The 116398-nt window shown below is 48.1% G+C and overlaps 8 protein-coding genes across 12 annotated transcripts; 6 read left to right on the top strand and 2 right to left on the bottom strand.

Annotated features, from left to right (window-relative positions):
- Nucleotides 1-4783: 4783 nt before the first annotated feature.
- Nucleotides 4784-19086, bottom strand: CA4 (carbonic anhydrase 4). Its single transcript, XM_088177004.1, has 8 exons — nt 18856-19086; nt 10603-10653; nt 10054-10224; nt 8000-8157; nt 7769-7861; nt 7425-7488; nt 7162-7325; nt 4784-6354 (listed from the first exon to the last, which is right to left on the bottom strand). The coding sequence occupies exons 1-8, from the start codon at nt 18911-18913 to the stop codon at nt 6163-6165; spliced, it is 951 nt and encodes a 316-aa protein (XP_088033130.1). The 5' UTR covers nt 18914-19086; the 3' UTR covers nt 4784-6162.
- A 5556-nt stretch (nt 19087-24642) lies between these two features.
- Nucleotides 24643-26767, top strand: LOC106856033 (lysophosphatidic acid receptor 1-B-like). The gene has a single exon (XM_014881108.2). It carries the CDS (start codon nt 24727-24729, stop codon nt 25693-25695), a length of 969 nt encoding a protein of 322 aa, XP_014736594.2. The 5' UTR covers nt 24643-24726; the 3' UTR covers nt 25696-26767.
- Nucleotides 26768-27204: 437 nt separating this feature from the next.
- Nucleotides 27205-28347, top strand: ZNHIT3 (zinc finger HIT-type containing 3). The gene is made up of 4 exons (XM_014881153.2): nt 27205-27309; nt 27463-27494; nt 27565-27726; nt 27872-28347. The coding sequence occupies exons 1-4, from the start codon at nt 27230-27232 to the stop codon at nt 28060-28062; spliced, it is 465 nt and encodes a 154-aa protein (XP_014736639.2). The 5' UTR covers nt 27205-27229; the 3' UTR covers nt 28063-28347.
- Nucleotides 28348-28406: 59 nt separating this feature from the next.
- Nucleotides 28407-46180, bottom strand: MYO19 (myosin XIX). 3 transcript variants are annotated; one of them, XM_088177179.1, is made up of 25 exons: nt 46111-46180; nt 45011-45100; nt 43264-43408; nt 42870-43018; nt 42527-42640; nt 41656-41788; nt 41370-41439; nt 40898-41000; nt 40589-40685; nt 40054-40130; nt 39743-39833; nt 38315-38486; nt 38056-38129; nt 37841-37962; nt 36109-36222; nt 35544-35720; nt 34539-34685; nt 34206-34313; nt 33582-33652; nt 33109-33218; nt 31186-31349; nt 30455-30584; nt 30231-30316; nt 29638-29922; nt 28407-29212 (listed from the first exon to the last, which is right to left on the bottom strand). In XM_088177179.1, exons 2-25 carry the CDS (start codon nt 45020-45022, stop codon nt 29084-29086), a joined length of 2880 nt encoding a protein of 959 aa, XP_088033305.1. In that variant the 5' UTR covers nt 45023-45100; nt 46111-46180; the 3' UTR covers nt 28407-29083. The 3 variants fall into 3 exon arrangements, with proteins under 3 accessions (XP_088033305.1, XP_088033306.1, XP_014736637.2); XM_088177180.1 differs by lacking the exon at nt 46111-46180 and adding an exon at nt 45791-45832; XM_014881151.2 differs by lacking the exon at nt 46111-46180 and having other exon boundaries at nt 45011-45118.
- PIGW (phosphatidylinositol glycan anchor biosynthesis class W) lies at nt 40571-48643 on the top strand. 2 transcript variants are annotated; one of them, XM_088177182.1, is made up of 2 exons: nt 40571-40703; nt 47113-48643. In XM_088177182.1, exon 2 carries the CDS (start codon nt 47127-47129, stop codon nt 48636-48638), a length of 1512 nt encoding a protein of 503 aa, XP_088033308.1. In that variant the 5' UTR covers nt 40571-40703; nt 47113-47126; the 3' UTR covers nt 48639-48643. The 2 variants fall into 2 exon arrangements, with proteins under 2 accessions (XP_088033308.1, XP_014736716.2); XM_014881230.2 differs by lacking the exon at nt 40571-40703 and adding an exon at nt 46254-46603.
- A 4096-nt stretch (nt 48644-52739) lies between these two features.
- GGNBP2 (gametogenetin binding protein 2) lies at nt 52740-69696 on the top strand. 2 transcript variants are annotated; one of them, XM_014881205.2, is made up of 14 exons: nt 52740-52794; nt 53480-53610; nt 57373-57453; nt 59074-59327; nt 59933-60031; nt 62514-62627; nt 64109-64312; nt 65279-65453; nt 66320-66514; nt 67066-67216; nt 67460-67585; nt 67669-67820; nt 68202-68450; nt 69029-69696. In XM_014881205.2, the coding sequence occupies exons 2-14, from the start codon at nt 53518-53520 to the stop codon at nt 69230-69232; spliced, it is 2097 nt and encodes a 698-aa protein (XP_014736691.2). In that variant the 5' UTR covers nt 52740-52794; nt 53480-53517; the 3' UTR covers nt 69233-69696. The 2 variants fall into 2 exon arrangements, with proteins under 2 accessions (XP_014736691.2, XP_014736690.2); XM_014881204.2 differs by having other exon boundaries at nt 64109-64318.
- A 1139-nt stretch (nt 69697-70835) lies between these two features.
- On the top strand, nt 70836-92463 carry DHRS11 (dehydrogenase/reductase 11). Its single transcript, XM_014881214.2, has 7 exons — nt 70836-71008; nt 80664-80873; nt 86658-86752; nt 87334-87463; nt 87871-87963; nt 88553-88618; nt 89872-92463. Exons 1-7 carry the CDS (start codon nt 70877-70879, stop codon nt 89911-89913), a joined length of 768 nt encoding a protein of 255 aa, XP_014736700.1. The 5' UTR covers nt 70836-70876; the 3' UTR covers nt 89914-92463.
- A 675-nt stretch (nt 92464-93138) lies between these two features.
- Nucleotides 93139-99145, top strand: MRM1 (mitochondrial rRNA methyltransferase 1). Its single transcript, XM_014881107.2, has 5 exons — nt 93139-93932; nt 94331-94424; nt 94966-95086; nt 98350-98469; nt 98605-99145. The coding sequence occupies exons 1-5, from the start codon at nt 93280-93282 to the stop codon at nt 98652-98654; spliced, it is 1038 nt and encodes a 345-aa protein (XP_014736593.2). The 5' UTR covers nt 93139-93279; the 3' UTR covers nt 98655-99145.
- The last annotated feature ends 17253 nt before the right edge of the window (nt 99146-116398 follow it).

The raw sequence follows: 116398 nt of genomic DNA, 5'->3' as shown, positions 1-116398 counted from the left end.
GTGCTGTCCTGTCAGCTGGATAAAAACCTGCACCATTCCCAGCCCTTCCACCCCTCTCAGCTGCCTTTAGCACAATAATTTCTCTGCACAATCCCTGCTGGAGCTCCCTGGCTGATGCTGACAATCCCTTGTGAACTCTACCAAAAACTTTCCAGCAATTTTACAGTTTAGGATTCCCCAAATGTCTGCAACACCAAAAGCTGAGTATGTTGTGAGCAGGTCACTTGTAATCTCTTTAATTTCTGCAGTGCTGCTGTGCCCTATCTGGGATTTTATTTCTTTTGGTAGAAAATTGAGGGGTTTTTATCAGAACATCGCTGTTTCTATCTAATGACAACTTCAATGTTCTGAAATAAAAAAAAAAAAAAAATTTGCAGTTTCCTCATGTGCCTGGCTTTTTCCTGTCTGCATTCCAGCCTGTGTTGCATCCCTGGTTTTCTCCTATGAGCAGCTGTTAAAGCTGAATTTCGCTGTCATTTGTGGGGATTCTTTTTTTAAACAAAAGGGGGGGAAAAAAAGGAGCAAGGGATGAGAGGATAGGAAATGAATTCCATCTGATCCATCTTGTGGTTCCCTTCTGGAAACGAACTGAACTCTGTGAGGTGTTTCTGTGAATCCTCGTGTCCTACAGCCCTTCTGGGAACCTCTTCACCAAAAATGACGCCTCTTTCTTGAAGCTGAATCCTTCCTGAGATCATTTAGTGCTCGTTAAGGAACACACAGGCGGGATTTTGCTTTTTAATCACTTTTACCCGAGGCATTTGTAAATCGCGGCCTGCGCATGGCCCGTGCTCCCACCAGGCCTCACTCCCCGCGGCCTCAGCGGGAATTGCAGCGCATTTTAAAACTAATCGGAGGCTTTGTGCTTTATGAGCTTTAATGGGCTTTTTTCTTTCTTTTTTTTTTTTTAATTTTGGACTAAACCCATCTGGTTCCATCACATGTGCTCTCATATCTGTGGGATCATAAACCCCAACTTCCCGTTTATGGCCTGGCAGTGCCACACGAGTGAGGGGACAACAGGAACCCGTTGATGTGAGTGAGCCCAGAGCCCTCCTTGCAGGGCTTGATAAAACACCGTGTTCCTGCCAATCGAAATAAAAAAAAAAAAAATTAAATGCTTTAAAAACAGGGTTATAAAATACTTAGAGTAAACGGAGCCTTGGCAGCTTTTCTGCTCCCAACCTGCTCCTTGGATTGAGCTCTGTCCACATTCCTGGGATTGCCCCAGCTCCCGGTCCCCAAAATGTTGGAGCTGTAGCAATGATTTGGACCTTTAAATCCCCTAAGGAGATAGAAATGAGTGGAAATGAGTAGAAATGAGTGGAAATGAGTGGAAATGAGTGGTGAATTCTCCTTTTCTCAGTTTGGCAGGAAAGGCTGCACATAACTGGGGCATCCTCAGTCACAGAGGGCCTCGGCCGGCAGGGCTGGAGAAGCTTCAGCACCTCCACAGTTGTTTTTTTTTTGTCTTTATCCTCCTCTTTTAAGATTTAAACTCCTTTTGTTTTCCTTAGGGAGGTCCCTGCTGCTCTACCAGGATTATTCTTCTGTTTCCAGTAGCTGCTGGGCTCCAGGACACGAACCATTATGTTTTACTACCTGTAAGAAAAGCATTTTGTGTAAAGCTGAGAGCTTCGTGTACCACAAACTCCAGTGATTACAAAGATACTGCACTCTTGCTAGGGATTGTCTATGATTTATTTAGAGTTTAATCTCGACATCAGCACAATCAGCAAAATGTAAAACTTCTGTGCCTTTCTTTTCCTCTCATAAATTCTTCATAACCACCCCCAATCTGCAAACTCATCCATCAAGATCTCTTGGTGTGCTGGGAACAGGGAGCAGCCCAGGTGAGCTGGGGAGGGGAAGGGTGGTGACATTCTAAAGGTGATTCCACTCAACAGAAACCAATCTATTCTTGTGAGGCAATAAAAACCAAGGGCAGGGAAAGGTTTAGATGGCTTGGAGTGGATAATGGGGAAACAAAATCCATCAAAACATTGTCAGCTGTTTGGGTTTCCTTTACATCAAACTGTATATGGGTACTGGATGTCTAAATCCCTTCAGAAGATATTAATAGGTAAAAGGTAATAAAATAACCCAAATTGATTACCAACTTATATTCTTTATGATATAACTTTAAATGCAAATTGCATTCAACTGCAAGAAGGGAAATAATGTGCGAAAGGCATTTCAATTAATTGCTGTAGTTAATTACACTCATAATTTTACTTGTGTGACTAATTATAATCAGCTTTTAGCGGTGTATATGGATTTATTTCTGATACTAAAAGCCCCAAACAGCAGGTTATTTTTAGGAAATGCATTTAAACCTCATAATGAAAACTGCATGTTCCCATTCTCAGCAGTTGTCTTGAAGGAGCTGTGTCTGTTCAGGAGGAGTTTGGAGGAGATCAGGAAGGAAAAATGTCCTGGCTGAGGTCACTGTGGCCCTGCTGTGCTTCCAGCTGGGGTTTCATTGCCTTTTCCACAGGTACATATGATTTACCAGTAAATCCTACATTTCCTTTCTTTTAAAATCCAATTTACATATGATTTTCTCCCACACAAAGTATTTTCCACAGCCACTTCAGTTCCTAAGTAATTTGTTTTTCTGTCATTGCAAAGTTTTTAAAATCCATCTCATTTTAGTGCTTCGTGGAAGAAAATCACCAAGTCTACTTTTAACTCTATCAAAAAGAGCCTCCCATCTCCAAGAGTAATAATTTTTCATAGAATCATTTATAGAATAACAGAACCATTTAGGTTGGAAGAGACCTTTAAGCTCATCGAGTCCAGCTGTGATTTTTGGGGTGTTGCTCCTGGGCAATGGGATTCCTGCCCCTGGAGCAGAGGGGGTTGATGTTACACCTGGTATTTATTAAACTTATTAAATTCTAGCACCAGCCTGGGAGGTTTGATAGGCTTCTCTGTATCCTTTTTATTTTTTTTTAACTGCAGGTGGATGAATGGATTTTTTACATGGATTTTCTGTGTGACATCTTTTTAACAGGGACGGTGCTGGCAAGTGCTGCTTTCCCTGTGGAATCTACATCTGGGTGGGTGAGGAAGGAAAGGGCAAAGGAAAAACCTTTATCCTTCTCTCCCAGCAGTCACAGAAAATTAATTTTGACCAGACAAGTGCACTTTGAGATGCTGTTTTATCACTGGAGGAGCTGGCTGTAAGTGGAATTGCCAAATCTGTCAGAATTCTTTGTGGGTAATGTAAATATATTTCTTGTGAGTAATGGTTTGGTTTCCTTGTCTCTTCGTGCTTCCTGAGAAAAATGTTTTGCTGAACACACATTGTATTAGGAATTTTTTTTGTGCCTGCCCCTGCTGTCACCCCCTGCTCCCCTGATGACTGGGAAGGAGCAGTGCCATCACCTCTCACACCTCCAGAGGCTGCTCTCAAACCAAGGTGCAGCCCAAAGCAGGGAAAGGATTGCTTTTGGATGGGCTGCACAACCCCCTGTTTATTCTATTTGTTTTAACCCCAGTTTTAATTGCAAGTGTTGTTCCATTTTCCTCTGGGACTTCAGCTTTCAGCCCCACAGTCATCAGCTCTGGCTCCACCATATGTGAAATGTATCAGTACAGTTCTGTGCTAGCCCTCCTGGACATGGGAAAATAATGTTCTTACTGGATCCTTCCAAATGCTTCTGTTCCTTCCCCCACCCTTTCCTGTATCATGCCTTGGGTATTTGTCCTTCAGGAGTGACTGTCATTTCCTGGTGTCTTCACAATAAAAGAATTTCATGCCAAACGTAGCCGAGACAAAACTCCTGAAAACCAGCACCTCGAGTTACCTGTGGAACAGCAAATTGCTTTTCCATAACCATCCTCACAAAGCAAATCACATGTTCCACTGGAAGCCTTCTTGTCTTTCCCTGCTTTTTCCTGGGAACAACTTTTGCTGGGGTTTATTGTTTGTTCCCTGCAGCAATGCTGGTCCTGTCCCTGTCACCTCCTGCCCCAGAGCAGAACCTGGCTGCAAAGAGGGGCAGAGGACAGACTGGTCTCAATCCCTGTGGCTGGAGCAGATGGAGCTTTTCCCTTTTCCTTATTGCCACAGCACTGAGCTACTCAGTAAAAACACTGATCCTTCTCCAGGATTTTACTTTTTATTTTATTTTATTATAAAAGGGAGATTTCATTCACACTGGGGTTGGTGCTGAAGAGCTCTTAGAGAAGACTCATCCTCTTTCCTTCCTTTTAGTTCTGTTTAAATCTGTTTCATAGTAAATAAGATGCTCCCACGTTGTAATTAGTGGCTGTGCCCTGTGATTTATCTTTATTATTAGCAATAAATGACAGCTGAGCCAGATTCTGCAGGGTTTATTCCAATCATCCCTTAGAGAGCTGACTGTGGAATGAGAATTGAGGAAATAATCTGCAGGAGAGGGATGGTGGCTCTTGCACACCTTGGTCGGTGCAAATGGCTTTTCTCAGGTATCCCAAGGAGTGTTCCCATCACTGCTTTTTCAAACAGGAGCTGAGTGGGGCTGGGCACCAGCTCTGCACACCTGGGCAAGGTGCCCGACTCCAGGAATCTGCTGAGTGCAGAGAATCCTGTGAAATAGAGCCCCAGAACTCTGCTGACAGTATAAACATCCCAGGGCATTGCAAATCCCCAAAAATGCAAACCCAGCCCTAAACCCAACCCTAAATATTGTGAACAAAACGTGGGGAGGGGGGGAAGTCACATTCCTCTTCTGAAGGAGTTTTTTGATTCCCCTTCAGCAAGGACAAAAGAAATAAAAACTCAGAACAATTCAAATACAGGTCTGTTGTTCACCTTTAATATTTAATTTCTGCTTGCTCCTCCAAAGGTTTTCAGTTATACAAAAAATACAGTTAAAGTATTAATCTTTCCTTTAAACTTAAATAGGTTCATTTGTTTCCCATATTTATTTTTTTTTTAAGCTTTACTCATTGATTAATATGAAAATAATTTCACCTTCCCTTTGGTGAGCTGTGGTTCTTCTCACTGCCAGGATTTTTCTGAAAATATATAAAGTCATCTCTGCAAACATTGCCCTTAAAGGAAAAAAATACAAATCTGCTAATATGAAATCCTATTTTGGTGTGGCCAAAATCTAAAATCCTAAAAGAAGCTGTAAAATGCTATATGGCACTAACCAAAGAGAAATGTTATGACCCTCTTCAGAGAGAGAACTGGAATAATAAAAGGAAACCCCATTTCCCAATGTATTTTCTATAAGTAATTGGGTAAGAACTGAAGGAATTGGTTCAAACCACAATCTCTGTGGAAAAAAAAAACTATGAATCTTGACCATATGTGAATATTCCAGGTATGCTACTATACAAAATTACATGTATAAAAGAAATATATATATATATATAATTATATATATTTATATATAAGAAAGAGCTATTTCTTGAGCTGTCCTATTTTATCAGGCGAATCACAACTGCAAGGGATCGTCAGAGTCTCCTGCTTCAAAAGGAGCCCTCCAAAGAGAAGGAATTTCCACAGATGTGCCTCTGGTCCGTGGGGATGAGCCTCCCAGCACATCACATTGGCCATGGCATCCCAGAGAAGGATGAATAAATAACAGAGGAACCCCATAGCCCCCAGCAGGAGATGGGTGGAAGGGATCCAGTGTCCTTATCTGAAATCAGCTGAGACATTCGGGAGGAAGGAGAGAGATTTCTGTGTTGGGTGAGTGCCCTTCCCTAAGGGGATGAGCCAGATGCTGCTGGGCTGTGTGTGAGGTTTTATCTCTGCTCTGTGTTGTACCTTCAGGTAGGACAATGTGGGATTGACTCCACATTTCCCTGCCAGATTTGCAGTGTTGAATGTAAACATGCTCCAAACCAACCCCCTCACAGGCACTTCAGAACAGATTCCTCTCCAAGGGTCTCTGTGCAGCTCCTTCCAGTGCTGGCTTAGAACTACAGATAGTCCAATTTCTCTAAGTGTATTGGCTTTAAAATTGAATTTTCATTGCTTTATCTCCCAGTGCCTCTGAGTTCTGGTGGTTTGGCTTCCACCAGAGCAGCACAGAAACTCTTGGTTCATATCTGGAGGAGCACAAGGCTATTCTATATTGGGACACAATCCATGAGAGGCTGAGACAAAGAACAGCAAAAAATAACAAGAAAGGAGCAGGATGCTGATGGGGTGGGAGAGGCTCAGTGGCACAGGGAGCTGAGGGTGCAGCTCAGAGCCAGGGGCAGCAGCAGCAGCAGCTTGGCCACGGGCAGGACGATGCTGGCCCCTGACCAGAGCACCGTGCGCCCGTTCAGGGGCTGGGCTGGCCGGAAATTCTCCGTCATGGCACTGGAGTTCGTGGAATCAAAGTGCAGTGTTGCAAACTCGGAAAGCTGCAAAACACAACAAGGGCGTTAAAGATTATTTTTGCCGGAAGATTTTGGGGGGTTTTTGGGTTGCAAACCGGCGCTGCCTCGCTCTGGGTTTGAACCTGAAGGTTGAATGGATGCCTTAAAGCTCACAGGAAAAGCCGTGACAGAGGCCACTGGAGAGGTCACCAAGTGATGGCTCCTTGCAGCCTTGGAAATCACGGGCACTTCCTTTGCCCGGCAGCCAAATGCTCTGTGCAGCCCAAGGACTGGTTCCCCCCGAGCTCCTGACGCACACGGCGCCGGTGACACGGGGCAGGAGCAGCAGGAATTCTGTCCTTGCTCGGATTCCCGGTGCTCTGTGTGACACTGGGCTGTGCTGGGAGCACTGGGAGAGCTCTGGGAGCACGGAGCTGAAATGCACGTGTTGGCTCCGGGCCAGGCTGTGCTTCCCAAGCATCCCTAATTCCATCTCCTCCTCCCGCCTGCAGGGCTGGTGCTGACGGGCACAAGGTTTGGGTTTGGAATTGTTGTGTTCTGCTGTCCTGCCAACGGGAGAAAAGCTGTGGAATTTGGGGCTGGGCAGGTGGCAGCAGTGGAAGTGCTGCTGACGAAGCGCTGAGCTTGGTGGGGGGGGGGGTTCTTGGCTTTCTCCTCACGCCGTCATTTCCCCTTCCTGCCCCTTTCCTGCCATTTTCTGAGAGATGATTTAATAGGAGCAGGTGTAGGCTGCTGCCAAGTGAGGGTGTGTGGGGAAGGAGGCAGCTGAGGTGTCACCCTGCAGGCAGGCACAGGGACATGGCACCTCCAGGCTGTCCCTGTGCCACTCACCTGGCGCAGGCTGAGCTCAACTGGCTTCTCAAATATGGTCCAGGTGACACCTTCATAGCAGTCAGGGGTGGTGAGGGAGCCCTCATAGCGATAGTACCTCCCAAGGTCCTCCTCAGGTGGGAGAAGAGACATCAGTGGTAAAGGATCCAGCTCTGCTGAGTCCCCTGGAAAAACCACAGGGGAAAATCCCTTGTGATGCTTGTGGCTGCAGGTTTTATCCTCACCCCACACAGCTTGTGAAATCCCTGGCACGAGCGTCTTACCTTTGTATTTGAGAGCTTCTAAACGATTCAGTAGAGTTGTATAGTTTCTATTTTCTTCGTCAGCCTGAAAGGGAAATATTTTTATTCCACATCGTGTATTTCTCTACAAGTGGTTGCTTTTAATCAGTGGTGAATAAAACAGAAAAGGGCCACCAGGAAAAATAACAGCGAGCAGGATGTAGAAAAAGGTAGAGGAACTCAGTGCTGGCAGAATGCCTGCAGAAGACAGGGAGATTAAAGTCTTGGGCTACTGTAATATTGACATAAAATATGGATATGAACAATCCCTCAGCCAAACTGCTGGCCGAGATTTGAGAGGGGCAGTTGAAAATTTCACTGCCTACCTTGACAAAGAAGGCCAACACAGCCAAACCATCTGGAGTTTTCTTGGCTTCTGTCACACTTGAAACATCTTCTCTTATGTGGACGATGTGAAGCTGGAACACAACGGCCAAGGGGAATTATTTCCACCCTTCAACCTCCCATGGGGACCTAGCCAAGAGTTTTTGGGAGCAGGATCTCAAAATTCCAGAGTTCTGGAGTGAAATCCATGATGCACACACAGAGCCACCTACCTCCATGGGGTATTTCTCTCCATCTATGCTGTGCTCTGAGCCAGGGATGCTTTGTGGCTCCTCTGGGACTCCCCAGTGCAAATGGAATTCTACTGCCTTGTATTTCCTCTTCAGGCCTCCTCCTCCAATTTTGGGGGATCCGTTTAGTGTCACTTTAACTGGGGGGGAAAAAAACCACACAAATTGTTTTAAAGGAGAAGAGCAGATCCTACATTAACAGTATGTGAGAGCAGAGATGTTCTTGAGATTCAAATTTATCTTCAAGTTCTCACTTGGCTTTTCAGACTGAGTGTTCCAGAAATTCTGCTCTGCAGAAACTGAACTCTTACAGAATCATAGCTGAGTTTCATTTGAGATTAGTTATAACCATTATGACCTCTGGAGTCAGAGCTTCTTATACCTCTCAGAAGACCCAGTATTCCTTCATTTTTTTCCTAAGAAAACCCATCTATCAAAGTAAATTTGATCTCAGTTTATTTGGGTTTTAACCATCATTTTAATCTCTTGTTGTCTGCAATGTAACATTTCCTTTGGGCAGGGTTTAAAGATATTCTGTTTTAAGTCAGAGTAGTGCTGCAATTCAAGCCTAAATCATACATATTTGAGCTATATTTTAAAATTTTACTTTTTACAACCCCCCCACGTTAAGCACAGCACTTTTCTTTGCATAGGAAAATTCCGGATTGCAGCCCCAGAGGAAAATTCTGGATTGCAGCCCCAGAGATTTCATTTCTGTTCTGAATTCCAAATGAACTTGGAGAGTGCATGAGTCATTTAGTTCCTTTGCTTTTTAATCTGTAAATGGATGAGTCACATGTCTTCGTGGGCTTTGTTTATTTAGCTTAAGACCGTTGAGACAGCGACCTTTGCTATGTGCCCATCACGAACATTCTGAGTGTCTAATCTCACCTGCAGCCTCTAATTGCAGCTGTAATTTAAGCAATAACCTCCTCATTTAGCACAGGAATTGGTTGCCCTCAGAAGGAAGAGATTTTAAAAGCCCAGATTAAAGCCCTAATCCTTATGCATGGCTGGGGAAGGTGTTCGGAGCAATCCTTATAAATATTAATTTTGATGTAAAAGGGGCTGTAATTGGACATCCTGGGGTATCACCTTGTAATGGGAAAGTCATTAATCCATATATCAGTGAAAAGTCCAAACATTCCTTTTTCTTGTGGTCTGCCACGATGGCAATGTTTGAAATTAGAATTTCTGGCTGTTAAAAATCTCCCACCTTTCCCTTTAAAATCAGGAATTATTTGCCATTTGCTACTTTCTGCTTTGAGGATTGGCAGTTAAAAAAAACCCGTCCAGAATTTTAAGAACACCTACACGTAACTTTTAAAAATAATAATAATAATTTAAAAATTAGCTAGACCACAAGTTTATTTCTAAAGTCGAAGTAATTGAACGTATTTTTTTTTTGGAGCAGCATCCTCAGTATTGTGAAGGAAGGTGGAGGAAGTGGAACAGTTCTAAATTACTGTTAATTGATTCACGGTTTACTGATTCACTAAGTAGCTGATCAACATCAGATAACTTCTGTGTGCAGAGAAAACAGGGCTGAATCTGAGAAGAATATAGCTCATTATTTAAAGAACTAATAACACCCAGCACCGTGAATGACTTTCCCACACGAAACTTTTCTCCAGCAGGATTCTTTGTGCAGAGGCCAGAGCTGGAAAGGACGAGCCCAGGAATGAAATGGTTTCAGCAGAAAATTAAAAATTCTGCCCAAATTGTTGTCCTGCCCACCTGCCGCCAGTCCTAAACCCTGTTTGGGTTGGAAAGTTTTGTTTTAGAGCTTCTGTGACACCTCCAGCTCTGTTTCTGCACAGAAATTCCTGCTGAGATGTTCAAGAACCTCACCCACAAACCCCAAAACTTCGTCACTCCCCACAAACCTCCCAAGACAATTTTGACACCGAAAATGTTTTGAGAGTTTCACTTCGGAAGCAGAGGGGAGGGATCTCATCTGTGCTTCCCTGCTGTGCTCCAGGGGATGTGGAAGGAGCCAGGAAAAGCCCAAATCCATCCCCCTGGGCAGTACTTGCCTGTGTGGCCATTATTTTCCAGGAGCCACTTGGCAGAGCCCTTCACATCATACCCTTCAAAAGTCAGGGGCTTGAGGCTCTTGTCACAAACCACATTTTTGGTGACAATGTTGACAGGGGACTGCCTGCTCCCCTTGCACTCCACGTTCACCAGGTGCCATCGAGGAGGATCTGCTCAGGTGTAAGAAAATGGATTTGTTATTTTACCCTGTAAACAGCAAATCCTTGAGAAAGCTGAACCACCCAACCAAATTGGGGCATTTGAGACATCACCCCAATTTCTGGGGTGGCTTTTATGTATTATATGTATGTATTTTGTGTATTTACATTTTTACATTTATTTGAACATTTCTACATTATCCTCATAGCAGTTACCACAAACACTTCAAATTACCCTGGTTAGCACTGACATGGTCACAAATAATGCAACCACGATGCATTAGAGGCTGAGTTCTGTGGATTTTTTTTTTGCATTATTTCACTCAGCAGCCCCTTTGCAAAGCAGCAGAGTCACCAATGTGATTGGAAAAATAAATTGCTTGGCAGTACCTTTACACTGTGGCTGCTCACACTTCTGGGACCGATAGCACCAGTGACCCACTAAAAAAAACAAGAAATAAAACAGGTGAATGAAAATCTGAACAGATTACCCCCCCAAAAAAGCAGCAGAAATGGGTTGGCAGCTCAGCCCTCTCTAGATCTCCTCCTGATCTCTCATAAACCATTTTTTTAGCCATTAATATCCCCCCAAAACCAGTGCTGGGGAATCTTTAGAGCTCTATATCATCAGAATTCAGGATGGGTTGAAGTCCTAAGGAATTTGATTTTCAAACCTTGGCTTCCTCAACTTCTTGAGGTGAAAGTTCCACATTTGAATATAGGCAGTGTTAAAGTAAATTTCCTTTTATCAGCTCTGCACCTGCCAGCATTTCACAGACTTGTAAATTCACTTATGCAAGAGGATTTATCTCAGCCTGTTCCAGGAACTCCTCTGAAGGTTACTTGGTAAGGAAATCTGAGCAATGAAGGATCTCACTCCCTGCAGGACCTGGAGGATCTTTGGTCAAACACAGCTGGACCCGTCCCAAAGGGATGGGTGCAAAATTCTCCAGCAGAATGTCTGAATTTCCCTTTCTCATTGTCAAAGGAAATACAAAATTCAGAGGAAAAGAGCTAATTTAACTTTATCTAGTCAGGAAAGTAGCATTGTTTTGTTCATCCCAAGTTGCTTCAGTGGCTCTTTATTTATTCTAAACTTTAAATTGACTTTAACAGGGATAGTTCTCTTTGGCTATTTAACTTTAATCCATAACAATTCAAACCCTCTTATAATGATGATTAATACCACTCTTTCTGTTTGCTTGTGATTAGTAAATTATAGACATTTTAATAAATGGCTAATCAATTTTAAGGATAATTATGGAGGAGCTCTGTCACTCGACTGGTAATTACCTTAATTTGTAATTTATAACACACCTGCTGGAAGGCTTTTAACACCTTTATCTTGATATCAGTGGCATAACAATACATCCATCTATTAAAGATTTAGAAGTTATAAATAGAGAATTGTTACAAAACCTGAGCAGCTGTGACACAGAGGGAGACCTGTGGCAATTAATGCGACCTTAAAAAAAAATGACAGTTTCGGTTTTTCTTCCAAAAACCCCAAAATTTCTGCTGAAAACTACAAAGAATGTTGCCTCACTTTGTAGTTTAGCAAGACTGGGAAGAAAAACAAACTTTGCTTTTTTTTGTGTGGTAAAACCAGCAGGGATTTCTATGCTGTTATCCAAAAATTGGGTTTTATTATTTTGGCAGATTTCTAAACACACACACACACACACACACACAAAACTTCACTTTCCAGCACTGATTGTTACATTTTCTTTCTTTTTTTTTTTTTTTTTTTCCCCAGGACAGAGCTTTTCCTCATCCCCACTGGGAAGCAGCACAAGTTCCAGGCACAGGACATCATTGAGTGCCTTAATCGATATTTTAATCAATAAATGTCTGGAGGATGCCAGGTGAGCTGATCCCCACATTGCCTGGGTGTGCTCCACACGTGTTTTTTCCATGGATGAAAAAGTCCAGGTGTGGTTTTGGCACCTGCTCAGGGGTCAGTGTGAACTTTTAACAATCCCAGCAACCTGGCATTGGGAGGTTCTTGGCAATTTAAACACGAAGGAACCTTCAGGAGTGAAAGAACTGGTGGCCAGCAGGAATAACCTGGAAGGATTTGCTCCCAAAATTTTTGGGATGGAAAGCAGAGGGGGAAGGTGGCAGGTGAGAGCAATTCCAGGAGGTTTCACAGGACATCAAAGCATTTCTACAACACAAATCCGATTTTCCAGGCGATCTGAGCCACAGCTGGGAGTCAGGGCAGCAGGTCCAAGGCTGTGGAGCTTTTAAATCACGACTGTGAAACCACAAAAATCAAACAGAGCCACAAGGGGAAGGGGAATTACCCCCAGATTGGTGGTCCTGAATCAGGGTCTGTGCCCCAGAGAGGGAATAGAAATGGGTTATGGAACATTTCAGTGGTAAATCCACGTCCCACCCTTCTCAAACAAAGAAATTACTGAGTTTTTAGCACCTGAACAGGTGCCTGGCAAATTGTCACAAATAAACTTGTGGGTTTTGTCTCATTTGAGCACACCACAAATCTTCCAGCTTGGCTATGAAAATGATGGAGAGAAAAAGTTTAATAAAATCCAATTTAATATTGAAAAGTGGCTACAGCTTCCTCACATCCAGCACTCAGGAGTGTTTAATAATTAGGATCTGATTTTTTGCATCTTTCCACCAAATTCCTGATGTCTGTGAACAAGGTAAGGATTGTGTTTTCTACCAAGTCCCTGTCACACTGGATTGGATGGTATCAGTGGAATAGAACAGCACATAAATTCAGCATTTCATAAGAAAAACGCCCTTGAAGATGTTAAACCTTAAAGAACGAGCTAATTAAACATTACAGAATGTTGAATTAGCAAACAGTGGATTTATGTTTATTGTGAATTAGGGCTTCTTTTCCCTTTTTTTTTTTTTTTTTTTTGATTGGCAGCAGTGGAACATCGGGGAACAGGATCCTTTGTGTGGCTCCTGCTCAGGACGAACCACACAGTCCCCGAGGAGGAAAATTTGCATTTGGATTTTATCTGAGTTGGATGTGACGCCTCCCTCCCTATAGGAACATTACATTACAATGGCACTTTCTTCCCCTGAGCTTTGGGGTTTTCTTCCCGAAGCAAGAAGGGAAAGATCCTTGTCACTTCTCCGTGGTTTTAGTCATGATTCTGCCCTCAGGCACATTGTCCAGGCCACTCTGAATTGTCTGAGCGGCTCCTGCCACTTCCCTTAGAAGACTTTTCCACAGTCCATTAGCCCGCGCTGTCAGGAAATGTTTCCTATTTAATAGCTTACATTTTCCACTTCCTTATCTGCATCCCATCACTCCTAGAAATATCACCGAACCACCCTAAACAATTCTTTTCCCTCCCTGGTGTTTACAGCATTCAAATAGTTCCCTCTTCATCTCTAATTCCTGTCCTGGCTCCATCCATCTTTTGTCCCATCTCTTGACAAGGTGCCCTTCACCTTCCCCAAAATCCCCACTTCCCTCTGAATCCCCAAATCTCATCTTCATCCCCAAATCTCTCTCTGAACCCCTTTTTTTACACGATCTGGGGACCCCTCATGTCCCACCCTGCCCTGCTCCTTCAAAAATCAAACCTCAGCTCCCATGTTCTCTTTCTTATTTTAGCTTAAAAAAATAAAGCTAATTTTTGTTGCTTATTTTATTGCTGGGGAAACACAGCAGAAAATGGGGTTTTCAGTCGTTTAGAGAGGGTTTTTTTTTTTGTTTTGTTTTTGTGGTTGAGGTGCTGAAATAATTGCTGTGATATATACAAAGATATATCGATATATAAATATATAGATATATAGATACAGATTAAATATAGATAGAAATAAAGACACACATAAGAGCACCTGGACCCACTGTATTATCAATGATATCTTTATCTTACATTTTATGATGGGTTTATCCTTGATTTAAGTGGTTCTGTACCATCCCACAGGTGTTACACTGACTTTATTTGGTTTAATTTAGAGTAGGGTTGGACAGGGCTGGCTCTTCCTCCAAGAGTTCAGGACAGTTAAATTTAGGGAGTCTCTCTTGGCACGTGAGTCCCACTTATCTCTGCCTTTTCCTCCTGGAATTTACAACTGTTTTCCTGCCCAAAGCTGCTTCTTGGCACGGGGGTAGCCGAAAAAACAATACAATTACGTATTGTTTTCGTTTTCTTGCAAACCTTTTCAATTGTTTTTAGCTATCAAGGCTCCTTTGGAAGCTCGAGGTTAAAAAAAAAAAATAAAAAAATATAAATATATAATAAAATATTGCTGCAGTTGAGAAGTCCCTCTCCTGTGCACTTCTCCAGGAGGTGCTGCTGGCTGGGGCACCCTGCCAGCTGCTATTGTGTGATCTAGGAAAAGACCCTTCAGCTCTTTGGATCTCGCTCACATTGTCTGAATTCCATAAAAACTCCCAAATCTGCTCGGTGCCACTCGGGCACTGCTTGCTGCCCTACTTGGGAAATGTCATTTAACCCCTTCGTGTGCACTGCAGGGTCACTAAAATGGGGCTGAGCAGCCTCAATTCCTGCTTCTGAGAAGGGGTTTATTAATTTTATATTTGGCCAGCTGCTTTTATTAACGACACTGGGACTGTGAGTGACCTTTTTGCCTGGGACAGCAGGAAGGTGTTGATTTTTAATTCAAATCCCTTCTCCCTTTCACCTGAGTGCTTTATTTGTCCTTTTTTATCCTCTTGTCCCCTCTCAGCCCTGTCCCTCCGGAGCATTCCCAGTTTTTTTTCCCAGTGGTGCCAGTGCTGCCCATCCCAGAGCCAGGGATGCCCTCAGTGCCAGAGCTCTCCCTGCTCTGCAGTTTTGCCTCCTCAAACCCATCCCCAAAATTCTGCTCTCACCTCTGCATCCTTTTCCACTAAAATGGTAAAAGCTGGGCTTGCATGAGATTTATTTTTAGGCTTGGCTTGTGTTGGGCTCATCCTATTTTTAGCTGGCTTTGTGAAACTTTCTATTTTTAGTGCAAAAGACAAAACATCTTAAAAGCAATTGTTGTCTAAGCCTGTCTTTCTAATTAATGGGATTGCTGAGCACAAAGTGAGCATATAGACATGAGAATATTTATACATTCTGAAGCTTTACACATCCTCAGGAAGCCCCAGCCAGCTCCTTTGACAGAAAAAATCAGTTCCAGAAGTTCACCTCAAGATTTCTGTGGCTCTGCATTCATTTGTGGCCATTCATTGCTCCTCACTTTTAACCTGGAATTTTATTTTTCCTGGGGATGCCCACCTTTCTGCAGGTATATGGTGGGGAGTTAGCCCTGAAAATCAGCTTTATTGTGGTGGTGGAGCCTTGCAAGGCAGCACATTTGATGTTTATAATTTGCACATAAATCAGGTGCTGGATGAGGCCTTTGGAACACATTGGGACTACAGGAAAAATCCAAAGGGATTCTGGATATGCCCTGTTAACATCTGCAAAGGACTTCCTTTGTGTCAGAGAGCAGGGGAAGGTTTTTAGCTGTGACCTGGGATACTCTGCTGTAGATAATGGCCCTCAGAAATGTCCTGTATCAAAGGTAGAAGCTGTAACAAAAAATGAGTATCCAGGGCTAAGGTGATTTCCTTCTGTGAGGGGTTTTGCCTTGCTTCCTTTAATAAAAATGCAACCCGGAATTCTTTATTTTAAAGTGGTTTTAAAATTTTAATTCGAACCAATCACTTGGTAGCTTTGCTGGCCGTTTGCAGCTTTTTATGCCGAGCTTTTGATGGCTGATCCCCTGGCTAAAAATACGACTAAAAATCTAATAACAGGCCACTGGATATATCCTGGAACACAACAAAGCATCTCCTGCAATGCCACAAGCAGGGGAAAGAGCCTGCACAGAGACAGACTCTGGATTTTGAAATTTTCTAGGAGACCTCAAGGTTTGTGCTGGTTTTTTGAAAGTGCCAAAGGCTTTTCTGCTTCCAACATCCCAGTGGAAGAGCCAGGAGGATCCGTGGCTCAGGGGAAAATCATGGATAAAACAGAGCAGGATTCACCCTGGTGCCTGGGGGAATCCTGGGGGAATTCCCATGCTTGGATTCAGACCTGATGGAGACACCAGAGGTGACTGAAACCCCCCACATGGGCAATTCCATAATTCCTATTGCTCACTGCCTCTTCTCTGTGTCCCAGGTCTTACATTGCATTTATTATCCTTTTTTTTAACCAGCTGAAAATACAATATTTCATCCCAGGGTGTGTCCAAGTGTGCCAGCATCACAACTTTGCCAGCCCTAAAATGGATTTGGAGCCCAGCCATAAACCTGTGTGCAGTCCACTCCATTAGAACTGGAAAGGGAAGAAGTCACACCAGCTTTTAAATTTTTAAGTTTTTTTTAAAGCTGCTGATGGAGCTCTCAGGGGTGTTTTGTACCTGAATGGCCCTGAGGAAACCCCAGAGTGAGAATTGATGCTGACGTCAATGTCAGCATGGTTATGTAAATTTAATCTTTGTGAAGGGTAAAAGCATGTGAGCAGAAATATAGAAAATTCGAGGGATCTAATCTCATCTAAATCAGAGGAATGTCCTATCAGGCATCAATCTTTTGGAGCACCAGAGCATGGACTGTGGGAGATTTGTCTCCTCATGGCTGAGTCCTGCTCTGTGATAAAGCCAAAGGTTAAAACGTGCTGGGGTTCATTCCATTCCCCCTGAAGAAAATTAATTTTCAGTGACTTTGCTGTAGAGCTGCTGGAGGGAGGGATGGATGGATGGATGGATGGATGGATGGATGGATGGATGGATGGATGGATATCCCTGCTCTCTGAATGGCACAGTAATAAAAGTTTGGAGTATTCCTGTTGGAAATTGCAGACACTTTGTCTCTCTTTCCCCCCAAAAACAGCACCAGAGGGTCCCTGGGATCTCAAAGGAGTCAGACAAGAAACCTGAGGTGGGTGAGTGCAGCTGTAAATGGAATATTCTGAGATCTGGATGAGGGGCTGGACAGAAATTTGGGGGAAGTTTGATCCCTGCACCAGCTTGCCTCAGTTTCCCTCTCCCACAATGGATAATACCCCCTGTTAACAGCGATTTTAAACCACAGGTGCTCTGCTATTCAGACGAGGCTGGCAGCAATTTCCAAGATTAGCAATCAGTCATTTATTTGACTGTTTCAGTGTGGTGAGTTATGAACTGCCCAGGTGAGGTGGGTTCAATGGTCAGGGCAGAGCACCCAGGCTGCTCCTGAGAAATGGCAGGACAGAAAAGAAATGTTTACTTAAAAAAAAAAAACAAACCCAAAGATAACAAGAAGGAATACAACAAGGAGGAATTTCAGCTGATTGTCAAAAGTGGAGTTTCTTGAAATGTGTAATCTTTAACTTCATAAAATGTATCCTGTGGAGCTTCTGCCTGAGGAAAAGTTTGGAGGAGAAGGTAAAGAGCAAGTTTCTTGTGTATTAATGACTCTGTAATTTGGTCTGCACTCAAGGAAAAATGTGGAAATAACCGGGGGGAGGGGGCAAAAAATGCCTACAAATGATCATACATGCATTTCCTGTGTTACTGCTCTCTGATAAAGAGATAAACCCTAATTATTGACACCAAACTAATAAAGTCACAAAGGTTTCTAGGCAGTGGTTCAGGTTTCCCTAATAAAACCCTTAATGGGGCAACCCCTGAAGTGTTGATAGCCAGGAATCAACAGCAAGCAAGCACGAGTGGCAGAATTTGGGAAAGCAAAAGCTTTTTGTGTTTGTGTTTACCTGGCCCACGTGTTACCTGCAGAGAGAACAGCCAGCAGGGATTGGAAGTGCCAGGTAAGAATCTGGAAAAGCCAAGCTGCTGAGGGACAGAGAGTGAATTAAGAGCAGAGAAATAAACCCAGGGAAACCCTCCAGGGCTTTGTGAGCACCTCTGAACCTTGATCTGCTTTAACACATCTCCCTCCAGCAGATCTCAGGGCAGCACTTCCCCTGGCAATGCTGGATCCCTTTTCTCCTCACTGCACTCTGCTCTATTTTAGTGCAAACAATGGACCCCTCGTCACTTCTAGGAGCTGCAGTGTTTAATTTCGAGGCTCTGTGCTGGTATTTGCATAGGAAAAAGGGGATTTATTCAGTGTTGCAGCAGTTGCTGATTGAATAGAAGCAAGGGGGAAAAAAAAAACCTTCTGCATTTTTCAATACTAATTATAGATTGCTATTTAATTGAGCCATCCTAAGTGCACAGTGTACTTATAGTGCCCAGGGAGCAAAAATAGATGGGGCTGATGCAGCAAAGACATATTGTTCTTTCTCCTTCAGCAGAATTTCATCTTGGATCATACACAGTAAAGCAAAGGGAGCAGAAATTTCAAACAAGCGATTTCATTCAAGTTTAAAGGAGATCTAAAGATAAAGAAATTAAGTTTTGGTATTTTAAATGCACGTTCATAATAAAATACAGAGATCAAGTCAAAGCCCAATGATTTTTCTTGGAGGAGGAAGGCAGAGAGAATCTCTAAAGGTGAAAAGAAACCCCCAAAACACTCATTCATTCACGAGAAAAGCCCATCCTTGATATTTTACCAGAAATAACAAAAGGCAGAGAAATAAATAAATCATCCTTCATTTACCAGAGAGAAGAATCAGAGAGGCTGCACTGCATGTCCTGATAGTCAGAAACAAATCAGAAATAAGAGCAACCTTCACGTGGGGTTAGAAAGAGCAGGGAAGGACTTACCTACTGCCTCTGTCTTGAGAAAGTGCAGGCAGGAGAGAGCAAGGAGCAGCAATTCCATTCTCTATTTTAAATAGGCTCAGTGTTGAAACCAGAATTGATTAGACTCCTCAGGATGTGATCATATTTCTGCTCTCAGTTTTATACTGGAGTAAGTAGTCCAGGACAGACCTGAAAGCCATAGCAGGAAGGTGAACTCCTCCCCTTTGTAATTTCTCCAGATTTGCCCTGCTCCTGATTTGCCTAAATTTATTCATTCTCCCAAGTGAATGGCAAAAGGAGTGAGGCTTTCTGGCACTGGGCAAGGAGCCTTTAGTGAATAACTGAGGCTTTGCAACCTGCACAGGTTTAGCAGCCCAGGACTAAAATGCTGCATTTTTATTTACTGGGAGGTTCTCTCCTGGCAGCCTCGTGCCATTCAATTAATACGTGTGTAAAAGTTAATGTTTCCTTAAAAGAAAACTCCAGGGAGATAAATAAAACCCCAACTTCCCCTCACTTCTACCCCACACTTCTCCAAACAGGATTGGAGTTGCTTTGTGGGACTGGAAAATGGGAATTCCATGTGCAGCAACAGGAAATGTTCATTAGGTGACATACAACACCTTACACACGTAATTAAGCAATGATACATTTTTTTAATAATTCTTTTTCTCAACTTTCTGCTTCTGCTACTGTAGTATGATATATATGTATATATATGATACATATACAGATTTTGGGGTTTGGTCCCCTTTGTTTTCCTATCTAAATTTTTAAATTTCACGTTTGGAATTAAACGATTCAAGGACAACTCAGACTTTACTTTATGTTCACCAAAGAAAAGCGACACAGATTTATTACAGGATCATCTTTAGGGTTTTTTTGGGGTGGATTTTGATCCAGATGAAGAAAACAAATGAAGCAAAATCCTTCCCCAAATGTCCCTGGGGGCACAGCCCCAAAGCTGGGCTGGGTGGGAGATGAGCAGGGTGCCCATGAGGGATGCACAGAGTGCAGTGATGTTATCCCAGCCCAGCTGAGCCTGCAGAGTCATCCAGCAGAGGCTGAGTTCAACCAAAACGAGCCAAGAAAAAGAAAGAAAAAGAAAGAAAGAAAGAAAAAGAGTCAGAACAGCTTTGCCCTGCTGCTCTGGCTGTGGCCGCTTGGGCAGCTGACCCAGAGCAGCTCTTTTATTCACAAAAACGGGGCTATAAATAACATTCCACCAATGAACTCTGCTGGGGAGTGTTTTTCCACCCTGCCCCGGCGCTGATTTGCCTCGCACATGGTGATGAGGTAAATAATTCCTGCAGGGAAGGGAGACAACAATGAGGGGGCTGCTGGCTTTTTCCTCATTTTCTCCCTTCCTCTGCAGGGCCAGGTGAATGCTGAGCACGTAGAGCAGCAGGGCTGTGCCAGCTGCAGCCTCCAAGGGCAGCCAAGAGAATTCCCTGCTGGGCTCTGCTCCTTCCTTGGGATGCTGCTCACTGGGGACCTGAACCAACATATTTTTCTTTATTTTTATTTTTTTTTTCCCCCTGCTCTATTTCCTTGAAGTTCTCTATTCAGGACTGAAAAGCTGAGGGTTAGAAATTTTGGTCTTGAAAAATCAGGATTCTTTATTTATTTATTTATTTATTTATTCCTCTTTTTGTTTCTAAACCTTCTAGCCTTTCATTATCAAAGTGGTAATAAACTGCACTGTAGTCACGTTAATTAAGCTTTAATTTGAGCTCAAAAGTGAAGGCACACTCAGGCAAAGACATTCCCTTTCCTTCTAAAGCCTGACACCTAAATAAGCAGGGCTGGCATAACTTGATCTCCTTATTTTTGTTTTTTTTTTTTTCCTAAGGAAACTCCCCTGACAGGTGCTTGGATATCAGTTCTCGATGGCATCGTTGCAATTCAGGATAATTCTGATTCCTTTCAAAACCAGAACTGAGATGCAAAGATGCCACCAAGAACTGGGTGCATTTTACATAAAGAATTTTGGAGATTGAACCTGAAGATGTGAGAGGATGACACAAAGATCTCTGAATTCCAGCCTGGATTTTCCTGGCAGCTACAGGGTAAGGAAGGACAGGTGGGAATATCAAACCCAGTAAAAACTGCATTGATTCTGTGGCTTTGAGAGTGAGGCTGGCCTGAGTCCAAACCTGGTGAGAGATGAGCTGACCCAGCAGGGATTGCCCCTGCAGAGGGGCAGGGGAGCACTCCCAAGGGATTTAAAACACAGATGGGTTCCAGGATCAGTGGGTGGTTGGGATTCCCACAGAGTGCTCCTCATTTAGCTGTGTGCTGTCGTTTTATTCATCAGGGTTCCCACTCCACTGAACAGGAAATCTGGAATTTCAGAGCTCTGGGTGCAGCAGAAACATGAAAATTTCATCTTCCATGTGCAGACATGAGCTGGCTCTGCTCCTCCCTGGCTCTGCTGCCCTGGGAATGCTGTCCCAGCACAAGGACAGTCCATGGGAGCAGGGATCAGATGAATTCTGCCTCCTTCCCTGGTGTTTGTCTCCTTTCAGACAGCCCAGGTTCTCCAAAGGGATCACTCCAAACCTGGCAGGCAAAAATTCCTCCAAGAGAGAGGCTGGAGGAGGGAGGAGCAGAGCCCTGTGTTTTCAAAACAGCTCCAAAAATTCTTGGAAGGAGATCACACACCCCATTTGTGTCTTCCTCTCCAGAAAGGAAGGCTTTAATCTGCATAAATTGAAACATAAATTGGATAAATAGGCTCCTTATTTGTATTACTCCCTTTCCTGACTCTTCCTTGCAGGCCTCACGATGCCCATGCAGAGGCTGGGCAGGGGATGCTCTGACCCCACAGCTTTGCTGAAGGTCATGGCACTGAGATTTGGACTCATGGAATGATTCTGCTGAGCTGCTCACTTTGCTTGACAATGTTTTTTTGGCCAGGTTTGGTATCTGACAATGCAGAACTGAGTGAAAGGGACAATGGGAGAAAGCTAAACCATCCCAGCTGCCAAGGTTTGGAGTCAGGAATTGAGAATGTGACAGGGCAGTGAAATCCCTCATCCTTTTTGGATTCATTTGTGGCTCATCTCTTCTCCTCCCCGTGCTGTGGGATTCCCATTTCCATCACAGGGATACAGATTTCCCCTGCAGTTTCAGACACAATTCCAGTTTCCCTGTCAGCACAGGGGTTGCTGACCCCAAGGTGAGGTGGGAGCTGTCCCAGGGCTCCTGTGCAGGGCTGGGGCTCAGCCCCTGGATGAATCCCCTGTTTTGGGATGAATCCCCTGCTTTGGGATGAATCCCCTGCTTTGGGATGAATCCCCTGTTTTGGGATCAGTTGTGCCATGTCCCAGCTGGTGCCTCTCCTTCTGAGCCCTTGTGGATCCCACTGGGACAATTCTGAGGCCAAGAGCTCAGGTTGGGTGAACCTGGATTTTCCACACTTGAACCATCACAAAAAATTCAGCCTGAAGCCTCTGGTGACTCTTCCTCAGTCTCTTCAGCGTGGTCAGTGGTTATTTCTTCCCCACAGGCACAATCAACAGAGAATTCCACTTACACATCCGTCTGAACAAATTGGGCATTCAGATAAAGAAATGTAAATACAATCACAGAACTAAAAGAAAAACAATCACAGAACTAAAAAAATAAATGTTACAGAAGGTGGAATCTCGGTAAATGTGAATCAGAGGCTGCCAACACCAAGGTACAGTCACTGAGATCCTGGAAGTCAGATTGAGTTCCCTGGAATCCTGTGTCACCTTAAACAAACAAAGGGATTGTTCTTTGCCCATTTATAGGATGCAGATAACAATTTCCTCACCGGTGTATAGTGAGATAAGTATAGAGAATGCTTTACAGTTCTTGGAACATGGGAGTAGAGAAATGCCCTTGAATTGAGGTTGTTCCATGAAGAGGTTGGGCTTTAAATTTAAACTATTTTTCATCTGGTTTTGGGAACTCCAACTGCATCACAGAGGGTTGGGAAATCCAGCTGATGGATATTTGTATTTCCACTGGGATATCCAGATCTGGGGGGTTTCTGTGTATTAAAGCCCACTAAAAAAAGCAGCTTCCACATTATTGTCTCCCTTAATCCAGCAACATGATGGTAATTTGTATGCAATTCTATTAGGGAAATCAGATTACAAATCTTTTGTGGAGAGCTATTTATACCACTTGATATTACTTTAATTACATTCTGCTCTCACATCGTTTAGTGTTTTGTGCTCGAGCACCAAATTTTCAAATTAGAGCAACTTGAAGCAGCATTTTCAGGAATATTTAGAACCCCTTGGAGCCCAAATTCACAGAGAAGTTATTTTTAGCCACCAGGGTATTTTCAAAGCAGTTTTGCTCTGTGGATGTTCTGTTCATCACAGGTGTCCTGTGCCCACCTGGGCTGTGCTGCCACTTCTGCTGGGAGTGAAAGGATTTGCTGGGCTGGCACAGAGGTGACAGAAATAGTGGGGCCCTTGTTCAGCAGCAACCTCACACCAGAGGTGTGGCTGCCAGGGCTGCCCCAGCGGGGATTACAAAGGGTTTTTTATCTGGGACACTGGGAGAGGAATATTTTATAGGGTGTTAATACACCCCCGGGCTTGATTGATCAATTCTCAGCCCTTATTTCTATGTAATCATTCCCTTGTGACCATCAGAAATACCTACTGCTTGTCTACACTTGTATAAAGTATAAGAATCATGCTTTAAAAGTGTAATAATTAATTAGAAAGTATTCTTAGTACACAAAAAACTGTGGATGCTGACTGCACATTTAAGTGAATGTACTTTCATACACTTCAATAGGAAAAAAAAAGCCCTAGAATTCCCCCTTTTAAACTCAAAATTATAGCCTAAATTTCTTACATGTCAAATTTGGCAGAGCTATTAGAGTTCACAGATTCTCATCTCTGGGGCTGGAATTGCTGCTGTAATGATCAGTGCTGAATTGGGAGCCCATAAATTCAGCTGAGCTGCTTGGCAAGGTCGTGGTAGAAAATTGTGATCAGTGAAGATGAATCCTTCATAAAGGTAACAAGAAAACAGGAATTGAATCAGAATAAATAACACGGCTTGAACTGGATAATTGTTCTGCTCACCTGGACTGCTCAGCTGTTTAAAATCTCCCTGCTCCCACTGTTCCCTGTATTTTATTCCAGCAGTGCCCTCTGCTGAGAGCATGCAATGTGTGTCCCCAGAGCTTTTTTTCCCCAGGCATTTTCGACCTGAGTTTTCAAAAATCATTTGGATTTAAAAAGATGGAGAAAGAAAAGCTACAAAGGTGTTGACACTGGTTTATTAATGGACAAGCCACATGAAATAAACACAAATTATCCTGTAGCAAAGACGGGTGCTGATGTTGGTTGGGTTTTAGCTGTGTTACCATGAAAGGATTAAGTGGGAGAAGGGATTTTCTGGGCTGTTGGGGTCCAGGCTGGTGACACAGCACTGATGTTTTATTTCAGCTCCCTCAGCCACACATCCCCCCTCCAAACCCACAAAACTCTGCTCTCCCTTTCCTGGCTCTCTGCTCCTTTATGATCTCATTAATATGTGAGTTAAAGAATTCACTTCATTTTCGAATGAAGAACTTTAAACTGCAGGCGTGCCCACTCATCTCCCCAAGCCCTGGGATTTGTTTTCTTGTCAAAGGTTGTTCCCAGTGCTCATCCATGTGGGAAATGTGTTGTGCAGTTTGGGCTATCCTAGCAACTCTGAGGAGATCAGCACAGCCCCCAGCTGCTAACCCAAATATTGGAAAGCACTGGTTAAAGTTTAATCCCTGTCGTGATGATGATGATGTGGCAGCAGGAGCTGATTGTCAGCAGCGGTTCTGTGCCCGGGCAGCGAGGTGGGAGCTCCTGGGGAGCATGGGATGAGCAAAGCTGGGGGCTGGAAGGAGCATTTCCCACCATGAATGGCTTCTCCAACTGCTCTGCCAACTACACCAAGATCTGGAGTCATTACTTGGTGCTGGCCCTGGGGATCCCCCAGCTCACCATCAACGTCACCTCCGTCATCTTCAACGGCCTCGTCATCGTCACCCGCCTGGCCACCAGGGACCTGCACAAGCCCATCTCCATCCTCTTCTGCAACCTGGCAGTCTCTGACCTCTTCACCAGCTTCTCTGGCTTCTGGATTTCCGTGCTGTTCATCACCAACCCCGACATCACCATCTTTGGCTCTCAGGACATGCTGGCTCCCTACGCCCTGTACACCACGTCCATCCTCTCCACCATCTACAACCAGGTGAGCATCGGCATCGAGCGCTACCTGGCCGTGGCCAAGAGCATGAGGACGAGGTTCAGGGTGGCCAGGCACCACTCCATCACCGTGGTCTTCATCAACTGGGTGCTGGCTTTTTTCCTGGGCTGCCTGCCACTGATGGGCTGGAACTGCCTGCAGGCAGACAGCAGCATCTCGGTGCTCTACAGCCCCTTCTGCGTCAGCTACCTCGTCTTCATCACCATGCCCAACGTGGTGGTGGCCTTCCTCGTGCCCCTCTTCACCTACCTGAGGATCATCCTCATCCTGAGGAAGAGGAAGCTGAGGATGCAGGCGTGTGGCCAAGTCATGGGCACCTACAAGTCAGTGGAGACGCAGGTGGCCAGGACCAGCATCTCCATCTGGCTGCTGGCCCTGGTGTCCTACACGCCCTTCTTGGCCGGTGTCATCTTCGATGCCATCAACCACAGCTGCCACACCGACCTCTACCCCGGGGCCTACATCTTCAGGAACTGCACGGCCATGCTGATCACCATCACCTGCCTGGGCAACCCCGTGCTCTACACGCTGAAATTCAGGGCAATGGGGGCCAAGCTGAAGGCGCTGCGCTGCCCCTCGGCCACCCGCATGCAGGCCTGTGCCATCGAGAACATCTGACTGGGAATGGCCCCAGCTCCACCACACAGGGCTCACACACTGATGGGGTCAGAAAAATGTGTGCATGTGGCTGAAACCTGCATAGATGGGGCCAGAAAAATGTGTGCATGTGGATGAAACCCGCATGGATGGGGTCAGAAAAATGTGTTCACGTGGCCCTCGAGGGTGTTTTGTGGTGGGTGGTTGGAGTTGGGGTCTCAGAGGTTTTTTCCACCTTGGCAGCTCCGTGGTTCTCTCTGTGGGGTGCAGAAACAACCGAGGGATGGGGATGGAGCCTGGGGGATCCTCCCAGCAGAATCCCCCTGTCCCTGTCCCTGTCCCTGTCCCTCGGGCAGCTCTGCCTGGCTGCTCCACGGGAACAGGGGAGCTGCTTTCCCTGCAGTTAAAAATAACTCCATTAATGGTGTTTGCTTTTGTGCCTCACGTCCCTCTGCTCTGAGCTGTGCCTCTGGAGAGGCTGGAACAGCTGGAAAATTCCCAGGAATTTGGGGGGATAACAGCGTTTTACTTTATTGTTTAGTGAGTCAAATTGTGACTTTTGACTGCTGGGTGAATCTTTATTAACAGGGGCACTCAGCACTGTTTCCCTGCTGTGATTTTAATTGCTGGATGAGGTGTTTTTGTGAGATATTTTGGCTGCGCTTTTGTATTTCTGCTTTTAAGGGCGCACTCAAGTCCCTGGCTTGTGAAATTTGTACAATTTCAGGTGAAAACCTTGGCTGGGCTCTTCAGGATCAGAGCTGCAGTCAAGCTGCCTGGACAGAAAGCAATAAACATGTCAAGACCAGATGTTTTGTGAAAGAAAAAGGTCTCAACTCCTCCCTCTCAAAAGAAAGAAGAGTTGGTTACTCAATATTTATTTAGTAGATATTTTTCTGTCAGACCCCAGTGGAGATGGATGCTTGTTCTTAGTTTCACCGGGATATTTCCTAGAAGAATCTCAATGTTTAAACTTCTTTAGAAGCCTGGATTGGATAGCTTTTGTGACATCAGCCCATGTTTCTTGTTCTGCACTGCTCAGCTGCTGCTCTGTGGTATTTCATCAACGCACAGCAATAAAATTCCATGAAAATCCACACAGTGATGATGTTCTCACATCCATCACACACAACACATCAGCCTTTGGAGTTTTCAGGGACTTCTTTCCAGTTTCTTTACTTTGTTGTTTTTTTTCCTCATCACTACATATATCTCTGCCTCTATCTCCATATCTACATCTATTTATATATTTTACATAAGCCCATATCCATACTTCTTATCTCGATATATACATCTCTCCACTCCCTCCTTCTTTCTCCATATACAGAGCTATGTCTGTATATATCAGTTATATCTCTATATCTCTATGTCCATAAATCTCTCTACATGTATCTATTTATGGAAAAATCTGGAAATAGCTGGAGCAAACGCGCTGCGCTCGGCGGTGGATGAAGCGGGCCTGCCTGGCGGCGCTCGGCGGTGGATTGGCCGCCCTGGCCGGCAGGGCGGAAGCGGAAGTGAAAGCGGAAGTGGAACCGGAAGTGGCGGGGCGGCCATGCGGGCTCCGGGGCCGTGCGCGGAGTGCGGGGCTCGGGGCGCGGCCCGGTACCGCTGTCCGCGCTGCGGAACCGCTTAGTGAGCGAGGGACGGGGCGGGACGGGCTGAGGGGAGAGAGGAGGAGGGAGGGGAGCGCGGGGCTGGGGGAACGGTGAGGGGAACGGTGAGGGAAGGATGAGAGCGGTGAGCGAAGCGGTGCACGGCCCCTTTCTCACGCCATTGTCCCCACAGCTGCTCCGTGCCGTGCTGCCGGACCCACCGCGGTGAGTGCGGGCCGGGATAGGCCGGGACTAACGCGGGTGTATCGCGGGTCTAACGCGGGTCTGTCCGCAGAGCGCTGCGCTGCCGAACCCCGGCAGGAGCGGCCCCGGCAGCGGGAGGCGGCCGGGCAGGGCCCCACCCCGGACCCCACACACGGCCCCTGGGCCCTGGAGGACATCCTGAGCGAGGAGGACGAGCAGGACCGCGTCCCACTGGAGAAACTCAAACTCCTGGGTAATTCGCGGAATTGGGGCGGATGAACCTGCAGCTTATCCCGGCCTAAAAGCGTTCCGAGTTTGATCTGGCCCTTCGGAGATTTGTTTGCAAGGTAAGGGCGGCCTCAGGCACGTCTGGAACTCGGATCTTTCCCTCGTTGCAGGGGAATCAGAGGAGCTGAGGGATTTGCTGCTGAACCCCCACCTGCGGCAGCTGCTGCTCACCATCGACCAGGCTCAGGACAAAAGCTCCCTCATGAGGAGGTTCATGCAGGAGCCGCTGTTCGTGGAGTTTGCAGATTGCTGCCTGAGCATTGTGGAGCCTCCTGAGAAGGAGAACGTTCTCCCCGAGTGAGCTGCTGTGGGAATGATTTTATTGTTGACCTTGAGATTTTTATTTTTTGTGAGGTTTGCCAGCAGCCAGAGCTGCTCCACTGTGTGTCTTGGCTGCTTTGGCCGTGGATGTCAGTGCTCTGATTTCAGTTTAGAGCTGGCAAAGGGGCAGGGTTGTGTTGGGACACATTTTTAGATGCTGGGGGCTGAACTTGCTACTCTGCTTTCTGTTGGCACAGAAATTCTGGCAGCCACGGGAAATGTTGCTTCACAGTGACAATATTAAATATATTTACATTTATTTTAATCCACGAGTACTCTGAAATGCTTTTGTTCGCTAAAGGTTGTTGGGAAGGGTCAGACACCTTGAGAGAGCATTGAGCAGTTTATTTTAAATGACATACACAGAGCAGCTGAACATTTTCAAGATCCATGAGCAACAAAGGGAGGGTACAGGGCACCCCTGGTGAGCCCCTGGGCAGGGTGCTGCTGTTTGGGGAGCTCTGCAGGCACCTGGCAGCTGTGAGGGCTCACAAATTTTGGTTCTGTAGATAAAAGCAACAGCCCAGCCTTGCTTTTCCCTGAGACATCTGCCCTTAGTGCTGCAGCTGGCTGCTCCTCACTCCCTTGGGGACACTCGTGGTCAGTCAGGACGGTTGCACCTCTGAGAACCCAGCAGGAATCAGGAATATTTGCATTATTTGCTCTCTCATGAGCAGCCTCTGGCTCGTGCAGGCAGTGCCAGCAGCGTTCAGTTCAAGTATTCATTGCTTCAAGCACCTGATCTGTTTGGATTGATTTGTTCCCATAGTGTTGATATTTCCTGTAACGTGTGGGGTGAGGAGGAGCTGCCCCCACACACCCTAAACTGAATTTAATGTCTATTATAATGTGTATTATGCTGTGTATTACATTCCATCCCGTTGTATGGACAAGGCAGCGCTGTGGAAGCTCTGAGGTAGCAGCAGAAGTGGACGTTGAGTGATTGGAAAGCAGCAGCTTGCAGAGAGCCCTCCCTGGAGGCCGAGGCCAGGGGGGCAGGGCTATGTGGGCAGGAGTTCCTTTCTGTCCAGCAGGATCTGGTTGAATCCCGTGATGGAAAACGCCTCAGTGTGGGGGCTGACGTTGGCAAAGTGCAGGGGGGACTTCCTGCAGTGGAATTTGACAGAGCCCTGCAAGGACAAGAGGGGGAGAGTTTTCAGCCAGATGTGCAGCTGATTTTATTATTCACATTTAGTTCTTGAGTATATGAACCACTGGATGTGAGGACAGGGAACTCCTCCAGAGGAGTCCACTACAAATGGATTTAAGAGAAATGGTCACAACAGAAAGTGTCAGTGCTGGGAATGGAACTGAAATCAGCTCAGACTCTGGAGGTTGGAGTCTCAGCACTGAACCTGGCTCAGCTTGTAGCAGCTGTGAGCTCTTGCACACAGAATTTGATGCAAACACAAAAATGTTTCCTCCCAGACCCAAAGGTGATTTGTAACTCAGTTTCTGAGCGAAGCCAGTGCCAGCTAATGGGAAATGCTATCCCAAAGTGTTCCCAAGCTCGTGGCAGCCCCGGGTGCTGCAGACAGGAGGGAGGGGTGGGTACCTGTGGGAGGGCTCTGATGGAGGTGATGCCACAGCCCAGGTGCTCCCTGGAGCCCTCCCGCAGCCCCCTGAGGCAGCTCAGCAGCTCCAGCGCCCTCCGGGGCCCCGTGACTCTGACAGGGGCAGCAGCCAGTGCCAGGCCCAGGGGCCAGGACTGCACGACAGCCTGCAGGGGCCACCTCGTGTCCAGAGAACAGGGAGGGCTGGCCAAGGAAGCTCCAGGAGCTGGGAACTCCTCTCCTTCCCCCTCGTCCAGCTCTGCTGCTGCCAACGCGGCCGCTTTTGCCTAAAAAAGACACAGAACAAGAACATTCTCAAAATGTGCTGGACACAGCTTAGGACTGCAAAACCGACAGGCTAAAACAGAGGGAGTCAGGAAGGACAGCACACCCCAACTTCCATGCAGGTAAGGAATGAGCTTATTTCTGCAGGATAAAGCAGAAGCAGCTGTACAGGACTGGCATCTCCTCTCTTTGTCAGCTGGAGAAGTTTCCTGGAGCACTGGGTTTGTAGTTCTCAGAGTTGCTACTTGTTCTCAGACACTAAAAAGCCTCAGTGGCTCCTTTCCAGTGCTCTCCTGTCCCCCATACTCACTTTCCATCTCCTCCAGTGACGCTGGATGGCACCAGCAGCCCTGCGGATCCTCTGGAAGCGACTCTTGGCCAGCCAGGAACGAACAGCTGAGGATTAAATAGAGACAAACCTGAGTGAGAGAATCTGGCAGAGAAGGCACTTGCCCACCTGTGCCACTGTAATCCCCCAGTGTGACTGGAAATGTCCCTTGTTGTGTTATTTCAGCCCCACCCTTAGCAAGTCACCTGCTTGGATGAGAGTTGCTGAGCGTTTCTCCTTTGCTGTTTTCTTCTCTTTAAATCTTCTCCAACAGCACTGAATGCAAAATGCTTTCTCATTTAACACCTCAGCTCTCCTGCCTTCCAGGAGCTCCAGCTGCAGTGGGGAACAGGAGCCTGGAGTTAGGGATGGAATTGTGCTCACAACTCTTCCTCTTTTACAGCCTCTTGGTGTTTGTCAGGGGACCACAGCCTCATTCCAGTGTCCCATGACTGCTGGATTAGGTTTGGGAAGTGACAGCACTTCTTTAGTGCTTTTTAGGTAACATAGAAATGAAAATGGAAGTTTTTGGGGAGGAAAGTGGAGCCTCCCAAAGTCCCAGCACAGCAGGTTCATACCCAGCTCCACTGAGGGGCTGCTGCCTCCTGCAAAACTTGGCAGAAATGCCTTTGTCTCCTTCTCTCTTTCCCAGGGAAGCTGTGCAGGCCTGTTGGAGCAGCCAGATCTGTCACCTGGAGCTAAGGAAAGCTGCCATCCTTACTGGAATTCTGGCTATTCTAGACACAAGTGCAGCTCCTTGTCCACTGGCAGCACAGAGGCCATTACACAAAGAGCTTTGCAGAGCTGCATTCTGATGGGTGCTTGATTGAGTTTAATCATTGGATGGAAAATGCCCAATTCTGGTCAAGCTGGCTTGGCAGGAGTTCTGCCTCCACCATCTGTGCCAGAATGGCCCTGAGGCAGGAACAGCACTCACCACAGAACTGGCCATGAACACTTTGGTTTTGCCACAGTAGACTGAGGGGATTTCTGCTCCATTCCCTGTTTCCTGAGCAGGGGTTTGTCCCCTAACAGCTTCCTGAAGGATCTCCAGAACAGCAGCACGTGGTGCTTTGTCATCATCCATCACTGCAGTCTCACCTGGAAATGAAGCATTGAGAAGGCATCACAAAATTTGGAAATCAGGGCCAGGGAATTGTCTTTGCACTGAGATTTCTTGGCCATTTAGAGGGGAAACACCTGCAGCAAGAGGGGAGGAGGAGATGGCTGAGAGCACTCGATCCTGCTGTGTTTAAGGCTAAAATGTGACAGCACAGATTCCACCAGGTGCCAGCAACCAAAAAAGCAGTGTGGGGTGTTTTAACTGAGCTGTGGTTGGGTGCTGCCTTCTCATCTGTTCTCACCTCTGTTCTCCACAGGTAAATTTGTCATTTGGGGTAGATCTAGACTGAAACAGGGAGGGCTCAGCTGTTCCCCCATTCCAAGCATCCTACTTGGAAGCACGAGAAAGCAGCAGCAATGCAATTTAGAACAGACTGAGCAGCTCAGGCCTAAGAAAATCACATTCAATACTCAAAACTCAAAGCTGTGGGATCAAAGAACAAAAGGCAGGGAATTGCAGCCTTAATGTACTGAAAAGTGCAGGAAGGGGAAACAAATTCTGCACAATTGTACAGCTGTAACAGGGCACTGGGAGCAGCTACAGGGTCCTGTACTGAGCAGGAATTTATGGCAGCAATTACAGGTTATTAAAGCTATTTCTGAGACACAGTGCACAATTTTTTACATTACAGACAGGTCAGCCAGATGAATCTCTTTGGAAATAGAGACAGACTTAATTCAGATCTGGAACAAGAGATGGTTGCAGGAGTTCCTGCATGCGCAGGGCTGGAAGGGTTTTGCATCATTCCATCCTGGATACTGTTTGCTTTTCTGCTATAAATATTTCTAAGGAGATGAGAGCATTTTAAGGTCCTGAAAACAAATAGAAGCAATTCTTGCATACAGGAAGACATCTGGTGGCTCTGATGGTGTTCATGGGGCTGGGCTGATAAGGGAACCAAAAGCTATCCCCGTGTTTGGGCAATTGTTTTGCTTTGTTTGCAGCTTATTACCCCCTGAAGATAAAAAGGACTAAAAACCTATCACAAAGAGGCTTTGCAGTTAATGGATTTGTAATTGAGGGGGAAAGATCCAGTGTGTAAGTAATTCTCCAGCCTGCACTTCCTTACTTCACCCCATTTCCACACAGTGAACAGATTTCCACCAGTTTTACTCATCTGGCCCTGCTTCCCACAGCTGCTGCTTATTGAACAGACCCACTGGGTGAAGAGGGGATTCATTTGGGGGGCAGAAAAGGGCTGCAGTAACTTTCAATATTCAATGTAACCACCTGATGAGCTCCTCCTTTCAGGGGTTCATAGCAAAGGCATTACCTGTAGGCTGGATTGTGTTTGTTAAAGTCCATCCTCACTCTTGCTTAGAAAAAGAGAAGTTTGCAAAAGGTGGAAGAAGCAGCAGAGTCCAGGTAAGCTGGAAGGTCAGTGATTCAGCAAGAAAACAAGGTGGGGGGGAAAGAAAGGAAGGAGAAGGAAGATAAGGCAAAAGGTAAGTGGTTTTCAAGTCTACTAAATAATCAACTCTAAATCAAATTATATTGGGTGAGGGGAACCCCAGACACCACTGTAACTGTGATTGTTCCACCCAGGAGGAACACAGAAAAGCAGCAATGAGGGGAGAGATTTTAAGTGTTAAGCAAATTAGAAACTCAGGTTGGTGACAGGTTAAAGAAGTATTTTGAGAATAGTGGTGAATACAGTAATGATCTGGTCTGGGTGTTACCAAATGGGGGCAGTTACAATTTTACTTGATAGCAAAGGGATTACCTGAACAAACTTACCTTTTTTCTCAGCAGGATGAGAGCTGCTTTTACCCCACACTTTTTTTTTACTGGAGCCCCAGGATTTTCTCAGTAGTTCGTAGCGCTCAGTGAAACTTTGGAAAGGGATCCTGAGAGACAAATGTGCAGGGAATTCCAGGCAAGAATCATTACTGTAAATAACTGTTCCTTTTTGCTGTATTGGTAAATAACTGTTCCTTTTTGCTGTATTGGTAAATAACTGATCATTTGAAGGGGGAAAATTCCATAATGGCTTTGTGGACCCAGTGCATGGGATGCAAACAGAAAGTACAGAACTTCTGAAGAAATTCAGATTTCCTACTAATAGTGACTGTAGCAAAGCCTAGGGAAGAATTGTGCTTGGATATGCTGATGGTGCAAAATATTTGGGTTTCCTGCTTATAAGCTCTTCTGAATAACTAAATGCCACTAATTGCTATAGAAATGGATTATGCTGAAGAAGCTGAACTTACCTGACTGGGAAACCTGCTGCACTGATGGTGATGGCTTCCACTATTCCACAGGCCTGGAGCTGGCTGAGAACCTGAGGCACAAGTTGAGATGGTTTAGACAAACCTGACTTTTGTGGAAGCTGCTCCTTGTGTGCCCTGTCCTGGGCATGCACAGCCAGCAGTGCCCAAACCCAGCAGGGTGTGAAAAGCCAGAGTTGGTATTTCCATGCTCAGTGTTGCTATTTCCATGCTCAGCAGATTCCAGGGGTGTTTAAAGCCTGATTGCCCATCAGATGAGCTTCTCTAGTTACAGCTTTAGCATCTGCTGCTCTGCTCCCCAAGCTGCTCAGCTTCCTGGACTCCAGGAATGAGCAGAGTTTTGGTTTGAAGGTATTTGTGTGCCCAGGGCTGCTCAGATCAATTCTGTTTGAAGGGCTGGGAGGGCAGCACCCCAAATCACGCCAGCAACAAGCAAGGTGCAGCTGGAAGAGCTGCTGTGCTTGGGAACTGGTTTGGACAAGCAGTGACTCTGAAAGGGCGTTTATCTCAAAGGAGAAAGAGCAGTTTCAAAATGTGCTGTGAAAAGAGCTTTGCAAGTGACTCAAGATCCTAAGAAACCCAGTGCAAAGGTTTTGGAAAAGTTACCTCTTCTGTTCTGAAAGTCATGGCCATGCAGTCGGCGTTAGGCTTGATGCAGCGGATGTAATGGGGGGTGGTTCTGCTCAAAATCTCCATCAGATGTTCCAGGGAGCTCTGCAGGAAACAAACACAGGGTTCAGCAGGGTTCCTCCACCTCAGGGATCTTCCATCCACCCCGTGAAGCTGCTCTTGGCCAGGATGGCTTTGCAGACTCAGTGTTAGAGCATTTCTACAGGACAGCTTGAGCTAAAAATTCACTCTGTGGATGCCTTCATCAAATTGTTGATGGTAAATCCAGGAAGTTTCCAAAATTACAGCAGAAATCTGAATAGGATGTACCTTGAACTTGGACACCACTGTAACAACAGCTGGTCTGTTCTGGGTTTTGGTGTTATTTTGGTTCTTTTCTGTCACAGGAAATAATTTTTGAAGCAAAGGGTCCTTTGAGTTCTGCAAAACGTGGACCAGCTCTGGTGGAACAGCATCCTGCAAACAGACATGACCTGTCAGTATCTGGACCTGGCAGGCACCTGCACCTCTGAAAATAACTAAGAATTCCACATATAGAGATAGAACAGCATTTCTGATGCCAAATTTCATGTGACCACAGCTGCAGTTTCAAATCTGATGATGTGCATTCATTCCTAGTCAGATTTAGGAACAGAAAACAATGTTTGGCTGAACATTCAGCAAATTCAGTCCAATGTACAACTGCTCCCAACACTGTTCTTGTTCCACAGGGTAAGTGGGCTCCAACTCTCAGATCTGGTTTAATCCCTGAAGGACAGACTGCAGCAGACATTAGAACTATTCCTTTGAATTAAGAGATGGTGTTTTATTGCTAAATAAATAATAGCACTTGCTGTAATTGCTGGGGATGTCAGAGCTGAGAAGGGACCCTCCTCTCTGCAGACTATTTCACATTTCAGTTATTCCCTGATGGCCAGAATTTGAGTACTTTCAGCACTTCTCAGTAGTTAAGTCTGTGCTCTTGTTTCTCATAAATTTAGCTGAATTTTTTTGGGAATTAAGTGCTGTATTTATAGTTATAAAAATACCCTGATGCCATTAACAATTCTGCATCTCCCAGGAATGGAAGAAGCCCTGATTTGGTCATGGTTCACTTCAAGCTCAGCTCAAAGGTGTAACAAAGCATCTGCTTGTGCCAGTGGTGGTTCAGAGAACATCACCCACTTTCATGTGGCCTGAAGGATTTATTTGCAACAAGGTATGTCCAGTACCCAGCACTGAATGTATCTGTAAGTGGTGCTTTGGTTTAAATCATTTTAGGTCTCTAAGATACCTTTAAGATTTTTTTAAACATCTCTTTTCACACATACTTACCTTATTTTTCTCCACCATTGCTGCCAGCTGATAGCAGACTTTGCCAGCATAATGTGAAATGATAAAGTTGGGCTTCTTACTAAACTTATCTCGACTTAGACACTGATTACTGGACAAGGCTTTCTCAATCCTGGTTTGGAACAGGTCAGTGTTGGAGGGTCTGTTCAGACGACACTCCTGCAAAGGACACACAGTTGCAGCATCTCTGATCTGTCCCAATGAACTGATTCTAAAAGCTACAACATTTAAAACTTAAATCAGAAGCCATTTTACCTTCAGAGCTGCTTTGAGTATGCAAGGCCTGAAATATTGGGAAGGAAGGGAGGGAAAGAAGTAATTGAGGCTTCATATTTGAATCAGAACATCCAGGATCAGAGGGGAAAAGACAACTCAGAACAGAAGGAAGAATGGCATTTTCTGAAATGATTTTTCTGAAACTGAAGACCTGCAGAAATTTTATAGCTGACAGGTTTTCTGTTAATTTACTGTTTGTGTTTTCTTTGGTGGTGTGGGATAAAGGCAGGGAACTGGGGCCAAAAAAAGGAAGGGTTTAGATCACACTTACCTCATTCAGCAAGGAAAAAATGCTGAGAGGATTTCCCTCTATCAGATCCAAGCAGTTCTGGTTATCCTGGTAGTTTATGAATGACCACTGCAGGCCTTCAGCTGCATATTCTTCCTGAAGGGAGAGGGAAGGGATTATTCTGCAGCAGAGGGCACCAGAGCTCAGAACTCTGTGCCTTGGGCAGCTGATCCAGGTCCTGTTTGAGGAGTTAATCCCAGCTCAGCTTCAGGTCAACACCAAGCTTGAGAAAAAAAAACTCACATGAGGATATTCTACCTCAGGTGGCTTTTGGGTGTGGATCAGAACCTGCTGGAACAATTTGTCTGAGGATTTGGGAACCCCATGGATTTATCAGAGTGAGCTGTAAGGCTGCTTTAGAGAGCAAACAAAGGCCACAGTCACACAAAGCCTCTCCTGGCTGTGCTGAGATTTTCCCTGAAGGACAAGGAACAAGCAGAACTCCTTCCCTGGACTGGGACACAGCCCTAACCCAGCCTTTGTGTGCCAGGCTTTACTAACTGGGCTCCATTTAAAGCAAAGCCTGATCTGAAAGGAAGTGCAGAGAGATACTGGCTGGAATAATTGGTACAATATTTATGCTGAATTACAGGACAAACTGTCAGCAGTGTTTAACAAGCACAAGCTCTGGGCAGTTATTTGAAAAGCCTCCTGCCAAAAGCTTGCTCAGCACAGCCACTAATGGCATTTAAGTGGTTTGGGGGACAGCCAGATCCAGAGGTAAGAGGGCAGGCAGGGAGTGGGAGGGGTGCTATAAACAGAGGTCATGGAGCCGTTTCAAGCAAAGCAATTGTGTGCTTGAACTTGCTTTCCATCTTCCTTGACCATTAACCCCTGGCATGCTGACCAGGGCAGGCAGGGAAAGCAGCCTGGCAATAGCAAAAGCAGAGTTTGCAGTCTAAGAAATACTTATCTCCTGAATAAATTGACAAAAGCCTGCTGTGAGGCAGGAGGTGCCAGCACGCTGGTGCCATAAAGAAAAGAATTCCCCTGATTCCAGGTAATGGCAAAAGAGCATTTTGGTAATGGATCTGCAGTGGGAGGGGTAGAGCAGCAGCCTGGCAGGGAGTCTGCACCTTGCAGGGCACTCAGATGAGAGCTGCAATTAGCAGTGTGAGACCAGTGAGGGACTGCATGGTGCAAAAAAACCTTTCCCTGCTGTGAAACACCAGCCTTTGTGTCCCTCCTTACTCAAAGATAAAAGCTGGTGTACACTGGGCCTGGTTTGGCTGAGTTCAGGGAGCTGTGCCCCTGTGGCAGGAGGCCTCCACAGGTCCCACGTGCTCAGGTGTGGGTGGCAGGGTTCTGGTGGGCTCTGCCTTCACACCAAGCTCAGCCCAGAAGCTCCACTCTTTAGGGACTTGATGCTTCATGGCTGTAAGCACAAACTTCCAAGAGAACCTCCATTCAGGCTGCACTTGCCTCAAGAATTTAGTCTCAAGTGTTCAGCTCTTTGAGGAAAAGCAAACAGTCTGGCAGGCAGAGATCCAGTGGAGCTGGGAGCAGATTTTCAATCCCCAAGAGACAAAGTTGTGTCATTCCAGCTGCCCCACACTCCCCTCCTTACAAAGCCACTGTTCCCTCCCACTGCTTTCTGTGGCATTACTGACTGAAGGTTCCATCTGACCACGGGCACAGCAATGCAATTAAAGTGACAAAGAGATGCTGTTTTAAATCAGATATTGAAGATTTGATCTTCAGTTTGGGGTATTACCTGCTGTGCCTTCAGGTAGTGAGCTACAAAATGCTGCTGCAGTTTCTCGTTGGCATAATTAATACAGAGCTGCTCCAAGTTGTTTTCAGGGAAGGCTTCAAACCCATAAACATCCAACAAACCTGGAAGGAATGTGGGAGGACAGAGAGCTGTAGTTTAGGAGCAGCTTGGAGGGCTGCTGGCCCCTGAGTTAAACCAGGGTGGGATGTCCATACCTATGAAGCTGGTCCACACTGAGGGGTCTGTGTAGATGTTTTCATTTATGACCAAAACCAGCCACTCAAACAACCTGCAGACAGCAACAATGGGATTAGCTGGAAGCTGCTTGCTTGCAATAATCAGAATTGTTTCTTTTACTGCTGTTTCCATCAGTGTCACTTGGAAGGGAGAGGAATTTCTGATTGTGCTGCCATGAAACAGCAGCAAGTAAATCCCATCCCCTGCCAGAAGTCACCTGGATTAGCACATCCTTACCTGGCATAGATGACTTTGGCCAGGCAGTCCCTCCTGGTCTCACACTCAGCTCTGGAGCAGGGCTTCTTGAACACTTGCTGCTGTTTTCCAGCAGTGATTTTTCGAATCCTTAAAGATTCCAGGAGTTCCTCCACAGGAATCTGGAGCAGATCTGCCGTGATCTTCACAAACTCTTGTTCAGGAGGACAAACAGTGCAAGGTTACCTGGTGTGTTCACACCTCTGAAGGAATGGAAGGTCTAGAGATTGTGTAGAAAAATGCCAATTCCATCAGCTCTCCAACTTAAATGTGAATTTTGGATCTTTCTACCCAACCTTGGGAGTAAGATTTGCAAAAGCAGGCTCTTAATTTGGATGTAGAGTGCCTCTAGAACTTCAGGTCCTTTCTTTAAAATGAAGGAATACCAGAAAAAGCTGGAAGTTTGCCACACTAAAGTTGTTTTTCCCTCTAGGTGTGTCTTTATTAGTTGTTCATCTCTTTTGAGCAGAGACCTCTAAATCCAGACAGACAAATCAAACAGTGATGACCAGGAAAAAAGCAGAGATTTGGGGTTAGAAAGGAAATGTAGAAGAATGAGTATTTGCTGACAAAGCATTTAAAATATTTCTCAGCTGAGCTGTATTCAATATTATTTGAATATTAAGTACTTTGAGTTCAGAACATGTGACATTGTAGCAGGAAACTTCACCATTCAGGGCAGTTTTAGCTCTGAAGGAAATCCAGATCCACAAGGCTCCTAAAGACATGCAGAACAACCTCTACTTATGCTGGAATTTAACAGTTTTGTTGTCACTGGCTTTTGGTCTTTATCATGAAAACTTCCAAGCTTTGATGTGAAAAGCCCTGCTCTCCCTGTGGCTCAGATTTCTGCCAGCCCTGTGATGGCAGAGTAAGATTACAATCAAGAGCCACGGTTCTGCCAACAATCCTGGAATCACTGGGTAATGCTGCAGTTGCCCTGACCTGTCAGGGATGGAAATTATCTCTCAGGGCAGAGGAGCATTAGGTTTTTGTTTGTTCATGAAAATACACCTAAATTTTGGGTTGCTCATGGCCTTGATTGTGTCCTATCAGCAGGAGAGTTATTGTTCAAATTCCTTAAGAATTCTGAATTAAATGAAGAAATTAAATGAATTCAATAGTTTAAAATGCAATAAATTCAATACAGTTTAAATAAATCTATTAAATTTAAAAATTAAGTTATTAATAATTAGACTTATTAGTAGTTAAAAGGAATTAATAATGGAAAGTACTAACAGTTAAAATTCCTCAAGTGAAAATTCAGTAGATTTAATAATTTTTAATACATTTAATAAATGTTAAATTAACTAAATAAAGGTAAGAATTCTCTCCATTCTCTCCCTAATCCTTTCCCTTGGGCATCTGCACTGAACAAGGCTCTGGAGCATGGCATGGTTGTTGCCTCACCTTTGGTTTTGTCTTCCAGTTCACAAGGCTGAGATTCATCCATTGGATTAGAGAACTGAACATTCCCAAGGTGCAGAAGGGCTGATAACACCTGGAATACAATCAGGGAGTTTCTCAGGACAGCTCCCCCCAAGGCAGTGTCCCCTTCAGCCCCAGGAAAAGGCCATTCACAACATTCCTGCACAAAAAGGGTCCCAAACTTCTGTGTGGATCCCAAATGTGCAATCCCTGAAGGCAAATTGAAATTCAGAGGTGCAGACTTTTAGTTCAGATCTAATCTTTGGCTGTGTGGAGCCTGATGTGGAGCTGACCTTGAAAATATTGCTCTGCGTGGCGTGGCCGATGCCCAGGTGGAACATTGCCCCTCTGGTCACCTCGAAGCAGTCCTCTGAAAAGCCAAACAGTGCTCTTGAAAAAGCCAAGCACACAAACAGGGGCAAGCAGAACATCTCAGCACATCCAATCCAGCTGGAATGGTCAGTGGAGAGCAGGGAAACTGTTTGGGTAAATCCCACACACAAACTGGAGAACCAACCCACTGGGTTTTTTGTGCCTCCTGTCAGGTGAAGCACATGCAAAGACAAGACAATTTCTGAACAAAGCCACAGAGATGCAAATTTGCCAGGCCAGAACCAGCTGTTTTAAGCCAGGTGACTGATTTTTAACTTTAAGGTTTTATAGTGCCAAGGGAAACTTAAAAAGAATCCCATTAATGCAGGTGACTTTACAAAGCCTCTGCTGTTGGCTGACCAGGGGATTGAACAGGGTGAATTTCTGCCTGCCTCCCTTTCAAGTTCCAGCCATTATTAATGGATTGATTAATTAGTTAGTGAAACTAATCTTTACCATCTAAGTTTCTTTCAGCATTTGGCAGCCAGCGGTACTCAGCCCCTTCTGGAAGGTTCCACTCCAGCCTCTCCTCTGCAGTAGCACCTTTTGTGATCTGGAGACACAAAACAAGGTAAAAATTGAATTCTGCCTTTGGTGTTTACAGCTCCCAGACAGTGAAGAATAGCATACTGGGAGGATGATTTAATTTGGAAGCCTGGGAGACAGGGAAACTGGTAATTATTAAAAGTTGCAACTGTGCTAAATCTGGTGATTTCATCCCTGCTGTGTGTCAGAAATACCCAGCAGAATTAACTGAAGGCAAACCTGATAAAAAATGTGGAAGTTTCTTTCATTGGGGGCCTGATAGGCAACTCTTGTTTTCTCCAGAAGGAAAGTCTGGATGGAAGCACCAGTCAGGTGATGGAATCTAGAGAGGGAAAAAGAGCAAAGATTTCAACAAAACCTCTTCACAGAATCCAAGAGGAGTTGTGCTGTTCTGAGATCAATTGACTGTGAATGCTTTGCAGTTCACCTTCAGTTTTGTTCATATTTTATTCAGAGTTCTTAACTACATCTCTATTTTTCCACTGCTCTCTTTTAGAGATCAGGGTGAGAGCTTGCAGAAAAAAAAAAAAAAAAGGAAAATAATAACAGTTTAAGCTGCCAGCAAACCAGAATACACTCTAAAGGCATAAAATATTCTATGGCAAAATTAAGAAGTAAGCTTTAAAGGAACAAGATAACAAAGATTTAAAGGAAGAAAACAACAGGTAAGGTTTTACACAGTCATTCTTACCTGTCTAGCTGGAGCTGGATGTATTTCCCAAACCTGCTGCTGTTGTTATTCCTCAGGGTGCAGGCGTTCCCTGTGAAATTGCCAGTGGCAGACACAGAACAATCAGAGTGGTCCCACTCTGCCATGCAGCACACACAGGGATTTAGGGAGATCTGTAAATAGCTCCAGTATTTGAAGAGTTTGTTTTTAAGGAGAGAACCAAGGGATAGCTTAGACTCGTGTGGGAACAAAGGAAATTTCCCACGGTGGCCATGACTTTAGTTTGTTGTTAAAAAGCCACATTTACCAAATGCTTCCATGACAGGGTTGGAATCCAGAACTCTCTTCTCTATCCTTTCCACAGTTTCATTGCCTTCTGGGGAGATAACTGAGGCAGCAACAGAGGCATAGAATTTCATAAGGCAGCGAGAGGTCCAGGTCTGCAAGAGAGAGAGATCTGACAGGAGCTCTTTGTTTTTAACATGTTATCAGTCCTGTCAGTGGAGCTTCTGCAAACACTGAGTGCAGCTGGAGGGGAGGCTGAAGAGAGGAACTGTGTCAGGTTTAGAGTTCTGGTTCAGTGGAAACCCTGTGCCACAGACACACATTTCAGTGCTGCTGCTGCAGTGGGAGTGCTCTGCTGAATGGCACTTCCATCGAGGCATCACTGTCTGGAAGCTCAGCCAGAATGAACAGCTTCTGCCTTGGGATGGAATGAATGTGAATGGATTTTGAGTCATTAACATTCAGCAAAGCATCTTGTTCTTGGGTTTAAAAATACCCTCAGCATTGTCCTGAGCAGGGATGGACCATCACAGCAGGGCCAGGGCAGGAGCTGAATCCACTGCTCTGAGTCTTGCTGAGACTCACACGAGCTCCCTGACAGAGCAGGCTGAGGCATTAACTCAGGTGCAATTCCTGCTGAATGATTCAATCCCAGCCCTCCAGAAATGACAGATGTCACCTGAAGAGCTGCTATATTAAGCAGAGTGTGTTTAACTGCAGCAATCACTTAATGCTTCACACACATTTCAAGAGTCGTGCTGGGCAGATTGGCTACGTGCTGTGTCAGAGGGGTTTTTAATTCATCTTTGCTCATTCACTGCACTACTCTGCACTACAAATCACTGGCAGAGCTCAAAACTTGAGAGCAATGTCATGGAAAAGCATTTCCTTACCTTCCCAGCACCACTTTCTCCACTCACAATGATGGACTGGTTCACAGGGTCCATCTGCTTTTGGACATTCCTGTAGGTTTGCTCAGCCACTGCAAAGATGTGAGGTTTTAAATCCTGGCAGTGAAAGAGAATATTCATATTTAAGAGTACAGTAATCACACAGTTCAACAGCAATGGATAGCAAAGGTCCTCTCACATTTATCTGAAAACAGCACTGCACTTTTAACAGAATAATTCACTAGAAATGGGGTTTATCCTGCAGCAGTATTTTGCTCAGATATGTTTGGAGCAGTTTAGCACCTGGGCTCTGCAGAAGGACAGTGATCTCAAACACAAGGGTTACCTGAGGACAAAGTGCAACGTGGTACTCCCTCATGAGCTCAGGTGAGTAGAGGCAGGAGAAAGGCTGGAAAGGATTTAAAGCCACCAGGCTGCAGCCAGCATTTGTATAGAACAGGTTGACTCTGTATCTTGCTTGAAGACATTTCAGAACTGAAAAGCAACAACACCTTCTGTCAGCACCTTTTGCAAAGTGTGTTTGACTCCTGCTGTGCCTGTTTGTAACAGAAGTCTCAGGTGTGTTACCTACCAGGTTTAATAGAGAAATGAGGTGATCAAGAGAGTGATGGAGGTGTAATATACATAACTCCTGTGTTAGTGGTGTTAATGCAGTGAGAGCAGGAGCCAGTGGCCAGCAGGGAAAGGGAATCCTCAGCAGACACTCCCTGGCTGCTCACCTGTCCTGGTTGTCACTGGATTCACTTTTGTGAGGTCATCAAAAAGATGCAGCTTTTCTTCATCACTGAGGAAGGCTCTAACTTCTTCTTCAAATGATTCACTGAGGTCATTCAGGATGACAGAATCTTCTCTTTGGCCGTTTTCCTGGAGGGGATGTCAGATCAGCACCAGTGAAAGGTGAAAAGCTGGACTTTCACCTCATCCCCTGTTCTAGCTCTCCCCCTGCTTCCATGGTCCCTGAAGCTCAGCCCCAGCAGGAGCCAGACCTCAGGATGTGTGAGCTACTCCTGCTCCCAGCTGCCCTCCTCCTGCTCTGAGGTTACAAAAGTGCTCTGGCTGTGGGCAAAGGCACCCAGAGAAGGTGGCCTCGGGCTCACACTGCAGTTCTGCACAGACACACACCATCTTCTTGCCACTGGCTCATTTCTAAGCCTCTGCATGTCATGCATTCAATCCAAGCAGTGCCCTGGGCTCAGGGAAGCAGGAAGGGCTGGCTGCAGGTACAGCTGGAAGCCCCTGCAGGCCAAAACAAATGCAGCTTTCCTAGCAGAGACTCTCATTTTCAGGGTGAAAGCTGCAGAGTGCACACATCACAGCCAGGGCAGAGGAATGGTGCTGGGGGAAGAGCTGCCCTGCCTTAGCTGAAGTTTTGTCCCCTCTGAATCACTTAAAATATTCACATCTCAGCCTCTGGGCTCCTGTGTCCTTGACACTATTTGGAAGGACACACTTGTTGTATGTAATGGAAAACCAGCCAGAAGAGAGATTCCAGGACCTGTTTGCCATTTCTGGGGAAAGGAGAAGCTAGAACAGAAAATGAGGAATGGAAAAGACACCAGTCTTGATTTTTGCATTCTATACATTCCTCATCTGATCTTCTCTTTGACAGGAAGTTCTCCAAAGTATCCCTTCTCACCTGTATCACAAGTTAACCAATGAACAGCATCACCTTGCTTATACAGAAAATGCTAAATTTAGTCAGCAGCATTTCCACTATGTGAGCTGAGCTCATTAATTTAGGGGAAATGCACTGCAAACCCCATTTAGCACGTTCCTGCAAAAAAAAAAGCTGCAACAGTGTAGGAGCATTTTTATCTTTTGCAGACAGCATAAGTAGTTCATTTCCAGTAATACAGAATTTTATACAGTAAGGGGGGAGAAAAAAGCTTAGCAATGCAGTAAAGCACTGCCATCCAAGTGATTTCTGTTATTCTCCTCTGAATGAGCATGGAGCAGCTTGCTGCTGTCAGAGAACAGGCACCACAATTAGGAAACACTCCACGGACCCAAGGCGTTCCTGCCAATTCCCCTTTCTCCCCGTGCCTCCCTGTGTTCCTTATTACACCAGGCAAGTGAAATATCCACTGTGAGACTGCAAGGCCTTGGTTCTGCTGCCCTGCTCAGCATCACTTCAGTTGAGATGATGATTGCTTAGGCCAAAGTAAAAGAATATTTGAAAATAAATCCCTACTCTTGTGTCCATTCATCTTCCTGAACAAACACCCTCAGGATGTGCTTGCTGCCTGCATTAACACCTGCCCTGTTAGAGCCCAGGGCACAATAAAAATCACTGCCTGGTGTCTCTAACACAGCTCAAACCCACACTAAATAGGTCCAGTCAATGCATGAAGCAGGGGTGAATATTCATTACTAGTTACCTAATCTTGACTGCATGGAAATAAGCCAGGAATTCTCTCCTGGCAGTAACATTTAATTAGCACACATAATTCCTGCTTTTCTTTTTACCTGCTTTGGCATCTTGTCCAGGCCTGTGGACGGGAGCACTGGAGAGGGCCTTTACTTGAGGGTACTTCATTCAAATCACACTGGAGAACGCTTAAATAAAGAAAATAAAAAGACATTTAGATAAAAATAACTCTGGGCATGTCATTCTCCAGAGGGATCCACAAGCAGATTCCAAAGAATTCAGACAGAATTACTGATCCCAGTGTGGCCCAAGTAACACTGGAGCTGGAAATGCTACCCAGAGTGATGGTCCTGTTCTGCTGCCCCTGCAAATAAAGCTTTTTTGGAGGGAATCATGTATCTTCCCTTCCATCAGGAATAAAATGCTCTGCTTCTCTTTAATAAAGCAAGTTTTCTTGGCGAGAAACTGCAACCACTTGTTACATTCCTCCTGTTTGGAGAAACAGGACAGACTTGAGGGTCTGATGGTGCCAGGGAAGCCAGAGCTTTAAGAAGGGACTCGGAGAAGTTTGTGTTGTTCCCTTCCTGTTTCCTCTGAAAATCCCTGGGAGCCAACCCAAGGTGAGTCAGGCGCTTTGAATTTCTGTGATAAACGCAGAGGTTCCAGTCACACACAGCCAGGAAGAATTCCGTCCTTCCTGCAGCTAAAGCTGCCATTACTCCCATTCCTTTTCTATTCTAATTACATTACATTCTAATTTTGTCCTATTATACTCTAATTTTGTTCTATTATACTCTAATTCTGGTTTAATTCTATTCTAATTCTATTCCACTCGTCTTCCATTGTTACTCCTATTCCATCCCTCATCTCCTTCTTACCCCGGTATGAAAACACCACTTGGGAGCCAGCCCCAAACTCGTGTCCGACCCATCCCGGCAGAGCGTTGAATGCCGGTGCCCGCAGATCCCGGGGGACAGGATGGGGACACAGGGGACACGCTGGGGACACGCTGGGGACACGCAGGGGACACGCTGGGGACACGCTGGGGACACACGCGGGCCGTGGCAGCTCCCGGGCCGCGGTGGCTGCAGCGATGGCGGTGTCCCCTGAGGGCCGCGCTGTCCGCCGGGGCTGAGGCGGGCAGGGCCCGGCGGCGATGCCGGCCAGGACGGGAGGGCAGGGCCGGCTCGGGACTTACCGAGGGCGGCAGCGGGGCCGGAGCGGGGCCGGGAGCGGGAGCGGAGCGGGGCGGGCGGGCCCAGGAGGCGGAACCGGGGCGGGGGCTCGGGCGGGGCTCGGGCGCTGCGGAAGCGGCGAAAGTGCGGGCGGGGAACGCGGCCCGGCTTTACCGGGCCCGGCTTCGCCCCGGCCCTGCTTTACCGGGCTCGGCTCTACCCGGCCCGGCTTCGCCCCTGCTTTACCGGGCTCGGCTCTACCAGGTCCGCTTCACTCCGGCCCGACTGTACTGGGCCTGGCTTCACCCCGACCCGGCTTTACCGGGCTCGCTTCACTCCGGCTCGGCTTTACCCTGACCTGGCTCTACCGGGCTCGCTTCACCCCGACCCGGTTTTACCGGCCCCGCTTCACCCCGGCCCCGCTGTACCGGGCCCGGCTTCACCTCGGGCCGGGCCGGGGCCGTGAGGGCGGCAGAGGCGGCCCCGGGCCCCGCCGGTTCTGTCCCCCCGCTCCCGGTAAGCTCCCCCGGGGCTGAGCACAAGCCGTGATTAATTCTTAATTCACGCTTTTTGCATCCCTCAGGGTTCTCCCCAGTGTAGCTGGGGCTGCCCTAAAAAGGCACACGGGGGCTGCAGCTGCTGGTTGTACTGAGCAGGCAGCACGGAGTTTTTTAGAGCCACGTTTTTACATAGCTGTGCTATTTACACATAGAGAATATGAAGTGTGTTCTACAGAGCAGTAAGATTATTCACCCTGTGGAAGTATTTGATGTTTAGAGATCTCCCTCCAAAATGTATGAAGCATCTTGTTGGGACACAGCAGGATGTAAAATGCTGGAGCTTCCTCAAGCCTGTGCTTGTCCTTGGCCTCACAGCCAGCTCCAGTGCTGCTCTGTGTTCTTTAAATTGAAAAGTAACTCAGTAACTTCTGAAATCAATGTTGTTTTAATGAACTGACTCATTTTTAAGGAGTTCTGAGACCCGTTTTACAAAGCTACCTCAAGTTTCATGTTTTGTGTTTTCAGAGGAAGGAAGAAGAATGTCCCAAAAACAGCTGAAGGAAGCCTTTATCAGCAACCTAAACGGAACGAGTTTGCTGGAAATTTCCGCAGGCTTGTCCCTGCCTCCGCTGTGCCTGCTCTGCAGAGGGCTCCTCCTGATCCTGCACTACCTGCACCATGGAAAACCTGTAAGCTCAAGGAAATACAGCCTGCTGCTAGACTTCCTGGTGCTGGTGTCTCCTCTGCTGTTCTCCTGCACTGTCTTGTCTCCAATCATCTTTTTCATACCATTTATCCTTGCTGCCTTCTGTGCCGGAATATTTTTCAAAATATACAGCCAGAGAAAACGGGAGGCCAGAGAGCCCTTTGGGCAAATTGTAAAAAAATTCCAGGAGACATGCTTGGATCCCGAGTGCATTCCAGCAATAACTGTGTTCCGTGTTTATGTCAATGTGCTGACATCCATCAGCATTTTAGCCGTGGATTTCCCACAGTATCCCCGGCGATACGCCAAGGCCGAGACCTACGGCACCGGGGCCATGGATTTGGGGGTGGGAGCCTTTATCTTTGGAAATGCTCTCGTTTGCCCTGAGGTTCGACAGAAATCTCACAGGACAAAGCCCAGGTTCTCCAGGCAGGTGTTTTCTGTGTGGCCACTGATTTCCCTCGGTGTTGGGCGGCTGCTGAGCGTTAAATCCATCGAGTACCACGAGCACACCTCAGAGTACGGGGTGCACTGGAACTTCTTCTTTACCTTGGCATTGGTGAGACTTGCAGCATCTCTGCTTTTAGCCATATTCCCCAGACAGAAGGCTTGGCTTGTGGCTGTAGCTGTGGCTGTTCTTTACCAGCTCCTCCTCAGCACTACCCCTCTGAAGAGGTTCATCCTGCACGGGAGCGACGGCAGGGGCTCCCGGCTCGGCTTCCTCGATGCCAACCGGGAAGGGCTGCTCTCCCTCTTTGGCTACCTGGCCATCTACCTGGCGAGTGTGCAGGTGGGGCTGTGGCTGCTGCAGCGCAGGAGCTCTGTCAGGAGCTGGCTGGGAGCCCTGAGGGGGCTGGCTCTGGCCGTTCTGGCCCTGTGGGTGTTGCTGCAGCTGTGCCAGGCGTGCACGGAGCCCGTGTCCCGCCGCATGGCCAACCTGCCCTTCTGCACATGGGTGCTCGCCCTCTGCCTGCTGCTGCTGGGCTTTTTTGTGCTCACTGACCTCGCCCTGGTGTTCACAAAGCTGCTGGTCAAGGGCTCCAGTGTGTCCTGCTGCTGGAAGGTTGTGCAGCCCCCAGATTCCAGGAAAAAGCAAGGAATGGAGGCCGTGACAGTGGGAAGGCAAGACAAGCTGTCACAGCTATGCCTGATCAGTGCTATTAACAAAAATCAATTACTGTTTTTCTTGCTAGCCAATGTTATGACTGGTGCTGTGAACATCCTGATAGACACAATCCACAGCAAGGCTGCCTTTACATTATGCATACTGCACTTGTACATGTTTTTTAACTGTTTAATTATGTATATATTGCATGCCAGGAATATAGTATTAAAGTTTTGGTGATTCCACTTTGGCTGAGTGGACTAGCTGGACTTAGTTTGCTGTACTTGAATTATGGTATTTAATGGAAAAAATAGTATTTTTCCTGGATGTGTTGCAATAATTTATAATTTAGCAGAGCTTTTTATTATTTAGTGTTGATTACTTTTTAATGGTTCATTTTACCAAATTATACAGTTGATGATCTTACCTGTTGGGAGCTGTTGCATATTATCCTGAAAACTTAAGTTTGGAGATTGCTGAATATTCCTGCTGCTCCTGAGAGTAAATTGTATTTACAGTTAGTGAACTGTGCTCATACCCAAGGAATTAGATAACAAGGTAGAATAGAAACCAGATGAAAAGAAGACGAGTAATTATATGGGGAAAGAGGCCTAGCTGTGTCAAGATTTACCTAGTTAAGGCCCTTGCATAAATAATAGATAAGAATAATTCTTTATATAAAATTATTGAATAAGTGGATACTTGAAAATGTTTTGGCCCCAGTCCTGCAGAGATTTATGCATATGCTTGACTTTGATGGTAGTAATTGTGGAGTGTTAATCATATACTGAAACCTAAATTAGCCTTTGAATTAAAGCTAGATTTTACTTCCGTCCCCACTGATGAATATAAATGAAGACCTGAGATCAAGTGAGATGCTCTGAAGGATAAACTCAACTGCAGATGAATTCATAAAGCAGTTGTTGGAGGTTGTGGTGCAGATAATAAGATCAAGACTTTGTAAGAAAATACAAAGATACCAAACGAATTCAGCTCCAACCTGCAGACCAGCACACTGAATACTGTACTTTGCCAGCTGAGATGTCCCCAAGGGGGGGACATTTGGTATTAACTTTTATTAGCAAACAAACAAGGTGCAGATGGAAAGAAGTGCAGTGCAGTGCAGTGGGTGAGGGTTCTGGCAATGGCTTGAGAAGGAAACTGCTCAGTTTCTCAGTCTTCCCTGCAAGGCCAGAGCAGAACACCCTCTCTGTTCCCTTTCCTGACTGTGACAGTTCTTCCTGACCTCATAAAGTCGTTGGGAAGAGAAATACACTTAAAGGTTGTGAGGAATTCAATAATGGGATATAAATACTTTAGGAGTAGAATACCAATGGTAGCTGATGATAGATGTCCAATGTCAGTGGAGTTACAGCAGTACACACGGGCCATATTTCATATTTCTCCTTGTCTATCACAAGTGATGAATCAGCAAACCTTTGGAGAATAAGCCTCTAAATTAGATTCCTTAGGACACACATGCTGTGCAAGAGTCATAAATTTATGAGTTTCTCCAAGCCCCTGGCCAGCAGAAAGGTGAAGTCTGAGGATTACAGGCTGTGGCCACGCTGAGTTCATGCTTGTTTGCTTCCAACTTTAAAGCCATGTCGTCTTGAGAATTATAGCAAACCAGCCTGTATTATCCTGGGGACAAATGTAAGAACTGGCAACAACCTCTTAGAAACACTTGTCAGTTTATAACAGAGTTTTCTGGTAACTGGTGGATGTGTTTATTTTAAATCACTTCCTAGACTTGCCTAGGGAAGAAAGGTCTCCCTCGTGAACGGACTGGCACTACTTATTTATGCAAAATTACTCATGGATATTTATTTTTGAAATGTTTAAAGCCCTGGACCTGCAGGGAGTTCTGCCTGTGAGCACAAGCCTGTCGGTGTGGTTCAGAACGAATTGGGTGTGACTGGCAGAGCTGTGCCTGGACAAGCACAGGGCATCCAGGTGCCAACTGCACTGGGTGAAGCAGGGAGGACGTGGGAGGTCTGGTGGGCGAGCTCCACTCGGGCTGGTGGTGCCAGTTCCGGGGCTGCAGCTGTGGTTGCCACAACAGCAGCAAACCCAGGGGATTGTGTGCACCGGAGTGAGAACAATCCTCTCACAACATCCTGAGACTTCTCCTGCTTGTAAGGCCCTGAGGAGTAAATCAGAGGTTGGAGCCAGGTGGGTTTGGTCTCTTCTCTCAGAAAGAAAGGACATGGCCTCAAGCTGCACCAGGGGAGGGCCTGGCTGGACATCAGGAGGAATTTCTCCATGGAAAGTGTGGTCAGGCACTGGAAGGTGTCCAAGGAATGACTGGATGTGGCACTCAGTGCTCTGGGCTGGTTCACAAAGTGTGGATCACTCACAGGTTCGGCTTGATGATCTCAGAGGTCTTTTCCAACCTAAATGATTGTGGGATTCTGTGAGCTGTTCACCAGTGAATTAATGAGAGACCATTCCCATTGCTTGTTGTCGATAACAAATGCAGCAAGCTCTGCCCTGAAGCAACTGGTATAGTTATGAATGCTGAGTGTTCAGCCTATGAACACAAGATAATTGCCCAGGCCTCTGAAAGAACCCAGAGATGCAAGGGAGCATCCTTTGATCACAGGACGAGCAAACAGCTCTGCTGGGATTTGAAAAGATGTGAAAAGGGAACACCAGGACACTGCTGTTCTCCACACACCTCCACAGCTTTGGCTGGGTGGCTGGAAGGAACTCTGCATTTCACTTCACTCAGGCCTGTGTTAGACAAAGAACCCTTTGTACAGATTGAAGGTGTATTTTTAAAAATCAGAAACTTTTATTTAGTTGTTACATAATGAATAAAAGTTCAAGATATTTCAAGCAGGAAGACTTAATGGCTCAACCATAATGTGTCACCTACTTCAAGAACAGTAAAGCTGAGGAAAACACAAATTGTTTTGCTTTTGTTGCCATAATTCCACCAAATGGCCTTTCTGTAGGGCTGCAGGGTAGAAAAATGCTGGGATATGGTGGGAGAGTAGAACTGATTTCGTTTATCTTTAACCTTTTATTAAACATCACTAACTTTTGAACACATCTCATTATTTTGAAAGATCAACTCTAGCATGCCTCCTCTCCCAACTGCAGTGGTGTCTCTTTTGAAGTCAGATGTTACCCCGAAGATTCTAGGCAGTATCCTATTTCAAAGCCACGCTGTCCCAGAGAACAGGTATTTCTTCCAGGCAAAGAGGGCCATGCAAATGAGCGCAGGAAGGGGCTGGCTGCCTTTCCACCGCGCTGGGAGATAACAAACAAGCCGCGTGTTCCAGCGACTTAAAAAAAAAAAATAAATAAAAATCCACGGATAAAAATTGTATGGATATAATGGTGCTTTTCGTATCAATGTGCACTCCCGGAATACAAAACCTGGGACAATGTGATCCTGCAAAGACCTAAATTCATGGTTCAGAGTGCTCTGGTGTGAGAAACTATCCTTCGGTACAAAGCCCCAGCTTTGCTGCTGCAAACCATGAGAACACCGACTGCAAACCGTGCAGCACTGTCACTCCACATGTTCCCGTTACAGCTGCTGTAACAAGGAGCTCGAGTGAATTAACTCTTCCACTAAACATCGTTTTTCGTGCAAACACAAGAAAAAAATAAGAAATAATTCTGCTCGTTAATTACACCCCCTGCATTTTCTTGTGAGGGCTTTAGTGCCTATATCCATACACAACAAGAACGAACAGGTCAGCTGTATTATTCAGTAGTTCAAGAAAGACTTTGGCTTCGTTGTTTTGTTTTTTGTTTTTTTTTTTTCTTTGGGCTGCTTAATTTAGGCAGCCACAGGATTTCGAGCTGGCTGCACTGGGGCGCTGCAGGCGCCAAGCAGAGCTGTTAAATCCTGCCCTGCCTGGCTCGGCACCAGCGCACCGAGGGCTGAGCCGTGTCTGATGCCGGGGCAGCGTCTGAGGCGGAGAATTCCGCGAGCCCCAAGGACATCGAGTCCAACGCTTATCCCTGCACAGGACACCCTCAGAGTCCCCTCCCTTTCCCCGTGCCTCAGAGCGTTGAGTTCATACGCGTTTTTATCAGCCCGTGCTACTGTTACCCGCGCTAACGCCCGGCCCGGCCGCGCTCGTTGTAACCCCCCAACGCCCCTGGGCCAACGGCCGGGCCCGAGGGCCGTTCCCGAGCCCACCGGGGCCGTTCCTGAGCCCACCGGGGGCCGTTCCCGGGCACGGCCCCAATCGCTGCCGCGCGGCCCTGAGGCCCCAAGGCCAGGCCGGTGCCCGGGGCGGGTCCGGGCGGTGCCCGCGGCTCTCGCGAGAGCGGGGCGGGGCGGCCCCGGGGCGGGCAGGGAGGAGGCGGCTCCGGACCCGCGGTGCCGCCCGCCTGTCACAGCGCCCGGGCCGCCCAGCGCCGCCAGCAGCCGGTAAGGGCCCGCTCGGCCGCGGGGCAGCGCTGCTGGGAAGGAATAGGGGGGGTGGTGAGGGTAGGGCAGGTAGCATAGGGTCCCCCTCGCCACATAGGGTTGCTTCCCGTAATCGCAGCCCCGCGTGGGGAGCCGGGCGAGGCCGCGCAGCAGCGGGAGGAAGGGGTGGGTCTGCCGGGGCGAGCCGGGCTGCAGCCCGCGGGGAGGCGGCGGGGCGGGCGCTGGAGCCGCTCCGCGGGGAGCCCGGGGCAGCGCTGGGCAAGGCGGAGGCTCCCCCCGCGCTGGGCCGGGGGCGGCGGAGGAGCCGCAGAGCCGCGCCGGGCTGGGCGGGTCCCGGCGGCCGCGCTGGGCCGGTGGCGGGCGGGGGGCGGCGGCTCCATCTCCCCGTGGCGGCTCCATTTTCCCCCGCGGGTTCCATCTCTCTCCCATCTCCATCCCCACTCGGATCTCCCATCTCCGCACTGGGATCTCCACATCCCCCTCTCCCCGAGGTCTCCATCCCCCCCGTGCGCTGCCGCATTCCCGGCCCGTTGCCGGCCCGCGCGGGTCCCTCGCGGCGGGGTGGGTGGGCCGGGCTCGCCGTGGTGAATCAGGCGATGGGGAGCGCAGGCTGGGTGCCGGCTGCTGGTGAAAGTGTGGCGGGGAAGCGCGGCGGGTGTTTACCTCCGGCCGGGGCCGCCCGCAGGCTGGAGCGGGGAGGAAGCGGCAGCAGCAGCAGCAGCGATGGCGCGGCTGGTGGCGGTGTGCCGGGACGGCGAGGAGGAGTTCCCCTTCGAGAAGAGGCAGATCCCCCTGTACATCGATGACACCCTCACGGTGAGTCCCCCACTGCGGGCCCGTCCCGCTCTGCCCGCGCCTCCCGCGTGTTGCAATTCCCAAGGCCGGGCCTTTCCTCCTGGCCGGGGCCTCGCTGGCTCCTCCTCGGGCTCCTGCAGCGTTAATCTTTGGGACTTTGCAACACTTGGGGTTAACAGAGCTGAATGTGGCAACTTTTTTTTTTTTTTTTTTTTTTTGTTGTTTTATCTGATGGCCGGCTGTGAGAGCGGGCGAACCGCATAATTGAGGGAGTTATCGCTGTGTGCCGGGGCCTTGTGCACAAGTTGTGCCGGAGCCACGAGCGTGGCTCGGTGCTCAAGGGTGGAGCAAAGCCATTTTTCAGCTGGGAAGGAAGGGAGCCATGTTACCGTGAAAGCCCGGCTTGGAACCGGCTGCTTCTTCTGCCCTGAAAACAGGCGACAAAAGGCTCCAGGCGTTTTCGAAAGCTTTGCCGTTGAAGTCGGCGTTTATCGAGTGTGCAGAAATGTAACAAATCGGAGAGTTCCCGTCTCGAGGGTGTTGGTGTGCGTTGGAAAACGTGGTGGTTTGGCCGTTTCCAGAAGATTCAGTGGAAAAATCAACGAAATGCAGCTTCTGGTCCTTCTCCTCGTGTGTTTAGAGGAAGGTTCAAAAATTGCATTGTAGAGCAACACGGAGCAAATGGAAAAAAATTCTCTAACTAGCTAGTTGCTCTTTGTTTTAATTCTTAAAGCATTAAAATGCATTGAAAATAATATTGCACTTAGTGTAATTTGATATCTCAAAGATTCGTATTTGATTTCTCTTGATAGTGGTACAGTAACTGTTGTTACTTTAAGTGCTGTAAAATGGGAGTGATTTAAATTCCTGATTTAATGTTTAAGATGGAAGAATCCCTGAGTTTTATCAGCTAAGGAAGGTGTCCCTGCACATGGCAGAGGGGTGGAACTCAGTGATCTTCAAGGTCCCTTCCAACCCAAACTCTTCTTCCACCTTCTAGAACAAAACTTGAATGTCTTCAGACATGCCCCATGTGGTTTTGCTGCATTTGAAGGAAGTCCTATGGCTGTATTTTAGTTTGGATCAATTGGAATGGTGGCATATAGTTAATTTATTAAATATCATCACGATTTTTGGCTTCTCTCTGGTTAACTGTGTTCAGGTATTTGGCAAAGTTGTCCCCTAAAGTTGTCCAAAGCAGCATCTTCCTCTCCTGGAGGGGCTGATGGCCTGGAAAACCCAGCACTGTGCAGGAGTAGTGCAAGTTTGAGGTTTTTTGGTGTCTCGGCCACACCTTGAAAGTTATTGTGCCCATTCATTTTCCATGTGGTTTTAAGCTCTTGGATTTTTCTCTCTCTCTTTTTAATTTTTTTTTTACTCCTTCCTGGACTCCCTGTAAAAATTACCCATTAGTTTGTGTCATGCAGACTTGCCACGCTCTTGTTGTTTTTGTTGTGTGTAATAAGTTGAGAGTGAAAATTCAGCCTCTCCCAGGTGGATGACTTCAGCAGACCTAAAATTCCATTTGTGATTTAGTCCCAGAATTTAACACCAGGCCCAAACTCTGTGTAATTGCACTGTGTTGTTGCTGCTCTTCTGCTTTTTACACCATCCTCACGATTGAAAGGGTCCTCTAGCTGTAAATCAGTTTTATATCCATCTGGAGGAAAGGCATTTATGCAAGTGCAAGTCATCCTCACCATGAAAAAATTTTACCTTGTGTCCATTTTATTTTTTTTTGTCATTCTGTTGCTGTTGTTACAAACTATTTGTATTTCTAGGTGGTTTCTGGAGGCTTTTATTAAAAAAAAAAATCTGCAGAAGCCAGTGAATGAACTCTGAGCTTCCTTGTCTGTCATCTATAATTTATTTTTTAAATACTTAATGAGAGCTATTACAAGACATGCAGCTGTCTTTGAAACAGAATTTTACATCTGCAGCACCATCTTCAAAAAATAATGGTGGTTATTGATAGTAACTGGCTTCTCTTACCTCTTTTGAAAACTCAAATTTTAAAAACAATGGGAACAACTGTGCCTGTTAGCTGGAAGAGTTAATCCGTGCCTTAAACCTGGAATCGGTGAGTTGATGGTTGCAAATGAGGAGTGGATGGCCCATGTGCTCTTCAGGGGGTGTTGCTTTGTAGCAGCTCAGGTGCAGGGAGATCCTGCTGCCCTGGGTGCATTCTTCACCACCACATTTCCCTGTTCCTTCTGGCTCAGCCAGAAATTAAAGGAGGTTTCAATATTGAACCCTTTTCATTTCTTAAGCAGCTTTTATGGTTTCTAGAAGGCATTCCATTTGATGTGGTATTACAGGATTTTTTTTTTTTTTTTCCCCTTTTCCAGTTCAGGGTGTGATGGTGGTTGATGTTTAACCACTTAATAAAATCTCATCAGACACATGAATTAATTTAGTCTTTGATTCTTTTGCTCTGTTGTACAAAATACCTCAGGGTGTTGTCTGATAGTGGGAGATGAAGGTGAGGGGTGGGGGGAGAAATAAGCAGATTTATCTCTGTTATTAGCACATAGAGCTTTTACTTTTGCTTGTAGCTCGTGGCCCACAGAAACACCACATTAGTGATGTGGAAAAGCTGCAAATCTGCAGCAGAAAGTGCATGGATGGGGGAAGCTGGCAGAGCAGCTGAGGGTTAGGATTGGCACTGCTCTGCACACAGATAAGGCTGCTGTGCCAACGCTCACATTGGGGCACACGGGACAGCAAAATCGTGCCTTGTTCTCAGAGAAATGGTGTTTATTTTGGTGCTCAGTGCCTGGAAAAGTGAGTGTGAGAGCTCTCTGGGGGTAGTGGTGGCAATTAGGCAGGCAGCAGGGAATTCTGCCTTCACAGCTGAGGGAAGGTGGAAGGAGGAAAAGGGATGAATCAGTTTTATTTGGTCTTCATTTGCATTGGGGCTATTAACCGGAGTTGTTAATTTGTCTTTCAGATTTTAATGTGAACTTCCAGTATTCACATTGACAAATTCTCTATTTCTCAGCTTGGACAGAGAAGAGAGCTAAGCCAGGAGGCTTTACACATTTTTCTAGTTGCTTTCATTTTATTCCGTGTTGTACCGTTGGATTTTTGGCTGAAAGTTACTTTCCTGGTTTCTGCCTCCTCCCAAGAAATTGCCCTCTTTGTTTCTCAGTAATTTGATAAGAAACGTTATTAATTACTTACAAGTAATCACATTGTTCTGTAGGCTTAACATTTTGCTTTGAGCCTCTTGAGAGTTGCAGCTGCAATCACACAAAGCAAACTATGCCTTGGAGTACCTTGTTGGGTTAATATGGTTTGAAATTAGCCTTTGGAGGAGTCGACTCTGTCATTAAACTGTTGTGACTGTTTCCTCAGAGCTTTATAAATTGAGTTAAGCTGTTGGGTCCATTTTGGATCTCAGTGTGTTGAAGTTTTTTTGGTTTTTTTTTTAAACTGAAGCAGGGTCTCGAGTCATGTAGATGATAATATAAATACTGATGGTCCATTTAGCAACTTTCGCTTTTTAACAGCTATTTAAGAGTTGCCATTTATAAACTGCCTCTAGAACATTATATTAATGAAGCATTTATTACTTTGCTGAAGCATTCACTATCTGAAACAGTTACTTTTATCCTTTCCCAAGCTCCAGTAATTATGTGAAAAGAATGAGCATTTAACATAATTTCACTCTTATTTCCCTCAAGAAAGTAAAACAACCAATGCTCTGTTTGACTTTTTTTTGTTTGTTTGTTTGTTTTGTCTGAAAGCTCCTCTTTAAGTTGTTTTTCCTCTCTTGTGTAGATGGTGATGGAATTTCCTGATAATGTGCTGAACCTCGATGGACATCAGAATAACAGCACACAGTTGAAACAGTTCATCCAGGTAAATAATATTTGCTAAGAGGTGAGATTTTTTTTTTTTTTTTTTGCTTTCCTCAGGTTTGTGGTTTTGCTTCTGCAGGAGGTTGTGACTCCTGGAATGGCTCAGACACGTCAGCACCTGGGAGCAGTCACACATTGGTACCAAAGTGCACTGGGTCCAGTGGTGCTCTGGACTGCACAGCATTTATTGCACATTGTCTTGTCAGGAGGTAATTGCTGCCTGTCTGAGAGCTCAGAACTTACAGTGGGAGCTACAGCTTCTCAATACATCTTGATTTGTATTTTTCTGAGCAGTTTACAACTGCCTTTTCAAGTGGAAGTGTGGATTGCTCGAGATTTGGGTTTTTATCATCAGTGCCCGTACCAGGGTAGAATTTGTGTGCCAATTGGTGTATTTTATAGAGATAGATAGTGAGAATTGGTTTTGTGGTGCCCCAGAAACTTTAATCCTAGAAACTGATGTGCCAAATTCTGGCAGCTGTAGCACTGTACCACCTGTAGCAGCTGCAGTGGTGGCCCTTGATGTCCAGAGGGGCAGAGTTTGCTGCTCTGCAGTTGCACAGCTCAGGGTTGACAGCAGCAGTGCAGACACGTGCTGCATGCCAAGTGTAGCTGGGCTGTGAAAATAGCTCGTTCCTGCTTTGCTGTGACTCCTGCAATTAATTACAGGAAGGAGGGTTATTGCAGAGTGATAGTGCTTGGCAGATGATTTAATGGGCCTTCCTCTAAGAGCACAAACCTCAAATGTTACCTGATGGTACCTCTGCTTTCCATATTGCATAGGAGCTGAGAACACTTTGTCTTTTCAGTGCATGTGAGTTCTGCTGTATTGTGTGGTCTTTTCTTCCTTTCCCCACAAGCTGTGGCAAGTCCTGTGTGCATGAGGAGTGTTTGACTGTGAGATGTGACAGTAATACAGAGAATACTCTGCTGGCATGACACTCACTGTGCAGATACAGCTCAAATGTGGGTTTGTATGTTGGGGTGTGAGGAAGGGGCTCTCTGCTCTGCACAGCTCTGCTGGTGGCACCCCAGTGCTGCTGGAAGCCAAGGCAGTAATTCAGCAGGGAGAAGGACTAGAAGGGTATGTGCTTTTTGTGAGGATGTGTGCCTGGATGTGTTTGACACAGGGGCCAGAAGACACATCTACAACTATTTATTGACATAAGCAATATTAGAAGGTGTTCTCATTAATGTTCTATTAATAGCAGACATTGGATGATCACTACTGAAGTCAGAGGCTTCACTCTGAGTAGTAACGTGTGCTTTCTTTAATTCAGCTAGTAGGATTGTAATGGGAAATGGCATTTAGCCTTCCAGGAAAAATAACTTCTGAATTGTCGTGGTCTGAGCAGAGCAAGTTGGTGGCAAATGAGATTTCCATAAAATTTCCTTTCCATGTGCCAAAGATAAAACAAGTGTGAGCAGTTGGTGTGTGTGAGACCTTTTCCTACAACATCTGCACGGAAGTGGAGAAAAAGGATTTCCCGGTTGGGACGCTGATTCCAAAGCAGCGTTTGCAGTGAAAGGAGGCAACAAAGAGGAGAAAAAAAAAAACAAACAAAAAACAGAGGAGTGTTAAATGATTTGATTTTTGTGTTTTTGTTTTTTTTTTTTGCAGAGACACAGCATGCTGAAGCAGCAGGACCTGAACATTGCCATGATGGTGACGTCGCGGGAGGTGCTGAGCGCGCTGTCGCAGCTGGTGCCGTGCGTGGGCTGCCGGCGCAGCGTGGAGCGCCTCTTCTCGCAGCTGGTGGAGTCAGGGAACCCTGCCCTGGAGCCCCTCACCGTGGGGCCCAAGGGGGTGCTCTCAGTCACCCGTAGCTGCATGACTGATGCCAAGAAGCTTTACACACTCTTCTACGTGCATGGGTCAGTGTCTGGCAGCTGCTCGTGCCGTCCCCGCTCTGTGTGCGGTGCCGTCTTGGCCACGCCGATTTGTCCCAGCACATTCTCATCTTCAGCATCCATCATTACAGCTGTTTGTCGCCTAAACTGGGAGAAAAGCAAACCTAATCTTTGATGCCACCAGCTGCAGTGCCATGATTGCAGTTGAAAGATGCCAAGATTTAATGTTCTGTCGTTATCTGGTACAGGCGCTGTGGGGTTTTCATGGTCTCTGGAAGAGAAGTGTTTGCCTCGTTAATTGACATGTAAAAAAAAAAAAAGTGTTAATTTTTTCCACTAAAGTTTGCTGCTCTTGGGTAGAAAGGTAACACTGAGAAAGTGAAACGTTCTGTTTCACTTTTTTAAATCCCCCAGTGCCATTAGTTCCTGAGCTGTCAGCAGAGCAAACAGTGAGTGCTCAGCACTGTGTGCCTTGGCCTTCCAGCTCGTTCTTCTTGCTCCAGTTAGCAGGAAAAGTAGGGAAGGTTAGTGCAGAGTTGAGGAGATTGAGATGGGCAGAGTGAGGTAGTGTAACCTGATCCAGTGGTTTTCAGAATACGAAGTTCCTCACTTTCTTTTTTTTCTCATAGGTCCAAGCTGAATGACATGATTGATGCAATTCCCAAAAGTAAGAAGAACAAGAGGTGTCAACTACACTCCCTGGACACACACAAACCAAAACCTTTGGGGTAAGTCTGTGTTTAATGTGCACAATATTTTAAGGAAGCAAAGTATTGGGACTTTATTTTTAAGCATTGAGATCAATTTTTATGCTCTGATCTGTTTGCCAGAGTAGCAGTTGGATTGTAGCACACCTAAATAGTTGTTGGGGAGAGGAAAAGAAGCACCCGGAGTTTTGGGCATGCTCAGGGCATGGATGGCTTCTGCACTTTGATACAAGCAATGCTTCAGAAAGACAAACTGGTTTTTGTGCTCTAGACCTAGATGGTTGCTCAGCAGATTTTCTCCCATTGAGGTCAAAGGGTACATGCTAAATAAATATACATCATTTTGCATGGGATTATTAAAAATGCTTTGCACAACTGTTAACCAAGGGCTTTATTGTGGTTGGATGCTGGGTTAAAACTGGAACTCCATAAAATGCATTTTCTCAAAAGTGACAGCATGTTTTGAATGCACCACTGAACAATATGCATGTATTTCTGTGTCTTGAAGTTGAAATGATTTATTCCAGCTGGTGAAGCAGAAAAACACTCCCTGTAAATCTATTGTGGATTTTAGGGAGGTTTCTTGTTTGTGGGGTGGCTCATTTTATTTATATATTTTTTTCATGTGATGACCAATAAATTAGTCTCTTGTGCTTAATTGGGATGTCTGGAGCTTTTTTTTTTTTACTCAGCTGTGTTCTGCTGCAAGTTAAGCCTCCAACCTGTGAAAGCTTGCTCATGGTTTTCAGTTACAGGACATGTATTTTTCTATGCAGATTGGAGTCTCTCTGGGTTTAGTTAAATCCCCTGGGAAACCAGGCATGTGGAATTTGACACCTGATTTTTGCTTGTGCTGCTTGAGGATACTGGGAACTAATCATTATCTTCTATTATATTTTGGTTACAGGCCTTTCACTAAATTAGTTTAAAGCTTATGTTACACAAGATCCTGAAAGTATAGGGGTGAATATATATATGTATTTATTTTTTAAATAAAGCAATTTCATAGCATCTTGAAAGTGGATTTTGGGGTTTTTTTTTTTATATTTAGTAAGCTTAATCTTTTCTGTGTGGGAACAGATGCTGTGGAACCTGCAGTTAGCACTTTGGCAAGGTAGAACAATTCTAAAGCTGAATGAATAGAAAGGAAAATGCTGCTTTTATTTCCTTAATTCATGCTGAAATAAATCCCCTTAGTATTTTGAGTGCTAGGAGGTTAATAGGGAATATAAGGAAGAACAATATTTTATAGTCTGCAGGTAAAACTTTGGGATTATCAGAGAACATGGCCTGTGGACAAGCAGTGCAGTTTGCTAAAGAAGCAGGACTTGCACTCCCTCCCTCAGCTGAAACCCCTCTGTTCTGTATAAAAATGAGCAGAGTGTATCAGAAATTCAGAAAAATTAGAAATTCAGATAAATCTGCCAGCAGTGGGCACAAACAGCCTCTGGCTGGGCAGTGGAGGCACCCAGTTGTCACAGAACAAACTTCACGGATTGCTCTCAACGCAGAGCTCCTGCTCCACATCTTTACAAGAATCTCCCTTCAGATGAGTTGTATCTGTTGGGCATTTCCTGCACACAAAAAGGGCTTTGATTTGGAGCTGTGTGTTTTAATTAGAGGAGTTATGTAAGCAGCTAATGCCACTCGAGGGTTATTTGATGTCCTCAGTCCGTGCCTGGCTTTTGGCTCCTCGGCTCCATTTGGGGCTCGGAGTGTTTGAAACTTTGCTAAATGCAAGCCCTATGACCTGGCAAATGGGGTAATGGCACATAAAACTCCTCTAAATTAGCAAGTAGGGCTGCTTCTTCCCATTTTCCTGCTCTGTTATATCCCTAAGATAGAAATGACCGTTGTGATAAAGTGTCAAGTGTAGACAAGCCTGTAAGTAACATGACTTGTTATTGAAGTGCATTTTTGTGAAAGTTATTTGGGTCTTTTTGTTTTGCTTTTTTTTTTTTTTTTGGTTGTTGTTATTTTACCAAATTGTCTTCAGCTGGCAAGTATAAAAACTTGTATGTGTTTATACTTAAAGTAATATTCTAAAAATCACAACTGGTTTGCAGCTGTAACATTAGGAAGTCATTCTGAGTCTGGGTTATAAACATGGACAGCAAAATTTGCATCTCAGTTCTCACCCAAACTTTCATAGATGTTAAGGCTTAACCTATAAAGAATTCAAATAAAATTAAGGAATAGAGCAGCATTTTCCATAGGATTTGTTTAGGAAAAATAACTAGCTGATAATATATGTGTTATAGGTCTGAAAAATGTTTGGTAATACTATGTGACAGTGAAAGGAGCAGTAGCAGACTCAGTTCAAAGAAATTAAGAGCAGTTAAGAAAAGTAGAGAAGACAGGAAGAGGAAAGAGAGCAAGTGTAGCATCATTTTCTGCTATGGACCTTCTCAGGGAGCAGTCAGGTAAAAAATGAGGCTCTGCTGGGCTTCTTTGCTGACCCCCAGGAGGAAAATGAAAATTTTTGTGTCTCATTTCTGTGCAGGGGGTGCTGGATGGATGTGTGGGAGCTCATGTCCCAGGAGTGCAGGGATGAAGTGGTCCTGATTGACTCGAGCTGTCTCCTAGAAACGTTAGAAACCTACCTAAGGAAACACAGGTATGTGAAAGGAGCAAACCACACCTGCCTTTTTGAGGAATGCACGTTTTTGGGAGATCAAAATGGTCAAAATGTAGAGGATTTTTTTTCTTGTGAAGCTGAAGATCTCAGCTTGGTGGTGATGAGGGGCTTTGCCAGGCTGCACTGGGATGGTTGGTGAGACAAAGATGGTGAAATATTGTGTTTAATGAAAGGGAAAGCGTGGAGAGCTGTGGTGAAGTCATAGCTGCTTTTAATTTTTTTGGCTAAGATTAAATTATGATTTACAGTTTAATGTTTAAAAATTGTGTTTTCTCATTCACTCTTCCACTGCTCTTGGGCTGTGCCTGTTTTTAGGCTTTCAGGGCACATGTGCCATTTCAAAATCCTGTGAACTGCTCTAGTACAAGCAGATTTTAGTCTTGGTGTTGCCTTTAAAGCACTTTTTTTAACCACTTGTTTATGCCTGGTGCTGTTAAATTTCTCTTGCAGGGCAGAAATAAACCATTAAATTATAGTTGCATGTGCACAGGACCTGCCGTGCTGATTGAAAAGTTTTAATTTCCAGCAGTCTCAAGGTTCTGATATCAACTGTGGGGGCACAGATGGGCGCGGGGGTGGAGGTGCTGTGGAAATAACACTTTGGAAACAAAATAACTTTAATCTCCTGTGACATTAAACACTGCCTTGGCTGCTTTCCTGGTGCTAACCTGCAATAATACTGCTGTTTTCTCTCCTTCCACCACAGAGAGCAGCCAGGTATCGTAGCTCTAACAGCAAAATAGATTTGACTTAGTGCTGTCAAGTTGTTGGAGACACCAGGAAAGGGAAAAAACACCATGCAGAGCTGGCATGGGGAGCCAGCTTTGTGAGCTGAAATGTGAGCAGCTTGTGTGACTTGCATTTTTAGACTCATCCAGCAAGAGATCTTGTGGCCTCTTGAAGGTTACTCCTCTTATGACACAGAATGAGCTTAATTTGCTTGTATTTTAATTATAAGTGTACTCCTGTCACACATGAGCTGTCACATGTTTAAAATGAGTGCGTTGTGTTATAAATAACCCTCGTTTGGCCATCAGCAAAACAATCTAATAATTCAAAATATGTTTGTAGTGGAAACAAGGATCACTCTTGTACAGCAGGCACCAGAGGAAACTTTGTCTTATTTCTTATCACTCACTTGAGTACACTTTAAAGAATTGCTAGAAGGTGATGTGGTTGATTACTCGAGAGGGGGATTTTGCACTGTTGAGATTTCTGATCTTTGAGTTGAATTCTGTGGGGGAATTTTTTCAAATCAAGGATTCGCTTTGGAGGATGGAAGTTTGATATATCCAGGTTAGTGATGTGGAGCAGGTGGGATAATTGATGGTCAGTTTAGGTGGATAACAACCAAAATCCTACAACAATCACACTTTGTGAAGCTCCCGTGCCCCGATTCACACCCGTCACCACGTTCGTGCTCCCCGAGCCTGACTTTGTGCTTCCCCCCTCCCACCAAGGTTTTGCACCGACTGCAAGAACAAAGTGCTGCGTGCCTACAACATCCTGATCGGGGAGCTGGACTGCAGCAAGGAGAAGGGTTACTGTGCTGCCCTGTACGAGGGGCTGCGCTGCTGCCCCCACGAGCGTCACATCCACGTGTGCTGCGAGACCGATTTCATCGCGCACCTCTTGGGCCGGGCCGAGCCCGAGTTCGCAGGAGGGTATGAGTATGTAATTGGCTAGAGTGGGCTATCTAGCGCTTTGCTTCTTTATTTGACTCTTCAATGTCTTTGCCCAAAGTGGCTTTTTTATTTTTATTTTTTTATTTTTTTTTTGTGCCTCTTTGCCGTGTGATGGACTCGTGGTTGTGAATATCTGTTAGCCCCGGTGCAGGCTCGGAGTTGAGCGTTTCGGAGGTTTCAGCTGTGCTTTGGAAGGAAGAAGTTACCAAGTGTCTTTGTTCACTCCCTGCTTGTCCACTGAGGTGTTCAAATATGCGAAATAGAAAGAGAGCCTTGGTTGAGTTTTGCCAAATGCCAAGTATTCAAGTTAGTTTTGTTGTCATTTGTGTATTTCTGAGCCTTTTTAAAGCATCTTAAAAGCTACCGGTGAAAAGGAGAATTCTGAGCTCATAGAATGAGTTGGAAGTGATATTAAAGATCACCCTCAATACCTTTAAAGCTCAGTCATAACAGTTTAATGAGGAGGGTAAATCCTTTCACGGTAGTTGTCCCATAACAGATTGACCAGATTGACAGATAATAGGTGGATAATGTATATCTTAATACTGAATGTTTGTACTCTGCACGGTAAGTAATGTACAAAATTCCCTCTGTGTTTATTCAGCTTGAGCTGACTGATGGTGAAATAATTGCTGTCAACTCCAGCAAATTTTAGGACACAAAAGAATGCATCTTTGGCATTTAAACTCCATCCCTCCTAGGAAGAGCAGGATGTGGCACCTGAAGCCAGAGGTGGTGGCAAGGCACAATGCTGCTTCACAGTGGTGGCTTTGACCTGTTCCTTTCTATTTTGCATCTGCATGCAGCACAGCAGAGCCCTGCCAGGCTGCTCCTGCAAACACAGCTGCACCTGCACCTCCAGAGAACACGGCAGCCCTGCTTTGATCCCTTGGTTGGCTTCCAGCTGCTCTAACAGTGCTGTGCTTTGGTTCCCCTTTCCCCCAGACGCAGAGAGAGGCACGCCAAGACAATAGACATAGCCCAGGAGGAGGTTCTCACCTGCCTGGGCATCCACCTCTACGAGAGGTTGCACCGGATCTGGCAGAAGCTGCGGGCTGAGGAGCAGACGTGGCAGATGCTCTTCTACCTGGGAGTTGATGCTTTACGCAAGAGCTTTGAGGTAAAAACATCCAATTTTGTCCAACTTGTGTCTGAATTGCTGCAGAAACTGGGCCCATTGTCACTCTGCTTTCTAACCCTGGGCTGGAAGGAGTGCTAAGGGTGTTACAGTCAATCCCTCCATGCACAGCACAACTGGAGTGTGTTCCCATGTGGAATAAACTGGAATAGCAAAGATCGAGGCTTGCTTTTATTTTCAAGCTGCCCATTACAGTGCACTGAACCTTCTGTGTTATTAATTCTGTTTTTCTACCTGATTGCATTGAAAGTAGCTCGGGCTACAACAGTTTTTGGTTGGTTTATGGGTAAAAATGGAGGATGTGCTTTTGAATTACAAAAGTGGTTGCAAACTCTTGTGTTCAGCTTGTTCCAAATGCACTCTGATCCTGTGGGATCCTGAGCTTCAGACAGAGCTCCTTTAACCAATACTTAATATTAATTGCCAGTTTATATGACACAGATCTTTTTTGTTGTGTTCATCTTCCATTCATAATAACTGTTCTCTCTGAAACACCAGTGAAGGAGGAGGAAAGTCAGTTTGGGAAAGATCATAATGGAACATTGAGCTGGTTAGTTCTTGGAGTTTTTTTACTCCCACAGGATCAGAGTATCACAGATCCAATAATGAATCAAAATCTGCAACTCTTCACTGAAAAATGTCAATCTGAGCCATGGGTGCAACCCAGATCTCCCCCACACATGAGTTTCCAGCAATCTAAACCAAGTGACTGCATCTGGGTGGGCATTTTCCTCCTGTAGTCAATGGTTATGTTACTGGGACTTCGGTTCTGGCTCTTTCCCTTCTCCTTTTTTATAAATGCAAAAGCTTGAATTGTGATAACTTGTGGATTTAACCTCTGTAAACAGATGGCTGTGGAAAAAGTGCAGGGCATTAGTCGATTGGAGCAGCTCTGTGAAGAGTTTTCAGAAGAAGAGAGAGTGAGAGAACTTAAACAAGAGAAGAAACGCCAAAAGCGGAAGAACAGACGGAAAAATAAATGTGTGTGTGAGATCCCTGCTCCTCTGCAGGCAGCAGAGGAGAAGGAAATCAATCAGGCAAAGGTAAACATGGGTAGCTGGGGCTTTCTGGGGCTTCATCCATCAGCTCACTGTTCCATGGTAGAATTCTTGAGGGATTTTAGTGTGTTTTGGTCCCTGATGGAATTTAATTCCAGATGAGCAGAGCCTTTGTAAAGTACTTACCTGGTGCTCCTTAGCTTTTGGGCTTTAGTGAGGTGGGTTTTGTTTAATCCTAAATCTCAAGTTCAGGTTATGCCAGGTTATTTTTCAACTGTGATTTCTTAAAGATCACTCAGAACCTGGGGGTTCCAATGCTGCTTGTAGACAATTACCACTGAATTTTTTTGGAGAGGGGGAATCTTTTAAGTGCAATTATTATTCAGGATCTCTTGGCTGACCTTAATGGACTGTGATTGTGGGTCAAGGTAAATTGGTTGGGGTTTTGTTTAGTTGTGTTGTACTTGTGAAGAATTCTAAGCAATGCTGTTATCAGTCAGTGTCAACTGGTTTTTCTCATGGGAAGAGTATCCTTTATAAAAAAGCTGGCTGAGCTGCTTTCAGTGCCTGCAAGTTTTTTTTGTTTCTGTTTGAAGGAGAACTCAAACTTCATGGAAAGCAGCTGCAAAGCCTGTGGTAGCACCGAAGAAGCCAACAACTGTGTAGAAGTAATTGTTACTAATGAAAGCACTTCTTGCACTTGTCCTAGTAGTGGTACCCTATTAGGCTCACCTAAAATCAAGAAAGGTATGTCAAATGTCTTAGCATTTTTCATTTTTAAAAAGCATTTGCCATTCATGGGGTGAACAGTGGTCACTTGTTTTTAAAAAGGAGTCCCTGCCCGTGGCAGGGGGGTGGAACGAGGTGATTTTTAAGGACCCTTCCAATCCAAACCTGTCTGGGGTTCTCTGAATTCTTTCTTGTTAGAGGCATAAGTAAAGGATGTGCAGCAGTTCCTACAGATGGCAGTAATTTTGGCCTCTGTCTCAGGTTTATCTCCACACTGTACTGGCAGCGACTGTGGCTATTCCTCGAGCATGGAGGGCAGCGAAACGGGGTCCCGGGAGGGCTCGGACGTGGCCTGCACTGAGGGCATCTGCAACCATGATGAAAATGGTAGGTTTGGGAAGAAGAGTCATGATGCCTTGATATCCTCAGAGCTTGCAGCATCTCAAAAGAAACTTGGCTGTGTTTTGCAGGGGACGATGCCTGCGTCCATCGCTGCGACGACAAGGAGGAGGATGGAGACAGCTGTGTGGAGTGCTGGGCTAATGCAGAGGAGAGTAACACAAAAGGCAAAAACAAAAAGAAGAAAAAGAAAAGTAAAGCCTTGAAGTGTGAGAACGACCATGTAAGGAACACGGCTCTGCCAGATGCTTCTCTAAATGCTTACGTTTGGAAGTAGTTGCGGAAGGGTTTTCAATTCCATTGAGATTTACGCTGAAAATGGGACAACAGGGGTCTCCTGTTCCCTTGTCATCCCAAGTTTTGGAATTGAGCTCCTTCCTAGAGTGGGTTGTGGTGGAGTCTCTTCTATGTTCCCTAAGCATGTGCACTTTAACTCACTCTCAGTGAATGTGCCACCCCCAGCTCCCCAGGCACACATTTAAATACAGATATCTACCCTCGCTCACCTTTGAACCTTCCTCTTTTCCTTCTGCTTCCATCTCAAACTCGAATGCCTCGTGTTAAACACTGCTGGCAGTTCACTGCAGGCTCTTTTCCCTTTCAGATTCAGAAGCTTGGGAGCTGTCTGGCAGATGCAGGGAGCAGAGAGACCTCAGGAAATCTCACGCACACAGAGTTTCACCGTGACAAGACCAAAGACACACACGCTGAGAGCTGCTGTAGTGCAGACAAAAGCGGCCAGCAGTTGCCTTGGTTTGAGCATATGAAAAATGTGTCACAGTTTGCAGAACCTACAGAAATGTCACTTGTCCCTGATACTGGAAAAGGTGCCAAAAGCTTAGTGGAACTCCTTGTAAGTAACCACCGCCTTCTAATTTAAGGTTGGAGCATCTTGCTTTAATCTTAGGGGCTGAGAGCTCAACTCCCAGTGAGGAATTGAGTCCCAATGTTCTGTTCAGTTCCTTGTGCACGTTCCCTGAGAAGTTTATAATTGAATGCTTTGCAGAGGAGGAGAAATTGTCACTGGAATGCAGTGAAAGAACTTGTGTTGCAAGTGCTCATTGTCAAGGATTGCATTATTCCATAATGTGAAGTGAGCATTATTGCTGCCTTCAGGCCTCAAATGTTACTTCCCACTGCAGGCTCCTTGGGCAGCTTGCTTCCTTCTTCTTCTCCTTCTTCTCCCTCTCCCCAAACCCCTCTAATAAAATCCATCCTCTTCCCATGGCAACGTGCTAAGACTGAAGTGGATTTGGATCCATTTAATGACTGAATTTGCCGTTTCTCACCCGGCCCAGCAGAGCCCTGTGTGAGCAGGGTGTCCAGATCAGGCAGCTGGGATTTGGGCTGGTGTGACAGGGCAGCCTGGAGACAGATGTGCTGCACAGGAGGGCAGTGCTGGAGCTCTGAAATCCCCATTCTCATTTGCAGGATGAATCAGAGTGTACTTCTGATGAGGAACTGTTCATCTCCCAGGATGAAATCCAATCATTCATGGCAAACAACAAGTCTTTCTACAGCAACCGGGAGCAGTACAGGCAGCACCTGAAGGAGAAGTTCAACAAGTACTGTCGCCTCAACGACCACAAGGGGCCCGTCTGCAACAGCTGGCTGGCAACAGCTGGAGCCAACTGAGCCCAGTCCAACCCTGTCTGTCACTGAAACTCGAGATGACTACTGCGCCTTCTCCTTCCAAACTTAATTTAGTGACTTACGGCAAAATTTTATCTTAAATTAATGTGATTCTTTTTTTTTTTTTTTCCTTGTTTTTTTTTTTTTTTTTTCGGGGGGAGGCTGGTGGAGGTGATTTCCTTAATTTTGTTCTTTCTCCAGGCTTGTATCTTTAGTTGAGTAGCTGTGCAAGCCTCTCTTCTAATTTAAGCCATCTCTTTTCATTCAATGTTTCTCTTCCTGTGAGACTTACAAAAAGCAAACTAGTGGCAAAGTAATGTTGTACCTATAATTCTGTACAGAATGACAAGGAGCTGAATATAAGATTTTACAAAGTAGACATCCATTTGCAAAATGTTTTGGATGTAATATGCTAAAGCGCAATGTGCAAAAATTTAAATAAAGAATATTTATTAATATGCAGAGTAGAGGTGGGTGTCTGTGTTTGTACTGGGAGTGTTCAGGTGGGGGTAAGGTGGGGAAAAGTGGTCTGGGAAAGGACAAATCCTTGGAAATCAGGCTCTGTGTCCCTCCAGGGATGTGGTTTGGGGATGGTGGAGTTGCTGCCAGCCCAGCAGGGACAGGTGGCACCATCCCAGCCTGGCACTGCTCGGTATCAGGTGCCTGTTGTGGTGCCAGGAGCTGGGATAAGGGATTGGCAGGGAGCTGGCAGGGGCTGTGCTCTGGAAATCCTGGTGTGAGGTCAGCACCATTTGGGGAAGGGTTTGGATTTGGAAGGTGCAGCTTGGGCCGTTTTGGGAGCATTGTTACATCCCACCCTTTTATCAATTCAATTCTTCTGTCTCTTGTGTTCCAATCAATCCATTTCCTCACACATTCCTGGGAATTATCTGAGCACCCTTGCCCTGAGGAGGGAATACCATCACCCCTTTTTCCCCTCCCTGCATCCACCCCGAGCCTTTTCATGCTGGGGAAACCAAACCCCACCCGCCTTCCCATCTGGGGCGAGCTCCGCGCTCGGAGGGCGGCTCGCCATGGGCGTGTCCCTTGTGCCCAAGGGCGTGTCCGGGGGCGTGTCCCTTGTGTCCGGGGGCGTGTCCCTGGTGTCCGGGGCGTGTCCTGGGCGTGTCCCCGTGCCCAGGGGGGTGTTCCCGGTAGCCAGGGCCGTGCCCAGGGGGGTATCCCCGGTAGCCAGTGGCATGTTCCCGGTAGCTAGGACTGTGTCCCGGTTGCCCAGGGGATGTCCCCGTTGCCCATTGGCGCGTTCCCGGTAGCCAGTGGCGTGTCCCTGTGCCCAGGGGGGTGTCCCCGTTGCCCGGGGGCGGTGTCCCGGCCATGTCCCAGTTGCCCAGGGGGGTGTCCCCGTGCCCAGGGGTGTGTCCTGGCCGTGTCCCCGTGCCCATGGGCGTGTCCCGGCCGTGTCCCCGGTAGCCATGGGCGTGTCCCCGTGCCCATGGGCGTGTCCCGGCCGTGTCCCCGGTAGCCATGGGCGTGTCCCCGTGCCCATGGGCGTGTCCCGGCCGTGTCCCCGGTGGCCAGGGGCGTGTCCCCGTGCCCATGGGCGTGTCCCGGCCGTGTCCCCGGGGCGGGGCCGGCGGGCGGGCGGTGCTTTGTGCTCGGCGGTGGCGGCGGGGCCGGGCCGGGGCCATGGAGCGCTGGACCGGCCGGGTCGCGCTGGTCACCGGCGCCTCCGTGGGCATCGGCGCGGCCGTGGCGAGGGCGCTGGTGCAGCACGGCATGAAGGTGGTGGGATGCGCTCGCAGCGTCGATAAGATCGAGGTAGCGGCGGCGGCGGCGGCGGCGGAGCGGGGCCGCCTCCCTCCCCGGGAGGCCGCGGCGGAGCCGGGGGGGATGCGGGGATGCTGTGACCAGCCCAGCCCTGGCCACTCCTGGCCACCGAGCCCCCCGGAGTGGGTGGAAGGTGCCCAAGCGAGGAGAGGGTTCAGTTCTGAGGTTTATTTATTTATTTATTATTATTATTTTTTTTTTTTTTGGAGCCGCTTCTTATCGAGGTTAAAAATAGCATCTCCCCTGTGGAGCGGGATGGGGCTGCGGGGCCCCTGCGGTCCCTTCGTGTTTATTAAAACAGGGTTTTAATAAACCTGGAGCATCTCTGCAGCCCCGCCAAAAAGCTCATGGCGCTGGCTTGAGGATAAAGATGCTTAAAAGAAATGTTTTCTCGGGATCCTTTTTGTGCCGTGGTCAGCTGTGCCTCGCAGCTTTAGCTTGTTTGACATTTTTTAGGAAGTTTCCTCTGAGGGAGGAGATAAGTTGTAATCATCTTAAATATTGCCATGGTGTGTGCTCGGAGCTGAACCCTACAATATCCAGGGTTGTGTTTCCCTAGGCGAGGTGATAAGGGTGATAACTTAGAGAGAATAAATGCTCTCAAATTCATGGAAACCGAGGCTTGGCATTGCCAAGGGGGGTTGAGTACAGAAGTGCTTGGAAAAAGCCAAACTTTTCCCCTTTTTTCCACTGCGTATCGCGGAGGCGCCGCTTGCATTGAGGAGGGAGCACCAGCGTGATTTAATGCCCTGGCCTTTGGGGCTCGCTGCTAATTTTGGGTTTCCCAGCGTTTGGATGCTGCTCTTAGCAGGGAGAGCCGAGCTCTGCAAAGCCTTTCCCACGTTTACTGCCCGTGCTGGATGTGCTGGAGCCCCGGGGTGCCTGGTAAAGGATGCTGCCAAGGATGTTGTTGCTTCCCATTCCCCTTCCAGAAAAGTTATTTCCAATATTGCTGTTTCCAGCAGCGCCCTTATCTGGGATTTTGTTTTGGAATCTTTTCATTTGGGAAAGAAATCAGTGCGACTTGTGGTTTGTTTTTTTGTTTTTTTTTTCCCTTTCGGCGTTCACGTGAGTTTCCTTCCTTTGCGAACCTTTCCTGGCCAAAAGGCAGCGTGGGTTTAAAAACAGGCTTTGTGTTTGTATTGGGATGTGCACCCAGAGCAATCACTCGTGTATTGGTGATTGATTGGGTTTGTTCAGATCCGTCCTGTGCTGTCTCAGACTCGCGTTCCCACCGCAGCTGGTGTTTGTCCTTTTCCCTCCCTGCCACCCGAGCGTGTCTGCAGCGCTGTCATTTGGTTTTGCTGGGTGTCTGGACTGTGTTTTGCTCCGCTGCTATTCTGGGTTTATTTATTGTCCAGCACGTTTCCTTAACGAGGAAGAAAATCCCAGCAGCGGTGGTGGAGCGTGGGGGGATCCAGGGTCACAGTGGGGACAGCTCTGTCACCTCCTGGCTGCCAGGGATGCTGTGGGAGATTTGTACCCAGTCATGCCATGCTTCAGGGCAGAGCTGCCCATGGAGCTTTCCTCCTGGAGATTCACCCTGAGGCTTTTCCTTTAACAAAAAAAAAAATTAAAAAATAGGAAGGTATCCAGACTTGGAATTGTTGAGGTGGGGATTTGTTTTGGGGGGATTTGAGGGATGCTCTGAGGGCTGGAACCCAATGATGGAGAGAGGAGGAGTGTGAAGGAGCTGAGGGTTTGGTGATGCCAGAGCATCACAGCTGTAATTAACAGAATTAGGGAATCCCAGGCTGCTTTGGGTTGGACCTTATAAACCACCCCATTCCAAACCCCAGGGCACTATCCCAGGGAGCTCCAAGGCAGCTGGAAATGGAAAAATGGAAAAAGGACAAGCAGTGGGGTGTAAAAGCTGGAATACAGAGCTCACTTTGTAGCACAAAAACCTCATATTTCATTAAAGTTCACGGAGGTTTTAAGGTAAAATGGCTGGAACCCCTGTGTGAGGTGGTTTTGTAACCTCCAGCTAACTGAAGGAGCAGGTTGTCTAGTGGGGATTTAGCTCGGGCAATAAATTCCATGTCAAGATTTCTTAATCTCTTGGAAAATCAGATAAAGGCTTGAGGCAAGATAACGAAGGATTTGCAAAGTTGCATGTTTGGCATTAAACCCGTGTCACAACTCCAGTGGTCTTTATTTGGCTTTTGAAATAAAAATGTTAATAGCTCACCAAAAAAAAAAAAAAAAAAAAGCGAAAAAAAAAGCAAACTGCAGAAGGATTTTTTTTTTTTTTTTTAATTTTCCTTCCAGTGGCTCCACTGGCCAAGTTTCCCTCTCTGCTCCAAACAGCCCCACATTCCCCACTCCTGCTGCTTCTGCTACTGGAGACTCCTCATGTGGGTCATCAAACAGTAACTTTTAACAGTCAGACATCGAGGAATAAAATATAATTAAACTGGCTGTATTTTCCTTTTGCATGCCAGGAGGTAATTCAGGTTGAAGGCTTGTTTTAGATGCAGAGCCTGGAGGCACTAACAGCTGTCAAGGACTTTCTGGCGTGTGCTCAGTGAGTGTTTGCTGCTCTCCAGACACTGCCACGCGTTCCAAGTCAGGAGCTTTAATGAGGCAGCCAAGAGTTTTTAGCAGCTTGGATTTAGCAGACCAAGATTTTTTTTTTTTTTTTTTTTGGGAAAATGCTCCTTGGGTGATGATCACCCTCACAGGGATCCTTTTTCTACTCTTGGGGTCTCCAGGGTGCTGAGATTTACAGCCACAGCCACTCTGGTGCTCTTCAACTTCCCTGCTCCTGGTGTTTTCCAGGAATTTGCGTTTAGTGTCCGACTTCCTGCAGCAGCACAAAAAAGGGGAGAATTTACACATGCATGGGACAAAATGTTCCTCCCCTCCCAGCTGGCAAACACCCCTCTGGTCATTTATTCGGTGAGGTATGAGAGTTTCATTTTGCAGGGTTCTTCCCCAGGGTGGGGAAGAATTGGGAGAGTTTTTTTTGTGGCTCAGGGGGACCCTGCAGCTTTTGCAGCACAGCAAGGCAGGAGAGCTCCTTTCCAAGGGGTTTGCAGTGATGCAGGCACGACATTTCTATTATAATTAAAATGGATTTATTTGTGGAGAATGGCAGAAGTGCTGGCATGGTGTCAGAGCCCTGGGTGTGGAGCCAGCCTGGCACTGATGGGAGATGCTCCAGGTGAGACACTCCCACCTGCTCCAGCTCACTGGGAATCTTCCAGCAGCTCCTTCATTCCATGGATACCTTGCTCTGGTGTGACCAGGGACACCATGGATGCCTTGTTCCAAAAGAAATCCAGTTTTTTTTTCTCCCTGTCTTTGTTGGTTTGCTGACAGCAGAGCCAGGCAGGAAGCAATAAACGTGGCTTAAGATACAAGGTTTAACCAATTAATTCCAATGCATTTGTGACAGGTATTGATCAAAGGTAACATTTATAACCAGGGCCTGCTTTGTCAAGGTTAGATCTTGCTCAGGAAACAGCCTTTGATAAGCTGAGCATTTGATTGCAGGTTCAGTCTCTGAGGAGGGTGTGTGGGAGGAGGAAGAAGGAGCTGAGTCTTCCTCCTGCCATCTGAGCATCCAATTTTGGGCTCTCTGGTCACTTCCATGAACCCTAAGGTGCAAGGGAGGCCCGTGGCTGCTCCAAGAAGGGTGATGAACAGCTAATTGGCGTTTAATTACTTGGTTTAGAGGTCACCCGGTTGCATTTTGGCATTCTGTGTGTCCCTGGTGGGTCTGTCCCTGTGCCCAGCAGCTGGGATGGGTTCCCTGAGGTTTCCCCAATCTTGGGGCAGGATAATCCCAAGGCACGGTCCCTGTGGAGGGAATGACCTTCAGGATGTCCTTGGCCTCTGGAAGGGAATGTTTTGTGTTTGGCCAAGGCTTTGCCTCGGGGCTGGTGGGCTCAAGGCCTCTGGAGTGCTTTTATTGCCACTTGTCCCTGAGCAGATCCTTCCCTGATAAACAGCAGAGATCCCAGGATTGCTGTCTGCAGTGGGGGGGAACAAATCCTTCTCTGTCCTCGTGGTTTTCCTCAGCCTTGAAGCTCAGGAGGTTTAAACCAGGTTGGATTCCTCCTCTTTCTCCCCCAAAAAGCTTTAAAAATGTCACTTTGCAGCAACCCCCCCCTTCTCTGCTGCTCTTCTGTTCCCTTGGGCTTTGCCATAGAGCAGCAATACCGTGCTCAGAGCCCTAAAAATCAATAATAACTGAGCCTTTGCTGGGATTTTTGGAGCTGGGCTGGGGGGTGTGTGTGGCTGTCCCGTGCCTCAGTTTCCCTGTGTAAAAGCTGGCAGCTGTGCTGGCAAGCTGGGAGGGCTGTGTTGGACACAGAGGGGATTTTCTGCCTGGTTTTGGGTTTAAGGAGAGTGCCCAGGGCAGGGAGGTGTGAAAAGAGCAGCCACAGTGCTGTGAAGAAAATACCGTGGTGTTTTCCCTGAGGGTTGTTTAAGCTCTGCAGAAAGCAGTGGCTGTGCTCAAGTTGAGTTTTTCCCTCTCTCCTGCCCAGTGTCCCGTGGGCAGTGCCAGTGGGGATTTCCTGGCTCTCAGTAATTCCTGGGGCAGCCCCGGGTGGGTTTGTGAGATGTCACATTCCTGTCCCGTGGGGCTCAGCCTCAGCTCTGCCCAGCTTAGCTGGGATTAGGCTGGCGTGGCTCTGGTGTGGCTGCAGATGTTGGATGCCAGCAACATCTGGCTGCAGAGTGTGCCCTGGCAGGGCTGCTCCTGCTGCCATGGGATGTGCTGCAGCCTCATCCTCTGGTCCACAGCTGGGAACCCTGGGCTGGGATAAAATCCAGCTGCTGCCAGCTGAATTTTGGGGCTGCTGGGGGCAGCCCAGGCCCCTCCTGGCGTGCATTAATCTGCAGAAGAGGATTCCTCAGGGATTACAGGCTGGGAGCTGAGGAGCTGCAGTGACACAGAGCAGCCAGCCCTGCAGAAAAGGGAGCTGCCAGGAGAAGAGCCCCACCCCAGCTGTGACAATGGGGACCTGCTGTCCTGCTGTCTTGCTGTCCTGCTGTCCTGCTGTCCTGCTGTCCTGCTGTCCTGGAGGGGCCCAGCCCTGTCCAGCCCCTGGATGCAGTCAGGTCTGCCTGGGACCCTCAGCTCGGAGCTCTGGGTGCCTTCTCATCTGCTGGGGCTGGGCTGGGGAGGGTTTGTGGCAGGGCTGGGGACAGTCCTGGGTGTCCCAGGAGCTCTCCCAGCTCCTCCACACGAGGATATTCCCATGATCTGTTTTACTCAGGGTGAGTTCCTGCTGCTTTCCATGCACCTCTGATCACACCTTACCTTTTCAGACCTTCACTGCTGCAAGATTAGGTGGGGTTTGACTGAATTAAAATCATATTTTTTCCAGGTGGAGATGCCCCAGGAGGCAGGTGCCAGGATCTGGGGGGTCAGGCAGGAGCTGGGGCTCAGCTCTGCCCCATCCCTGGGTGTCTCTGAGTTGTTGCCTTGGGAATCTGCTGGGGAAGGGGCAGTGATCCCAATCCTGCAGGATCCTGGGCTCTGCTGAGGCTCTCAAGGGCTGCTGGGGCTGCTGCAGGAGGGGAGGGAGGTGTCTGTGTGTAGGGGAACCTGCCTTGGGTAGGCTGAGCTCTGTGGGGCTGGGTTTAGGACAGGCACAGCTCAGAGAAAAGCAGAATATTGCTCTAATGAGCTGTCACAGTGACAGCAGTGTCTCCTCCTCCCCCATGCCAGCCTGGAGCAAGAAAACTAAAAAAAAAAAATAAAAAAATAAAAACTGAAAGTGCCTTGACAGTGAGGAGGGATTGTGTGAGTGCCTGAAGGTAGCAGAGACCTCCAGGGCGGTCTGGCTCATGTGTGACAATGGAAATTAAAAATTTACTGAGCTAAGAAAAACAAATCCTGGGATGTTGAACTGCTGGGAAAGTGCAGGGAGCAGAGAAGGCTTGGAAAAGAGCAGCATGGCCATGGAGGACAGCTCCCAGCTCGGGGGGATGTGGTGATGGCTCAGGCAGGAGCCTGGCTCCAGTGCCTGGGGAGAAATGGGGAGGAATATTTATCCATACAGCCCTGAGTGTGCTTCTGTCCATCTGACACTGGGGACACAGCTCTGCATCTCACTCATGGTCACAGAGCACTGTGGAAATAAAGAAATAAACCTCACCCCAGTGCTTTATTCACTGTACATCTCATTATGCTGTTGTGCTGTTATTAAATCTTAATTAAAAGCAGCTTCAGACTTGCCAATCACTGGAATGAAAGGGTTTGTAAGCCCCCAGTTTTCTTTCACAGCTCTGATGCTGTTTGGTAGAATTTTTCTTCTTCATTTCCTTTAGATAGCAAAAGTAATTGGGGTGACTTTGGTGTTTTTCCAGTTGGTTTCTTGGTGCAGTTCTGTGTACAGCAGGACACAAGTACCTGTGATGAATGGCAGGTTAGATTAAAAATTACCTAATGGCTTCTTCTGGCTTTAATCTCTCTGAACTAAATGGATCTGAAGTTCATGGGATGTTTTGCCAAACAAAGCCAAACTTGGCTCTTTCCTTTCCCCCCCCTCCTCTTTAGAGTCCCTTAACATTTTTATATCAATTAGTTCTGTCAAACCATTTTAGCAGGACTGAATGTGAATGCAGGGCACTGTGCCCCGAATGCACAAAGGGCATTAACCCTTTCTGGGGAGAACTGGTGGTTTCTGAACACAGCAAAGCCATCCCATGAACGTGAGGCATCCTTTCACACTGGGTAACACCTGCCTGTCCATTCCCAAGCATCCAGAGATGCTGGAAGTGTCCCAGGCCAGGCTGGACAGGGCTTGGAGCAGCCTGGGATAGTGGAAGGTGTCCCTGCCCATGGCAGGGGTGGGGAACTGAATGATCTTTAAGGTCCCTTCCCACCCAAACAATTCTTATTTCAGATTTCCATCTCCAGCTGCTGGACTTGCAGTGGCCTCGTCTGCTTTGCTGTAACCTGGTCACTCTCCAATTGTTGATGAAATCTGGAAAATCATCTTTTCTCTCTTTATCCCTTTCCTCCTTGTGCATGTGGGTGTGCTCAAAGTGGAATGAGCATCACTCGAGTGACTTAATGGATGCTCTGAAAGAAAAACTCTGCGAGCTCTGTGGCTCAGAGAGTTGCTTTTCAAAAGTCTCTTGCAAACTTGCCTGCAGTTGACGTTTCTTTGAAGAGTCTGTGATGACTCTTTATGTGCAGTTCAGCCCTGCCTGGGTGTCAGCAGTGCTCAGCACTTGGTTTTCAAAGAGAATTTGTTAGCACAAGTGCAGCCTGAGAGATGAAAGGATCTGTGCTGAGTCTGGTTGGAGGCAGTGACACACCAGCCAGGGAAAGAAAGGTTTAGAGAGAGAGATTTGATTTCCCTGGTCGGTTGTGTCACAGCAGCTTTTCTCCCAGGGATAAAATCCTTTCTCTTGGTGTATGTGTGGATGGGCACTGCAGCCAGAGCCCACAGCCAGGCTGGAGGGACCACAGTGATATCTGGTACAACCTCGCTGCTCCAGCAGGCTCATCCCAGAGCAAATCACACCCCTTGTTTCCTCTGCTCCCTCATCTGTGTCCCCACTGAGCAGGGAAAGGTTTCTGCAGGTGGTGGAAGTGGAACTGGGGCTGTGACACAGCCCTGTGTCCCTCTGGGCTGTCACTGAGCTTTCCTTTTCCTTTCCTGTCCTTGGTGATGGGTCCCCCTTCCCTCCAGCCAGCTCTCCTGGCACAGGTCCTGCTCTGGGAGATTCCTCCCACCCCCTTGTCCTGGTGTTTCTGATTTTTGAACATCTTTGGCATTGCCTGCTTCACACTCTCAGCCCAGTTCATGGCCCTTTTGCCCCTTTTTCCTGTTCTCTGCAGGAGCAAGGCTCCATCCCTGAAGCAGTTTAGAACCTTCCAGCAGCCCCTCTTGCTGCTGTGAATTTTCTAAATGCTGCTCTTGCAGACTTCCCCCAACTGCTTTTTCAAGTGTGTGCTCCGATGGCAAAAAGCAATATATTTTTCCATCCTACCAGCACATCATCATCAAGTTTGCCTGTATGGCAAAGTGCAGCAGCCCCAGGAGGGCACAGAGGGGTGGGGTTCAGTCCCAGGGGCAGCTTTGTTGGGGCAGAGGTGTTGTCAGCTCAGGGCTCTCTGGGGATGCTGGTGAGGCTGGGATGGAATCGATCCCAGACTGAGCTGGGCACATCCATCCCCTTCTCTCCTGGAGCTGTGAGAGCAATAATAATAATAATAATAATAATAATAATAATAATAATAATAATAGTAATAATAATAATAGTTCTGCAAAGCCTTCCCTGAGCTGGGAACCAGGCAGGAGAGCAGCTCCAGGCTGGTTTTTTGGCTCGTGGTCCATGAAAGCTGCTGGGCTCTGGGGAAGGGAAAGCAGCAAAGCTCTGCTCAGAGCCTTGGCACAGCTCTGTGGTGGGCTCAGCTACTGGAAAATACTAAAAATAATTTACCAAACACGGCCACTTGCCCCAGAATGCTTCGAATATGCTGAATTTGAGAAGGCTGAGCATGTTTGGGGTTTCAGCAGGGAGGGGCTGGTCCCTCTGCAGGGCAGGACTCTGAGCTCGGAGCTGCCTTCATGTGCAGCCACTTCCAGGAGATTCCTGCCCTGGGCATTGCTGCTGCTTTATGAAAAGCTGGGAATTGCACCCTTGGAATGCAGGGAGGAGCTGGGAGCAGTGGGAAAGCTGCCATGGCTGGAGCTGGGCTTTATTGCACCCTCTGAAACGTCACTGTTGGTGACACTGCCACCGGCGACAGCGCCCGGGTGATTTGGGGGACATTTGTCGCCAGAGTCCATCTCCCCCCAGGAGCCAGACATCATGTGGCTGCTGCCTGGCACTGGGAGCTGTCACCGTCACTGTCACTGTCACTGCTGTGACACATCAGGGAGGAGATGCTGCTTCTCATTAATGTCTGGGGTAAAGGGCATCCTCGGAGGATGCAGCAGCTCCCAGCCTTTCCTCGGCTTTGTGTCACCCAGCGTGACAAAGGTTGGGATATTTGGGGTAATTCTTGGCCATGAAAAGGAGGAATTGCCAGGCACATCCTGTGCCACGCCAGGGCTGGCTTTGGTTGTGTTTTGCCAGTGCTCACCTTGAGCACCTTGCCCAGGGTGATGGACGAGCACTGAGCGTGTCCTCAGGTTCAATAACTGCAAAATAACTGCTCTTGGCTTCTCCTGGATATCAACATCTCCTTTTTCTTAATTAGCATCACAGTGATTCTTCCCCAGTGCCTGTTTTCAGGGCTGTGTTAGCCCTGAGCTGTGTTTTTCAGGATAAGCTGCTCCATGGGGAGAGGGGGCTGATAGCTGTTTCCATCCATCCTCATGCCTGTTTTCCCCCTTTCCTGATCTCTATTTTTCCCCCAACCTCATGGCTGTTTTTCCCCCATCCTCATGGCTCTTTTTCCCCTTTCCTGATCTCTGTTTTTCCCCTTTCCTGATCTCTATTTTTCCCCATCCTCATGACTGTTTTTCCCCATCCTCATGACTGTTTTTCCCCATCCTCATGGCTGTTTTTCCCCCATCCTCATGGCTGTTTTTCCCCTTTCCTGATCTCTGTTTTTCCCCTTTCCTGATCTCTGTTTTCCCCCATGCTCATGGCTGTTTTTCCCCCATCCTCATGCCTGTTTTTCCCCATCCTCATGGCTGTTTTTCCCTCCTGCCTCTCTCCCCAGAAGCTGGCAGCTGAGTGCCAGAGCGCTGGCTACCCGGGCACGCTGATCCCATACAAGTGTGACCTGTCCAACGAGGAGGAGATCCTGTCCATGTTCTCTGCCATCAAGACCCTTCACCAGGGTGTGGATGTCTGCATCAACAACGCAGGGCTGGCCCGACCTGAGCCCCTGCTCTCAGGGAAGACAGAGGGCTGGAGGACCATGATAGATGTGAGTATTCCCCAAGGGAGCAGGACTGGGCTACTGCTCTGTCTCTTCTGGCCACCATCTCTGTTGGAAAAGATAAAGATTTGACAGCAAAATCTCACGGATGTGTGTGTGTGTAACAGATTTTTTGAATGTAGAATCTGAAGAAGGAATAGAAATGATAGCAAGTGTTGATATAGAAGAAAAGAATTGCTGAGCCAGTCTGACTGGATAACTGAGGCCAAAGGGTAAAATGAGTTAGAAGGGGTTTTTATGACTCAAAGCAAAGGATAAACCCACCTCAAACAAAAGATGTTTTTACCAAGCAAAAAGATTTTCACAGGCAAACAAAAATGCCACGTTGAAAGCAGAAAAAAGATCCAAAAATTTCTGCTGCAGGAAAACTGAAAAGCAACTTCTAGCTTAAACTGTAACACACAGACCTTTTGTGACTGGAAATAGTACCATGAACGTGGTAATGTTGGCATAGGCTGTAGGCAATGGTAAAAGTATTGGCTGGCTGTCGTGTTTTAAGATGCTCTGCAATGAAAAGTTTAGAATGCATTGTAAGCAGAACTAGAGTGGTTTCAGATAAAGCCACAGCTGAGGTGACAGGCTGTGGGCTGGGCTCTTGTCACCCACGACCCATGAATTGCTGAATGCTCTGGGTACAATAATCAGCATTTTAAAGAGCAGCCTGGAGTCCCCATCCCTGTTTTGGTTCTTCCACATCTCCTCATTTCAGAGCTGAGGATCTGCTCCCCAGCCTGCTCTGACAAAGTTTTGCTGCCTGGGCAGTGGAAGGACATCCTGCCCTGCTGAGCCCTCACCTTGGAGGATGGAAACACAGCAGCATTTTTCCTTTAGCTCACTGGTTTTCTGAAGAGCCTCCCATTTTTTTTTTTTCTTCAATAAAGCAGGAAATCAAACGCCAGGCACTGGCTTTTGCAGCTAATCCTGTTAGTTGTGGCAGTGGGTTGTAGAAATGGGCAGATTCTTTTTGGCTTAAAAAGCTGTAATGCTTTTTGTCTTTATAGCTTAATTTTCTGCCCATAATCTGGTTAGGGCTGGATGTGAATGAGAGCACATTTCATGTGCTGAAATGGGAGTTGTGCACATGGCCCATCCCATTTACAGCTCCTCCCTGTCACAACCTCCTGTCCTGAGGTGCTGCCGAGTTCCTGTGACTTCACCATTTTTTTGTCACGATTTGGGAGCCCTTTTCTGAACACAGCAGTGGCAGCCACAGCTGTGGGAGCTCAGGGTGGTTTGGGTGTCCTTGCAATGTCTCTGACCAGCGAGGTGCTGAACCAGGGGTGGAGTGATTTCCCCTCCTGTGTCACCTCCTCTTGTGCATGGAAGTGTTTTCCTCGCGGGAAACTCATGGCTGTGAGCAGCCCAGCAGCTCTGAGAGCTCATCCTGGTGAAGGGAAGGCCATGTCTGAAATGAAGCTGTAGCCTCAGGGCCACTGCTGGGACGTGCCAGCTCCCCTGGCTGTTCCTCCTGAGCGCTCTCAGGGCTGTGTAAAACAAAACACAGAAGCACATTGAGACTTCAGCCTCCTGCTGCCAGGGCAAGAGCTGCCATATCCTGGCTAATTAAGTTCTTGTTAGGATTTTGGCCCGACTGCTGGCTGCTGTGACTGCAGCCAAAGCAAGCTGAGCTCAGCTTTGTGTGCCCAGCCAGGCTTTGTGGGCTGCCCAGCCTGGGTCACTGCACAGCCACATCTCCCCAGCCCCTGTTGCCATGGAGGCTTCAAAGAAAATGAAGTGTAGCTCAGGCTGAGCTGGTGTTCAGCAGGGCACTGCTGAGCCCTGGGGGTCACCTGGGCCTTGAAAATTCCTTGTCCTGGTCCCTGGGACTGTGTCCTGTGTGGCTCCCTCAGGGATGCTGTGTGTCCTTCCTGCTGCTTTGTTTTTGTCAGCTGGGCAGGCTGGAGGGGACTTGTGGCATTTCCCAGCTTCCCCCACCCATGTTCCCTCCCCTGGCTGCTCAGCTGAGCTTTATCTCACCTTCCACCACTTTCAGGGACAAAGGTTTTTTGGAGTGGGGATTGTCCTGTATGAGAGACTCCAGTGTTGGTGTTTACAGTGGCTCCGAGTTTGGGAGCCTGTGGGGGCTGCTTTGGGGTGGGATGGGTGGGAGGAGAGGCAGGGGGGTGACCCCAGTGTTAGGGAACCGGGCTGGGGGAAATGTTTAATTCCCAGGGATGAGCTGTACAACTCTCACTGCTTGGCAGAAATGCTGTTGCAGCAGCCTGAGGCACCCCAGCTCTCCCCTGTGCTGGCAGATATTTCCCTCTCACCATCCTCCCAGCAGCTGCTGGCTTGGCTGCTGAATTCTGTGTGAATTGAGCAAACCTCCCACCTCCAACGTGAAAGCAAAGCCCTGGGATGCTCCAGAGCCCAACTTCACCCCCACCCTGGCCACGGGCAGCCCAGCAAGGCTGGGCTTTGCTTTTTGTGCTGCTGCTGAGGGGTAGGAACAGCTCAGTGGAGTTTTCCCTTTTGTTCCCTGCCCATTTTTAGTGGCTGCACGGAAATAAAAAAATGCCTGCTGGAAATGTCCCTGTCTCCAGGCCCTGCAGGCGCCGTGGCAGGGCTGGGGGGGCTCTGCAGGGCCAGCCCCCCCTGCCAGGGCACCCCAGGCCCCTTTCCATCCCAGGGAGAGCTGCCAGCACCTTTCACAGGCCACTGGGCTTTGCAGAGCTGTGTGGCAGCAGGGAGGCTCCTTCCCAAGTTTCCTTGGAGAGCAGAGTGCTGGGAGATGCTGTTGGAGAGTTCCAGGGCCCCTCTGGGCTGCAGCATGGGAAAAGTTTCCAAACAGCCATGGATCCATCGATTTAGGAGGCATTAGGGCCTTAAATTAAAGGCTTTTTTTTTTTTGCTTTTTTTTTTTTTTTTTTTTTTTTTTTCCCTTTTTGGTAAATTGATTTTTGCTGCCATGCATTTTTTATGAGCTTTGAGGCTCTGTGTCCTTCCAGATCCCCCTCTCAGTATCCTCCTTCTTGTTACATATCTAGCAGCCAAAAGCATGCTATAATTTACTTATTCCTCCCCTTTTCTGGTTCTTTATTGTCTGGTATTTATTCCCAAGGTGGGAGCTGCTCCTCCCCAGGCTGCAGGATGTTTGGAATGATGGATTTACAGCAGATCTGCCGTGGGTGCAGCAGGGAAGGTGTCACCTCGGGCAGGTTCTGAGCCCATCCTCCCTTGGCTCACAGCTTCCCCCATTCCCTCAGTGCTTTGTGAGGCTGGAGCAAAGTCCTGATCTGCAGGAGGAGCTGGGGCTGTGTGCACACTCAGCCTCTGGGGCTGCACAGCCTCCTTCACGTTTTACCCACTGACCTTTCCAGCCAGGAATTCAAGCTGAACTTCCCATTTTCCCTGCTCAGGGCACAGAGGGCTGCAGCACAAATCCTCTCCCTCCTCTACACACAGAATGGGTTTGATTCTTGGCTTTATTCACTGACTCTGCTCTTGTTTTTCTGAACCATCTGTGCAGGGATATGTTTGCTGTAAGCTGTGTTTCCATATGTGCTCTGGAGCTGGGGCACTCCTTTGGATGCCTTGGAAAAGGCTGGTTCTGGGAAAGTGAAATGCTGAGCACTTCTAGGAACAGGATCTTTGATGTTCTCCAGGCTGGCAATTGCAGCTCCTTAATTGCTGGGAAATGTGGCACCGTGGTTTCTGAGCCCAGGTGTGCTGGCCATCCTTGCCAAGGGACCTTTGACCCTTTTCTCCTTAAAATAGGAGCAGAAAAATGTCAGATGTGGATGTTTGTAACAGCAGCCTCGGGGTGATACAGACTTGCTCGTTTTCCAGGTGTGTTTTTAGGTTCCTCAGTGCTTTTTTTGAAATGGGATTTCACCCCAAAACCCAGTCTGTGCTGGTGGGAAAAGGCCATCCCAGCTCAGCTGCCTTGCAGCCAATTGTTTTGTTGTACCGTGGAGTTTTATCACAGGGCTCTGGACTTTCCCATGTGGCTGTTGATTGGGATCTTGCTTTGCCAGGAGCTGTCAAAATGTTGTAACTCTGCCCACGCCGGGAATGGCTGCTCAGTGAGTCACAGGCTTTGGGATGATGTTACCCTCTAGTGGCCTTTGGAGAGGGAGTGGGGAGTGACTGCTCCAAAAAACGGGGGGCTGGGGCATCCCGGGGCAGTGAGGGAGGCAGGGATGTTGTTTGTCATGAAGGGTTTTACAGCAGCAGTTGCCCAAATCCAAATCCCAAAGGATCAGGCTGGAGTGGGTGAGTCCTGCTTTTCCCTGCTGTGGAATCCCAAATCCTGCCCGTGCCCTGCCTGCTCTGAGCTTCACTCCAGTGCTGCCTTCTCTGCTCATTTTCTTCCTGGCACAGCCCAGGTGAATTCCCAGGTTAAAGATTGATCTCTGCAGTTCCAGGTGTGATGGTTGAGGTACCCAGCAGTGACTCTGTGCTTGACCAAAGTGCACTTGGATGGGGCTGATGGCTCCACTTGTGTTGCCTGGGTACTCCCGGGATCAGATAAGCTCCCTGTTTATCTCTGGCCAGATAAACCCCTCAGGGATGGCCTCTGGTAGTGAATAGGGAATAAAAAAAACAGACAAAAAGCTGTGACCCGAGATCCTTGAGGTGACCCAGCTCCTCTTTGTGCTGCTCAGTGGTTGCATCTCTCAGCTCCATCCCTTTCCAAAGCAGTGTCCCTCTCCTGCCTGTGCCAGAGTTATTCTGCCCCATTCTTGTTCATGATTTTCCCAGTGATGATCCCCAGCCCTGTCCCATCTCCATCCCTGGCTGTTCCTTCTGCTCCACCCACTGATAGTGGCACCTGCCTCCTGATTCATCAGAAAAATCACTTCTTCCTGAGGATTTCACCCACTGCAGTGTGCTCTGACCCTTTTGGGCTGCTCATTTAGCTGGCAAAGTCCCACAGTGTTAGCTAGGACCTGCCAGGGGATGGTCACATCCTTTCAGCAAAACCCCTTCCAAATCTCAGCCACCTGAGCACTTAGCACTGCTGCTGAGATTCTTGCTCATCAGTCCTGCACCAACCCCTGGGCCCTCTGTATTCCAGCTGGGAGAATTTCCTTATCTTTATCTTCCCAGCAGCTTTGGCTCTGTGTTTTATGGTCAGGGAATGCTGGAGGGACTGTACATTAATGCTCGTGGAGGTGATAGGACTGAGTTTAACCAAGCCAGGGCACTCTGGGAAGTGCTGGTCCAAAGAGCAAGAGCCTGGAATGCTCTGGATCCTAAAGGACTGGGTAAATTGCCAGTTAGGGCTGAGGGAAATGTCAGCAGGCAGTGACAGATCAGTGGCTTCCACACCCCCGGGGTGAGTTGCCCACCCTGGTGCTCCCTGTGGCACAAAGTGATCTTTGGTTCCTGTGCCTGGGAGCTCTTTTGGTGCCTGCTCTGAGCTGCTGGCGCTCTGACAGGCAGCATCTGGGGATTTCCTCGTTAATGAGCTGACCTAATTATCTGCTGTTAGTGCCCTGCCAGCTGCCCAAACCCCGGAGTGCTCAGTGCTGGACAGAAACACCAGCTCTGCCTCTGGACAGGGGGTCTGCTCTCCCTTCATTTGGGCTTTACCCTCACACTTGCCCCTAAAACGATCAAGCCCATTGATTTCTGCTCCCCCTGGGTGTCTGTGCACCCCCAGCTCAGGTGTGGGGTGTGAGGATGAGCAATTCCCTCTTTGGCTTTTCCTGGGAATTGCCCAGGGACTGGGACTGATATCCCAGTTTTTGGGCACACAAGGGGCAAATCAAGGAGTGCCAGGCAGGGCTGCTGGCCTTAATTTCTTCTTCTTTTCTCCCCCCTGAGGTTAATGTGATGGCTGTGAGCATCTGCACCAGGGAAGCTTATCAGTCCATGAAGGAGAGAAACATCGACGATGGGCACATAATTAACATTAACAGGTGAACGAAGAGGGGTGTGGGATCAGCCTCGGGGGATTCCTGCTCTTCCCTGCAGCACAGAGAAGATTTAAACACTGGCTGGGCTCAGCCTTGGGGGTTTCCTCCTCCTCCTCCTCCTCCTCCTCCCTGCCTTACAGGGAGGGTTTAAGCACTGGAGTTTGGAGCTTGCTGTGGGTGCTGGTGGGGTTTTCTAAGGATTGTGGTGGTTGATAGTTCAAACTTAATCTTTGCTGGTATAAAACAGGGAAGACCAAAGCAGGGAGGAAAGGAGTAACCCAAAGCAGGGAGAAAAGGATAATCCAAACTAGGGAGGAAAAGGATGATCCAAACCAGGGAGAAAAGGAATAATCCAAAGCAGGGAGGAAAGGAATAACCCAAAGCAGGGAGGAAAGGATGATATCAGCCACTCCTGATGGCTCAGGGCTGAAGTTTGGTTTCTGGAGCTGTCAGGGACATTTTGGCCGTGTGGAGAGGAGCTGTCTGCTCCCCGTGCCAGCCTCTCAGTGGGTTTGCTGTGACTCTCTGAGTGTCCTGCAGGTCCCTGCCAGCCTCCAGCAGTGTCCCCTGTGCTCTCCCCCCAGCATGAACGGGCACAGCGTGGTGCCCCAGTCCGTGGTGCATTTCTACAGTGCCACCAAGTACGCGGTGACAGCGCTGACCGAGGGGCTGAGGCAGGAGCTGCGTGAGGCCAGGACCCACATCCGAGCCACAGTGAGTGCCCAGGGCCCTGCAGGAGCCACCTTCCACGGGCCACAGCTCTTCCCTATGATAAAGAACCAAAGGAGTGCAAAAGCAGTGCTCAGCACACTGGGAATGGTCAGGAAATGCTGTGGGAGATGGTGGCTGTCTTTGCCAAGAAGGGATTTTTTGGGTGCACAAAGTGGGCGGTTGTTTGTTGGGGGGGGGGTCACTCGGTGCTCACTCAGAGCTTTTCCATGTTTTTCTTTGCTTCTCTGTCCCTCTGGGGTGTGAGGAGGGAAGTTCAGCTGTTCCCTTAAAAAAAATAAAGGGTGGGAAAGGAGAATAACAGAAAAACGAATTTTTTTTTCTTTTTTTTTGTATTCTTTTACTGAAGGGGAATTACAAATCCTATTAGGATGTGCTCTGCTTTTTTCCAGTGTATATCTCCAGGACTGGTGGAAACAGGATTTGCTTTTAAACTTCATGATAATGACCCCGAGAGAGCTGCTGCAACTTATGAGAGCATTCGGGTAGGACTTGGAGGAATGGAAACAGAGGGAAGTGGCTCTGATTATAATTGAAGTCTTCTCCTGGTTAATAGTTCCAGAGAGTGCCCAGTGCTCTCCAATCTCAGCCCTCAAACCTCCAATTTTCCACTGGTATTTACACACTGTGTAGATTTTCATTTGGGTTCAGTTTCCAGCTCCTTATATTTTTCCTTTTATTCTGATGTTCTGTAAATAAGTGTCAGTCAGCTTTGCCGTTTTCCAGGCTGTGACTTCATCATTGCAGAGAAGATGGGACAAGCAGAGGTGCCAGCACAAGGAGAAATATTGTCCTGAAGGTGGCACGGGATTTCCTGTGGGAATTCCTGATAAGGATGGCACTGCCTGACCTGGCAGAATTGCTGTGCCAGCAGTGAGATTATTCACAGCAATCCAAGAATTATCAGCACCAGGCACATCCTTTGTGAAATTTTTAATGGATTGGATATTTCCTGCTTGCTTTCACCTTCTGGACATGCCCAGTGGCACTGTCTGACCTCGTTATGGGTGGGCAGGAGAGGAGGGGACCTTGGTGTGATGCTCTTTGACCCAGAGCTCCTTTGCTGTCTTGCAGTGTCTCAAGGCTGAAGACATGGCCAATGCTGTCATCTATGTCCTCAGTGCCCCTCCTCATGTACAGGTAGGCTGGGGCTGAGCCTGGGCTGGGGCTCAGGGCTGCCCTGGCCTGGCTGATCCAGCACTGGATCAGCTGGGAGCTCAGGGAGCCTGGGCTGGGGATTAGCAGGGATCACGTTTGTTTACACTTCTGGGTGACAGCTGTGGGATGGCACTGCTGGCACTGCTCAGGGTGTGGGATCACTCTGGGATGGCACTGCTGGGGCTCTTCACATCCCTGTGGATCCAGCAAAGGCTGATCTGGCTCTGATTCTTCCCCTGGAGGGTGCTGGGCACTGCCCAGGCTCCCCAGGGTCACATTCCCAAGGCTGCCAGAGCTCCAGGGGTGTTTGGACAATACTCTCAGGGTGGGATTGTGGGGTGTCTGTGCACTACCAGGAGCTGGACTAGATGATTATTGTGGGTCCTTTCCAACTTGGGATATTCTGTGATTCCATGATCCCAGCAAAAGACCGTGCAAGGCAGGGGGAGTGTGAGGGGTAGGGGCACACTCTGCCCTTTTGGATGGTGCCATGTGAGATTTGCTGAGTCTTGGCTTCTGCCAGGTGCCAAATGACTCGTTGGGCCTGTTCCCCCCCAGTGTGAGATGCTTGTGCTGCCAGAGGGACTCTCCTCCTGAGGAACAAGGAATGCTTGGCCAGCTTTGTGCTGGAGGCAGGAGGAGCAGAGTTCCTGTTGTGAGAGCAGACTTTGATCACGAGAGGCTCCTCGGTGTCTCGGGTGAACTCTGCTCCCTGGCACTGCATCCCTGGGGCTTTTCTTGGCTTCAAAAGAGAAAAAAAATCCTTCCTGTGGCAGCTCTGTGAGCAGGCCCAAACTGCAGCCTTGAGCCCTGGGGTTCACCCTGCACCTTCTCCGTGCATATTTGAGCTTTTGCTGCCTGCTAAAGGCACAGCAGGTCCCGTCAGCTGTGCTTTCCTCACAGCCCAGGTCGTCAGGCTCACTGCTGGCCACGGGCTGGTGCAGCAGAGAAGGGCCCAGTGCAGGATCCCAGTGCAGGGCCCCAGTGCAGGATCCCAGTGCAGGATCCCAGTGCAGGGCCCAGTGCAGGGCTCCAGTGCAGGATCCCAGTGCAGGGCCCCAGTGCAGGATCCCAGTGCAGGATCCCAGTGCAGGATCCCAGTGCAGGGCCCCAGTGCAGGATCCCAGTGCAGGATCCCAGTGCAGGATCCCAGTGCAGGATCCCAGTGCAGGATCCCAGTGCAGGATCCCAGTGCAGGATCCCAGTTCCATCCATCCCATGTTGCTCTCTTGCAGATTGGGGATATACAGATGAGGCCCACGGAGCAGATCTCGTAGCAGGGGAGGAGGATGAGGAGGACCATGAGCAGCACCCTGTCCACTCCACTTGGAACCCTCTGGCAGCCCAGGGTTCCCTCGGCTGGCTGGCAACGTTTTAATCAAGTACCAAGGATCATGTTTGAAGAATTATTTTTCTCTCCCTCTCTCTGAGCTGGTGCTGAGCCAGTTTGAAAAAAAAAAAAAAGAACCACAAACTCGTAGTGGGTCTCTTTCTCCCCCACTCCTTTCTGAAACTGCCTAAGAGTAAAAATGTATTTGAAAATAATGCAGGGAAGTGGTTTGTGGAAGATTGTTTGTCTCCAGGCTGGTTTGTTCTTCCTTTTGCTTTCTTTTCAAGGTTTGTTTGATCTTAGTTGCTGATGCTGTGTGTGGACCTAGGTGAGGTGGCACAAGATGTTTGCCAGCTTCAGTGTGCTTAGGGTCTGAGATTTTCAGTGGATGTCATACATGAATCCATCTAACATTTTATTTTCATCAGGTTGATTACTGATGGTGATGATGCACGTGGTATTTTATATTTCTTTTGTATTCCACTGCCCTAACCCCAGTGTACAAGCTCCCCCAGCCCTCCTTTCCCCTTCACATGAATCATGCCTGCCAAGTTTGAGGAAGTATAAATGTGTGTGCTTGATATTTCTCTTTTTTTCTAGGTAGGTAAATAGTTGGAGGAAAAGCACCTGTCCCTGTGCAGGTTAGGATGATAATCTAAGTGGCATAGTTACAGTAAGAGTGAGTTGTTTGGTATTTTTAATAAAAACTAAACGTGTGCTGTCTTGTGATCACCTCTATCCTTGGTATCATCCCCCAGCACTCTCGATGTTCTGTATGTGATATTTGCATGCATTGACACTTTTCTGGAAACGTGGATTGCTCTGGTGCTGTTGAAATGCTGGTGCTGAGGAGCTGGAAATGGTGGAAGTTTATTTCTGTGTAGAGACACAAACTCTGAGAGAGAGAGAGAGGGAGAGGGAGAGGGAGAGTGGAACGAGCCATGCTGGAGGTGTCTGGAACCAGGAGAGATTTGTAGAGGATTTTTGGCAACAGAAAGCAGAAGATGAAAGGTCTGGCTGAGATCTCGTGTTGGTGCAGCCCCAGTGTTTGGCTCTGGGTTTACTCTGAGTTGAGGGAGAAGAGAATTGGCCTCAAAGCAGAGCTGGACTTGTCTTGAGACTCTGTGTGTGTGTGTGTCCAGCTCTTGGACACGTTGCCTTAAGATTGCAGAGCCTGTCCAGCTCCTGCTGGGCTCCAGGCAGCGTTTCAGGTCAGGGATGGTCACTTGGTCAGAGCAGAGGATGGAGAGCCTGGGAAATTGGGGTTGGATTGTTTGGCTGACACCAGGAGAGCCCTGGCAATTCATCTGTGTTGCCCCTCCACAAGGGAGACCAGAGCTGGGCCACCAAACACGAGTCCAGCTCCCTGTACAGCCTTGGGCAAGTCACTTTACCTCTCTGCCTCAGTTTCCCCTCTGGAAAATGGGGATAATAACACTCACCTACCTCACAGGGGTGTTGTGAGGACTCACAAGCTTTTGTAAAGCACTTTGACCACGACAGGCGCTGTGTAAGTGCTGAGTGTTGATATTGAAGTATTATTATGAATTAAACCTTGTGATACCTAGAATTCCTTGTGCCAAAGGTGAGCAGCTGTAGGAGGATACAAGCAGTAAACTGGCAAAATGTTCCTTTCATGTTGGCAAAAACAAAAGGCAATTTGCCCTCTTTTTTTTTCCTCTTTATTAACACATGATTTGTTCTGTCCATTCCTCACCTGTCACTGGTTTCTCCTGACAAGTGTACCTGGATTTGGCTTTTTAATTTATTGTGAGTGAAATCCCTGCCCCTTGGGAAGTTTTGCACTGCCAGGGATGCCAAGGTGGTGCCTTTGTGTGGATTCCCAGCAGGTGCCCTGGACAGTGTGTGCCATCTTTAGGAGAAGGTGGTTGAACTACTAAAGAGGCCAAAAAAAGAAAAAAAAAATTGAGAAATTAGGAACTTCTGAGCAGGGATGTGGGCAGCAGTGGTGAAACATTGAATTGTGGCAGCAACTGTGTGCAAAGTTCAGCAGATGTTGAAATGTGTGGCTGAGGAGAGGCTTTACATCTCCCTGAGCTGTAAAAGGAGGATTTGCAGAGAATTGCTTAAGATGCAGAACCTTGACAAAGGGTTTGGCTGGATAGTTGCTCCCTGCAAATGCAGCCTGGCTGCCCTGCAGCCCTGGAAGTTGTTGGGTTTTTGTTTTTATTTTTACCCCCAAGAACATCTGTAAAGGGACCTCGAGATGATGTGCAGTATATTTTTATTTGAAGTGTGGTTTTAGGGGATCATCTCTGCTGCCTGCTAACCTCCCCCACGAAGGAGGGCTCCTCTGTGGGTTCTGTGGCCTCGGGTGGCCTTGGTGGCACCTCCTGCCACCTTCTTGGGATGAGATGGGACACGACTCCGAGGCAGTGAGACCCCTCAAACGTGAGGATCAGTGAACTGTGTAATTTATCAGTAGGTTTCTAATTGTGAACTGTAAAATAAAGAATAAAAAGAGAGGCACACTGTGGTTCGTCTGTGGTGTGTTTTGTTAATTTTGTGTTCAAACTGAACAACCTTTTTGCTGTTCACAGACAAAAGTTTGGGGAGAGATCCAAACAGAATCCTTGTGTTTTGAATCTTTATGAGGAAAAACAGAATTTCTTTCTGGGGATGGACAGCATCCAGTTGTCTCGGGAATAACCTGTGGAGGTTTGTCCAGGATCACTGGGGTTCCCCATTCCCAGTGCCTGGGGTCTGTCCGGGGTCACTGGGATGCTCTGTTCTCCATTCCTGGTTCCCGGGGTCACTGGGATGCTCCATTCCCGGGCTATTCCCGGTATCCAGGGTCACTGGGATTCCTCATTCCCGGTACCGGGGGTCACTGGGATGCTCTGTTCCCGGTATCACTGGGATGCTCCGTTCCTGGTTCCCGGGCTCACAGGGATTCCCCGTTCCCAGTACCCGGGATCAGTGGGATTCCCCATTCCCTGTTCCCGAGGTCACCGGGATTCTCTGTTCCCGGGGTCACCGGGATTCCCCATTCCCCGTTCCCGAGGTCACCGGGATTCTCTGTTCCCGGGGTCACCGGGGTTCCCCCGTTCCCGGTACCCCCGCCCGCCGCCAGGGGGCGCTGCCGCGCGGGGCGGGGCTCGCCGCTGCCACCGGAACCGGAGCGGGACCCGCGCGCCTGCCCGTGCGCGTGCCCGCGGCTCCGCGCGCGTCCCCGCCGCCATCCCCGCCGGGCCCTGTCCGTGCCCTGTCCGTGCCCCGGTTTGCGCGGCTGCGGAGCGGGGCTGGGAATTGTTTTCCCCTCACGCCGTGCCCAGCCGGGGCTGTCCCGGCCATGGAGCGGGCGCTGCTGCCCCGCCTGTGCCGCCGGGCCGTGCGGTTGTACCGGGCAGGCCTCCGGTTCCGATCCAGCCGCGGGGCTGAGCAAGGAGAGCCCCGAGGCCGCGATCCCCCCGCATCCCTCCCGGGGTCGCGGACCGGGCAGGAGCTGTGGCGGGCACAGCAGGACTTAGCCCGGGCTGGCAAGGGGAAACAGCGAAACGCGCCGTCCCTGGAGAGGACTAAAGGCTCGGAGATCCTGTTCGGGGTAGCCCCGGTGTGGCTGGCGCTGGCCCAGGCGCGCAGGGCCCTGTTCCGCCTCTTCCTGAAGGAGCAGCGCGGCGGCGGCGGCCCCGGGCGGCCCGTGAGGGCCGAGCTCGGCCTGCAGGCCGCGGCCCGCGGGGTGCCGGTGCTGCACGTCCCGGGCCGGGCTCTGGACGTGCTGTGCCGGGGCCGGCCCCACCAGGGAGTGTGTCTGGAAGCCTCCCCGCTGCCCTTCAGGAGCCTGCGGGACGCTGAGGAGCCGCAGCCGGGGCATGGAGAGAGCGGGAGGCGGCAGCTGCTGTGGCTGGTGCTGGAGCACATCCAGGATCCCATGAACCTGGGGGCTCTGCTGCGCGCCGCCTATTTCCTGGGGGTGGACAGAGTGGTGGCGACCCACAGCAACAGGTACGAGCCACACAGACAGGTACGAGCCACACAGACAGCTCCGGGCTCCTCCTGCCCCCTTTTCCTCCCGGGTTTCCAGCGTGCATCACTCAGAAATCTCTCTTTGAAGAGATCTCTGGAGCTGATCTGTAGAGCAGGATTTGGGGTGCTGCTACTCCAAGGCAGCCTTTGGGATGTGGGGTTCCAGGCTCTCCTTGGGCTCTCCTTGTTTTAACCCATTCTGTGTCTCAGTTGTCCCACCTGGGATCCGTTTCTTTGGTTAATTCCTGAGTCCTCCTCACATCCCTATAGCGAGTGGGATCTGGAGGAGAGTTGCAGAGGCAGAAGGAAATACAGAAACAAAAATTCACCTGGATTTCCTCTCGTGTGACACTTTTCCATTCTTTTTCCTCTTGCAGCTGCCCCTTGACTCCCATAGTGAGCAAAGCCAGTGCTGGAGCCATGGAGGTCTTCGATGTGTACAGCACAGATGACCTGCAGGGCTTTTTGAAGGTACAGTGAGCCACTTTATTTGTTTTTTCCTTTTTATTTCCAAGAAAACTCAAACACTGCAGGTATTACAGAGAGGGGAGGCACAAGGGGAGCCCTGAGTTATTTGCAGTGTCTGTGCTGGGGGTGCACACACCCCCAGCCCCATTCCATCGGGTAGGGAGAGAGGGTGGCTGTTTTTTTCTGGAAGCTGGTGGTGCCAGGATAACTCCGGGGTTTGTCTCCCTTCTCCTCGGGATGTGTGGCACAGCAGCATCCCGGGGCCCAGGCACACGATGGCAGCATTGGGCAGCCTTTGGAGCAGGGAATAGACGAGGAACCAGGGCTGGGGGGGAGCTGCTGGGAATCTTTTTACATTTTCCCTATGCAGTGAGGTGTGAGGGGGAGCCCTTGGCAAGTAAAAATTTAAGGGATGCCAAAAAAAAATAACCACCCCAGTCAGCTTAACTAAAAATGTAAAAAAACCAGGAGTGTTTGCATACATGACATTTTTTATTTTTAAGCTTGAATATTTGGCAGTTCTTAATTTCTTTCTCTTTTCTAGGCTAAAAGTGCAGAAGGCTGGGAAGTGGTGGGAACAGTCAGCAGGTCTGAGAATGTGGAAGATGTTCCTGTCATCAGCTGCTCAGAATTCCACTGGGACAAACCCCTCATTGTAGTGATAGGTATTTATTTCCATGTCCAGGGCTGTGGGTGCAGCTCTGAGGGGGGATGCTTCACTCCAGGGATTGTTCCAGGTCTGGAAAAGAAAAGCTGAGAGGGAATCATGGAATGGTCTGGCTGTGAATGAAGCAGGGACTGAGAGGAACAGGGAGAGCTGGGGGGGTTCCCAGAAGGAGCAGTTTGTGGATGCACAGAGAGTTCAGCAGCTGGGGAGGGTCTAGTGGCAGTTCTGGTGTCAGGGCAGCCACAGTGTGGTGTTTGCATTGTGCTCTGTGTTTTGATCCTGTGCTGGAGCCCCAGATTTGGATTTTCTGTGAGCCCCAAGCTGTGCCACATTTTCCCTTAAAAACCAGCTCTGGGAAGAGCCATGAGGGGCTGTTGCTGGGGATGATCTGGATGCAAAACTGGGCTCTGTAGCCCCCCCGAGAGCAGTCAGGGCACACCTGGGAGAGGGCAGGAGGTGCTGGCTGTGGAGCAGGAGCAGAGGAGTCTCCTCCCTGTTGGAGAAGTGGCTGCCACTTCCCTGAGCACCTGAGCTGGGCAATTCCTGCAGGGAATTCTGCCGTTCAGCTCACTCTCTCACCTTTTGTGGGCACAGTTTGGACTTGTGCAGCCTCCCAGAAGGTGAAGGGAAGGGGACTGGCAGCTTTGTGGCTGCTGGAGAAAGCAATTCTCGCAGGAATGCAGCTCCAGGCACCTGTGTGTGTCCCCAGCTCCGTGTCACCTGGCACAGGAGCTGGCTGGAGCTTTTACACTTGGAAGTGGAGTCCTGCTGGCCAGGAGCCAGGGAGGGGCTGTAATCCTGCCCCGTGCTGGGGCTGCCTTGGCTCGGAGGACATTCCTTTAATTAAAATGTTTATTGAACTCCTGCAAACACTGACAAGACAACGTAGCAAATCTGGCATCTCTACAAGATGTGTGGAGCTGTATTCCAGGGGGAGCAGGGAGGCTGGCAGCTCTGCTGATTGCCCACAAAGAAATGCATCCCACAAACGGCGACAGCACCCGGGGAGAGGCAGGGGCTGGAAGCAGCAGCAGTGTCGTTACCTTGAGTTATGAGAGATTTCTCCAGGAAAAAGTCCAAATATCCTTTTGTCAGGGGAGATTGGAGGCTGATTGGTAGATGCATGAGGAGAGCTCCTGGACCTTGCAGCAGTAATGATTTCAACTCTCTGCTGAGCACTAACTCTTGGCTGAAAAGAAAATTGAACATTACGGTCGTCTGATGCTGGGGTTTGTTGGGAGAAACGTCCTGGATCTGAATATGGAGCATTCCTGCAGCTGCAGGGAGCAGCAGAGATAATTCAGCCTGGGATTGAGCTCCCTGGCACCACACAGATTGTCTTGTAAGTTAAGCATTTGCAGCCTCCAGTTCCCCCTCCTGGCATCCTCGCTGGCTTGGCACAGAGTGATTTGGACAGTCCAGCTTAATGTTGTCTGCACTGGAGTCATTGCTGGAGGCGACAGACAGCTCAGACTGGGAGCCTGGTGCACACAGGAACAGATTGGGAGCACTTAGATGGCTGAGTAAGAAGAGTTTCTGGGTAATTTGTTCTTCTTAGACCTTCAGTCTTTAGCTCGGGGTTTAAGGCTGTTCACACAGCTGGTGGTTTTATGGAGATGTTCATTTTGTGTATTTTTCTGCTGCTGGATCTGAATTTCCTGCACTGGAAACTGCAATTGTGAGTGGTGTTAATTGTAAATGGGGCAGGAAATGTGTTTTGTCATTTCACCAAGCTCTGGGCTTTGAGCTCTGTCAGTGAGGGACAAAGCTGAGAGGTGGAAGTTAAAGATCTGAAGTGGGAAGTGTTTTGTTCACCAGTCTAAACCAGGATTTAATCTGATTCAGTCAATACTCCCTCCCTTGTGTCACACCGTGCAAGTCTTTTTGCCCTGAATTTATTGCTCCTCATTATTTTAAGCAGCCAGGGCCATAAAAAGCTTTGTAAAAGCTGGAGGCAAAATCGGTGCCTTTATTGGGAATTGTAGGACCCTTTTGAGGGACAGGAGAGGATTTGTCCAGGAGCCATTGCTGCTGTCCCAGCTGGAGAGTCCCGTGGGAGTGTGCTTTGAGAGCCTCAGGAGGCAAATACCACTGTAGGTGTGAAACTTTTCCAGGATTATATTTCTGGGTTTTTTAAGCATCCCTGGAGTAGTGGTGAGGAGACAGGCAGGGCCATGAGGGCCTGGCTTCAATTCCTGGTGTCATCTTGTGACCTTGGAGAACTCCCCCAGGCCTCGTGTGCACTGCTGGCTTAAAGCAGGAGGGAAAAATTGGTCAGGATGGGGTTAGGGGCTTCTGAGGGCTCACTGACTCCAACCAAAGAGCTTTTGCCATGAACGAGTTCCTCTGGGAAAGTGATGAAGGATTCATTACCCAAAGCATCCTCTTCATTACCCAAAGTGCATCTTGGATCAGCCCAGGAAAACGTGAAGGGGAATGGTGACAGTTCCATCCCTGTGTGGTCAAAGGGATCAGTGCCATCCCAGACTGGTGTGGGGCTCAGGGCATGGCTGTTGGAGGGGAGCTTTGGCTACCACACGCTGGGCCTGTTTGCCAGAGGTGTTTGGGATGAGTTGGCTGCCTGTGCTGCCCTAAATAACAACGTGGAAGAATCCTTTGGGGAGCCAGGCAGGCTGGGAGGTCCCAGCCCTCTGCATTTTCACCTGTCTGCACACAGCATTGTTTAAAGCCTCTCCCTTTCCATTTCCCTTTGTGACAGCGTGAGTCAAACATCTACTAATGACCTGGGATAGATTTCAACTCTGTTTCACCAGTGTATCAGCCCAAACATATCAGGGCTGCTGGCTGGTTTAACAACTAATCAATTGAAGCCTCTGGTTAAACTGTCTGCATGCACAAGTTGCACCCAGCCCGTGGTGGGGTGTGTGTGTGTGTGTGTGTGTGTGTGCTGGCAAGGCTGGAGCTGTCACTGCCAATAGGGATGTGGGATTTGCTGGACCAGAGCTGGCCTGTGGCCCCTTGCCTGCCCTGTGCCCACGGGGAGCTCTGTGCTGGCTCACAGGGGATCTCAGATATTCCTCAGAACCTCTTCAGATGCTGGAGGACAGATGCAGAGAGGGAAGGGAGGAAGGGAAGAAGGTGCCTGGCTCCCCTCTGGTGGCTCAGTGGGAGCTGGTGAGGTGGCTGAGCTTAGGGAGAAAGTGTCAGAGAGACAGAGCATGAACAAGAACTGCAGTGAGGAGGGGGAAAGGATGTGTGGCAGTGCTGTGAGCTGAGCTGAGCTGTGTCTGTGCCCTGCAGGGAGTGAAGGGGAAGGACTGTCCCTGGAGACTCAGCTGCAGTGCCAGAGGATGCTGGCCATCCCCCCCGGCAGGGCCCTGCACCCCGGCATCGACTCCCTCAACGTGTCTGTGGCTGCAGGTGAGAGCACTTCTGGCCACCACACCCCAACCTCTGCACTTAACAATCAAACATCCAGGCCCACCGAACGATTTTCTTGTGGTTTGGGGGGAAAAAAAATTCCCTTAATATTTATTTATTTTTGCTTTCCTATAGGTATCCTCCTGCACTCCATCTGCAGCCAGAGACGGAGGCATGGAGATTGAAATCCTCTTTATTTGGTGGAGGAAGCTGCTCAGTGTGGGTATGGAAATGCTCTTCCCAGGGTCTCCACCATCACTGTGTGTTCCAGAGAGATCCTCAGTGACCTGAGCTGCATTTTGGCTGCTGCAGAAGCCACCAGATCCCTGACTTAACACCAAAGGCAGACACCTGATGTCGTAGGTAACCCCTGGGAGGAGCTGACAGGTCTGGGAACAGCCAGTTCTGGCTGAAAACACTCAGAGATGGCTGCCAGCACTGTGCTTGTGCACAGGGGACTTTGTGCATCACTCAGACCGTGGGGACAACTTGGGCTGTGGGTCAGAGTGGCACTGGAAGTGCCCTGGACAGCAGCTGGGAGTGCCAGCTGTGCTTGGGAACCACTGAAGCTGCTTTTCCTGTGTTTGGTTGTAAACCAGGTGTGCAGCCCTGCCAAGGGCTGGCAAACAGCTGGAGTGGGGGGGAACCCGTGGAAATAAAGCTTTTGTAAAGATTGTTTGTAGAGTCAAATCAATCCGTTTTGTGTCATAAATCCAGAGTGTGATTAGTCCTTCAGGTGGGAAGAGGGATCTAGAGCTCCCTTCCTTCTTTCCCAAGCTGGGCTGATCCTCCTGGAGGCTGAGGTGCCCCAGGACCTGCTGATGGCACTGGGGTGGCTTCATTTGCAACTATCCTGCCTGAGAAACCAGGCTGGCTAAATTACTGAGAGCCAAAAGAATGTTATCACTTAGCACCTTAATTATTTTATTTAGCTACCGTGGCCCTTTGCATAGGATTCCTCATTAACACTTAATTTACAGTGCCCTTTAGGGATAATTTCAAACAATTCCGTTCAGTCTGCCCCCTCCCCACTTCCAAAGGAAGAAGTAAATCACTCTGAGTGACTAATTAGGACTTTCCCTTTGAGCTAAATGAAGTCTGTAAACCTTGGTGTGGGGGTGTTCTCTGCGTGTCCCTGGCAGGGTCTGGCTGCTGGTACTGGGGACACTCCTGGTGCTTGGGATGGGGGACAGGGCATGGAGCTCCTGAAAGGTGTCCAGGACTCCCTTCTGTGGCTGTGATGGAGAGGAGGGTGGGGACACTTCCCCTGAGCTGTGACCTGAGGAAAAAGACAAATCCCAAATCTCTCTGAAACAGCACCATCATACAAACAGGGCTCGGGTACCCAAATCCACGGGGAGCTGAAGAACCCTGAGCTGGTGCCTTGTGAGCTGAGAGCTGGTGCATTTTGGGGGCTGAATTTGCCCTTTTTTCTGGTTTAAAGCTGAAAGGAAAAGGCTGCAGGCCCAGAGGCCTCCACCAGCCCTGTGCAGCTGCTCAGCAGCTGACGGTGCCCCAGCAGAGGGTGCCCGTGGCTCAGATTTGCTCATTTTCCAGAGGAAAGATTCCAAGATTCAGCACTTGGCTAACTGAATCCTTCCTCTGGAGCAGCAGGGATCAGGGTAAAGCCATTTCTTCATTCTTGACCTACAGGTAAGTATATTTATTTCTCATCTCATAGGAGCTGCTGTTTCTCCCTTTTTATTTCTATTTTTTTTTTTTTTTTGTCTCAGCAGTGGGGAAGCACTTCCTGGCTTTGTGTGGCTGGGAAAGCCAGGCTCTGTCAGGCTGTGCTTGGCCATCTGCTCAGCCCCTCTAAGCAGGAGCAGCTGAGGAGCCCTGCAGCAGCTCCTTTACTTCTGGAAGGCTCCCAAAAACCTTTAGAACCTCCGTGTCCACTAGAGTGGGAGGAGAAGCTCCTGCTTGGCCATCAGTCCAGCAGCCATCACCACTCTCCTGTGAATTCCCCAGCCCTCTATCCGTGGTGCTCCTTGATTTGGCACTGGAACATCAGACAAGGCTTTTTGGGAGTTGCTTGAGCTTGAATTTTAGGATTTGAGTGCATAACTCAGGCTGCAGCTCAGACTTTGCTGCTTGTGAGGGCACTGAATCCCACTCTGCTGTTCCCACTGATCCCATTTCACTCTCTGGTAAGTTTTAGCCCCATTTTTTTTTTTTTTTCCACTGGGATCCACCTGCAGTGACTTTTGGAGGGAGCTGATGCTTTGTTCTCCTGCCCCAGCCCCATCCTGAGCTCTGAGGAGCACGGGGACCTCTGTACTTTCCTACCTTTGGAGCTGGAGCTTTGTGCTGTGCCATTTGCCCCTGATCTAATAAATGCAATCCATTAATTGGATCATTGCCTGCTTCTCCAGTTAATTTCCTGGATATTTTTAAATGTTAAAATGTAGTTTTTATAGTCTTTCATTATTTTTAGCCTTAAGCTTGACTATAATAGTCCCTATAATGTAACTGTAAAAAACTCCCAGCTTTATATCATAAAGGGGGACATTAATTGTCATTTTTTGTGTACATCAGCAAGATCAAAACACGTTTCCTGATTACTTCTGTTTGTACATAGAGTCTCTTTGATATTTAGATATGAATAAAGTGTGTGTGTATGTAATTTGAAAGTCAATTGTTCCCTCCCTGCTGCTTGTCATGGATTCCTTTCAGAGGCTTATTTACCAAATTGATTTTAAAATTTACTAATTGCCCTTCCAGAATGATTTCTCAATAATCAAAGTGTCTCTAAGCACAGTGGCAAAATATTTGTCCTCCTTGATTCAGAAGATGAGTTTGGCACTAGCACTGCCTTATCTTCAACCAGGGGAAAACACAAATCTCCCATCTCCAAAATCCACCCTGGGGAGCTCTGGCTGTGAGAGCAGCTCAGCTCCTGCCCCACATTTCCCTTTAGTGCTCAGGGTTATCACCATGACTGGAAAAATCCCATTGCACCCAATCCAAAGACTGAAAAAAATCCCATTGCACCCAATTCATTGCTGGGTCCCAGTGATATTTTGGAGGCTCAATGGCTCTGGGACAGGGGACACCTTTCCCTCTCCAAAGCCCAGGCTGGTGGCAGGGGAAGGGAGAGCCTGGGATTGCTGCTGGGAATAGAGCTGGGATTGCTACTGGAGCTGGGAATGGGATTGGGATTGATGCTGGAGCTGGGATTGGGAATGTTGCTGGAGTTGGGAATGGAGCTGAGATTGGAGCTGTTCCTGGGAATGGGATTGTTCCTGGGAATGGGAATGTCGCTGGGATTGTTGCTGTTGCTGGGATTGTTGCTGGGATTGTTGCTGTTGCTGGGAATGTTGCCGGGATTGTTGCTGTTGCTGGGATTGTTGCTGGGATTGTTGCTGTTGCTGGGAATGTTGCCGGGATTGTTGCCGGGATCGCTGCCCACGGGCACCTCCCGAAGGCGCAGCTCGGCTCCCGGTTTGTAAATGTAATCAACCTCGAGGTCTTGTTACTTCCACAGGTGCAATTAACATCACCATCTGCTAATCCGTGATTAACGATGTTTACAAATATGCTACAACACGCTAAAATGTGCTGGCACTCTTTGGTTGTTTTTTTTTTTTTTTTTTCCCTTTATTTCTTTTCCCTGCCTGCTCCAGCACAGGAGCTGTGCACGGGAGGGATTGCCCCATGGAATGCTCCCCCTGCCCCACCATTAATTCACAGACATTTTACATTTTCCTTATTTAAAAGTGCTGTTAAAACTCCAAACCAGCTGCAGGAATGGCGAGTTCAAATCAGGAGGTCAGTGCTGCTAAATGGGATTTAATTGCACGGGGGTTGAGGTACAAACTGATGAATCTGAATAATAAAACTTTGTGGGGAGCAACATATGGTGCAGTTTAAAGTAAATTTTTATCGATCATCCCACAACTGATGTGTTAATGGGATGGCAGCCTTTGCTTTGGGTTTGATATCGACGTGGAGTTTTAATAATGTCACACAGGAATATTGTGGAGGGGTTTATAATTTAAAATAATAATAAAAAAAGAAGAGTGTTTTCTATTAACTGCCTTCTTCTTTTGCAGGAGAGAGGAATACATTACAAGGCTGCCTTGTGTCCTCCAGATCTAGGTTACATGTAATTGCTCAGTAATTGGTAGAACCATGTAAAAGCCATGGTATTTGCCAGTAAACCCTCCTAAGTTACCATGAAATTGAAGTGTGATATTTATTCCCTACAAAACTGGCTGCCCAAATGCTGTGTGGGATGTGGTGGTCAGTGCAGAGGAGTTCCTGCAGGAAGGAGGAGCCTTTAACCTCCTTGGGCTTCAGCCTCAGGATTATCCACAGAATCCTGGCATGGTTTGGGTTGGGAGGGGATCTCAAAGATCATCTCGTTCCACCCACTGCCACTATCCCAGGCTGCTCCAAGGACACTTCCAGGGATGGGGCAGCTTCTCTGGGCAGCCTGTGCCAGGCTCACCACCCTCACACGGGAGAATTTCTTCCCAAAATCCCATCGAAATGACAGCTAATAATAATCTAATATACAGAGATTAGAAATAATAATAATAATAATCTAATAACCCTCTCGTTATTACAGCTTTTTCAAGGCCCAACTCAACATGATGGAGGCTTGAAGTTTTCATGTTTTCAGTGGGCAGGGAGCAGTCATTACACTAATGATGTTTTTTAGAGCCTTTGGAGATTAAATATTTCTCAGTACACCCCGTGGGTCACCTGTATTTTACCTTCTTGTTGAGCAGGACATCCAAAACTGTTCCCAGCTTGGCAATTTCTGTGATTTAACCACGACTCTGATCTGGAGAGCTCCAGCCCTGGGGCCTCACTGCAGGAGCCTCCTCAGGAATTTTTCCCTCCCAGGTCAGTGATGGCTCCTTGGCACTTCTTTGAACAGAGCAGCAGTGATTTCCTCACCCATGATCAGCAGTTTTACACTTTTAAACTCTAACCCGTGTGCTGGGAATGGATGCAAAGTTAAACGTGCCAAGTTGTTTTTTTTAGCTGGCCTAAAAACCTCCTTTTGTTTTAGGAGCTCAGCAGTGATGTGCCCATCCCATCCTGCACATCTCCTGACTCCACCACACATTTATGGCAAGCTTTGGGATGGTGGCCACAAAACCACCTTGGGGTGACCCCAGGGAGGTGGGGAAGTGGGGAATGGTTAAAGAAAAAGGGGGATACAGGAGTGGCTGGGTTCCCTGGCAGAATAAAAAGGTGTTGGTGCTGCCTCACAGCTTTGCCAGCCCTCATTAGCACCTCCCAGCCAAGCACAGCTCCCTCCAACTGCATCCCAAACCTTCTGCTGGAGATTGCATCTGTGCCTAATATGCATTTTTATATAAACAAGGGTACTAAATGGCCTTTCACTTCCCTCTGTAATGTCTTTTTTAATGGAAGGTCCTGAATTAAGAACATATATATATGACTCGAAGAATTTTCTAAGTGATATTGAAAACCTATTGTAGAGTAGGATTTCTCCTTGCAAAATTATTTTAATGAGGTTCCAGTTTATTTTCTGGCTATATTTTACTTATTTAATCCTCCAGAGGGGCTTTTCAGAAGCAGCATCTCATTTTCAATGCAACTATTCTTAACATTAGGGAAAACTACCTTTCTGAAATGCATGAAGGGAAAAAAAAACCCCGAACCAGGGGAAGATGTACGAGATAAGAATAAACTTGAAAAGCTTTGAGGTGGTTTATGGCTTCTCTGGAAAGAATAACAGTTCATGTATTTTTGTTATGGTGTGGTTTAATGATGCTTGCAGAAAAAAGATAAGGTAGGAATGGAAATATAAAATTAAACCAGCAAAGTGAATGTGATTATTTTAGTTACCAGTATTACCTGGGGAAAACGCTCGGGGGGGGTTTTATCTGGACTAAATATTTGCTTTTCTAAGAGGAAAGGGCCCTCTGCATCTCCTGGGATGAGGGAAGGGGAATTCTCCTGTGGTCCAGAGGGAGGATGAGGATGGATGGAGCCCTGGCTGTGCCAGTGCTGCTGTCCTGGGAATGGGATTGGCACGGGGCTGTGCCAGTGGTGAGGGTGAGGAAGAGGAGGAGATGAGCCCAAAAGAGACTTCCCAGTGTGCCCTGAGCAGGGTGGGGAACAGGGGAGGCACAGTGGGATGTGAGCACCCAGCATGGGCCTGAGCTGAGGATCCTGGATCCTTCACTGGCATCTAGGAATGGCTGATTCCATGGGAGGCATCATCCCAAAATCCCATCCCAAAATCCCATCCCATCATCCCAAATCCCATCCCATCCCAAAATCCCATCCCCTCCCCATTCCCATTATCCCATTATCCCATCCCAGGCTGTGGGTGCACCCCCAGCACCCCCCAGTCCAGGGGCTCTTGATTTCCCTGAGCAGCTCCACAGGTTCCCAGTGCAGTTCCATGAGGGATCAACAGGAGCAGCCAAATCTGAGTCACCTCTGGTGTTTGTGGCACCCACAAACATCCATCCCACTCCAGCCCCTGGGTCACGAGAGGCAAACCTGAACTGAGCCTGATGTGTGGCCTTCAGCCTCCCTGGGTAGTTAATTTTTCAATTTCTTCCATGAATCTGGAAGAGCAAGAAGTTTGTTTATAATTAAAATACTTGGAGATTTATACTTTCATTCAAATAGCTGAGAAGAAGCAGTTTCTATGTAGGTTTCTTCACTATCAGAATCTAAACCAGATTATTATGTAAATTTTCTCGATCCTAAATTCATTACAATATTCAATTTCAGGAAATGCTCTTGACCATCTGCTGCTGCTCCAAGAAATGAGTCTTGGAGATTGTTTACTACCAGCAGTGCTGTAGGTATGGAGGGTAGATGGGAGGGTAAGGGCAATGTTCTGATTTCTGAGCCTGGTTATTTAACCTGGAGTGCTGAGGCCACGAGCTGGGTTGGGAAGGACATCAACAACAGCAGCAGCAATTTCTGTTCTGGCCCTGTCCTGGTGTCACCCCCTCCCTGCCAGTGACCACAGGGTTCCAGTCCTTTAGTCCTAGCCAGGCAGTCTGGACCAACTCTTAGCCTCCAAAAAATTGGTTTGGGATGTCTGGGGTGAAAAATATCTGGAAAGTTGGATCTGGTGTTGGTTGTAGCCTCCAAATGTGCCCAGGGGAGGGTGGTGCTGGCCCAGGGGAGTTTGGTGCTGGCCCAGCTCTCAGTGTGGGTGCTGAGGTGAGGGAGGTGAGGTCCCCTGAGCCCTGCTGAGCTTTAATCTGATTTTCCCGTGGGTTTCGCTGGCAGAGCTCGGTGCCACGTGCAGCAGAGGGGACTCCGGAGCGGTGACAGTGACAGGGACATCCCGGGGCGCTGGCAGGAGCTGTCCCCGAGCCTTTGGGGTGGCTGTGTCAGGAGCAGGAACATTTTCTGTGCCCTTCCCTTCCAGCACCCCCGGCTGGATCCATGGGGCCGGGACCATTCCTGCCCTTCCCTGCCCCGGGATTGATGGATCGGGCTGGGAATGGGAGGGGAAAGGGAGAGGATTGGGACGGGAACGGGATGGGATCGGGAGGGGAAAGGGAGCGGGAGCATCCCCGGGAGCCGAGCTGAGCTGAGCTGAGCTGAGCTGAGCCGAGCCGAGCATCCCCCGGCGGGGATGGGGCTGCTCAGGGAGTGTTAATCCCCAATTCCGGGCACTTTTGGGAAGATGAGCGATCATGGGGGGGGGGGAACAGCCCTGGGAAGGACCCTGGGGCTGTCAGGGCAGGGTCTGGGCACAGGGGATGCCCAGGAGTGATGCAGAGATGATGTGGGCACTGCCAAGGGCTCCTGCACCACTCTGGATGCAGCCAGTGGAGTAACCTCGGAGCAGGGTCTGGGGTGGGTTTCAGCATCCCCGGTTTCACCACAAGGCTCGTCCATACCCTCAGAACACGCAGGAAGGGAATGTGGGTGTGGATGGACAGGACGGGGATGTTCAGCAGTGCTGGGATGAATATTGAACATGGAGTGTGATGGAGAGGAGGTTTTCTTCCTGTTCTTCGTTCATGGACAGACTGAAACCGGTGTTTGCTGATCTGGAGCTGTCCCAGGCTCCAGCATTCCCAACCACCACTCACCTCCTGATTCCCCTCCTTCAGGGAAATTTTAACTCCTGTCCTCTGCTGCTGAGTAGATCCTTGAGTCGGTAACAAGGTGAGACAGAGGGAAATGCACAGCCTTGTCCTGCCCCTTCCCCAGCTGAAAAACCACTGAAAAATTCCAGGGAAGCCCTAAAAAGGTATAAATTTGCAATCAGATGATGCTCCCGCTGCTGAGGGGCTGGGTTTGATGGGGGGGCAAGGGACAGTGCAGGCACCTTGTGCCCTCTCCCTTCCCTTTCCCCCCTCTCTGAGCCCCAGCAGCTCCTGTGCCTGAGGGTTTGGCTTTGGGGACAAGGGACCCTTGGATCGCCCAGCACGGGATCCCAGCAGTGCCTGGAATGTCCCAGTCCCCAGGGATGAGAGGATGAGGAGGGTGGGGACACCACGATGGCACCGTGGGGATGCCGTGCTGGGTGTGACTCTGGTGGGGGGACACACGGGGACAGGGGCCACGCTGGCCTTTGTCTGCCTGTGCCAAACAGATGTGAACAAACCCGAGTTCGATTTGTGAGACCGCCTGGGGAATATCGCTAACTAATTATAGAAAACTGAAGATGCGCTCCCCTCCTCTTGCATTTTTTGATAAACATTGTCTCCTCTCAACAGCTGAGTATTTAATTAGTGTTGATTGTTGTTCCCGTGTTCAATAAGCACTCATCAGGAGGGGGGTGTCCGCTGGGGCAGCGTGGCCTGGAGCACAGCAGAGCCCAGGGTGTTCATAATTAAGGATGCAATTTATTTGAGCAAGTCATGTGTACAGCACCCCGTGTTTTAGGTTAATTTTCAAGGTTAAAGGGGGGAAAAAAAAAAACCCAAACAACTTTAGAGGGTGAGGAGAGACTGGAAACTCAACAGTGAAAACTGCAGGGAGGGATAAACATATAAAGAAATGTGTGTGTGCATAGAGACAGGCAGGAGACACCCAATAAATAAATCTGTGTGTGCATGTGGATGCTCCCAAGGGGCCCTGCAGACCCCTGGGTGCTTCCCATCCTCTTTCCTTTCCTCTTCCCTGGACCTGTTTCCCAAGTTTCGTCTGGAAAATGCAGCCACGTGGAGCTGGAGTCTTCTCTTCTCTTCTCTTCTCTCTTCTCTTCTCTTCTCTTCTCTTCTCTTCTCTTCTCTTCTCTTCTCTTCTCTTCTCTTCTCTTCTCTTCTCTTCTCTTCTCTTCTCTTCTCTTCTCTTCTCTTTCTCTTCTCTTCTCTTCTCTTCTCTTCTCTTCTCTTCTCTTCTCTTCTCTTCTCTTCTCTTCTCTTCTCTTCTCTTCTCTTCTCTTCTCTTCTCTCTCTTTCTCTCCCACCCCTGTCCAGCATGCACTGATGTCCTGAGCAGGGAGGGGAGCAGCATCCCTGCTGTGGGGACACGGGGGTCCCTTCCCAGAGTTTTTAGGGACATTTCCACCAGGCAGGACCAGCCTGGGTCCCCCATGGCACCGGGAGCTTTAATCCAGGGGGAAGGAGGAGAAGCTTTGGGGACAATCCCCAGCTCTGGTTGTGCCTGGGGAAGGGGCAGCAGGTAAAACACTGAATAAACAAATGCCTGCGTGTTTTCCCCTGTCTCTGTCTCCACGTTCCTCCTGCTGTGCCCGTGCCAGCAGTGATGGAGCTGTCACACTTTGGTGGCCACGGGCTTGTGCTCCAGCACCTGTTCTCTGTGTTAATCCCTGTGCTCATGGGGGGACCCCACACACCACCCCCAGCCACACAAAACAGGCAGAAAAATCAAACCTAATTACATGCCATGATTTCTTTCCAAATTTGCTTCTAATACACTTTTGGACTACTCCTTGATTTTCTTTTTTATAATTTTTCCCCCCCACTTTTCCTTTCTCTTCACCTCACACAGCAGCAGCTCCTCCTGGCAAATGAGCTCTGCATCCCCTGTGCTGGAGCAGGGAGGGGATCAGAGACCAGAGGGGTTTTTTTTGGCTCCTGATGGCTGCTAGGGATGATCCATGTGCTGACCCTCCTCCCCAGGGCCAGGTAAGATGTGCAGCTCCTCCATTGCCTCTCCCCTTCCCCTCCTCTGGGTGTTTTCAGTGGCTCTGCTGTGGGCACAGCTGTTGGTCACATCAGCTCAGTGGGTGCCCTCCAGGTGGCCACTGGGGGGGCTGGTGCTGGTCCCAGCAGGAGCACAGGGTGGCCCTGGCAGGGCTGGGGGCTCAGGGGGGCACAGCAGGGCCTGGGCACATCAGATGTGGCAGGAGAGAAGCTCCAGGCTCCCTGGTGACAGCAGGGAGGGGCTCAGGATCAATTCCCCAGGATTTGCTGTCCCTGAGCTTCCCCAGGGACACGCAGCAGGCACAGGGTGACAGTGGGTGGGGACAGCTCTGGGGACAGCTCTGCTGGGTGCCACAGGGTCCTGTGGTGAGCCGTGGGCAGCAGCTGAAGGGTTAAAGGCGCTGGGATGCAGAGGTCGCTCCCTGGAGCTCTCTCTTGCCCATCAATATATTGAATATCCGCTAATCTGGAGCAGTGGGTCGGGGAGGAGCCGGGGACAGCCACAGTGTCTCGGTGTCCTGGCACTGGGACAGGGGACATGGCACAACCTCCTCATCCTCACCATTCCCTGGGCACAGTCTGACCCACCACCCCCACGGTACCAGCTCTGAAAACCGGGAAAAGGAACCCCAAAAGAGAGAAAATCCCAAAGATTGGGATTCCTCCCTTCTGAGGGGGAGCAGGTCCTGACCATGCCCACAGTGCCAGCAGTGCCAGGGGGGTGCATCCCACCCCCAGAGCCCTTTGGAGCACCACTCCCCAGGAGAGGGGACAGATTTATGGCAGGAGGAGATGTATTTAGGCTCAAGGCAGTTCAGTTGTGTTAATTATGAAAATCCAAAGATAATCTATATTTAATGTCAAATTTTTCTCAAATTTGCTAAAGAAGGAGGAGAATATATGCACATGATGACATTTAAATGAAGAACAAGGTGCAATTAAACTCCGAAACGTACAGTAGACTAATTGGGGAGAGGATGACAAATATAGTTATCATCAGCAACTAATTAGGGCCCTGCTTTAGCTTTTCCTGCCTGATTAATCCTGACTAGGTGTTAATAAGTTCGGTGGGCCTGGCCAGCAGTTGGGGACAGGCTGTTTGTGGCTGCAGCCCTGTGCCAGGAGGGATGCTGGACGTGAGGAACGTTGGTTAAAGGGGTTGGATTTGTTTTTGGAGGAGGATCAGAGCACATTTGGGTGGTGGAATTGTCCCCACCGAGCCTGGGAGGGAGGAGGAGGAAGAAGAGGAGGAGGAGGAGCATCCATGACCAGTGCCAGGAGCGCTGTTGACACATCCCTTGTCTCCCAGATTTACACTCTTATCTTTTTGCTTTGAAAGGTAAGAATAACAGTAAAATGTTAATGCTGTACTCCACATCTAAGACTGCACTTAAACAGTGACATGACATGGGAGGCACATAAATCACCTCTGAGTTCAGACAATCATCTCCAGCAGCCAGAACAACACCTGAGATCTCCCAGCCCAGGAATGTGCTCAGGACAAAGGGAGTCACAGCCCAAACCTCCTCTGCTTTTCACCAGTGCCTTGCTGGAGTTTGGTTTTATCAAATTAGAGAGATTTTTAAATTTGCTGCTCCCTGTTCCTCCTGGATGCTCGGTGCTGGAGAAGCCTGGAAGTGCTTGCAGGTGAATGGCTCTGGAGAATTCATTGCCATGGGGATGCTGAATGGGGAAACTTGAGCTAAAATGGGGAGGCAAAACGGGCCAGAAAACATCCCTGGCATGGCTTTTCTGGGTGGGTTCCATCCATCCCTGGCATGGCTTTTTCCAGTGGGTTCCATCCATCCCTGGCATGGTTTTCCTGGTGGGTTTCACCCATCCCTGGCATGGTTTTTCCAGTGGGTTCTATCCATCCCTGGCATGGTTTCCCAGTGGGTTTCACCCATCCCTGGCATGGTTTCCCGGGGGATTTCATCCATTCCTGGCATGATTTTCCTGCTGGGTTTGCAGTTTGTTGCAGTTCTCCTGGAGAGATGAAGCCACAGAGGAAGGTGATGTGGGAAAATCCTCACAGCTCAGCCATGGGGGAATGGGACGGATGGGGCCCTGTAACCACCCTACAGCCACCTCACAGCTGTCCTACAATGTCCTAAAACCATCCCGGGCTGCAGCTGTGCTGGAAAACCCGAGAAGCCAACTCCATGTGCTGGTGCTGCTCAGCATTGGCACCCGGAGAACCCTCGGAGGGAGCCGTGCCACCATGGGGGGACAGTGCCATGATAAGGGACAGTGCCAGCACCCCCTGAGCGTGTCCCCAAATCTGCTACTATGGGGACAGTGCCAGCATCCTCTGAGTGTGTCTCCAAATCCCCCAGGATGGGGGGGACAGTGCCACCGTGGGGGACAGTGCCATGACAATGCCATGATGGAGGACAGTGCCAACATCCTTTGAGCATGTCCCCAAATCCCCCACGATGGGGGACAGTGCCATGATGAGGGTCAGTGCCAGCATCCTCTGAGTGTGTCCCCCAAATCCCCCAGGATGAGGGGACAGTGGCGTGATGGGGGGGACAGTTCCATAATAGGGGACAGTGCCAGCATCCTCTGAGTGTGTCCCCAAATCCTGCAGGAGGGAGGACAGTGCCACTATAGGGACAGTGCCATGACAATGCCATGATGGGGGACAGTGGCAGCACCCCCTGAGCGTGTCCCCAGACCCCCGGGGATGTCCGGGGGGATGGCAGAGCCCGGGCTGTGTTTTCCCGGGGACAATCCCGGCAGAGCAGAGCCATTCCCGGCAGGATGAACTTGGCTCAGTCGCCATGGAAACGCTGGCCCGGCCCCGCCACCGCTCCGTGTGCACGAGGCCCGTTGACCTCACTTAGAATTATTACCTTTAGCCAAATAAAATAATTTGTGTTAATAAAGAGGACCATTTTCTCTCGGCTTCCAAGCGAGCCTTCCCCAGAAGGCAGAGTGACTCCTTAATTACACTTTTACTGCAAGGTGATTAATGTTCAATATGTGATACTCCGTTTAAATAAGTCGCTTATTAACACCTTTAATATATTTAATTTTTTTTTTTTTTCCCTTTTCCCCCCCCTCCTTCCCCCTGGCCCTGGCGGCGGGAGGGGCTGTGCAGCACTAGATGGAGCTCTGATATTGGGGATGGGGGTGCTGGGGGTGAACCCTGGGGCTCTGGCTGCTCCTGGAAGGACAAAAATGATGGGAGAAGCAAGAGGAGAAACGCTGAGTGCCAAGGGTGGGGGTGGCAGAATTGGGATGGGCAGCGGGGGTGGGAAACTCGCTTTGCTTTGTGGGTTGTGGGTGAGCCCCTGGAGAGGGATGGCAGCAGCTCCAGGTGCTGGGCTGGAGGATCCACAGGAATTTGGAGACTCCCAGGATGGTCCAGCTCTGCCCATCTCTGCAGCCACATCCTCCATGAGGGACACAGGGCAGGGACACATCTGAGCGCTGAGAAAATGGGGAAATTCCTCCTTTGGGTCATTCCTCTCTTAGTCACCAAGTTGTTTTTTTGGGGATGGGTGACAGATGCTGCTGGTTGGTGTTCCAAACCAGAAAACTGCTACTGCCTGAAAAGGAATTGTTCCTCCTGATTGCAGCTGGGCTGCTAAATGAAAAAAAGTAATTTTATTTTATACCAGACTTCTTCCTTTTAGAACTACTTTTATTCGTGCAGCAACAGCTGTTTATAAATACATGTTATTATTTGCCATATAAAGAATGTATTATCCCCCAAACAGAAACTCCACCACCCAGGAATGAACACCTGGCATCGGTGCAGAGTTTGGGAATGATGCTGGAAGTTTCTCCTTTTGGAGCCCTGTGAGCACCTGGGAGTGCAGGGGGCAGAGGGGCTGTGCTGTGCGCTGGGACAGGGGGGTGGCACAGCCCTGGTGTCACTGTCCCCGCACAGGAGCCCCTGCTCCCTGTCACCCCATCCCAGCTGGATCCCTGGGGAGCAGCAGCTGCTCTGTAACCTCGAGTTGTGCAGGGATGGAGAGGGGAAGCTGCAGAGAGGGCAGAGCTTTGCTGGCACTCAAATCATCCATCCTGGGCTTCAGGCAAAACCCCCCAAAAATTGGACAGAGGCTTCAGGGAGCAGGCTGGGCTCCGGTGCCTCCCTGCAAGGAGGGCAGGGATGCAGGAGCTGCTCCAGGCAGGTGATTTCTCTGAGACCCTGGGGGTGTTTCCCCCCCCAGATCCAGGCTCTGGGTTCTCCCAGCAGGAGCAGGTCCCACATTCCCCCTGCCTGGTGCTCCGTGTGATCCCCGGGCTCCCAGAGCTCCAAACTCCTTTTTGAAGAGCTCCATTTGCTGCTACAGCGAGCACGGGCTGCTCAGCAGAGGGGAAATGGAGACAGGGGGAGCCTTTTTATTCCTGCAGCATCTCAAAAGGACAAAACACACCACAGCTGGCATTTTCATGGCACAGAGGAGCCGGGCTCCTTCTACTTTTCACCATCCAGTCTGGATCTCTGGATTTCTGCTTGGAGCCTGCCCAGAGCTGGGTGGGAAGAGAATTTCCAGCAGTCCCAGTGCCAGACACGCCAATTCTGGGCCAAACTGCCAGAAAATGCAGCTCCACGTGGAGGTGCTTCACTGCATTTCCCTCCCTTGCCCTGCTTTCTGCTGGAATGGGGTTGATTATATTCACCATCACATATGGAGAAATATTCTGTGTATTATATAGAGAGAAATATTCAAAGATCTGCCCCGGCTGCTGCTGGGGGTGTGTGTGTGTGCTGGGAACTGCTGCAAAGTTAAATAAAATCGCAGAGAAACAAATGATTTCTGAATTTATTTGTCCCTTAATCCATCCCTGAGAGCTCCTGAGGAAGTGCTCAGCTGTTCCCAGTTACCAGACTGGGAGAGCTTTTCCTTGGGAACCTCCTTCCCCCTCCCAGGCTCCCTGAAGCTTATAAATACCTGAAATGCAGATTATCTCCTGTATTTTATTTCCTGCCCTCAACTTGGAGCCTTCTGAAGAGAATTCCAGGTTTGGGGTTTGAAGGAGTGGGCTCTGCTCCCCTGCTTTTCCCTTCCCCTTTTCTTTTTTCCTCTTCTTTTCCTGCAAAAAGACATTTTACTAGAGGGATACCTCTGAGACCCTGGCTCCAGCTGCTCTCCCTGCCCTGAATTCCTTCACTTTATTAAAATTCTATTAATAGAAGATGCCTTGTAGAACCCTGTAAGGGAGGTAACACCTCTGGTTTTGCTCTGTGCTTTTTTTTTTTTTTTTTTCTGGGGTGGGGGGATGTTGGTTGGTTTGGGTTGAATTTCTCATTTCCTTCGAGTGGTTTGAAAAAGGCAAGAACTTGGCTTGTGTGAAAACCTAAAGGAATACTGGAGGAAATGCTGCTTAGCTGGTGTAAATACTGAGCCCCCTGTTAATTTCAGAGCTAAATTAGACATTTTCTTAATTGTTTATCCTGTCAGCCCCTCTCTGGCAGAGAGGCATCAACCCTCTCTCAGCACTGCAGGTATTTGGGAGCTGCTGGTTCAGAGGCTGAGCATCATCTGGCATTTCCTATCACTCATCTCTTTCAGCACTAATTCCCTGCTCTTACTGCATTAAATAAAACTTCAGGTAATTCTGAGAATAATATTTCTCAAGTGTTCAAGGCCCAGGGAGAGGCTCCAGCCAGGCTGGTGCTGCTCTCTCCTCACTCTGGGGTTTTCCAGCTTGGCCCCTTTTCTATATTTTTTTTCTTTTTTCTTTTCTTTTTTTTTTTTTTGTAGCTGGGTATTTCACTCTGTAATTTCTGTCTGATCTGATGGTTCTTTCTTTTCCTGGGTGCTTGAGCTGCACCAGGTGAGCAGCAAATAAAATGAGGTTATTTTTTTTTCTTGTGGGGTGGCCACGAGCCAGGGATGCTTGGCCATAGGATCAGGGATTATCCTGAGGATTAACCAGGCCAGCACACTCATCCTAAAAATCCACAACAAACTTCTGGGGTGTGCAGGAAGCCGTGAGCATCCAGGAGACCCATCCTGTGCCACCACCAGGCTCAGTGTCCCCAGCCCTGTCCCCCCCCTCCTGCCTCCCCTGCACTCTGAAAAACTCCTTTCAAACTCAGCAGTGGCCAGTAATGGCCCAGCAAAGGTTTATTGCCTATAAAGGATAAAATTAATGTAAGTAATCCTCATAAACCCTCCTGATTTGTGCCACCCTGGCTGCGTGGTTCTGACTCCTGCTCTGCACAGCTAATGAGGGCTGATGAGGGGTTAATTAGCCACTGCCAGCCCTGCCTTGGGTGGCACCTTTGGAGGGAGCTGGGGATGCTGCCCTGGCCTCTGCACCCACCAATTCCAATTCTCCCTCTCCAATTCCAATTCTTTCCTCACCACCGTCCCTGATAAATGTGTTTTTCCAAAGGCTGCTGCATCCTAAAGGTGATTTTTTAATTTTTTTTTTTGCTTTCTGCTGACCAGCTGCACTAAACTCCTTTGTGATGTGAATAATTCTTAGAAAAATAAGAAAAAAACCCACACCTCGGTTTTCCTCTAATGCTGGGGCTAAACCAAAATGAGAAATCCACAGGAGTTTGTATCTCTGACTTAGCCTGCAGTGGGTTTTTATGGTGGTCACTTATTTTCCCTAAATTGATGAGGCTTAAAGGGGAAGTTAAACTTTTCACCGATATAGAGGTGAAATAATATTAAATTCCCATATTAAAGACCATCATTAACCTGTTTGGGTTTTATTGGACTAACAGTAAACACAACAAGCTGTGAACAGGGTGCTTAATTATTTCAATGAATATTCATAATGTACAGGACCCTTAGAGGAAATAAAGAGAGGAAATTGTTCTACAGCAGTTGGGTGATAAGCAAAGGCTCAGCTTTAAATTGAGGCAGGAAAATGAAATACACCTGCACTGTAAATCCTTGGTGCATTGATTTATATTTTTATTTTTATATAGAATACATCTTTAAGAAATTGATACAAGTCTTACTAATCGGCTTATTAGAGAATAATTCATTTTCAATGGACACTGGGTATGTTTAGAATAACTTTGGTTTAAAAAGAAGGATTTTTTTTGGCTGCAGGAGTTCTTCTATTTCCCTGTTTCACTCTTTCTGCTGTATCCTGAATAACTCCAAAGGTTATTATTATGTTATTTATATTATCAACTATATATTTATTAATATATTTATTATTTTCTGCCCATGCCAGGTATTTTGGGAGTTGGTTAAATAAGAGAAATCACAAAGGGATCGAGTGATCTGCACAACTTCTCCCTGAGAATTTGGAAGAGTCTCCAAAATCCTTTGTCCTACATTTCCCATAGGGGCAGGTGAATTTTTAGCTGTACAGGCAGGTGGGAGTTATAAAGGTTCTGGACAGACAATGGCATTGGGTGCCATAAAGGGACGTGTGACTGGTGAATTAAGACACTTGGTAACTTGTGGAATGATGGCTTAAAATGACTTTATTTTATGGCCAGTCTCTGCCATCTGAGTGATGCTGCATGTATCGGTTGTATTTATAACTTAATAGCTTTTCTCAATTTTATTATACTTTTTTTTTTTTTTTTTATGAGACTTGTGGCTTTATGGGACTTCATAATTTTTCCTCAGATTGATTAAAGGGTGGGGCTGGTGACATTCCCATTCCTGGAGCTCCGGGTGTCCTGTTCCATGGAAGGTGCCCCTGATCCCTCCAAACCCCCAGCAGGAATTCCCAACAATCCCCTGGAAAAGGAGGGAGCAGCTCCAGGCTGAGCCCACTGGGTGTGAGCAGAGGGAAATGATGGAGAGGGGTTGTGCAGCTGAATTCCAGCAGCTTGGCCTTCGTTTTTTGACGAATTCTGTGGAATTTCTCCCATTTCTGTGCTCACCTTGTGCTGCCCGTGCTTTGTTTGC

The sequence above is a fragment of the Sturnus vulgaris genome, chromosome 21 (assembly GCF_052056855.1).
Source record: "Sturnus vulgaris isolate bStuVul1 chromosome 21, bStuVul1.hap1, whole genome shotgun sequence".
NCBI classification, from domain to species: domain Eukaryota; kingdom Metazoa; phylum Chordata; class Aves; order Passeriformes; family Sturnidae; genus Sturnus; species Sturnus vulgaris.
Note: the sequence above shows the minus strand (reverse complement) of the source record. Positions and strands in the feature narration are given on the sequence as shown.

Excerpts from the sequence above, each read along its gene's own strand:
- CA4 (XM_088177004.1), bottom strand. The coding sequence starts at position 18,913 with ATGGAATTGCTGCTCCTTGCTCTCTCCTGCCTGCACTTTCTCAAGACA. Across the intron at positions 10,225-10,602 it reads TGAGCAGCCACAGTGTAAAG|ATCCTCCTCGATGGCACCTG; the intron begins GTACTGCCAAGC and ends ACACCTGAGCAG. Across the intron at positions 6,355-7,161 it reads TTGAGCTCAGCCTGCGCCAG|CTTTCCGAGTTTGCAACACT; the intron begins GTGAGTGGCACA and ends TGTGTTTTGCAG.
- LOC106856033 (XM_014881108.2), top strand. The coding sequence starts at position 24,727 with ATGAATGGCTTCTCCAACTGCTCTGCCAACTACACCAAGATCTGGAGT.
- ZNHIT3 (XM_014881153.2), top strand. The coding sequence starts at position 27,230 with ATGCGGGCTCCGGGGCCGTGCGCGGAGTGCGGGGCTCGGGGCGCGGCC. Across the intron at positions 27,310-27,462 it reads CCGCGCTGCGGAACCGCTTA|CTGCTCCGTGCCGTGCTGCC; the intron begins GTGAGCGAGGGA and ends TTGTCCCCACAG. Across the intron at positions 27,727-27,871 it reads GGAGAAACTCAAACTCCTGG|GGGAATCAGAGGAGCTGAGG; the intron begins GTAATTCGCGGA and ends CCCTCGTTGCAG.
- MYO19 (XM_088177179.1), bottom strand. Across the intron at positions 41,001-41,369 it reads ATCCAGCTCCAGCTAGACAG|ATTCCATCACCTGACTGGTG; the intron begins GTAAGAATGACT and ends TTCCCTCTCTAG. Across the intron at positions 39,834-40,053 it reads CGCAGAGCAATATTTTCAAG|GTGTTATCAGCCCTTCTGCA; the intron begins GTCAGCTCCACA and ends ATTGTATTCCAG.
- PIGW (XM_088177182.1), top strand. The coding sequence starts at position 47,127 with ATGTCCCAAAAACAGCTGAAGGAAGCCTTTATCAGCAACCTAAACGGA.
- GGNBP2 (XM_014881204.2), top strand. The coding sequence starts at position 53,518 with ATGGCGCGGCTGGTGGCGGTGTGCCGGGACGGCGAGGAGGAGTTCCCC. Across the intron at positions 53,611-57,372 it reads ACATCGATGACACCCTCACG|ATGGTGATGGAATTTCCTGA; the intron begins GTGAGTCCCCCA and ends TCTCTTGTGTAG. Across the intron at positions 64,319-65,278 it reads GAGTTCGCAGGAGGGTATGA|ACGCAGAGAGAGGCACGCCA; the intron begins GTATGTAATTGG and ends CCTTTCCCCCAG.
- DHRS11 (XM_014881214.2), top strand. The coding sequence starts at position 70,877 with ATGGAGCGCTGGACCGGCCGGGTCGCGCTGGTCACCGGCGCCTCCGTG. Across the intron at positions 87,464-87,870 it reads GGACCCACATCCGAGCCACA|TGTATATCTCCAGGACTGGT; the intron begins GTGAGTGCCCAG and ends GCTTTTTTCCAG. Across the intron at positions 87,964-88,552 it reads CAACTTATGAGAGCATTCGG|TGTCTCAAGGCTGAAGACAT; the intron begins GTAGGACTTGGA and ends GCTGTCTTGCAG.
- MRM1 (XM_014881107.2), top strand. The coding sequence starts at position 93,280 with ATGGAGCGGGCGCTGCTGCCCCGCCTGTGCCGCCGGGCCGTGCGGTTG. Across the intron at positions 93,933-94,330 it reads GTGGCGACCCACAGCAACAG|CTGCCCCTTGACTCCCATAG; the intron begins GTACGAGCCACA and ends TTCCTCTTGCAG. Across the intron at positions 95,087-98,349 it reads ACCCCTCATTGTAGTGATAG|GGAGTGAAGGGGAAGGACTG; the intron begins GTATTTATTTCC and ends TGTGCCCTGCAG.